Raw genomic sequence first — 144179 nt, 5'->3', positions numbered from 1 at the left:
CTTCTATGTTGTGTTAAAGAGTTTAAGAGCAATGGAAGTGCACTGATTTTTGTTTTTAATTTAATTTTAAAAAAATTTAAGATTTTTTTTTAAATTTATTTGAAACGGAGAGAGAAGGAGGGGGAGAACACACACAAGCAGAGGGTGCAGCAGGCAGAGGGAGAAGCAGGCTCCCCGCTGAGCTAGGTGCACAATGTGGGGCTTGATCCCAGGACCCTGGGTCACGACCCGAGCTGAAGGCATCTGCTTAACCGACTGAGCCACCCAGGTGCCCAATTTTTTTAATTTTATTCTTAAGGATATGGAGTAAGATAAAGTTTTAACTTTATAAAAATATTCCCGAGTACAGCATAGATAAAATGGTTTGTAAATGCCTAAGGCACTGAGAGTCAAATTAAAAGGCTGTTGCTGACTCCAGGAGTAATATGAAGTATCTTGGAGTAAGAAGTTGTTTTGCATGTGGCAAGAGGTACAGTGTTTGAACAGTGTTTAGGAGAAAAAAAATGAACAGGAATGTGATGATGGATTAGATAATGAAGACTGTGGGAGATTGTGATAATGTGTTTTCTGGCTTATAAAGCTGGGTGGAATCAGTTGTCATTTCCTAAGATGGGGAAGGCTGAAAGATAATCACTTCTGAGGATAGAAAGATCATGACTTTGGTTTGGTCTTGTTGAGTTTAATTTGCCTTTGAGTCAGCCGGGGAGTGATTCAGGTAGGCAAGTCGGTTGTAGGTCTAGAGCTAAGAGTATTTTATGATAAAGTGTTTTATAAGTGGAAGCAGACCTGGCTAGAAGTAACTTCTATTTAAAAAAAAAAAAGGAAAGCACTTTTGGCTGATAATATAGAACAGTTATTAAAACTCTGTTCATCCCAAGCCAATTTAATGTAATCACATCTGAAATCCACTCTCAAATATGACTGTTATGCAAATGAGTAAATACCTCTTCTATTCTGAAATTAACGCTGGTCTTTAAATTACTATTTAGGAGCATATTGGAATTTCAAGTAAGAATTACAATCTAATTAAAGCAAAACAAATAGTGGTATCTGAATGGAATACTCTTACCATGCTTACAGATTCAAATATATGCCAAAATAAAGTTCATCACCCAAGACAGGGACACTTGATTACTTTGTTAGTGAATATTTAGGCTTCAGAGGTACCAATAGACACTTAACTTACTCGGAGTGGATTGTCAGAGACATCGGTGCTTGTACCCTAGATTTCTGGGACTATGTAAATAGTGCAATTTGGAATATTCCTTAATTATGAGGCTGTGGGAATTGTATATAAAGCTTATAATGAAGGCTTCAAATTGAATCTCTTAACTAAGACTTCATCATTGGATGAACTACCATTTGTTCCTTCAATAAAACATATAGTAAGAAAATACTATGTAAAAAGCACTTGGAAAGCCCTAAACTATAAGACAAGAGTTCTTACCTTTGTGGCACTTAACAGTCTATCAGGGTGAGACCACTATAAAGCTAAAGTGCCAGAGAGTACTATCAGAGGAGAACAGTATTTAGGGTCAAGTAGTAACCCAAAGAAAAGTGTGGTCCATTGTACTTGGAGGGGAGGGTTAGAGTCTTAAAAGGGTGAAAAGGACGAAGTGCTCTTGCTTCACATAGAATTAAATTTAAGTGCAGTTGATGGCAGAGATGCACTCTCTTAGATGCTATGTCCCATCTTCTCTCTCCTAAATCACTTAAGACTTCCTTTTCCTGCCTTGATCCAAGGTAACTTTAGCACAATTTTCACAGAGAAAATAGAAGCAATGAGAAGAGAATGTCTACATGTATCTACCATGACATTTATCAGATTTATCTGAATCTATGTTTTTGTCTTTCTATCACAGTGGATATGCTGCTTGGGTTCCTTTAGAGGTCAGAAATATCCACTTGTGATTTTTATGTCTTCTCTACCATCACTTCAAAAATTGTTCCCTCTTTCTGCCTCCTCTACCAGTATGTTTTCTTTCTATTAAATCATTTCATTAACATATATCTTGGCTCAAAAACTCTCTTTTGACTCTGAACCCCTTCCAAGTAACATAAACTTCTGAATTTTTAAATCTTCTGGCTTACTCCTCTCTTTTTCCTTTGGAAACACCTCAGTCATGATTCATTTCTCATGACTCCACTGACCCAGCTCTTCTCAGGATAACTAACAGACCTTGGATGACAAGTTCAACAGACAGTTCGAAAACTTCATCATTCTCAACTATCAGCAGCATTTGACAAAACTGGTATTTATCTAAGTGATCTTATTCAATCTCTTAACTTTTAAATACTCTCTATATAGATCAGCTGCAAATTCACATCTTGAGCCCACATTTTACTCCTTGACTCCAGAAAAATATTTTTACTTGGTTGTTTACAAGGCACTTCAAATTTAATGTGTACAAAATGAAACTATAATTCCCCTATCAAACCTACACTCTGTAGTACTCCAATCTCAATAAAGAGATACCTTCATTCTTCTACTTGCTCAGACCAAATCTATGGAATCATCTTTGACCATTGTCCATAATATTTCATACTCAGCACATCAATAATACTATAGGTTGTTTCACTGATATTTATCCTTGTCTGACTAGTTCTCACTACCTCACTTCAGCCATCATTGTCCATGACACCAGATTTGATGCTTTAAAAAATAAGTCTCACCATATTGCTTAAATTCTTCAGGGTTTTCCTACACCTACAATCCAAATTCCAGGAGAAGATCTTTTAGGATGTATATGATCTGAGCCACTGTTAGATCTATAACCTATCCCTTCCCTCTTTCCTTCATTCTCATTCTTATTTTTCTCACTCCCATTGTGCTTTTTATTGTCCCAAAGATTGTGCCAAGCAAATTCCTGCCTTGATGACTTAATGTTTTTTTGTTTTTTTGTTTTTGTCTTTCTGCCTGGGAAATATTCTCCCAGAATTTTCAAGCACTTTTTTCCTTTCATTTCCTTCTAGTGTCTGCTCAAATATTACCATGTCAAGGAACCTTTACCTAATACTCAGAAAAAATACTACATACCTACTTAAGAATCTTTGTCTTTTTTTTTTTTTTTTTTTTTTTTTTTTTATTTGAGACAGAAAGAATGAGAGACAGAGAGCATGAGAGGGAGGAGGGTCAGAGGGAGAAGCAGACTCCCTGCCGAGCAGGGAGCCCGATGCGGGACTCAATCCTGGGATTCCAGGATCATGACCTGAGCTGAAGGCAGTTGCTTAACCAACTGAGTCACCCAGGTGCCCCAAGAATCTTTGTCTTTTGGGGTGCCTGGGTGGCTCAGATGGTTAAGCGTCTGACTGTTGGTTTCAGCTCAAGTCATGATCTCATGGGTCATGAAATCGAGCCCCACATCAGGCTCCACGCTCAGTAGGGAGTCTGCTTGAAGATTCTCTCCCTCTGCCCCTCCCTGCCCCTCTCTCAAATACATAAATAAATCTTTAAAAAAATCAAAGAGAATCTTTGTCTTTCCTAACCTGTTTTGTTTTCTCCCTAGCACTTAATGAACCCTCCTTTACACTATATTATATTTTGTATTTGTTTTGTATATTTTCTCCACCAGAATATATGCTAGAATATGACTAGAATATGACTACATTGAAGTTGTCTGTTTTACTCACAGCTACATTAATGATGCACAAGTCTGTGTGTAGCACATATTAATCTCATAACAACATTTGCTAAGTAAACAATTGACTGACAGAGAGACTGAATAAATAATGTGAATAAGGTTTCAGATGTTATGGAAAACCCAAGTATGCCAGGAAATATAAAATATGACTTCAGAATATAGTTACATTTTTTTGAATAAGAGAAAAATTGACATAGGTGATTATTATTTTACCAGATAAACAATTAATTATTATTTTTCTACGTTTATCTATAAAACATTAGGACTCCATTTTATTTAGGATTTCCCGATATAAACAAATAATTTTGAATGTCTATCATGTGTTTGGCATCACATGAAGTAATTGGTATGCAAAATGAGTGAAGAAGACTAGATGTCATTGACTGGGGAGAACGATCATCATGCAATTTCTTTTTTTTTTTTAAGATTTATTCATTTATTTGTTTATTAGAGATAGAGCACACAAGCAGGAGGGGCAGATGGAGAGGGAGAGAGAATCTGAAGCAGACTCCGCCCTGAGCGCGAAGCCTGTTGTGGGGCATCATCTCAGGACCCTGAAGTCATGACCTGAGCTGAAACTGAGTCAGATGCCTAACTGACTGCACCAACCAGGCGCCCCCATCATGCAGTTTCTATACAGAAAAATAAGTGCTATGATTGGAGAGCATAGTTTTAAAGTATGCTTAGCAGTGGGGTACCTGAGTGACTCAGCAGATTAAGAGTCTGACTTCAGCTCAAGTCATGATCTCAGGGTCCTGGGATCGAGCCCCATGTCAGGCTCCCTGCTCAGTGGACAGTTTACTTGTTTCCCTCTCCTTTTGCCCCTCCCCCTGCTCACGCTCTCTCTCTCTTTCTCTCTCTTTAAATAAATAAATAAATCTTTTTAAAAAGAAGTATGCTTAGCAGAGGTATTTCACATGGTCTTTATTCTAGGCTTTACAGATTTAACTATTAGAAAAACTAAACACTTGCTTAATGTACCAGCTGGACAAAGATGCCACTTAAAAAAATGAATGTATTAAATTTTTTGATGCCCAGGCCGTCAAGTAGTTTTAAAACTGCCTCTATTGTCATGTTTCTCAAAGTGGCATGATCACAAAAGTCTTTAACCACATTTTTCTAAGGATAAGCCTATATCTTTAATTTTATTGCCATATATTCAGTACAAGAGGCTTTTGTTTAATGCTTATGACTACATTTACCTAAAAACTGGGAAGAACACTACTGAATGCTGATGGGTAGAGACATCTGCCAATGCAGATCTGAGATTTAAATCTACACGTGGTGGGCCATAAAAAGTTAAAAGTGAAAGTGTTCTGATTCCATTTCCTACTTTCCCTGACTCTAATAGCTTTTTTGATCTTGCTCAGAAGCTATAATTGGGACTCTTTGGAGTGAGATAACCAGAGTTTCATTGACAGGAGGGTAATTTTGTTTCCTGAGGGTATGATCATCCTTTTGGTATTTTGCCAAGAATCATTTTTTAAATTCAAATATGATTAGTGAATCCTTAAGAAAAAATATATAATATTCTTACTGTGCAAAAGAAGTAAATTAACTATCCTTCAAATGTAAAGTTTTAAAGGGATCACATTGCATAATGGAATATCTATTTCGCACTGATGTATTACAAGATGTGAGATGGAGGTGCAAGAAAAGAGACATGGTAAGTGGCACAAGGAGATCTTCAAAGAGCAAAATAGAAGCGTTTAAAAAAATGGGAGCAAAGGATATAGAAAGCTTATAAATTTTCTCAGTGAGTACAATGGAGGTTTCCTGGAATTAAACCTTTTTACACATGATCATTTCAGAGAGAGGCATTGCAGAGAGCCTTTTCAGAGCAAACAGAAATGTGGCGAAAGACAATAGAGGAACAGAAGACAATTTGAATGAACATGGATCAGAAAGAAGAAAGAGATTCATAAAATTCATCCCTAATTAGAGCCTTACCAACTACCTAGTTTGACACAAAATTGAATAACTGCACTTTTAATATGTTGCCATGGTAAGTGTGGGGTTTTTGTTTGTTTTTTATTTATTTATTTATTTTTTGGTCTTGTGATGAGGGCTTTTAAGGTCTATTCTCTTAGCAACTTTCAAATATGAAGCACAATATTATTAAATACAGTCACATTATTACATCCTTGTAACTTACTTATTTTGTAACTGGAAGTGTAATGACTATAAATCTAATTATAAATTTTATCATAAACTAAGTTCTTTGTTCTACATTTTATGTTGGGTAACTCATACAACACATTTTGGTTGGCTTAAAATGGGGACACATGTCATGTCAATGGAATTGAGGTAAACTGAGCAAATCACCTTAAATGTTACTATTTTTCTGCTCTTCATAGTTATCATGGAACAATGATGAATAACAACTTAGTTTGATGTTTAAAGCATTTTTTTTTAACCCCGGAATTGTTGATTAGATTGATAATGCAGTTCTCCTGTTCGTCCTGTAAAACGTAAGCTGTTATTTTTAAATAATTATTTTATGTGCACAAATTGTCAGGTTGGCATCTAGAAAGGAAATAGGGAATTTTATTGTAAACTTGAACTTAGGAGCACAATAAATTGCACAGCATCAACTGATATATCACATAGTTCTCAGAACTTAGAAGAAGAAAATGAGAATTTCAGATTATATTATCCAGAGAATTATTACAGATTCTCACAATCCCTTTTGGGGGGGTAATTGCCTTAAGTGGTTATTATGCAAAATAATTTGTGGGCTTGTGCAAAAGGGCTGAATTTACATGAGATTGGAAATGATGCCATTAAGTTGACCTATTCAGTAACCTTTGCGTCCTTTGGGGAAATATTTTCTTTCATCTGGTTTTGAAGAATTCCTTTGTCTTCTTAAATGAATACATTAGGAACCTTTGCTTCAATAAATAACCATAAAATCCTGTAAGCCTCAAAGGATGCTACCTTTAGCCCCCTTTTTTTCTCACTCTGAGATGTAATGGGCCAATCATTTCACCATGGGCCTCTGATAAACTAACCTCATGGGAAAATAGTAAATTTATTCCAGTCAGATCTAGGAAAAATATGACCATGGGTTTCAGTGTTCAGAAGTAAACATAGATCTCCTAGATGCTGGAAAACAAGCTTGCACTTAACATAACCTCTATGTATTTTTCTTTCTTGCCAGTACGTGCTCACTTACTGAAAGTGAGTCAGTCCACAATCATCCACATATCCATTCAGCTTGACCGTTTTAAGGCTTAAGATAATTGTTGTGTTTGATGTTTATATGTCTAGAGAGAGAACAAATTGGATGAACATAATCTACTTTTTTTTATTTTTAAGAAAGTCATAATAATTGCTAGCACTTGAGAAAATATGTTAAAAAGACTGCTTTCTCATGTGGCTTATATAAAATGCTAAATTCAGTGGTATTTAAATAGATACCTAGTTGACCCCTGAATAACACCAGGGGTTAGGAGGCTGACCTCCCACATAGTCAAAAATTCCTGTATAACTTTTTACTCCCCTGAAACTTAACTACCAAGATCCTGCCGTTGACTGGAAGCCTTACCAATAACATAAACAATTGATTAACACATATTTTGTTACATATTTTATATACTGTATTCTTACAGTAAAGTAAGCCAAGGAAAAGAAAATGTTATTAAGGAAGTCATAAAGAAGGGGCAGTGCATTTATAGTACTGTACTATAAAAAATACACCTATATGTGAACCAGTGCAGTTCAAATCCATGTTGTTCAAGGATCAACTGTGATCAAAGAAAGTTATAGTTTTAAATGTTTTTGATGAATCACTGTGTTAAACATTAGGTGACATGTCCATTCTCAGCACCAAAATCTGGACCCTATTGTGTGGTAACATAGTGTGAGAATCTTCATTAATATGCAGGTTAATGCTTTCTACATTTAACCACAGAATCTTTTTTTTATAGTGCATCTTGCAAGATGGATATTCCATGAAGTATACTTTGATATATTCTATAGTCAGTTATTTCAAACCTCTCCATTTTCACCAAATTTCCCATTTCTAACACTACCTGTCTAATATTTAGTAGAGAACAGATGCCAGTAAGTAGAAGCTCACCCAAGTTCCTATCAGAAATCCAACAAAATTACTTGTATTTGCATCAATTTGTTTCATTCTTTTCCCATCTAAAGAAATACCTCCAACTATGCTCTGTACTCATTGACTTTCATCTTCTCAGAAATTTTCCCCACCTCAGTTTTTTCCTATGTTTTCAGCCTCTCTAATTTTACTCACTTTTTAAAAAAGATTTATTTATTTGAGGCGGGGGGTGGAGAGAGAGAGCATAAGCATGGGGGAGAAGCAGAGGGAGAGGGAGAAGCAGACTCCCCACTGAGCAGGGAGCCCCATGCTCAGGGCTTGCTCCTACGACCCTGAGATCATGGCCCGAGCTGAAGGCAGATGTTTAACTGACCGAGCCCCCCAGGTGCCCCCAATTTTACTCACCTTTCCTCTAAGAGTTTACTATTCCCTAAGAGTTAGAATTGAAATTCTACCAAAGGCACAATTATGATATCAGTCTCAAATACAAATTGTCAAAATGTTGCCCTAGAATCTTTAGTGTGAGTCTAGAATCACTCAGACAGAGACTCCAGGTTAAACTTGAAGTAATAAAATTGCCACAAACAAACAACAGATTTAATAGCAAGGACTTTTCTGGAGATATAGTTGGAGTACTCTATCCAAGATCTTTTCAAAGTCTTCCTTACAAAAGAGGATGGATGAAAAATGCTCTTTCACAGTTCAGGTCTAGAGAAAAAGACTTCAGTGGGACCAGTGAAAGGGGGTGACAGGTATACTAAAGTTAGGGAGCCACTGTAGTCTGGGGTAGAATGCTATTATTCTGACTACCAGTTCACCAAAATCATTTATTTTTCTTCCTGGGACTATATCTAGGTTATAGTTCCCAACTTCCCTTACATGCCTATGTGTTTATCAGACTGTTGAATGAGTATAAAATAAACTTAATTTATATTGAACTAAGCCATTTAGATATGCAGGTTGTCTTTTTTCCATATTTACTTATGGAAGGTAATTTTTGCCTAAGAAATTTGAAGGTAATAAGAGTTACACTGATCAGATATTTTGAAAGAGATGTAATGGAGAAACATCCTACCGAATCTAGAAATCAAACACTTGCCCACAGAATTTCAAATGTACGTGTATGTTTGTACCAGATGTGGACCACACAGAGAAAGGTTTGAGCTGTTTTATAGCAACTTTCTTATCTCTCCTTTCCTGTGTGTGCATGTGTGTTATGTGTGTGTGTGTGTGATTCAAAGCTGGAAGGGTCAAGAAGCTAGCTATCAGGCGAGGGAGGAAATGACCAAAGAGAAAAGATGGACTAAACTTCATAGCAAATGATTAATCCACAACACTCTGGCTTGGGTGGCTGAGGATATTTGACATTAAAACAAGTTCAGAGTTTGATAATTTTGAGGAAATGAACATTCCCAAACCTGTAACCAAGTAGATAGCATGTTTCTGACACTTGATGACTTTTGGCATACCTACTACCTTTGCATCTATGTACAAGATGAAAAACATAACTTACCACATAAAGTCTGCTTCATCTAATTCTTACATCATTATTTCTAGTAATTTACCCTCTACTGCATTTCATTAGAGGTGATGGAACAGGCAAAGAGTACCGTTTTAGTGGATGAACGCATGAATCTTGCTCATACCCTAGTGGTTGGTGTCAGTGACATGGGCACACTAGCTGCAAGGGGCATTAGAAAATGATATTTATTGTGCATGGTCATTTGCTAGGCTGAAAATGTGATTACTCTGAAGGAAGGCAGCAACAAATACTAGACTAAAACTAGCAGTCTGTAGGGGCTCCTGGGTGGCTCAGTCAGTTAAATGTCTGACTTGATTTTGGCTCAGGTCATGATCTCAGGGGAGTGAGAGCAGGCCCTGCTCTGTGCTCAGTGGGGAGTCTGCTGGCGATTCTCTCCCTCTGCCCACATCCCCACTCACATGCACTCTCAAAATAAGTAAATAAATTAAAAAATTAGTAAATAAATTAAAAAATAAGTAAATTTAAAAAACTAGCATTTTATACCTTTTTTTTGCTAAATTAATTTTAAAAAGGTAATTGCATTTTCTTTTTTTTTAAATTTTTTAAAAGATTTTATTTACTTATATATTTGACAGAGAGAGACACAGCGAGAGAGGGAACACAAGCAGGGGGAGTGGGAGAGGGAGAAGCAGGCTTCCCGCGGAGCAGGGAGCCCGATGTGGAGCTCGATCCCAGGACCCTGGGATCATGATCTGAGCCGAAGGCAGACGCTTAACGACTGAGCCACTCAGGCACTCCTTGCATTTTCATTATATCCCACAGGTCACCTATCTTCAATTTACTAGTAATACGTAAAAGGAATGACTTTAAAAAAAGAAGTCAACTCAATAAATACAACAAACAAACTTTTCTAAAATTAATTCTGGAATTTCTTGATGGAATCTTCTACCTGTGTTGTTTTTCCTTCTTCATCTTCTTTCCTTATTCAATTCACAGTGGCATGACTCTGTTCTACTCGTATCACACTCATACAAACAAAATAAAAAATCTCTTGCTTCCAACCTCCCTCCCACCTAATTTTCTTGTTACAACTATATTGAGTATAGTTGTCAATAGTGACAAAGATAAAATAAACATAAGCCATGAACTTGTTTTTGGCTAGTTGGTGTGTGTCTGCGGGCGTGTACATGAAGGAGTGGTTGGGAGAAAATCCAGTTAGTGTTGTGCATTAGGTGGATGTTCCATATGATTGTTTCCAAGTTTGCTGTGAACCTAGAATTGCTCTAAAACTAGTCTTTAATAGAATAAATAGAAAAACCATCAACTAATACAAATCCTTATATTCTCAAGAAATAAAGCATATCTTCACACAAAAACTTGTTGTGAATGTACATAGCAGTATTATTCATAATAGTCAAAAAGTGGAAACTAATTAATGAACCGATGAACACATTTTGATATATACAAACAATGAAATAATATTTGGCAATAAAAATAAAGGAATGCTGATAACATGCTATAGCATGGATAAACCTTGAAAACATTGTGTTAAATGAAATAAGCAAGTCATAAGAGGCCACATATTGTGTGATTCTATTTATATGGAATGTACAGAATAGGCAAATCTATAGAGACCGAAAGTATGTTACTGTTTGCCTAGGGTTGGGAGGGAAACTTATTACCTATGTACCTAAGTGCAAGATAGAGGTTTCTTTCTTTATCATATAAAGGTCTGAGCTAGTATATTGGGTCTGCTCCATCTATTTCTTACATCATTATCCCAAGTAATTTACCTTTATACATATATTTCCACCTTTACTACATTGGAGACAGTAGAATAGGCAAAAGAGCACCATTTCGGTGGTTCAGTATATGATAGAAAGGAAATAGAAGGGTAATGGATAAGGGGAGTGGAGTTTTGGGGGAGATAATAAAATGTACTAAAATTTCTTGAACATGTGGTAGTAGAAACAAAATGTAGCAATGGATGCACAATTTTGTGAAAACACTAAAAATCTTTGAGTAATACACACTATATGGGTAAATATTATGGTTATGAAATATATCTTTATTTCAAGATGTAAGATAAAAATGCAGTTGTTTTATAGAAGAAGGGACCCACAAAAGCAAAACTTCCTATGGCTCATGAAAGCCATAATGTGGCCCTGACTCTATGTTAGCAGAGACTTGGAATAATTTATTTATTTATTTGAGAGAGAGAGATCATAGAGGGGAGGGGCAGAAGGAGAGAGAGAATCTTAAGCAGGCTCAACGCCCGGCACAGAGCCCGACGTGGGGCTCCATCTCACGATCCTGAGATTATGACCTGAGGTGAAATCAAGAGTTGACGCTGAATCAGTTAAACCAGCCAGGCACCCCTTTGCCCCTACTTCCATTTCTTTTATTTTTTTTAATTTTTTTTTATTTATTTGACAGAGAGAGGGACAGCGAGAGAGGGAACACAAGCAGGGGGAGTGGGAGAGGGAGAAGCAGGCCTCGCGCTGACTGACCTTGAAATTCAGAAGCAGAGGCAAGCCAATACCAATAATGCTTATCTTTCAGATCCTTCTGTCTCATTAATGTGGTGTTGAAAACATACTAATAGTTCATGAGATACTTATGGTTAAAAGTACCTCTGGTATTGAAAAATACACAAGGTCTGACTATAATAGCATGTGCACCACTGAACTCAGCCCTTTTTCTAGCGTGGCAGATTTACTGAATGACCTCAGTCTGGATCAAAATCAGAACAGAATTAATGCCGAATCATTTTCATAAATGCAACATGCATTAAAAGAGGAAAAAAGTTCTAAGAAAAGTTCAGTAGAAATGCAGGTTCCTATTCTGATATTTAAATAAATAATACAGGCTGGGAAATAGCAAAATGAATAGGATACTAAAGTCTTGGCTGGATTTCCAGATAGAATTTACTAAGTATGGGGCGTTTCATCTAAATGGCATTAGGATTCCAGTTCCCCTAAGGATAACATTTGGTAAATGTTCGCAAATCTAAAATTGCTCCTGTTCTATATTTGGAGGACAGCTAATACAGAAGCCAGATTCAGTTTTTTCTTCCAAATACATGGTTTCTTTGGTAGTTAATTATACCCTTTTGTAATGAGAAGACTTGAAATAAATTATTTAATAATCATCTTGTTTTCGTCATGGTAAAGTTAGGCTGTAACAGAGATACAACAATAATTTAACTACTTAAGAAGGATAAGAGTTTCTTTCTCTTTCATGTACTAAATTACGGTCAGTATTACAGTTGGCAGACAGACAGCCCTGCTCCACAGAAGCAGAAGCATGGCCGTGTTCTCCCTGATCTCCAGCCCCACAAATTCTGGCTGATATTTGAGGCTGGTTTATCTTCCCATTATAGACTACAACTTATTCAGAAACTTTTTTTTTTTTTTCATCTTTAGAGTCCATTAAATAATCCATCCTGAAAGAAACAGCTTTTGGGTTGACTAAAATGAGTCGTTGAGAAACTGTGAAAGCCCTCTGATAAAATAGTCCTGGATTATTATATAATAGTCACATCTGCAGAATCTAGAAGCAGACTGCCTGGGGGATATTTTCAGCTTTGTTATTTATTAACTGTGAGAACTTAAGCTATTTAATGTCTCCTTGTCTGTTTACTCGTATCAGAAATTCATGTAATAATAGTCATACCTCAGGGGCGCCTGGGTGACTCTGTTGTTTAAGCATCGTCGGACTCTTGGTTTCAGCTCTGGTCACGATCTCAGGGTTGTGAGATTGAGCCCTATATCGGGCTCGGGGCTCAGCACATGGAGTCTGCTTGAGATTCTCTCTCCCTCTCCTTGCCCCTCCCCCTGCTCACGCTTTCTCTCAAATAAATAAATCTTTAAAAAAATAATAGCCATACCTCAATGATATATTAAATCAATTAATAGATTTAATGAGCCTAGAATAGTAGCAAAGCCATAATAAATGCTCAATAAATAATATTGAGTACTGTCCACTAAAATATTAAGTAACTTGAGGTAAAGTAAGGTAAGGTGTTGTCTTTTTTGTTTACCATTTTATCTCTAATAGCCAAAAGCCCTGGTAAATAGTAAGTACTGAAATGTTTGAGTTAATAAATATTGAGGCATTCCACAAAATATTCTTGCATTTATCTATTTGTTAATACAAAGAACCCAATTCTCAAAATATGGTTTAATGTAATTGATATAGCATAACATTTGTGAACTAACATACTTGGATGAATCTGTCTAATTTGAATGCTGGATCTTCAGCCCCCTAAAGGTTTATTTAACTTTTGAGTCACATTTGCCTCCTCAATAAAATAGGATTACTAAAAGCATACCTCTCAAATGTTATTTTAGGATCAGGTAATATGATATACTTAAAGTGCTCAAGATGATAATTAGAAAAATGATGAATGTATTACTGGTATTATTATTACTACTATTATCACTTCCCATTTGGGTAATCATTAAAAGTGTAGGGGTTCTCTTTATGCTGTAATTACATTAACATTCCCTAAGCCTACTTTATACCCTTGTTATTTTGTCTTTCATTAACTTTTAAAATGCTTGTTTTCTCAGTAGACATGTTTCATACCATTTTATATTCCATCTGCTCTCACTGGTATATGACTGCAATGAATGCCAACTGGTGATTCATCCTAGTGATTTAGAGAAAGTGTTCTTTAGATATAAAATCAAGTAAGCCAGTTTCTCTGTGATCAATTACTCATGTCTTTCTTTCTGAAAAGAGATATTATTTAACAGGGCTGTCACTCAGTAAACCTCTCAGAAACATGGTTTCCTCCAGATACCGTCTTTATTTAAATGAATTATTTTTGGCCATCATGTCTCTGAGTAGCAGTACTTCTCTCAGGCATAGGTTCACTGATCCTATAGGCACTGTTGCTAAGAGAGATCTTCACAGATTCTTTGACACTGATTGTCCTTTTGTTACTTTTCTCACTGACAGAGGACAGGAAAATGATCTTTGACCTTATCATTACTATTCAGTAAGTCTTTTCAGTGGAGACAGTCCCTTTGGAAAAATTGTTGTCACTCATTTAATTTTCTTCCTACAGCATCATTTTGAATACTCCCTGAGTTTTTGAGGTAAGGTTTTCCTACTCTGCTTTCCTCTTTGAAGACAAGGAATATTCACCCAAATATTTCCTTTCAGGTAGCCAAGAAATACATGTTACTAATTCCATAGTATTGGCATATGGCATGTACTAAGGATAAGTAGAATTTACTCTCTGTTCTCTTGGAGTCACCACAGTACTGTGAGAGACAGCTGAAGGTGAAAAGAAGTAGGTGTATAGCTAGTGCATTAAAGGGATCTAATTTATTAAATTTTTGAAAAACAAAAGAAAATGTGTACATTCATCCAGCGTATTATTTGGGTTGACTTTTGAACTTCAAATGCCCCTTATTTTACTTTTAGTCACTGTATTTTAAAAAGACAGTCTGTTACCAAGAAATAGGGACCATTTATTTTAGATAAAGGATCCTTCTTTCTCATATTTTCTACTGAAACAGTGCAAAAATTAATAAACTACAGAAGCCTGCTAAATCATCATTGATCATCATGGTCACATTTCATGAGAATTTATTAACTTTCAGACTTTAGGAATCCAAGAGTCTTTACATATCTACAGGTTTATTAACATTAGGAAGTTATTGCCATAATGCTAAAGTCTAATACTTCCCCCAAATGATCTTTTGTTTTTGGTATAGTATATATTTTTTGGACTGTGGAATAATTACATAATTATAGTTTGACCTTCAGAATGTTTTCTAATAATAGACATCTATACATGTAGGTTAATTGCTTTCTTACATATGTTTGATTAGTCAGAATATTATTATAATTTATATAGGAGTTTGTAATTCCATCCCAGACATTTAGAATTAAATTAAATTTCCACATTTCTTATGAAGATTGAAACCATAAGAATTTATATAGATTGGCTATTTTGGTAATATCTTTCTAAAATAATTTGAAATAGGGGCGCCTGGGTGGCTCAGTTGGTTAAGTGTCTGACTTCAGCTCAGGTCATGGTCTCAGGGTCCTGGGATTGAGCCCCGCATTGGGCTCCCTGCTCAGCAGGGAGTCTGCCTGTCCCTCTCCCTCTGCCCCTCCCGCTGCTTATGCTCGCTCAGTCTCTCTCTTTCTCTTTCTCTCAAATAAATAAATAAAATCTTTAAATAAAATAAAATAAGTCAAAATAGTTTTCTCTTGAGAATAATCTTTGATTGACAAACAATATGACAATTTCTTTTAAAGTTTCTGAAGCAAATCATAGTCCTATAATATTCAGGTTGATAAGAGGTACTATCTGCCTTGAGTTGAAAGAATGTTTACTGGGGTTGTGTCCTTTGGAAAGAGTTGACACATACAGTCATTCAGCTTGTTCAGAATCCCTTTAGGAGATTTTTAGGAAACATGCTTAGGACAGTTGAGTGATCTGCTGACTGAATAGCTACAACGTATATATTAAACAAGTTTTAGTACAAAGCACTGTGTTAGAGTTTGCTTCTGGATTTTCGGGTATAATTTGTGTGGGGTAGGGGTAGAGCGAGCATGACCATCTCTTCCAACCTGACTGAGCATATGTGTAAATGTAGCTCCTGGGTGAGTCTGCTAAATGTTTGTGGGAAATGATAGGGAGGTAATACATGTACCTCTAGAATTTGGTTCCTTTTGAAAAACTTCCTTTAATTTCCACCCATTAATTTCAGTAGTGTTTCTTAGTTCTAAGTTTCCAGGGCTGTCACTATTACTCATTTCACTAGTAATTAAACAGTTCAGAGAAGTGAACAAAATCATGTATTCTGAAGCCAAACTGTCTTTTGTTTGAATCTTCCTTTTAGTTTTATGACCTTGGGAAATAACTCTCTGTGCTTTGGTTTCCTCAGCCATGGAATAGGGATAACAATGGTACTAACCTCACACTGTTTCCAGGAGGGTTAAACGCATAAAACACTCAGCACGATACCTGGCACATAGTTTGCTCAGGAAACACTAACTTTATATGTGTAGAGTGTTATGGATGTTGAAAGGGACTTTTAAGATGTCTCATAATAGACAACCTGATGGTTCATTTCTGTTGCCTCTCCAGATCAGTTTTCCAAGCTTTGCTGATCTGCTTTGTGCTACAAGATGCTAACATCTAATATGTTGCATCCCTGGGCTTCCTTATCTTTTAGCTTTCCATTGGGTTTAGCCAATGGGAAGTACCAGAAATAGATAAGAGGGTAAGAAGATAGGTCAAAATATTGATGTCCCTCTCTGTTTGCTATGGGTGTGTTATTAGACAGATTTCTTTACCCACAGGGACCCTGTTCCAAACTTTGTTCCTGTCACACTGCTTGTCTCCTTATTCTTTTTGAACTATGGGTGAAAACTCTTCTCATTGTCATTCACTCTCCCTTGTTGGTTCTCCTAACTCTGTCCTCTCTTTTGCATATAATCCTTTTCTTCAGTTAAACATATTGAACACGCTGTATATGACATCTTTCTTTTTTGATGAATTAAACATGAGGACAAAAATGTATCATTAAATACTTCTTTGAGGCTTACAAAGAGACCCTTGAAATATCTCTGCCCTCCGATCTCCAAACACCTACTCTTCACCTAATTTTATGTACTTAAAATTACAGGGAAGCAGGGGGATAGTCATGAGATTCTTTCCCAGTGCTTCTGCTACCTGTTGCTATATAACAAGCTATCTCAAACTGACGGGTATAAAACAAAACCATTTCACTTAACCCACCATTCCATGGATTGGCAATTTGGTAGAGGCTCAGGTGAGTGGTCCTTCTCATATTGGCCTGGATACTATTTTCTGGGCTTGATCACAGTTCTGGGGGATTAGCTGGAGTAGCTAGAGGCTCTCTTTATATGAGTATGATCTCTTATCCTCCAGGAGAGTATCCGGGCTTGTTCATATGAGGGAGGACTATTTCTCAGGGCAAGGGTCGAACGGCAAGTCTTTTTGGAAGATAAGCTCAGAACCTGTACAGGTCACTTATGCCATATTCTATTTGATTAAACAAGTGCAAATGCCAGCCAGCAGCCCTAATTCATGGCATGGGGGGATAGATTACAATTCTTGATGGGAGAAGTTGTAGGCACTCTATGTCCCATTTTTCAATGTACCATAGTCATACCTCCCAGAGTCAGGTGGACATGTTGCTCCATGAGAATCAAACAAAATTCACATAAACAGATCAGAGATATATTAACAAAAATACAATGTGGCTTCCTTTCTCTTCTTAGCTAGATGTTGACTAAGTTTCTGAATAGGAAAGTTACTTTATTGTTGTCATCAAAACAGAACAGAGAGAACAGAAGAGGATGCTTTTGGAAAAGTCCAACATGTATCTTATAATTTTGAAGAGTGGGCAAAATTCTGGAGGCCCTTTCCATTACTTTGATGATGAAATAGCCCATGATAGTGGGCTAAGAACAAAGTATAGATTAACAGAGTACTTCCAGAAAAGATGGAAGCTCTCTTCCAGTTCCTCAATTCTTCCCCCTTCCACCACATTCTCTATTACCCGTAGAGGGCAAAGAATATCTTAGGACTTCTGAAATACCATGTGAATGAGCACAGAAAGCAGAGAAAATTTGCTTATAGTGAAGAGACTAATGGTCTCCAGAAAATAGTAAACTTTGATTTGTGAGTAAGAAGATAGTTGGTCAAATCAGTAAATGGTACTATGCAAAAACTGGCTCAGTGCCTAAAGGCAGGGAGATGATACTTTCATAGTAAACTAAGTAAACTGGTAATGATGGACACTTGACAACTCCCAAAGAAGAAATGGTGAAAAAATATAATTTAAATAAGATAGGCAAGGTAAACCAGGGAAAGATGTGTGTTCTTTTTTGTTTACTGTCTCTCTGGCTACTTATTTTTTTCTCCTATCAAGATGCATTGCTAGGCTTTGTATTGATAAAGGACATTTGTATAATGAAAGATAATGAATGCTGTAAGAGCACATAAGAACTTTCCTATGAGCATATTATTCCTTAAATCATTGTCATCTTTGTTCTCAGTGGATTAGAACTTAACTCATTTCTATGGTTGATTTTGTTCTATTTGGGATTTAATTTTAAATTAAATTTTAATGAGGTAATTTCCTTTTCCTCATGAATTGAAGAAGAATAAGGATGAACTTTCTTCTTTTTTCCTCAGAACAGAATTCTACTTTTAAAAAAAATCTTGAAAATGCAACTACCTTTTGAGATTTATAGCATATTTTTTTAGCTTGGAGCTATTCTTTTTGATCACTTACATTTACTGCTTTTCCTCTTGGACCTTTCATAGGAATCTATAAAAAGAGCTTTTCTCTCAAAGATGAGCAGAATTTCCTCTTCTTAAGTTCACTTCCTTGATCCCAATTCACATAGGTGTTTTTGCTGCATATGCAGATATTTACTAAAAACATATGCCTAAAATTGTTAAGTACACATTAGTTTTTCTTCTGAAATATTATTTTATTTATAGGTGTCTGTTGCTTGGTGACATGTATATTTATTCTTAAAAGGAAGATGAATATAGTATTTAGAGAATAAATAAAAACTTTTTTGTTAGACTGCTGAAAACAAAAACAAATCGTGTTAGTTAATTAATTTGTCATATATGATCCAACAGCAAGGAGTTTAGCTCTATTAATTTAAACTGAATTAGAGTAGATTTTTAAATAATTTTTTTAGGAATTCAGATCACTCTTTCATTTAACCAAGTATTGCATTTAAATATCTTTTAACATTGTTTCTAAATTATTTGTTATTCAGTGAGTAAAACTGATGGTTATTGCATTAAAGTTTTAATGAATAAAGGCTGAGAATATTTCATATAATTTCATGATAATAAGTAAGTATGAGAGTAGATTAATAATGAAAAAATGCAAAATACAATCTTTCATTATAGCTGGAAGGTTAAGGAACTAATTTTATAGACCATGAAATGGAAATAACTTCCCCACTATTTTATTAACTGATGCTTAGATCAGTATAATCAACTCTCCTATTCAGAGCATGTCTGTTCTCTGATCTAGTAGCACTAGATCGACATTTCCAGCACTTCATTAGGTTAACATAATTCAATAAATAAATACCCAAGTAAGAACCACATCTATTACATGATTATTTCTTGATCAGATGCCTTATTTCATTAAGCAAGTACATCAACAGTTCTAAAACTGAAACAAGTGTGAATTTGTTAGCGACATTTTTTGTAAGTTAGGCAATTTATTAGCATGATGCCATCAATACAGGAAGCTACCATTCACCAAGAAAATAAGGAGAATATTTAGAATACCGTAAGCCTCACCACTTGTTCTTTCTTATTGATTGGGCGAGTTGTAATTCAAAGTATGATTTTTTTTTTCATTAAAGTCTGAATGTATAAACACTCTCAGATGACATATATAGATGATCCTCTACACTTTCGGAAGATATTATTATATTGGTTTTTTAATATACATATATTATAGATATAAATATTATATCTATCTAGCTATCTGTCTAGATTATATGTATTCTAGTTTTGCCCTTGGCAATGTATGAAATTTTCCATCATTGAGGAGATACAGGCTTCCAGTTATGGAATGAAAAAGTCACAGGAATAAAAGGCACAGCATAGAAAATATAGTCAATGGTATTATAGTAGCATCGTATGGTGACGGATGGTAGCTACACTTGTAGTGAACATAACATAACGTATAGAGAAGTTGAATCACTATGTTGTACACCTGAAAATAATGTAATATTGTGTGTCAACCATACTCAAATAACAAAAATATAAAAATAAAAATAATCATGCTTGGGGAATAGGTGGATATGTGTATGGAGCAGAGTGGAGAGCCATCAAAATGTCTCCCTGGCTCACCTCTGTGATTTGCTTTAATTGAATACACATGGAAAAGAAGCCATATATTTTCATCAGTGTCCAGAAGAAAAAATAATGGGACTAGTGTCATCATTGCCCATTCCTCTATCCTTTCATCCTAGCAAGATATTCCTAAATTCCAAATTGGCCTCTTTAGAATGAATGTGGCTAATGATAAGTGTGATGTTCAGTATCCCTTCATGGGATTAGACTTAATTGCTGCCAGGCACCATTTTAATTTGCTTGCTCTATAGATTAATTCAAAAGTGGTCTTTCAAAGGTTTGAAAGCATGGTATGGAAATGCAGGACATAAGGTCTCACTTCTGATCTCAGATCTTTGTTTTTAGTGCTAGTGCTTTCTAGTGCCTCTGCCCCAGTCCTATGCAAGAGAACAGGGCACATTTCCCACTATTACTTGGCTTCAAGGTGTACAAATTTACCTATTATTATTAGTGTTAACAGAAGATTAAAAACAAATCCAAATATATTTTAGTATTTAAGGAAAAGTAGGCATACCTACACATGCTCCATATGACTTATTTTCCAAGGCATACTAATAATATACAAAATTTTGTGGGAGTTTCTCCCAATCACAGGTTAATTTCCCCATCTAAGAAAAAGATAACCAACAGAAATCTTGTCCATATTGTGGCATTTTAGATTTTACTGTTGGTGATATTTTTTGGACATTATCCTAACATTTTGCCATGTTTATATAATTAATAAAACTATTTATTGACTCATTGGATTCTTTTTTAAATATAAAGTAGAGATTAGTATTCATGTTGTTATTTAATAGTAAGCATTTCAATGATGAAAGTCCCATTGCTCCATTCAGCCTATTTTTGAAGTTCATGTCATTAAGGAATGATAATGTAGACTCAGTTCCTGGCTCACTATAAGTACACAATAAATCTGTGTTGTATGTACTGTACTGCACTGAACCACTTACTTAATACTATAGCAGAGTATAAATTTTTAATACATTTTTTATATACTGCAGTTTTGTTAACTTTTGCTATTTATTCTTAAAAATTATATGTCTTCAGATTCAGGTAATATCCTTATCTCAAACTTGCTTGTATAATTTCAGATCCCTTCATTTACAAGAAAAAATATTTTATATCCTTTAGTTTTGCAAAACCCCAAACTCTTATTGGACATTTTATTATTTCTTAAAAGATTTTATTTTTAAGTAATCTCTACACGCAATGTGGGGCTTGAATTTACAGCCCCGAGATCAAGAGTTGCATGCTCTACCAACTAAACCAGCCATTTCATTATATTTTTAATCAAATTGAATATGATTGGTATTATCTGAGACAAATATATGATTAAACAATTCCTAGCTCAGTGCAACTACCATGCTTTCAGTTTCATAAGTGATGATCCAATATAGGATACTGGCTAAAAGTGGAGCCTTCCCTACTCGGTTAGGTTGCCTAGATTTAAAACTTGCCTTCATATTTTACTAACTTGTAACTTTATATAGGTTTTAGTTCCCTGTTATATATAATGAAGACAAAGTAATACCTAAATAAAAGACTTTTGAGACTTAAGTGAATAATCACTGTAAAATGCTGAGTACAATGCCTAACACATATAAGCTTCAATGCATGTTAATGTAGCTATTCTGTTCCTCTATTTACCAACTTCCTTAGTCTATCAATCACCAAATGCACATCACACAAATATGCTCTATGCTAAATAATTGCATTTAATAAATGAATACAATGATGATTTGAGCAATTTCATGATATCTCAATAAAGCAATTTCTAGATATCTCCTAGATATTTCTAAAGTACCATTAAGATGTGGATAAAAAGGTAGTGACAAATATTTATTTTTAAATGTTTATAAAAACATAATTTGGGGCACCTGGATGGCTCAGTTGGTTAAGCGTCTGACTCTTGATTTCAGCTCAGGTCATGATCTCAGGGTCATGAGATTGAGACCCACTTTGGGTTCCACGCCTAGGTTGAAGTCTGCCTGAGATTATCTCTCTCCCTCTGCCCTTCCCCGACTCAAGCTCTAAATAAATAAATAAATAAATAAATAAATAAATAAATAAATAAATAAATAAAAAAAATATTAAAAAACAACAACAACAATTTTATCTGTTTTTAGCCTTATAAAATTACCATTTTTAGATAACAAAAACTTAGTTGTAATTTGTGTGTTGCGTTCTCCTGCACAGGTAGATGGGCTCCTGCTCAAAGTGTGACTTGGATGTGGAGACCAAAGACGCCATGCAGACACACCGGTGAGGTATGAAAATCTTTGTTATTTATATAATTGACTCCTCTGGAGAGAATACTGAAAGCCTCTCAAGTAAGTCCAAAATGACTGTTTTTATTGTGGTTAGAGAGTAGGGCTGGATGAAAGGTTGCTCCTCTGGTTGGATGTATGTGAATTGAATTTCCTGCCTGTGCCCAAGGAAGGAACACCCAGACTTTCTTATCAGCTTGTCTGGATGTGGGGCTCAAGAAGATGGAAGGGCGAGACATTAAAACTGTCAGTAGTCAAAAATCAAAAAATGGTGTCAGTGTCCTCATTGCACTGTGACCTTAAATTTCAGTATCAAAATTTACTGAGTTCATGAAGTAGAAACAGTTTCTTACCACATTCTATTCAGAGATTACTTTGATTTTTACTGGATATAGTAATTCTCATTTACCTATTTTTGAAAGGTATAATTGTGAAACAAATGTGAAACCAAAAAATATTATTTTGTCTTTTATCTTTATACTATTTCTAAGCCCTAATCACATACCACATTATAGTTTAGTTATGCGTGTTTATGTTTTGTCTATTGAATTGAATTCTAAATTCTTAAAAGGAATGGGTTCTGCATTGTACTATTTTTGTTTTTATTGTTCAACTAGTCTCACATAATGCTAGCAATTAATAAGGATTTATAAAATTAATACATTAATTAACTTTTCTAATATCCTGTCAATGAAGTTTCTTGGTTGATATACCATCCTGAAAAAAAGTAAATTATAATTTGAAAGAATGATTTTCTTTAAAAGGATTGCTTTCCTCAGTATACTATTCCTATAATTAGTAGAAAAAAGCACCAATATGTTTCCTATGAAAAAATAAATTTGAAACTAACATATCACACAACTGAGTCATTCTTTAAAAGTTGGTATTAGAGAGCGTTTATAAATGTGATATACTCTGATGATTATAACTTAATTCAAATAAATATATAGAGATATATGGTTTATTTGGTTTCAATTGCTGTTTATATGCCTACTGTTCTAGAGCATGTTGTACATGAATATTAAATGAATATGAGCATACTGAATTTCCAAGTATGTGAAAGTTTTTAAGTGAATTTTGTAGGATAATATACACTGAAAAGTAGGATTGAATGGGCATAATAAAGCCAAATAGACAAAACCAGATCTGAATGTTTATATTCATCTCAAGAATATATTTCCTTATAATACATATATGTGAGGTTATTATTTAATGATCATATACTAAATTTATAATAATTAAAATCACAAAAATAAGATTTATTAATAATAGCATTCATAAATATTTTAGAATTCTGGTCAATGTTTTATAATAGGCACTACAAACTCAAATGCTTAATGTCTATGAGGAACAAGCAGGTCATACAAATTAATGAAGTAGTTGTGTAAATATCCATAGAGAAATTTCTGGTGACCAAGGAGTTGAAATACTTCCTTCAAACTAGTGAAACTTCAACGTACCAAATAGAGCAAAAAGACAATAGATTACTAAAGAATTTCTGTTTGTCTAAAACATAGTGGAACTATAAAATTAGACACAAATATGCAGTAACGTCATTGAAGAGATAAATAGACCAAATTATCCTTAACATGATGGAAAGAAAGAACAAGAAAAACGAAGTGCTTGACATGGGATACAGGACTCAGGACTCCAATTCTGAAGGAGCGATCCAGGGACTGCCCAGGTGAATGGCGAGAGGAGGTACCAGGAGGCACCTGGCATAGAAGGCAATTAGTCCCTCTCACTGGAGCAGTTCAGTGACTGAAGGAAAGATTTCTTCAGGGAGATCACATTAGCTCTCTACTTTTTTATGCTTCTGTATCTCTAGAGAGAAAATTTAGACAACTGACAGTTTGGAGCTGAATTAGTAATAAGAATACATAGAAAACCAAGCAAAAATATAGCAGGGAAACCACAAACCGTAGTATATATAATTTTGGTTACATTGAAATTAATTACAGTGAAAACACAAGTCACATATTTGTGAAAGATATTTATAGTATATGTTATTGAAAAATGACTAGTATCAAAATTCCATAATTATGTGTTTAGAAACAATAAGAAAATACCAGCCATGAACTGGCAATTTGTGAAATTTACTGGGTGACACATAAAAATAATGGAAAACTGCCTAATTTCACTAGTAGGTTCCATAAGAAAATTGAGAGAGAATTATTTATGGGTGAAATATCTTGATTTTTAAATGCTAGCAATACTTTGGTGAATTTTGTTTCTTAATACTATATTAGGTAATAATATTCTGTCAAAGAACAACAACTGTAACAAAGACTGTAGGTAAGATAAGGCCCAATGTCTATAGATTGCTAGCTTTAACATAATGGCCTAAATAGCTGGTGTTTCTATTCCATATAAAATTGTTATCAAACAATACTTATTTTTAAAAAAATACACATTATGACTGAAATTTATAATGAAATTGAACATATTTAAGTAAGAAAACATTTTTATAGTGTTGTTCAGCTTACCTTTATTCACAAACTATTACCCAAGTGTGAGAAAAGAGGGCCCAACCAGCCCAATAATTAGGTGATTATAAGGATAATTAAAACTGCAGAGATGAGGCTATTTAATTCCTTTTTTGTGTTGGCTTGTGTTTTGATTCTGACATTTAGAACTAATGGCCTGAAATCCAGTAAATCCCATGACCATATTCTTTAGGAAGCACGGATCTTTGAATACAATTTTAGTTTAGTGAGGCTTTTTTAAAAAACTGGAAAAAATTCATCATGCTTTTCTGTAATTTGAAAAGATCTTTTTAAATAGTGACCTAATTATGATCAACCAGAATTCAGCATACAGTACCTAGATTTAACAGTTTAGGCTATAATCAATACTGTGTTGAAGGCATGTACATTGTTATGAATTTGAGTATAATTCTTTTTTGTTTACATTTATTTTATTTTAATCTCCTATGTATTCATAATATTTTACCAAATTAAGAAAGTATCATATCTAAATAATGAGCATGTCACTTAACATTTAACAAATATTTGCTGCATGTCAACAAGGTATGATTTGGGGACCAGTCATTGTTGGAGGAGGTCATTGAGAGGATGTGACCTCAGGTTGACCCAGAAACTGGACTCCGGGCAGTCAGAACTTCTTACAACCCTCCCCTGTCCTTGGAATGTACATTCTGCCCACCATACCCATACTAGGAGCTGTTTCAGTGATGCAGCCTTAAGAGAGTAAGGAGTTGTTGAGACTATTTAGACTGAGTATATGACTGAATTCAGTTAAATCCTTTATATAAACTTTTAAGATTCTGGCAGGCAAGTGCCGAGATCTACTTGTCCTGTTGCTGCCCAAGACAAGCTTCAGATGTAAGTTCCCTTGCTGATGAAACCTGCCACCTCTCAATCTGGAGTGGCCTGCCTCTTTCTTCCATCTCCCCTTGCCGTGGGTGTAGAGGAACCAGTTGTGAACCAACAATCATTCTAGTAGAAGTGGACAGATGAAAACATTAAATGATAAACAAATTAGCTATCATGTTCAATGGTGATATTTGCTGTGGAAAATACTTATTTTAAAATAAGTTGGGAAAGGAGAAATGGGTTTGGGGGGTTGTAGTTTTAAAAGTGGTGTTTTAACCAGGACTTGAAGGAAGATCTATGGTTAACTTCATGGGTATCTGGGGAAAAATAATTCCAAGGATAGTGATCAGTCAGTTCAAAGGGAAAATGCTTAGCATTTTTAAGGAACAACAAGGAGTCCAGAATAACTAAAGTGAAATGAGTTAAGGAAATAGAGGAGAATAAGATCAAAGAGATAATGGGAACTTGATCTATGATATGGTAGATCCTTTGTGAGGACTGACTTTCACTGTGAAGAACAATTGATAAATTTTGAATAGAGAAATGAGATGCTCACACTTAATTAAAAGGAAGGAAGGAAGGAAGGAAGGAAGGAAGGAAGGAAGGAAGGAAGGAGAAAGGGAAGGAAGGAAGGAAGGAAGGAAGGAGAAAGGGAAGGAAGGAAGGAAGGAAGGAAGGAAGGAAGGAAGGAAGGAAGGAAGGAAGAAAGAAAGAAAGAAAGAAAGAAAGAAAGAAAGAAAGAAAGAAAGAAAGAAAGAAAGAAAGAAGAAAGAAAAGAAAGAAAGAAAGGAAAGAAAGAAAGAAAGAAAGAAAGAAAGAAAGAAAGAAAGAAAGAAAGAAAGAAAGAAAGAAAGAAAGAAATGAAGGAAGGAAGAAAGAACTGCAACCCATTCTGTATTCTGTGTTCTAAATAGATGGTAGGGGCAAAGGCTAGTCAGAAAGAACACTTAGAGGGCACCTGGGTGGCTCAGTCGTTAAGCGTCTGCCTTCAGCTCAGGTCATGATCCCAGGGTCCTGGGATCGGGCCCCACATTGGGCACCCTGCTCGGCGGGAAGCCTGCTTCTCCCTCTCCCACTCCCCCTGCTTGTGTTCCTGCTCTTGCTATCTCTCTCTCTGTCAAATAAATAAATAAAATCTTAAAAATAAAAAAAAAAGAAAGAACACTTAGAAGTACACTGCAATAATCCAGGTAAGCCTTTTAGACCAGGATTGTAGCAGGGGATGTGATGAAAAAAATCATTCTATACCAGGCAAATTTTGAAGGTATAGTCTGTAGGATTTCCTAAAATATAGGATGTGAAGAATTATGGAATAATAGGAATGAAAGCTGATTGCAAGATTTTTGGCCTGGATAAGTAGTAAGATGTTATTGCCTTTTTTTTTTTTTTTTTTTAATCAACTTGAGCCAAGTTGAGAGTAGAACAGATTTAGGGATGAAAATTGGAGGTTAGAATTTGGGTGTATCCCACTTAATTAGACATCCAATTGGAAATTTAGAATAGTTCGTTGGAAATATGTTTGGATTATAAGAATGAGGCAAAGATGGAAGTCTACATTTGAGAATTTTCAATTAATCTTTATGCTCATATGTCTATATGTCTACATAGATATTGATATAGATATGTATAGTAACTAAGAGGGTGGATAGATCATCAATAGCCAGAATTTAAATTAAGAAAAAAAAAAAAAAAAGAAAGATGGACCACTCTAAAATAGAGTTAGAAAGAAGGCGAGTGAGTAAAATAAAAGAATAACCAACTTAATAAAGGATCTGGTGCTTGTGCCAAAATGGAAGGAAGAATCCGCTGGGGTCACTTCAACCACTGGCTATGGTAGAATTTTTTTTTTCTTTTTTTTCTTTTTCTTTTTAAATTTTTTTTAAAGATTTTATTTATTTATTTGACAGAGAGAGACATCAAGAGAGGGAAAACAAGCAGGGGGAGTGGGAGAGGGAGAAGCAGGCTTCCTGTGGAGCAGGGAGCCCGATGTGGGGCTTGATCCCTGGACCCTGGGATCATGACCTGAGCCGAAGGCAGACGCTTAACGACTGAGCCACCCAGGCGCCCGAATTTTTTTTTTTCTTATTTATTTGTTTTCATTTTGTTGTTAATGCTGTTTTGTTTTCTTTACTAAATTGATTTTTAAATCATTGAAATCTATTTCATATGCCTGAGAGCAATAGTGAAGATAATACTATCCAGACTACTTATTAAAGTACAAATAATACAGATACGTTCCTCTCCCTGAAAAAAAACTTCAAACCTAAATGTAGACATATATTATTCTGAAAATTATTTAATATGCAAATTAAAACAATGATTAAGTTTTAATTGTGTTTGGAAAAAATGGTGACTTAACTAGCTTTAATTCTATCTTAAGTTTAAACAGTCAAAGCTAGCTGATTTATTTTGTTTGGAAAGTAAACACATTAAGAATTCATTTCCCTCAAATTTTACCAATGCTACAGTCCATGAGGAAAAAAAAATGCTGATCAGACTTATAAATGCATTTTTCCCATTATAAGAATTTCATAGATTATTAGAAAACTATAGGAAGTATTAATATTTCACAGGTCTGGAAATTTCTTTGATCAAATCATACCCTTTGATTTATAGCAGAAACAATCATATACTTACCAAGAATGAAATCAGTTAGCTCTGTCCTCATAAACTCTCAGTGTATCAGTCATTCTCAGATCAAGGAAAGGGAGAACTCAAACCAGTTTTATTAAAGTGCTGAAAAGTGGTAGTCAAATGAACATTTCTTCATAATCTTATTCTGTGTCTTATTCTGTGTAGTCTCAATATGATTTTCTCATAGCAGTTGTACATTTACAACTTACAGGTAGCTTGGTTTGTTGTGCTGCGCTTAGTATTTAAAGCATGGTAAACCCAGGCACTCAATGTAACTATCAATTCCCCTTTTCTGACTCAACATATTTTTTTCTTCTCTAAGCAGGTGTTGCACGTACAGTCATTATAGGCCTCTTTTTAATTTGTTTACTTATTGCCACTTATTCTTCTAGTGATTATAGAATAAAGTGATTATAAGAGGTATGAATAGATATCGAATTCATTTTTTCTGACTACTTTAAGCACTCAGTGTCATCCTCCTCAAATATCTGTCTGATTCATGCTGAAATAGCTCTAGCATTGGGAAAACTAATTACTTTCTTTTTTTTTAATTTAATTTAATTTTATTTTATTATGTTATATTAATCACCATACATTACATCATTAGTTTTTGATGTAGTGTTCCACGATTCATTGTTTTTGTATAACACCCAGTGCTCCGTTCAGTACGTGCCCTCCTTAAAACCCATCACCAGGCTAACCCATCCCCCCACCCCCTCCCCTCTAGAACCCTCAGTTTGTTACTCAGAGTCCATAGTCTCTCATGGTTGGTCTCCCTCTCCGATATCCCCCCCTTCATTTTTCCCTTCCTGCTATCTTCTTCTTCTTCTTTTTTTTTTTTTTTTAACATATAATGTATTATTTGTTTCAGAGGTACAGGTCTGTGATTCAACAGCCTTACACAAAACTAATTACTTTCTAAAGTGAAAAGTGAAACTTTCTAAATGAAAACTAAAATGAAAAACATTGTTTTCTGGGAAATTCCAATGATTAGAAAAATTTCAGATATTTCTTAAGTGCAAATTATGTTTTATTTTCTCAGCATCAAATTGAACTTTAATATGTGTTAACTACTGATGGTAAAGTTATTGAAATGATCTTCAAAAATTTTATAACATAGTAACAGGATACAAAAGTTTGTTCATAATTGGTATTTGCTATTTAAAAAGGCTTGGTAACAGACTAGTGGATGTTAAATTTCTATATAAATTCCACTCTAGGAACCACCCTGGGCATGATATTTGCTCCTTAAAAGGTGAATAATAAAAGAGGAAGAAAAGGATAATTCATGGCACAGAAAATGAATAATATGCTATCTTCCTGTGAAGTTTCTATCTTTTGGTTTAGGTTTTATTCTCCAGATTAAACCAAGGCAAGTTTTCTGGAAGTCTTTTAAAGATTTGCAAATAATTATTATGTACAATTCTGGCTTTCTCTCTTCTCCTTCTTTCCCATGTCTTAATTTGTCCGTATTCTGTTTTCTGGACAAGCCCTGTCATTAGTAAACGTTCACATTCCCTAAGGTTTCTTATCTCCAGTGGACATGTCACTAGTTCAAGAATTTCTCAAATATACCGTCACTTTGAATCTCCTCAATAAAGTTTTCAATTAAAAAAAACCCAAACTCCTCTAGTTTGTTGGTACACATTTTAAATGTCACCCAGATTATATCCCATGAATTATCTGATCATGGAGAAAGAAAATCAGAACTATTACTTTTCATTCTGAAAACTATTCTATTGATGAAGGAAGAGTGATTTAGATGTTTTTTTTGTCATCTACATAATATCCCTTACATATACTTCATATACTCTCAAGTAAAATTCATTGGTTGATTCTATAGAAAAAACTGTACAAAAAAACTTAATCATTTACAAGCGTATTTATAGTAGTTTATATTTCAAAGGTCTCACATCCTACTGATGGGTAAATATGAGTAGTTCAATAAACACTTGTCCATGTTTAAGTGACAGAAGCAGAACACCATTACTTATACTAAAGCTCTTTTATAGTCTTGCTATATTCTAGTTCCAAATCACATGCAGTAAGTTAGCTGTTTTATTTTTTCCCTGAGTGAATCATGTTTTGCCTATAAAGATGTAAAAAACATTCTGTTATAAGTGAGATCAGAAGTGCTTCTAGGAATTAAATAAAATGATATTTATTTTTATAAATACTAGTTTATTTCATAAAAATACAAAAATATAAATATACATTTATAAAAATATGAATGAATTAACACAAAGACATTCTTCAACTAAATAAATATGGCAGTAATAGTTATTCCTATTTCTTTAGGGATATATTTTTCATATTAATTTACAAAGCAGTTGCACAATGTTAAATAGTAAAGGTGATTGTAAGTTAGTTAAGAAAACATTTATAAAGTCTTTATATTTAAGGAAAGGCACAAAAAGCCTTTATGTAATTTTTATTGATTATTGATGTGGTATACTTTCCTTCAGAGATTGTTAGGCAAAGAGAGGGAACTAGTTATTATTACTTTTTTTTTTTAAATCTATATCATTCGTATTCATTCACAGAAACTTACTGATTAAGCAAACCCTTACTAAGACAACACCTACGTATTGTTTGTAATTTCAATTTTTAAAAAATTTCCTCCAAGGAAGAGAATGCAGGCCACTCAATCTAGTAACAAGGAGAGTACTTCCGAAAACATGGATCAAGTCATACAATACTCTTAATCTCGGTCACTGTCATCACCCCCGTACATATCAGCAAGCTTTTTAAAACGAGGCCCCCAGTCGCTGAGGTAATCATAATCTTGGTTACAATCTGCTGCGAGAGACTCTAAAGAACTGAGTGAATCTGCTATGGAATCATTCCCTTCATAGGCATATGTTGCCAGTGAATCATAAGGTGGTGCACTTGGGTCTGAGTCATTTTCTTTTAATCTTCGGTGGATAAAATCTTGTACATCAATATTTTCCCACAGAGGCACAGTCCTCCTTATCTGAAATATAGTTTCAGGCATTACATCCCTTCTAAGTTTACTGTCTTCTCTTGCTTCTGGATTCCTTAATGTGCCAATATCGAAAGCTTGGGTATCTTCTTCCCCACCACCTTCATCATTGTAGGTCACGATGTTGTCCCGGACATCGTCTTTTGAAATTATCAGAGGTTCCTTTTTCCTCTGCCGCTTCAGTGCAGCGAACAGTACAACTAAAACTATTAACAACAACGACAACAAAGAGAAAATGGTGAGAGTCCAGGATTCAGGTTTAAATGAGATATAACACACTTTGCTGAGGGAAGTTTGTGTGGTGTGAGAGATGCTGAGATTCGTTTGGATAAAGAGTAACTACCCGGGCGCCTGGGTGGCTCAGTTGGTTAAGCGACTGCCTTCGGCTCAGGTCATGATCCTGGAGTCCCGGGATCGAGTCCCGCATTGGGCTCCCTGCTCGGCGGGGAGTCTGCTCCTCCCTCTGACTCTCCCCCCTCTCATGTGCTCTCTCTCATTCTCTCTCTTTCAAATAAATAAATAAAATCTTTTAATAATAATAAAAAAAGAAGAGTAACTACCCTACACAAATACAGGGTGCCTTGGGCCAGTGACTAAATGTCTTCTATTGGTAAAGGAGCAGATATTACAATCCCTTTATTTACTTTCAAGACTCACTATCCTATAGAGCTCTGGCATTGCAAAAGCCTTATTCAGTTATGGCTAATTCACTTAGCCAACTGTTAATTATGTGATACCTCATTCCCCGCAATGGTTTGCTTGCTTAAAAATACTAAAATTCTAAAGCTACAGTCATTATTATCCCAAGAAAAATTGAGCAACAATTTAATATTTTCTTAATGATGCAAGGGCATATATGCAAAACATTATTCATATATATGCATACATATGCATCATATATGTGTATATATTATACACATGCATATATGTGTGTGTATATACATAAATATATACATACTACTTATCTAATTTCTTCCAGTAGCTCATATCTGTTTGAATTCCTTTATTGACTTGGTGTTGAAAGCCTACTTAAAATCTGAAATATAACTCTATAAACGACAGTATAAAATTCAAAGTCTAACTTATCTTTAACCTGTACTCATCTTACAAGACAGCTCAGACTAATTATCTTGTTACTGAGGATTTCCTTGACTTGTACAGTTGCATTGGAACTTTCTGGCTAAAATGTTAATTATAATCCCTCGATTCACTATATTGTTTTTATTATTTACAAACCATGTATCAGGTTAACTGTGAACTTCCCCACATAGAATATACTTTCTTGTTTTTTGTTATATTACTGAAATTTAACATATGCGTATATGTGACAGTGAACGTATGCAAAATAAATACGTTTTGCAATTTACATATATATTTAAAAATAAGGAAAAAGACCACATGATTTCCAAAATATAAATTTTCCATTGGAAATAGGCCAAGTCCCTAATTTTATATACAAGAAAAGTTAAGAAGTAAAGATAATCTTGCTAAAGCACACTTGCACATTGCAGGGGAGAAATAAAAAACAGATTCCCCTTACTTTAGGCAGCTAAATGTTTTGTCAGTACTATTTACGTTTTATTAAAAAACAAGAAAATGTTGGCTCAAAAATCTGTCATTTCTTTTCTCAATTTTTGTATTGAGATTCCACAGAGGAAACTCATTCACATTGAGACTGCATTTCACCATGGCCCTTGAGTGCCCTATAACTCCATTAAAAGCCTGTCCAATGATATTGTCATATTGGCCAACACACTTTCCTTAGTTCCTATTAATTGGTAGAAAGAATTTAAAAAAAAATCATTAGAAGCATCTTTACTTAACTTCCACAGAATAGGTTATAGGTGCTGAGCTATATTCAGAATCATCTTGGAGATAATTTAAAAAAAAAGACCTTTTCAATAAAAATGGAACATATCTGTACTCTCGCCTATTAAAGGATGAAAATAAGTTAATTAACTCCAACATAGGTCTGAAAATCTACCAATTTAGTGAATCATTCAGTTAAAAAAAAAGATTCCTTTTAAATTTCATATTGAATTTATAATTTCTCTACTTTCCTCAAAATTTCTATAAATTCTGGCTATAAAAGAACAACAATATAGTCAAATTATTTTAAGGGTTTCTTAGCTAATATAATATTTATTAACTCCCATAAATAGACCTTAGAACCTATTCTGAGTTTTTTTTCTCCTCTGTTGTGTTAAAATCATCTACTTCATTTCCCTAGGCTGAGGTTATTAATTGAATGGAATTTAGAAAGGTTAAGATAAGGAATAGAAAAAAGTGTATCATTATTTCCATCTATCTGTAACTGAAATTTAGTATTTCTATTATGAATATCAGGATATACAGTTACTATAGTAATAGTAAGAGTATGTGTGACTATTAAATCAATAGAAAGCATAGATATTTTATATTGCATTTTAGTTAGGACATATCTCAAATGATCATTAGACTTGTACTAGAGCAAGGCACATATGACAATAATTAAGCACATTTAGCTTTTGTTTCTTGTTTAATTTGGATACATATATTTCCTTTGCCTAATATATCCTATCCTTATTAATTTAAATTATCATTCTGAATAGTTCCCATAAGCTTCATCTGACTTCCAAGGTGTCTAAGGAACCAAAAAAATTAAAAAGTCCTGCCTCGACTTTGCCTTGTAACATAGACAAACTCTAAGAACTACATTTCTTCAAACTGTAATAGGTAGGTCTAAAATGTCATTGTCCGTGCTATATCATTATCTTGCAAAGGGCAGAGTCTATTTACTATAGAAATTTAGAAATTTAGTAACTGTGCACAAACAACAAGCGTTGGCGAGGATGTGAAGAAGGGGAACCCTCTTGCACTGTTGGTGGGAATGCAAACTGGTGTAGCTACTCTGGAAAATAGTATGGAGGTTCATCAAAAAGTTTAAAATAGAACCACCCTATGATCCAGCAATTGCCCTATTAGGTATTTACCCAAAGGATAGAAAAGTACTAATTCAAAGGGATACATGTACCCCGATGTTTATAGCAGCATTATCTACAATAGCCAAATTATGCAAACAGTGCAAGTATCTATCAACTGACGAATGGATAAAGAAGTGGTATATATATATATATATACATACATATACATATATACATATACACACACAATGGATATTACTCAGACATAAAAAAGAATGAAATCCTATCATTTGCAATGACATGGATGTAGCTAGAGAGTATTATGCTAAGTGAAATAAGTCAGAGAAAGACAAATACCATATGATTTCACTCATATGTAGAAGTTAAGAAACATTAACAGATGGACATAGGGAAAGAAAAAAGAGAGAAGCAAACCACACATAAAACAGACTCTTTAACTATAATTGAACAAACTGAGAGATACTGGAAGGCAGGTGGGAAGGAGGGATAGGTTAAATGGGTGATGGGAATTAAGGAGTGCACTTGCTGTGATGAGCACCGGGTGTTATATGGAAGTGTTGAATCGCTACATTGTACACCTGAAACTAATATTACACTGTATGTTAACTAAGTTGAATTTAAATAAAAACTTAAAAAAAGATGAAATCACAGCAAAAATGCTTTAGGAACTTTGATAATGAAACCTGAATTGGAACCAATTTTTAACTAAAATAATAGAAAACCACTCCACATATAGGCAACCAGTTGGGAAGGTGGAAAACAAGAAATGTGTGCCTTCTATATTGTGTAGGGCAGAAAGGTGGCAGACTTTTCAGAATAATGAAGCAGCCTTCTAGGATTTCTGCATAGAAAAAATATTATCCAATTTAGTTTCATAATGTTATAGTATCTAAGCTTACTTTGGGGGTGCTTTTGTTCCCCCATGTGTGTATGCATGTCTTTATGTCTCTGTGTGTATTATCTTAATATAGAAAACTTAAAAATCAAATATGAAATATACATATTTCCATGGTGTTCTAAATTAGGAAAGTAGAACTATGTGAGTAAATAAAACAATATAATATCAGTAGCACTTAGCTGAATGGTAAACAAAACTTTATTTTCCATGGGGATACAAAAATATTTTACATAAGAGTCAACTTTCTAGCAGCAGTTCTGAGATGTGGATTGGTGGTACGTATGTTCTAAAGCGCCCTGAGAAAATGTTTTTCTAAATAGTTGGATCATTTTATTTTATTTATTTTTTTTTAAGATTTTATTTATTTATTTGAGAGAGAGAATGAGAGACAGAGAGCATGAGAGGGAAGAGGGTCAGAGGGAGAAGCAGACTCCCCGCTGAGCAGGGAGCCCGATGCGGGACTCGATCCTGGGACTCCAGGATCATGACCTGAGCCGAAGGCAGTCGCTTAACCAACTGAGCCACCCAGGCGCCCCAATAGTTGGATCATTTTAGCTGAGAGAAATGTTTTCTCCTCACTTTCATCAATCTCCCACTGAAGTCCTGCAAGGATATCTGGCCAAAGGGATTTCATCCAGATAGCCTGAAAAGATTTGCAGTTTAAAGGAGCCAGCACATATGAGCATTGGAACATAAATTTGGCTGGCTCTCATGCCCTAAGCATAAGCATTTTGGATGAATACTTGATGGAAACAATTTTTGGGGGGGGAATGTTTTACAGTGGAACAACTATTTAATTGAATTAAATTGTTGTCCTGTTAGGGCATGCTCAAATAAAACATTTGCTGTTGAAAGCCTGACTTCAGAAAACATTGCATGAGAAGATATGACCACAATGTCATAGTGATATTTTTAAAAAATGAAGTAAAACTTTTAATTTGCACCTATGTATAACAAATTGTATGAATAAAAAGTTTACCTTATCTTGACAATTTAAATGCACTTGCCAGTTAGGTGTCTAATATCCATATCTTAGTATTTGTTAGTAATATTATTTGAAAAGGTAGTCTTTGGTTTTGAGAATAATGGTTTAAAAGGAAAATTCTGAAGTAGACTTATCTGAGTTTGAATGCTAGTTAAAACCTTCCTAAATGAGTGAATTGGTAGACGTTAGTCTTTCTTGAGAAGAATCAAAGTATTTATCTTACAGAATTGATATGAAAATTAAATCAGTTGTAAAATTAAATATACTTAGAACAGTGACCATGGTTAGTTAGCACTAAGCGGTGTAATATAAAATAGATTTTAAAAATATTTGTCTCTGTATATGTATATAGCATTAGCTATATTATCTCTGTCTTCCATCTCTAGAAAGCTAGACCTATCCTCAGAGAGAACTCAATTTTCTTTTTCTAATCGAAAGAACCATTTTATTTTTTTTTTAGTTTTAGTTTTATTATATTATGTTATGTTAATCACCATATATGACATCATTAGTTTTTGATGTAGTGTTCCATGATTCATTGTTTGCGTATAACACCCAGTGCTCCATGCAGAACATGCCCTCTTTAATACCCATCACCGGCTAACCCATCCCCCCACCCCCCTCCCCTCTAGAACCCTCAGTTTGTTTCTCAGAGTCCATCGTCTCTCATGGTTCGTCCCCCCCCTCCAATTTCCCCCCTTCATTTTTCCCTTCCTACTATCATCTTCTTCTTTTTTTAACATATAATGCATTATTTGTTTCAGAGGTGCAGGTCTGTGATTCATCAGTCTTACACAATCCACAGCGCTCACCATAGCACATACCCTCCCCATTGTCTATCACCCAGCCACCCCACCCCTTCCACCCCCCACCACTGAAAGAACCATTTTAATAAAAAGTTAAAAATGTCAACCTTTAGCCCTAGAGAAGTGTGCTTTTTGGTTGCACCATCACTGAACCAGAAGGGAGAGACTTCTTTGAGTGAAATGAGCATTCGGAAGTATAGCTTACCGAGTAGAATGATGACACAAAGAAGGATGGCGATGAGTGCCCCCGTGCTCAGGCCAGCCGCTAGGACCAAGGCCTCTGCATTGCAGGACTGCATGTTTCCCTGATTATCGCAGGCACACACACGGATAGTGAGCGTGCCAGTGCTGCTCTGAATTGGATAATCATTGTCGAAGATTAAAATCGGCAGTAGATAGGTGCTCATTTTTTTGCGGCTATACCCATCTTTTCGAGTCACGATTCCTGCTGTATTATCTAGGAAAACAACAACAAAAAAAGTGTGTGTGGGGGGAAACTCAGACCAGTTTTTAATTTTGCAGCTGAAGGTCTCAATTTTAACTTTAAAAATGTTCTGTACCTTTATTATCTACAATGGTGAAGTTCGGATTGAGAGGAAATTCTGGTACTGGCTCAAAGAAAAATTTATGGCCTCGGGGAGGATCATCTTTGTCCATGACACTGATAGTCTGGATCAACTGAAACCAAATCAGTAAATTAAATAAAGGGCAACAAAGAGCAACTCTTGTTATACTACATTTTAAGTTAGTGTTTGTGCTTTAAATATATCATCGACTTATTAAAGAAACAAAAAACATTTTTTTCAGAAATTATGCCATTTTCGGAAATTATGCCAAAGCTTTTTATAGTTCTATGCAATATAACAATTAGTTAAGGATAGAATATGTTCATCAAGTATCACTGTGCAAAGTATCTCTATGAATCTTTGTCTGATTCTTGGCCACTGGAATATCCAACCTTAAAGAAAATTTTATCAGTCCAACATCTATCCTCTTTTAACATTGTTAGAAAGTACCAGTCTGTTTTATTAATAATTGGTTACCAATCTGTTGCCCCCACTAAATAATGATTGTTTCAAAGGCAGAGAACATAACAGATGCATTTTTAAAAAGACAGAAGTGATTAGCACAACTATTCCTACAGATCAAGAACACTATGAATATAGTTTTGGTAAAAATAAGCAATATGCCACATAATACCAGAAAGCAAAAGATTTTAAAGCTATGGGGCACCCTAACTACAATCGTATTGCTTATTTTATTCAAAGTATTTGGTTTTTTTTTATGGTATTTGCAAAGTTTAGAAAGATATACAAATAAATGCTTTTCAAGTTTCATAAAATCAGTGTCGAAGTTGAGAAATAACAACACCTCTTAGCCGTGCTCACTATAAGTCAGAGGTGTGCCATAGTGTGAGGATGGAGCATCAAACAACAGGTCAGGCAGAAAAAGTCCACTGAGCATTTCACAGTGGAAAAAGCACTAAGCTACACATCGGGGTGCCTGTTTTTCTAGTCATGGGTCTGCCATCTGTGTGACTTGAAATCACAGCCACTTAATTACTCTTACTTTCAAATTTCTTTTCCACCAAAACAGAGTCGCACTGCTTCCAGGTATAATAGTGCAACTTCTGTAATGAACAATTACTGGAATTTCACAGTGGTTTGACATACCCATTGTTTTGTTTATTGTTTACCTTCTATAGCCATACTAACCTGCAACCTCACTAGTCAACACTTTTACCCCTGTAATTTAATATTAACTATGATTTCATTCATTTTATTGACAGAGAGGCATGGAACCTTACTTTTCTTTATATAATGCTTCTGAAAGTGCACAATTATTAATGCAAACTTAATGCACATTTTCTCCTTAGAAGATTGGATCATGACATAGAAAAAATGCTTTTAGTACTTTAATACTTTTGTTTAGCCTCCTGTTCTAGATTGGCAATGATATCTAATTTTTAGTAATATAAAATATCTTATTTTTAGTAATATTTTAAATCATAAACAACATCGGTCCTCTGGTAATATGGCTGAGTTCTTGAAATGATTAGATGGGCCACTGTATACACATATTTTAACAGAGAATGCGTAGCAGTAGATTAAAATATATTTTCAACCTTGTTAATTTTAATAAGGAAATTGTTTTCTGCCAAGTATATGAACAATGACAGAAATGTTAATAGTAGTAGTATATATTAAAATAATTATTAGTTAATATCAATATTCTTTATTGAATATTATTTTTAATATGTATCAATTACATGAATCAACAAAAGAAAAGCATATTAATGGACAAATAAGTAAAGATTCTGTATATGCTATTGTCAGTTGACTTATGTCTGTCTAAAATATATGTTCAAATCCTATTTCCCAGTACCTGTGAATGTGCTCTTGTTTGGAAACAGGCTCTTTGTAGATGCAATCAAGTTAAGATGATGCCATAGCAGATTAGTGTGGGCCCTAAGCCAATGAATGGAGTCTCATAAGAAGAGGGAAATGTGGATACAGAGAGTTAGAAAAAGAATGTCATGGGACAGTGTGCACAGAGATTGGAGTAATTCTTATAAACCGAGGAATGCCGGTGATTGCTGGCAATTACAGAAGCTGGGAAATGGCAAGAGTCCTGACAGCTGACAGACAGACGGACCGCTGACACCATTGATTTCAGACTTCTAGCCTCCAGAACTGTGTGAGAGCACATCTCTGTTGTTTTAAGCTCTCTAGTTTGTGGTAGGTTCTCACAGTAGCCTTAGGAAACTAATACATCTGTGAAGATTATTTTAAAATGGCTACACATTTATGAAAAAATGTTCAGCCTAAATAATTTGGGAAGAATCCATGTTAAAATTATTATGAGATATTACTATTTGGTGGACACTTAAAGTCTAGTGTTCCAGTAAATAGGCAATCATCCACTAAGTATATGACCTATTTGGGGAGCTGTTTGGAGGCACTGATGTGTATTTATATATAAAATTTAATTATTCTTATTTCAAAGGTTATATCAAAGGAAAGGAACACCAGGTAGTGTATAAATACAAATGTATTATAATGCTCATTATAGCGTTATCTGCTAGACTCACATTGTGTTTATAAACCAAATTTCTATTAGTAAGTGGATAGTTGAATAAACTAATTAATGTGTAGCTGTGCTAGAAAAATTCAGCATCAAATTAAAAATGATCATTTACTAAATTGAGAGTATGTCCATTGCATGTTGCAAAGTAACATGTAAAAAGAAAAAAAGAAAGAAAAACATTTTTTAATCCAAATAACTGTGTAATGATTCTTTTTTGGCAAATACTGATAATACCCCATTTTTATATTTGTGTATGTAAGTGGAACTCTGTCTTGGTCTGCTTGTTTGGGCTGCCGTAAAAATCACTGCAGAAATTAATTTTCTCACAGTTCTGGAGCCTGGAAGTCCAAGATCGAGGTACCAGCTAGGCGGGTTTCTGGTGAGGGCTCTCTTTCTGGCTTGACGACAGCTGCCTCCTTGCTACATCCTCACATTGCCTTTCCTCTGAGTGTGGGCAGAGAGAGAGAGAGTCATCTCTCTTTTGTCTCTCTTTTAAAGGACAGCAACCCTCTCAGATCAGAGCCCCAACCTTATGATCTCATTTAACATTCATTGCTTCCTTAGAAGCTCCATCTCTAAATATAGCCATATTGGGGGTTAGGGTTTCAAATAAACATTTGGTCCGTTGCAATCTTCATTGTAATAAAAGGAGGACAGTATTTCACTTTTATTTTCTATATTTAAATAGGCACGATGGAATTATATATGATTCTTAACATCCATCTACTTTTTCTTTAAAGAAATATCTAAATAACTGGTTAAAATTTCTTTCAGTGAAATTTGTGCAGTTGCTGTCATTTGTAAAATACTATATTGGTGTCAAAAATGAACATACTCTGCATTTGGTTAAAGTTACTTTAGAGATCTCTTATATATTAGGGGGACTTTGCAAGAGGACTTTGTAACTCTTGTACTATCTCTTTTTTATCTCAATAATATTGAAGTTGAAAAATCACAAAGTATAATTTATCAAACCAAAATATCCTGCCTGAGAGATTAAAAGAGGAAAAATGTAATCAACAAGACAATTATTGTGATTCCCTTTATACTAACACAAAACAATTTCATTTTCATACTTCATGTTTTATTTAGGAATATATTTCCACTCTATTCTTGAGTATAACTCAGTATCATCATAATTACGAATCCAGGGAGGAACTTTTCATATATATATATATTCATTATATACCCAGTATATAAATTAAAGTATATATTATAACTCTGCCATTACATCATGGGTTCCATAATAAAAACAACTTCAGAAGTCATCTGTTTAGATCACTGTGAGTGTTTTGGTAAGGGGAGATGAACAGATGACAAAGAGGATTGACAGTAGTTTGCATAAAAAAGATTTTGTGCAAGTGAATTGATATGTTATCTGCCTTTGTGAAGAGGAAATATTTTTTAAAGTTTATAATAATTTTATTTACCTGCCCAGGTTTTGCATTTTCACAAACAAATGTTTCATAGTACATGGCAAATTCCGGAGCATGGTCATTTATATCTAGAATTCTGATGAAGACAGGGATGCGGCTACTTTGTTTTGAGTTATCTGCAATGAGAACATGTGTAAGACTTCAGTCTCATTTACAGAGAAGCGGTGATACCACTCACCCCATTTGTAACTTAGCAACAAATCATTTCTGCGGTATTCACTTTCTCAATTGGATTGCTGATGAATAGCTGAGCTTTCTTACATGGTCCAGATGCAAAGCACGATTAAGAAGAGGAGACTATGATTGAGAATGAAGTATTATTTGTAAGACATAATTTTCTCAGACAGATTAATTATTTTTTTGAGGTTATATTCTATTTCTCTCCTAGAGTAAGGTGTAAAAGAAAATCAAGTTTAAAAAGTGGATATTTGAGAATCATTATGATACCGTAAGTCTCCAACACACTCTGAGGTTGCTAATGAGAAAGTGACTTCCCTCAAGAAACAGAGTCTACTTAATGCTATTATTTTACCACTTCGGTGTTCAGGTGGATGTATTCCCCACTCACTTATTTCTGTGGCAGTAATGGAGATGTTGTGCCAAGAAGAGGACTCCCGATCAAGGGGTTTCAAAGTGAAAATAGAGCCATTTTCGGAGTGAATGCTAAAAATCCGGTCCATATCAGTATGCCGATCAATAGAGTATCTGGCAGGAAAGAGATTCATGAATCTAGGCGTTAAGATTATTAATTCACCTACTGTTCCTTAATGTTAGAGGCAGTTCAAGCAATGTTCTCCTAAAGTCATGACCAGTAAAATGCCAACAACTTCCACGAATTTTTATTTAATACCATTGTCGTTTAGCCAATTTGATATATCCGGCCTTTTCCATCATTGCTATTCTAAGATTATGTGTCCTTTAGAGTTATTATTTAAGCTCATGAATCCTTGTGGCAACCTTTAAGTGAGTTTTTAATTGTCACTTGATTTACTTAACCTATCATAGACCTGTTGCAGTGCTTTAGACATGTTAAATTTGATAGAGTCAATTGCATTAGATAAACTGAAATTATGCTAAAAAACATAAGAACATGTGTCCCCAGAGTCCTTATGACTATAAGTGAATAGAGAGAGGCTGTTGTAAAGTGCATTGCTCTTGAACGGCTCTCTATTCAAGGAACATCTCAGCTGAATCGAAGGTTATCCTCCAATCTATTCCTCTGACCTTTTGCAGATAAAAATGAAATGACATATTACACAGAGTTTTATGACTTTTTTCATCAAGGCTGGATATGGAAACTGTCATCATAAACTTTGTATCACTCTATGGTTGGCAAAATAATGCCTCCCCACCTCCCCCAAAGGATGCCCACCTCCTAATCCCTGAAATTTGGGACTCTGTTACTTTACATGGTAAAAGTAACTGTGCAGATGCGATTAAGGTTAAAGTCATTGAGAAGGGAGATTATCCTTGATTATCTAGATAGCCCTAAACTAATCATATAAACCATTTAAAGTGGAAGAAGAAGGCAGAGATGGGCTCTAGAGAAATGAGATGGGAGAAAAAAAAGAGATTTTAAGTATGAAAAGGACTTGACCTCTCACTGTTGGCTTTGAAGATGGTGGAAAGGGGCCACATGCCAAAGGACACAGGCAGCCTCTAGAAACTCAGAATGAACCTTGAGCTGACAGCAAGAAAATGAGAATTTCAGTCCTACAACTGCAAAGAATTGAAATCTGCTAATAACTTGAATGAGCAAGGAAACAATTTCTATCCTTCAGTTTCCAGACAGGAATGTGGCCCTGTCCACACAAACCCCTTGACTTTAGTCCCATGAGACTCATCCCAGATCTCTGACCTATAAAACTATAAGATATAAATTTGAGTTGCTTTGAGCACTAAGTTTATGGTAATTTGTTATGACAGCAATGGAAGGCTGCAACATACTCATAAGAAAGATCTTTTAAAAGGCTAGCTTATAATAAAATCTTTTAGTTATGTCAGGCCATATTAGGCTATACTAACACTTTACATCTGTTTGAGATTTCTGCTGCTGAGTATCTAATTAAGCCATAGAGGAAAATAATCCTCTAAACATCCTTTAAACATTAATGTTCATATGAATTACACTGGGATCTTGTTAAAAACAGATTCTGATTCAGTAGGTCTGGTGTTGGAGCTGGAATTTTTATTTCTAACAAACATCCTAGGCCAATCTCATGTTATAAGTCTATGGACAAGGCTCATACAGCAAGGTTATATACTATGGAATAAACTGATTAGAATAAAGACAGAAAAAGGAATACAACTAACAGACTAACCAGCATCTGGTGTAGTTCTCATTTTTCTAGGTATCTTATTAAAGTCACTTAGCAAATTAACTCCTTTTTGATCTGGTGAATTAGGAAAGTACAACTCCCATTATAAATGTAATATATTCACTATCAGGCACTGACTTTGACAAACATAAGTAATAGATATTGAGCAGCCAGTGTTCTAAACATTGTGAAACATTTGTAATTTTAAAAATATTGGATAAAAATCTATTTATCTAAATTCTGTGATTTTTTTCTTTGTTTGCCTTGGTTGTTTTAATGAAGAACCCACGACTTAGTCTATTGCTATAATAACTATATTAAAATTAAGAGATCCATTAGTAAACTCAGACTTCCAAAATAACTGTAATAACTTAACATCATGGGGTTTGCCTAATTTATTTTCTGCTAAACTTTATCAAATGAGTTTCTCAGACTGACAGATACTATTTCAAAGTGAATATTTGACCATGTGTGGGAGGGAATATATATATATATATATATATACTGGATTTTTAAAAATGATTTTATTTATTTATTTACTTGACAGAGAGAGGGAACACAAGCAGGGAGAGTGGGAAAGGGTGGAGCAGACTCCCCGCTGAGCAGGGAGCCCCACGCAGGGCTCAATCCCAGGACCCTGGGACCATGACCTGAGCCGAAGGCAGAGGCTTAACTGACTGAGCCACCCAGGCGCCCTTATATACTGGATTTCATCTCAAATGTGGAATAACTAAAAGCTTTATGTGGTTGATTTTCGGTTCCTTTCTGTACAAGGATGTACAAATAACTAAAAGCTTTATGTGGTTGGTTTTAGGCTACTTTCTGTACAACGTATGTACAAGTTACTTATCCTCCCAGCCCCTGCTTCATATCATTCACATCCCAGAGCTGTGCCCAGACCAGGCCTACTGGGCAGCACAAAGGGGCAAGGAGAGCCCAGCCCCAATCCCAGAATTCTTCCAAGCTCCCTGACCTTTTGAAGTTTTCACCCACCCATTCCAATTATCCTCATCCCTTGTCATCCCCTGCTTGGCTTCTCTGCATGTGGTCATCTGCTGTGGCCTGGTGTGTAATGGGTTAAAAATAAGCCACTGCCTGACATCCCAACATTTGACACCCCAGCAACGTGTGACTCCCCCAACATTCCACTATGCCATCCTGCAGCTGAAATGGGAACACTGGCTGCCTTTGCAGCCCCAAACTCTTGGACAGAGGATCTGGGAGGTAGAAGCCATGCCAGAGAACTTGGGGAAAATGAGAGGGAGGAAGGGAAGAAGGAGACAAAGCTGAGCTAAAGCTGAAGTCCTACTGAGTAAGATGAAAACAGGCTGGAAAAAAAAACACCGCAGGAGAGGACCTCTCCCCAAGCAAGCCAATGAGCAGCCCTGCCAGACTACTGCCAGACTGAGAAATCCAGACGCTCGTCAGGGCTCGGCTTCTCTGCCAAATGACTGCGTGGAAACCAAAATGAGCCGGCCTGTGTTCTTCCTAGCTCCCACCCTCCCCGTGCTGCTGTGCTCTGCTCCTCCCCACACTTCCCTGCTATAGTTCCCAGCTGCTGTAATGGAGCCGCCTCCAACTCTAACAATAAATTCAAGTTCATTACAAAAAAAAAAAAAAAAAATACAAAACCAGCCCAGTCACCTTCTTGTCCTTTGGAAGGGTTGTGCAATGGGCAGTTAGAGCCACAGGAAAATGGTAGTATCTTCTCACTTTTTCAATAATCATAATTATCATTTTCCTACATGGTGTTATGAAAAAAATTGGGGAGATTTTTGATATATGGTCAAATTATGGATTACATGATATATGGTCACTGCCAAAGAGTAGCTATACTTGTGGTGTGGGAACTCCTAAAGAGGTAGAGGATAACTAGAAACAGATACAAAAATAAATACATAAAATACATAATGGTGTATACGTATATCTCCTAGGAGCAAAAGTTATATCAGGTTTTAACCAATAATTCATTGTCAGACAAGGATCTGAGGTAGATCTTATTTTTTAAAAAACTATTAATGTACTAAAATTGAGGATGGCAATCATATTAAATTTTCTCTTTTTAATCTCTATTGCTTAATAAATGCTAAAATGGAAAAAGAAATACAAAGCTTCCTATCTCTAGGTGTCAAGCCTCCTACAATTTAGTTCCTGATGTGGGCTAAGAAAGTCAGTAGAACATTTTTAAATGTTCTATTTTACTTAAATACTTAAATACTTACACCAAATTCTGCTAATGAATAAAACAAACCTAAAATGAACACAAAGAAAGCAGTGTAAAAAATATAACTCAACCACAAATATGAATTGAGTGGAATTCAATTTATAATATTTGCCTGAATATATTTCTTTCTACTATTAGAAAAGTCAATAGCTAGCCATTATCTGCTTATGGCTAAACAGACATTGGACTTTTTACCTACTGCTAGCATTGAAGATCAAAATAAAAAATAAAAATCCTTTGTGCTCCTTGCTACTTGCCCTAGAGATTAGCATGGGGCTTTCTATGATTGAGGAATAGCTAACAATTCTAACATTATGCAAGTCCAGCTTTGACGTACTTGGAGCTTATGTGGGATCAGAATAAGTTTCTGTCTATCCTACTCATAGATTCAATCTTGAAAGGTACTACTTTCCAAGTTAAGAATTCATGGTGGAGAACCACTTTGACAATGTAGACATAGTTCACTTTAACACTAACACTGCACACTTCCAGGTATATATTCAGAAATTTGCCCTCGTGCAAATGATGTCTCACAATCTGTCAAAGCCCAGAGATCATTTTCTTTCATTCAGCAGCAAATACTCTATTTTCAACACAGAATGGAACATTCTCGTTTACCTATTAATAATAAATATACCAGAAAGAGCTTGATAAATAACACAGGACAAAGCCATCTCTATGTTCCAGCAAATGGCCTATTAAAACAACACTATTTTATTCATCTCCTTACATTTAATTTTGAGCAATAAGTTAAAAAAAAAGTCCACTGGCATAACTTTTTAATTGAATCAGCATCTGCAGAAACAGCAAATAAGTGAAAAAGAGCACAAGAGAACTGAACCTGAGGAAGCTGAACTCTGCTTCAGTTTGTTTGCTTTTCATTTTTCATGTTCTACCATTAAGAATCCAACACATATCACATCCCTGTATTTTCATCTATCACAATAAAACACATAAATTACAAACACCAGAACAAATCAGTAGTATGCAGAAATGTGTCAAGCGTAGTACTCCTCTTTACTGCATTCCAGGTACATCTTCCACCGACTACGTCAATATAATTAGGCTCTAAGTTTGCTCTTTTCCTTTCCAGCTACTGCATTCCAGAAATGTGTTTTCTTTTTTTCTTTTTTTTAAAGATTTTATTTATTTATTTGAGAGAGAGAATGAGATAGAGCATGAGAGGGAAGAGGGTCAGAGGGAGAAGCAGACTCCCTGCCGAGCAGGGAGCCCGATGCGGGACTCGATCCCGGGACTCCAGGATCATGAACTGAGCCGAAGGCAGTCGCTTAACCAACTGAGTCACCCAGGCGCCCCATCCAGAAATGTGTTTTCTATCTATGAACCATGAAACTTTCATTGCCCTTCAAAAAGAGAATGTGGCTATGCAGTACTTGAGCCAATAGTTTAAGTCTTTTTTTTTTTCCCAATATTAATGGCATTGTTTTTAAATAATCATGATTTTTAAATAAATGAATATTATTTTACTCTCTGTAATAAAATCAAGCAAGTATTAGAGAAACACTGAGAGACACACACACACGCACACATCCAGTTATTCACTCATTTCAGCTTAGGGTGGAATCATGTACATTTTATTGAAGCGTAACTAAAAAAGCATTTCTTTCCAGCAAGTTTGTTGTGTACTTCCTTCTCAGTTTGACTGCAGTAGAAAAGATCTCTTCTAAAATTTGTTGAACTTTAAATATGTTGAGCATAAAATAGGTGTGAAATGAGACAACATGTTCTTTCAGAACCTGTAAAGCTATCATCAACCCTATAACTTGGGAAATCCGTGATCACTAATGAGGTGAAGCAGAGCTGACAACAGCTGCGAATTGTAATCATAATCTCATGTTGCAAGCGGCAGATGTATTTCAGAAAATATATTTGATGAACAGATTTACTGGTGGGTGGGAAATAGTTCCTAAGATTTCCCTGGAGAATATTTCTCCATGATGCTTATCATAGCCCATTTCTGCTCTAAGGATCAGTCCTCCTAAATTCTATAGGAGCAAACAAAAGAGTCACATGTTACAATGTTGTCTCCTTGTTGACTTATTGCTAGTTTCTCCCAGTGTAATAAGATATCTAAAGATGTTGGGTTTGTTTTTTTTTTTTTTTGCATATATCTTTATGCAAACAGGAACCAGCCTATATACTATGTTTTCAGGCATGGCCTTATTTGTTGACAGAGTTGGCAGTATGATTTTAGAGACATAATTTGGGATAAATTTGTTTGTTTCAGTATTTTTCTTCTCTTTGTCATTTCTGAGATTTTATATGTAAAACCACTGTTCATTATTTCTTTATACTTGAGTATACCTTATTAAACACAAATATTTTTGAGAGAACTATGAACTTAAAAATTTATCAGCCACTTTTATATACTACTGAGCAAGGTTGCAAATTTTACTATCAGTATTTGACCTAGAAATTTTACTCCTAAAATTGTATCCTGAGAAAATTCCAGATATAGGAAAGGATATATTTATATAGATTGGGTAGATTATTTATCGATATCTATTTCTATATCTGTATCTATATCAATTTACATCGATATCTAATCCATATATATAGGATATATATAGATTGATAGACTGTTTGCAACTAAATTTCCAGCAATCATGTTTCACCTACATGATAGTGTGTTATTTATACAATAGAAGTTTATTGAGAAGTTTAATGGCATTATCAAACATTCACAATTAATAAAAATACATAAACCTATATGTATATTATAATGATCTCTACTTACTAAAGTTAGGTGACTGATAAGTGGAAAGTTTCAATACCTGATAAAAATAGAATAAAATACCACTGAAGTATCTATTGAGAGACTTTTATAGATGTCTTCTTCACTACAAAATTACCTGTGCAAGAGTGACTAAATTATATAATTAAAACATGTTTAAAATGACATATTGAATGTCTTTTTTTAGCAACTATAGAATAACAAGGGATGGATTTACCCGCCCCCCCAACACACACGCACACACATACACACACACACAACCCACTAACACTAAATGAAATATATGAAACTAAATGAAAATTATTTTTGAAGTATTATACACCAGAGAACAATGACAATAATCCCAGAGAAAAGGAAAAGATATGATGTGGTCTTCTAGTTTGCTGCCTGGGAGAGGTTCCAAAGAAGAATATAGGAAGTGCAAGCCCAAATGGAGTCTGTCCATCCCCTGAGTTCAAGCTGATAGCCCATGTCGAGAACAAAGTGTCTAGAATTTGAAAGGCAGAGTAATTCATGGGAGAGAGCTTCACAAAGAGGGAACTACTGAAATCTGAAGAAAATATTATTCGAGTTTTCATCTGAGTACTGATCAGAATATGTTTGGGGACAGATAAAGTGAGGCAATAGAAGTAATCAATCACAAAGATTAGGAGGGAGCAAAACTATGAACTGGCATGTTGTAGTTCTAGAATAGTTCTAGTTTCCACCAACCAAAGAGAAATTCATAACTCATGGGGCTTTGGTAGACTACCCAGGAAAGTCTAATTTGATTATGGGGCAAAATTAGGTCTAGAAAAAGGGCTGCTAATAAAGCACAAAAGCAAGGTCCAAAAAGATTAAGATGTTGTAAGTAATTTAAACACACATCTGACGGGCGCCTGGGTGGCTGGGTTAAGCAGTTAAGCCTCTGCCTTTGTCTCAGGCCATGATCCCAGGATCCTGCTCAGCAAGGTGTCTGCTTCTCCTTCTCCCTCTGCCCCTCCTTCTGCCCCTGCTCCTGCACACTGTCTCTGTCCCCTGCTCTCTCTTTCACTTGTGCTCTCTCTCAAATAAATAAATAAAATCTTTAAAAAACAAAACAAAACACATCTGAATGCAGCTCAAGAGTATTTATGAAAATGTAAAGCTAAAAAGAAAAAAAAAGAAAATGCAAAGCTACCTAACACTAAACACAATAAAAGCACAGTGTTTGTCATCCAATCAAAACTTACAGGCATGCAAAAAACAAGAAAATATGACTTCCAGGAAAAATCTGTCAATTGAAAACAACCCAGAAATAACACTTCCAGAGAAGAAATTATAATCTATGAGATGAAAAAAATACTCTAGATGGAATTAAAGCAGGTTAGATATTGGGGAAAAAAAAAAAAAAAGATTAGTAAACTTGAAGATGAAGATGAATGGGAACTATTTAGAATGGCTAAGAGGGAAAAAAGAAGACTAAACAAACAGCACCAGCGCACTGTATTGCACATTTAGGAGACCTAGCATAATTATAATTAAATTTCCTTAAAGAGAAGAATATAGGGCAAAAAAATATTAAAGAGACTGGATGAAAAATTTTCCAAGTTTGAGGAAAGCCACAAAGTCACAAATTCAGGAAGCTTTATAAACTTCAAGTACAAAATAGATGAAGCTTATTATAGAAAGGTATATCATAATCCAATTGCTTAAAACCAGTGACACAATTTAAAAGCATCCCAAGGAACAACTGGCAATGTATGAAGAGAAAAATAAACATTAAGGACAATGAGAAATTTTTGTTGTATTGGTACAAAGAACAACACATCTAAAGCTAGAGGGAAATTTATTTATCACTAAAACACACATATGAGAATAATAGTAGGTCTCAAATCAGTGACCTCGGCTTCTGACTCAAGTACATAGAGAAGAAGAGCAAATGAAACTCAATGTAAGCAGAAAAGAAGAATGAAGATCAGAGCCAAAAAACAAAAAAAAAAAAAAAGAAAAGAAAACAAACTATTGAAAAAGCAATTAAACCTGTTCTTTGAGAAGATCAATCAACTAAGAAGTCTAGTCACACTGGCCAAGAAAAAAATGGCTATCATTACTAGACTATCAAAAGGATAATATGAACATTATGAACAACTTTTGAATTTCATCAACTTTGATGAAATTCAAAAGTTCCCTGAAAGATGAAGAAAAAGGAAAAAAAAAGCCAAACTTACAACTACTAAGGAAATAAAATTTGAAGCTGTAACTCATATAAAAAAGATAATACAGTCCTTTGCTTTTAAATTCTACCAAACATTTAAAGAAAAATAATGTCAATTCTATGCAAACTCATCCAAAAAATTAAAAGAGGATCTTATATTTCTGACTGCATTCTGAGACAGTATTACTATGACACAAAATCCAAACAGACATTACATGAAAACAAAACTTTAAAATTATGTCCCAATAAAAATGGGTTCAAAGTTATTTTTTAAACTTTAGTAAACTGAGTTCAACAATATATAATTATAGTATAATGTGGCTAAGTGACATTTATCCCAATATTTAAAAAATAAATCAAATAATACATCATTTTACTATATGGCCATCTTAATAGACAAAGAAAATACCATTTGACAAAATCCAAACTCTATTCCTGATAAAAATGCTTAGAACAAAAGGAATAGAATAAAATTATCCCTGCAGATGGCATCATACTGAATGATGAAAGACTAAATGATTTCTTTATAAGACAAGGAAGAAGGCAAGGATTTCTGTTCTTATACTTCTATTTACCATTGTTTTAGAGGTTCTTGCCAGCGCAGTAAAGCAATAAAATGAAGTATAAAAAATGTTTTTTGTAGACATAAAAACCACAAAATACAGCTGAAAAAAATCTCTATATAAGCAGAGAAAAATATATTATTTTGGGTTAATAGATTCAGTATCATTAGGATGTCATCAATTCTGCCTACATTAATCTACACACTTAACACAACTCAAATCAAAATTCTAGCAGAATCTTTTGTAGCAGTTGACATATGAAAATACAAAGGGCCTAGAATTACCAAACAAATTTAGAAAAGAAAAAAAATGATAGATAGTATTTAATTTCAAGACTTTTTATAAAGGTACAGAAAACTGTGATTTTTGCAAACATAGATAAATATATAATTGGAACAGAAGAGAGAGTCCAGAGTTAGATCCATATATACATAGGCAATTGAATTTTAACAGTGGTATGAAGGCTATTCAGTGACAAGAATAGTATCTGCAACTCATGGTGCTGGAAACATTGGGGATCCATATACCAAAAAGCAAAATGAGGATGATCCATACCTCATACAATATAAAAGTTAACTTAAAATGAATCACTGATGTAAATATAATACTGAAAACAATAATCTTCTAGAAGAAAACACAGAATAAGAATTTTGGGATCAGGCAGATGTTTTCTATATAAGGCACTAAAAGCTCAATCCATAAATTAAAAGTTAATAAATTAGATTTCATCAAAATTGAGAACATTTGCCTTTTGAAAGTCACTTTATGGGAATGTAAATACAAGCCACTAACTGGGAGAAAATATTTGTAAATCATGTATCTGATAAAGGACTTGTATCCATCGTGTGAAGTGTGTGTGTGTGTGTGTATCTCCAAATCAATAATAAAGAAATAACACAGAAAATCTAAGCAAGTATTGAATAAATACTTCATCAAAGAACATGTATGGGTGGCACATTTAAGCATATAAAAAATGTTCAACATCGTTGGTCATATAGGCAATTAAGATACTATTATACACCTTATTAGAATGGCTACAGTTAAAAAAGGTTGACTTTTTATGGTCCAATCATAACACTTCTAGGTATTTACTCAAGAAAAGTGAAAACATAACTATACAAATTCTGATTCACAAGTTTTGTATATATACTTACATACAAATGTGTATAAAGGTATTGCAATATCCAAGTGTTTGAAACAACTCAAAATGTCAACCGATAAGTGAACAGATAAATCGCAAATTGTGGTATCTCTGTAAAATGGAATACTTTTCAGCAATTGGAGGGATAAACTATTGATGCACATAACAACATGGAAAAATCTCAATATAGTTAGGCTAAGTGAAACAAGTTAGACTAAAGAATAAATACTGTATGATTGCATTTGTACAAATTCAAGAAAACCCAATATAGTCTGATCGATATTGAAGAAACCTGATCAGTGTTTGCCTGGGGATTAGGGGATGGGTTTTAGGAAGTTTGGGAGGGGGGCATTAAAAAGTACATGAGCAAACTTTTGGGGGTAAGATATATGTTCATTTTCTTGATTTTGATGATGTTTTAGTGGATGTATGAATATAGAAAAGTTTATCAAATCATACAAATTAAAGTTGTGAAATTTATTGTTGGTCGGTAATACATCAATACATTTGTTAAAAAAGAATTAAAAGGCTGTAATTTTCTAAGCTAACATGTCTATAGTTGGGGCTTATGAAATTCCCTATTGTGGGCAATGGGAAAAATGAAAGGAAACTAGACCAAATTCTGAGGGACAAAAACCATGTTTTGCCCTTTGCATAATTTTGTCCCTGAGGGATCTGCCTTGTATAACTGAAGTCAGTCCAATTAGTCTACAAATGAGGAACATTATATTAATTATCTCTAATTAGTAAACAGGTCATAAAGAAAGCAGACTATGTCTGCCAAAGATTTGGCTATGCATTCAGATCAACGATAGTTTGAATCGTCAGTCTGTTAATTATTTGTACTGTGTCCTTTAACCCTTTGCATCTCAATTTCTTCTTTTATAAAATTTGGGTGATAACAATTGTACCGCCTAATAAAGTTGTGGTGAAGCTTAACTGAACTAATAAATATAAATCTCTTTAGACTCTCTAGCTTCTAGCAAGTGCTCAATAAATGGTAACAATTATCTTACAGAAGAAGGGATAGGCAAAATGTTTGACAGTCTCGTGTCATGAATTTAATGCCACAGTTGGACATAGCTACCCGTCTTCACCCACCCATCCTATCCATTCATAACTATATTTTCATTCCCCTTAAGAACCACATGTAGTAATCACTTAAGATTCCGGCATATTTGAAAGCTCTGAGAACGTTAATACAATATTCAAGCTTTGGGAAAGTGTTAACACTATACTTCACAATACCATATTAATTTTAATGTTTGCCATACTCAAATATCATTACTTTCTTTACTAATTCTCTGTTATTATTACAATATAATCGACATACTGTTTTTTTTCCCAAAATTTTAATAGATGGTATGCCGAGTGACTATTTTTAAAGGAGAAACCAGTATTAACTGTATGTTAACTGACTAGAATTTAAATAAAAATTTGAAAAAACAGTGTAAAAACAAACAAAAAAGGTGTTTTAACATTTTCAAATTACCTCTTAATAGTATTTCTAGAACAATTTTTTTCTAATTTATTTGTTTAGATCACTTATTATTTGAACTGTGATTTCTCCAAGAGAGACAATGAGATGGGAATCACAACAGCTAAAGGATTAAAATCATAGACTCTGGAGAGAGATGGCCTGATTCTCAAACCCAGCCTTGCCACTCACTAATTGTTTGGCAGGTTATTTAAATTCTTAGTAACTTAATCTTATCTGCAGACAGGTATAATAACAGAATCTACCTTGTAAAGTGATGAGTTAAATGCAATAATACATTGAGATCACTTAAAAGGCAGTCCAGCTAAGAGTTTGTCCTATGGAAGTGTTTAGTATTGTTACTGTACTTGATCATATATAGTACAATGTAATTCTTTTCACACATGCTTATAAATAGTGAGAAGATGATTATTTTTCTGCAAACTTAAAGTTTCACAAAATACTTACTTTATTAAATTGTTCATGGCATCTGGGTCATATGCTGTAACCTGTCCAATGATGCTGCCCTCCTTTACATCTTCATCTACTTCTATCAAGTAAAAAAGTTTACTGAACACAGGAGGCTCATCTATATCTTGTACAGATATTTTGACCACGGCTGTGTCTTTGAAAGGTCCCAGGTGTAGGAATCGTGGATCAGGGTGAGTGTTACTTGCATCCACTCTTAAAGTGTACAGCATTTTGTTTTCAAAATCTAAATTCTGAAGTTAAATAAGAAAAATTAGTATAATATAGCAGACATGACAATGGAAGACAATATTAAAGTTTAATAACCAGCTCTGTTAATGGTACCAGTAATTGTGGTTAAAAAACTTTCCCAATTATTGCTTTATAGGTATATCAAATAAATTAGTAATTTTTTGTTTTGTCTTATGCTTATTCATACAGGGTAACTGAATATAATGGTATGCACACTAAGATCAAGTCCCACTTGATAATGCATTTCACATTTTGATGGCCACAGGCAAATGTATTATCTAAATGGGCATATAAATTATTTATTATTATTATTATTAAAGTTATACAAAGTTAAAATCAGAGAAAATATAGAATCAAGTAGAGATTCAGCAAACTATTCATATAAGTTGCTTCTTTGGTCCAATATTTCTAAAACTGTTATTTTAAAAAGAAAAAAAAAACATATTTCATTAATCTGAACACTGTGGAAAGCAAGATGTAAATGAAAACAGAAAAATCAGGAAAATAGAACATAATCCACATTTAGCTGGATTATAGTATGTAAAGTTTCATAATGTTTTCCCACACTGCATCCAACATAAAGCATGCAGAATCTTCGGGTTTCATCTGCTTGAAGAGGCTAATTTAAATATTATAAAAAGTGCATGAAATAAAGTTATGGCTGCATGCCTATTTTGGGGGCAACAGAAAACATAAAACAAGTACCTTTGAGGCTATCTAATTCTAGTTTGATTTTCTACTCTAAGCACAAGCAGTTAAGGTTTTGTATTGCTTTTTAAGTGTCAATGATGAAGATGGTTCACTTATTTGAGATGAAACCACAACCATACCCACTTCTATGAAAGCTGGACAGTGTGGAAAAATAAATCCTAGGCTTTTCTTCCCTTAACTGAAAAGCAAAAATAAACTATAAGCGCTCAGTGAAAAAATGAAGACAGCGTAAAGAAACCTGTTTGACAGTTATAATCCCTTCCTGTGTATCCTTGTCAGTGATGATGTCAAACATGTCTGCTCCATCTCCTTCAGCAATGCTGTATTCCATCTCAGCATTTTCCCCCACATCAGGGTCATTGGCTTTTATCCTTCCAAGATGGGTTCCAAGAGGTACAGACTCAGGAGAATTAAATTGATACGTACCTGAAAATTAAATCAGAGATGTTTTGACATTTCATCTTTAGATAACAAAAATCTTTCATTTCCTCTGCCTTTTTTACTTCAATAAATTAATTTTAAATTGGGAGAGTTTATTTTTTTTTCATATTGAATTGTAATTACAAACTGTCAAAATATAGGTTTATTAAGTTGGAAAAATAATTTATAAAGGCAGAACACTCTCATTTTGTAAATGAGAAAGACTAAGTTCCAGGAAGATTAAGTGAGTGTTCCAAGGTTATTTAGATACTAGATGGTAGACGTGATATTAGAATACAGAACTTTTGCTCAAGAGGACAAGAAAACTGATTATTTACTATGTATCTAGAGCTTTCAATATTGTCATTATATATTTTTACATTTTTTAAATTATTTCAAAAACACGGACTTATTCTTATATCCTAAGTCAGGGATAGAAAACTAAATCCATACACAGAAACTTTCCTTCCTTCCTTCCTTCCTTCCTTCCTTCCTTCCTTCCTTCCTTCCTTCCTTTTTTGCTTCTTAATTAATGCCTTTAAGTGGGATATGAATGTTTCTATTTCCTGAAGTTTTCAGTCAATCATTATATTGCACTGTGCTGTCCTTGAAAGGATTTTAATTTGTGACTATTATTCAAGAGACAATAGGAAAAAGTTACAAAAAGAGTTAATGAAAGTTAGAAGTGTTTTTAAACATTTAATATGTGCTGAACTCTGTATAAGGCCAAAGGCTCTCAATATTAATTTATTTAATTCTAACACTAGTCCTCATAAGACCAAGGTAGTAGATACATGATCTTCAGGGATGGGGCACAAGGAAATCATCCTATGAAATTGAGAAATGCAGGGTGAATAACTAAGTCTTTCTGACTTCAAAATCTATACTCTTTCCAATTTGCTTGGTGATTAAGAAGGACTTCTAAGTCCAACTGCCTAGATTGGAATGCTCATCACTGGGCAAGTTAAATTCTCTAACCCTTGATTTCTATGTCTATAAGAATAGGGTGATAATGACAGGAGTTAGTTTTTTTGTGAGAATTACATGAAATTATGTCTTTAGTATGTTTACTCCATGGCTAATTCTTAAATATTTTTATTATTACTGCTATTATAGTTCTAAACCTTTTGCTAAGATTATAATAGATCATGGAATTATAGAGTGGCAAACCATTTGAGAATTCAAGTCATACTCTTTCAGTTTGTATTTAAGGAAACTGAGTGCAAAGTTTAGATTTATGTTAATTAAACTTATTATTTATATTCTCAGCAAACTTTTTAAAAACATTTATCAGATGTATATGTTAAACATCCAAAGTTGAATCATCAAATATTTTAAATTTGACTAGTTTGGAAAATGCTCTAATGTATTGGATTCAATATCATAAATTTAAATTTGAGACCCCTTAATTGAATATTTCAAAATAGGGCCCTTTATATTTTTATTCACTGCGGAAAGGAAACATCTGCAGCAAAGGGTTAGAATCTGTTTTTATAGGAACTCATCGCATGCAAAGCATCCATGGTTTAACATACATGCCTAAAATGGTGATAACTAAAAAGGTATTGACTAATTTAATCTTTATAAGTAGGTAACAGGTATTAGCAAACTTTAACACGTCTCAGATGCCATCAGAACTAAGATATACCATAACTCTATGGGCCATTAGGAAGAACAAATGCTGCCAGTTAAACCCAACTTGCATTGATTTTAATACAGTATCTGATTTCAGAGACTTTAAAACATCTAGTGTGTGTTTTAGAATCGATTGAAATAATTGAACATAATAAAAAAATAAATAAGGGAGTATTATTCTTATATACGGACAAGATAGCTGAGTTCAGACAAGTGACAGACATGGATTTGAAATTAGGCAGTCAGAATTGAGAGTCCACTCTGTGAACCATGAAAGAGATAAGAAAAAGAGTGAGATGATCATAGTGAATATTGGGAAATCAATTTATGGAAATTGTGATATTTTGTCAGGGGGACAGGTTGTGGATTTGCCTTTCTTCATAAACTAATTGTGAAAATACTAGTACAAATATTAGCCTCTGTTTGTAGTGGTGTAGGAGAAGGCTTCGGACATGAGATCAATAAAACCTTCCTTACTCTGGGGAAATCGAGGAGGGTTGTTGTTGACATCCGTCAGAGTGATGTTTACTGTGGTGGTTCCAGAAAGGCCTCCCATCTGGCCGCCCATGTCTTTGGCTTGTATAACCACTTGGTACTGCTCTCTATTTTCTCTGCTCATGTCTGGTAGTGCAGTTTTTATTATGCCTTTTAGAAAAAGTAGACAAATAGTTTACAATTTAATCACTGAGTTTTAAGATTAACTTATGCAAGATCTATTTTACAGAAGTTCATCATAACAAACAGATAAAAAGTTGGTGTACCTAAATGTATGAAATCCATAAACATTAAATTGTAATGGACAGAACAGAAAGAATTCTTCTGTCGGGGTTCAGTAGAGCATGAAATCAGCCATAATACCTCACTTGCTAAAATGTTACACAGAGGCCGCTAAGGGCAGGGAGGGTTTCAGAGAAGGGCGTAGGCCTTGGAATGCCGAGGCCCGCATGACCCCTCTGTCATTGGAATGCGGTGGGGAGTTACCTTCCCCGAAGCTCTCTTAACCCAAACAGCTGCCCTGTGTTCTAAGAGATGTATGCATTGTCCCCTAGGCTATGTTTAGCAGAACACGCAGATTAGCATATCTTATCTTTCCCATAAATCCTCCCAGTTTCCGTAAGACCCCCTTGTCACACATCACGTGCTTGAGAAGCAGTGATAAGGATTTGTGATTATCCTGAAGGACCAATAAAAGTGGGAGCAAAGAAGAGCAAAGGGTCTTCGTCTCGGAGCGTTGACCCCCTTGTCTTCTCCTCTCTTTCACGGCAAAGTTTGGAGTCATCTTTCATCCATAGGGACAGGGATTGCTGGCCATTTCCAGCATTCTTCCACAGGCTATTGTACAGGGAATGAGTTTAGCTAAATCAATTTAATTATCTTTTTGATTAAAAAAATTAACTTCATTCAGAAATCTTCAGATTAATAAGCTTGCTTGATTTTGATGATTGTCACATTCTTTAGGTTTTGAGTATTTCCTATGACACATAAAGTGCTAAATCTCTGAAATGTTGTATTTGGTGTCATGAATTTATAATAAAATAATAAATAATAATAAATAATAGTCTCACAAGCTAACAGTTCAAATAATCTATTTAAATAATATGAAATTTGCTTTTATTTCCATGGAACACCTGTAGGGAATAAGTGAAAGCATGATACTGAATCAATAGCTTTTAAACTACAGAAAAATCTATATTTGTGCATCCAGATGTATTACAACATGAGAAAGAGACCAAGTCTTAAATGTTATTACCTGATTCTGGGTCCACTGAAAAATATGGCTGTCCTTGTAATATGCTGTAGACCACTTTGGCACTGTTTCCGTAGTTGGCATCATCTGCATCTGTTGCGGTCACTTGTATAACAGATGTCCCTACATGAGTCCCCACCCAAACACAGACACTTAAATACTTCTAACTTCGAAAACTGTCTTTCTGAAAAATTACCACAAGGCGTGTGGTGTCTTAGACAATGGTATATGTTTAAAGAAATTTGTTTAAATGATGTTGCCTCAAAAAAAACACAACACTTATCTTTTTCATTCCTTTCTTTAAATTTAAATATCCCTTAATTTTATGGTTCGAGCTCTCTGAAAAAAAATCAGCAACCTATTTTATCGTAAAAATGAACATAATGAGACAAACGCACTGCATTTTTTTGATCAACAATATTGAAAGGAACAATTTTTCACTGAATACAATGCACACGCAATTTTCAATTAATGCATTTATTGCTAACTGGAAATGTGTATTCAAAGATAAAACCAGCATTGGTAAGACCCAGGCTGCTTTTTGCTCTGGTAGATTAACTGTATATTGTAAATAGAATAAAAAATAGAGGGGCCCTATTTTTATAAAAAACAAAATGACATAAAATTGACCTATAATTTTGTGTGTGTTTAAGATATAAATGATTATTAAACATCTGTGTCTCCCTTTAAAATGTAGTTATCAAAGTCATATATGATTATATTTACTGATATGCTACCTATTATTTGCTGCACATAATGAAATCACAGATATTTCCTCCAAAAGTTAAGAACGTATATAGTTCTGTTACATGCAATACTGTAATTTAACACCCCTCTCTGTTTAATTTTATTCTATAAAATGTAAACCATTTTCTTTTAACTTTATCACAAATTATCTTTAAATGACAAAAGAATTTTAAAAGGGCTAGTTTCAGGAGCTTAACATAATGTAGTGTATTAATGGGCTTTTCTGATATTTCACTAATCATTATAAAGATTGAAAGCATGGTTATAAAACTACTATTAACTAAAACCTACTATGTATCCCTTGGGCAAAATGAGTTTGTATGACATTTTCTAGTATACTACATATAATTTTCCAAAGTTTGACTGATTCTTACATAGATTTTAAAATTCCTTAGGACAGGGTAAGTTCCATCTTGGCCCTGTCACCTACTTTAATACCCCATATGTTACACACTCAGAATTTGTCTCATTGACTTGTAGTGAATGTTTCTCAAAATTTGCATGTATATGTTTATGCGAATCCTAAAAATTAATTAATTGTACTGTAAGATTAAATTAACAGCTCATTTTCCATCAGTGTATCTGAATACTAACACCTGAATTTAGCAGTAGTCTTTTTTATGTTTTTTTCAAAATTAATTAACATACGAGAACTTGAGCTCTTTCTCTTCAGGCCTAGAATTGATACTTGGTACATCCTGTGTGAGGACACGCTGTGACTTACTCCATGGATCCGAGGTGTTCTCCTTTGTCATTTAAAAAACACCCACTCACATCCTTGCCAAAGCAAAAATAATAAAGTGATCTCCACCTCCCCATAATAATGTTTAGAAGTTAAACTAAAGTGGTTTTCTGATTTATATTGAATTTTTTATTTAACCTATGTGAACATACGTTAGTTAGAATAAGAATTGTTTTCATAGTTGAGGATTATTTGAAATATGAATTATTCAGTGTAACCAATATGCTAAATACAAGTAGTTAATTCATCAATTTCATGACATGTATTTTGCTACCAGTTGCATTTTTCTTTTACTGTGAATATCATTTCATAATGAAAACAGGTAAAAATACTCCTCTATACCTTTTGACACTTTTAATAATATACTTTGTTGTTAAATCTGTTTTCTATTGTTTGCTTTTTATTGTGGGTATGTGATCTTAGAATATATCCAAAAATACTTGACCTAAAAAAGACAAATAATTTAATCTAAAGAATAAAAATCTTGTAATGTGACTAAAATGTTATATACACTCATATAGTACTAGTACTATCCCTTCTTTTAGAATCATGGTAATGATTAGGAATGGTGTTAAACACTGATGACCACTGACAGCATATTATTATGATATTTATAATGGTAGAATGAAAAAAGAGAAGTACCTAGTGTGATGGACTTTAAGGAATGGGTAGTTGCATTTATTTCATAGGTTGTATTTTTTTCATAAACTTATTGCAGTTTATATTTAATAATAAAATTAGAAAGTAGTTACTGTGTTTTTTGTACTGATTTTATAATTGTGTGCTTATAAAGATGGATTAAAAGATTGTGATTTTTATACCCCTCTGAATTTTCTGAAATATTTATAATTTTCATTTGTTCTCAAATAATTTAAAATAAGTATTTTATTTTTATATTAACAAAGATTAAAAAACTAACTATAGTGAAGCCTGAATGACAAATTTATTATATTTGTTATTTGTAGGCTTTGTCCTGTGTGATGTAAATTCTCCAAAGGCAGAGGCCATGTCTGGTTTTATTCAACAGTTTACCTTTGAAGCCCAACAGAGTTTCTAGCAGAATGTCATAATGAGAATGAACATTTACAGAATGATTAAGGTAGACTAGGCAGTATATTCAGCCTTTAATTTACATGAGTACTTTATCCTCATGAGAAGCATGAGATGAAGGCCTTGAGACATAGAGAGGTTGCTCATGGCCACACATCTAGTAGGTGATAGAGGTAGGATTCAACCTAGCTAGTCTGAGGAAAGGAGCACTGTTCTAACTACTTCATTAAATGGCTTGTTTGGCATTGTGGCTATGATTAGACACATTATTGAATCCACAGGCAGTGAACCCTAAGAAGGGCTTGGATTAAGTCATAAAGGATTCATTAGTGAGTTCTGTGTGTAATCTGTGAAAACTACAGAGGGATTTCTTGTTGAGGAGATGATGTGGGAGGGGAACTGGATAAGTTTTTGAGAGACTGGTTTGGCGAAATACCCAGTCCGAGAGAAAGTAAACCCCGCAAATTTACACAGTAAAGGATTTTGCTTAGATGAAGATGAATGCATGCAAATATAGAAAAGTGATAGATAATCTTTAATCAAAGTTTAATGAACACAAAAAGTAAAAAAAATATAAAAAGTTGGGATTTGCCATAAATATTTAAATCAGTGTATCCCATTTTCCTTCATTATATATCCTTATATATTATCCAGATTATGTGTTCTGATGAGAAGATGCTAATGCATTTCAGATTTCAACAACTGGAGTCATTTGATTTTAACTTTTGAAAAGGAGAGAAGCTTGTGATTCTGAGAAACACAATGGAATATGGCATATGGTTTTGACAGAAAGAAGCATGGGCAGAGGGATAAAACAAGGAGAGGAGCTGCTGAGAGAGAAGAAGAAGAGACAATTAAGGCAAAAATAAACAGGGAAAAGGGGACAGTATGAAGGAGAACATTGGAGGATATTATTGGGGAGAAGGGTAGGATAATAATAAAGAAATTTCATTTTATTTCATAAGACTTTACCTCCAAAGTTAACAGTTTTTTTTTTTTTTTAAGCTCTGGTTTAAATGAAAATCACTAATGAAAATAATATTAGAATTAAATCATTGTGCATTACTTAATTTATAGAAGCGTTCTTTATTATTTGATTATGTATGGGCTTTAACTCTTAGTATGTAGGTTACACATAGCTTGAAAAAGTTCCCAAGTATCACCCTTTAGTTTTTCTCTAATTGATGATCTGTGTAGGTAAAAACAGACAATCACAACTATAAAATTATACTGAGTTAATATTAATTTTCCTTTAGAGTTACATACAACAACAAAAAAAACCAATATAATTTCAAAATATAAAATGCATGGACTTTTTATTTAGATATTTTATACACTAATAGATCTAAAATCTTAATGTAAAATGCAGTCACTCCCCTTCCTGTTATTTGGATTTAATTTTATTGAGAAGGGCATTTGAATTAAAAGAATAAAATAAGAAAAATACTATGGGGTAAATAACAGGGTGATGGGCATTAAGGAGGACAGGTGATGTGATGAGCACTGGGTGTTACACGCAACTAATGAATCAATGAACACTACATCAAAAACTAATGATGTATTATATGTTGGCTAATTGAATTTAAATAAAAAAAGAAAAATGCTGCTTTTGAGGAGTTACTAAGACTCTAATAAAATTAGAAGTTTTCCATAATAAGCACAACTATTTTGCAGTGGGGGGAAAATACTAAGGCATTAAAATTATCCAGTTTTCCCTGCTTTTATTAACATTTTTTTTCTTTCTATAACTAGTAAAGTAATAAATAATGTGTTTTGTGGCAAGTCAGTTTAACTCTTTTGGGCTTATTTATACTTATTTATTAGAAGAAGTGTAATGTGGTGTCTTCCGTGTATGTGTGTGTTTGCATATAATATGTACATTTATACTAAAAAATAGTCACACATACAAAGTCTATCTGTGGGTCAAATAGGAAGCAATTAATTCGGTGATGTCAATCTTAGTAGTAATAATAACTATCGTCCATATATAGGATCAAGATTTACCAGTAGTTTTTATTTATTATTAAGGTTTTATTTATTTATTTAGTTGAGAGAGAGAGAAAATCTTGAACAGACTCCGAGCTGAGTGCAGAGCCCATCACAGGGCTCCAACCCAGGACCCTGAGATCATGACCTGAACCAAAACCAAGAGTCAACACCTAAATGCCTAGGCCCCCCAGGTGCCCCAAGATTTATTGGTAGTTTTTAAATCTTCTTTTATTAATATGAAAAGCTGCAACCACAGCAATACAGCTACCAGCTATATGTTTCTCCTTTTTTCAGTTTTGTTGGAATTGTAGGCACATAGACAGTGCAATTGACAATGACCTAAATTCTCATTTTTAAGGCTTGCGATAACTAGAAATTGTACTGCCCACAATTTAAAGTTTATATAAATGGAATATAGATTGCCTTACAGGAAGGACTTTTTGGACAAGATAATCTGCAAGCCTTCTTCCATGTATAAACTTATATATTCTGTATTTTATAATGGGTATTGAACAAGTGAAGTCTTTTATTTTTAATAAAATAGTCAAGTGCTTATTCTAGTGCTGATCTTATTACATACTTGATAAATATTAATAAAACTGATATAGAATATATTTGAATTATGTAGATGTTAAACAGCACAAGATAGTATGGGGAAAATACAGGTTATTTGAATTTCAATATTAATAGTCTGGTAAGTATTCTGATTTTTAAAAAGAGGTAATTTGAAAAATTTAAAAGTTATTCAAATATAAATCAGTTATTAAAATGTGTCATATTCAAATACCTGTCACCCAAATTATACTTTTTATTCCTGTAGGTATATCAAATCTATTTCCAGAAAGATAAATGGAAGTTTTTGTACTATTAAGTGTCAAAATATCTGACAAAATAGGGGTGCCTGGGTGGCTCAGTCAGTTAAGCATCCAACTCTTGGTTTTGGCTCAGGTGATCATCTCAGGGTCATGAGATCCAGCCCAACCCCTCAGTGCAGAGTCTGCTTGGGATTCTTTTCCTCTTCCTCTCTGCTCCTCCCCCTGTTCGCACTCTCTCTCTCTCTCTCTCTAATAAATAAGTAAATAAAATCTTTTAAAAAATATCTGGGAAATTAACATACATGCAGAATAAACAATAATGTTTTATAAAGGTTAAAGTGTGTTAACCAGAAAACCAAACTAATTTAGAATGCTCATCAATAGGAAGTTGAAATGGAGAGTATAATTTTAGATGTACCTTCATCTCAAATATAAGCCCATAAGGAGATCATGATATATATCTACCTTAGCCCACTGGTCGACCCATTACTTTCCACGGAACTATACCGAGCTAGCAGAAATTTTAAAATGTTGAAGAAACCACAACCACTCATATTTCATCCTAGGCTTTCTGATTTCATAGGACTCCTGTCTGATTTGATAACTCCCTTTCATATAATTGGAATGAATACCTGAAAAGGCAGTTGAACTGCACTTTTCTCAGGTGGATGAGATTCCAATTGAGGTGAGAGGAAATAAATTCTTTACAAACACCTGGTTTTTCTGGCTAGATGACACACATAGTTAAGAAACATTTTGTATCATTCACTCAGTAAAGGTGGATATGTTTGCTTTTCCTCATAAAGAAACCATTTTAGACTGAAACATGTATTAATTGTAATAATTTCAAAGTTAATCACTGAAAACTGATTTTGAAATAATATTCAACTAAGTAGTATCAAATTTTGAAAATTGGTTGCAGATTTTGGTTATTACAGTAAGTTTATATCACTTCTTTCTTAATATGTTATGGCTTAATAATAATCAGCTCTTATCTCATTAACAAATCCAAACTTACACATGCAGGTAAAAGTGGCATAAAAACAGATGATATTTAAAATTGTAAGCAGCCTTTAAAATGAAACAATTATTTTCAGTTTGCATAATAAACTATTATTCGGTAGTGGAACAGCGCTAAAATAACATTAAAAGACTTGGAATATTGTTATTATGCTACCAGGTTTTTTGATCTTAATTCAGTTGCTTAATCTTTCAGAATCCTGGGTTCCTAATTAACAGAATGGGGATTTAAAGTTCTATTTCCCATACCTTCCACATAAAGTTGTTTCAATGATCAAATGAGATGATCAAAAGAAATTTGTCAGATGCAAGCATTAGTTGTTATGCAAAATAATGCAAGCAAAACTGTCCAAAACTGTCCAAAACTGCTGACACTCTTTTTTTTTTTTTTTTTTTAAGATTTTATTTATTTTTCAACAGAGAGAGAGACAGTGAGAGAGGGAACACAAGCAGGGGGAGTGGGAGAGGGAGAAGCAGGCCTCCCGCGGAGCAGGGAGCCCGATGTGGGACTTGATCCCGGGACCCTGGGATCATGACCTGAGCCGAAGGCAGATGCTTAACGACTGAGCCACCCAGGCGCCCCAAAACTGCTGACACTCTTTGATATCCCTTTTCTATTTCAGGCAAAAATACATTCAGCTTGACTGCCATTTGAATAGCAGTTGAGTAGAGGTGAAAATGTTGGTTGAAATGAAATGGAGGGCGCCTGGGTGGCTCAGTTGGTTAAGCGACTGCCTTCGGCTCAGGTCATGATCCTGGAGTCCCTGGATCGAGTCCCGCATCGGGCTCCCTGCTCGGCAGGGAGCCTGCTTCTGCCTCTGACCCTCCCCCCTCTCATGTGCTCTCTCTCTCTCTCATTCTCTCTGTCTCAAATAAATAAATAAAATCTTTAAAAAAAAAAAAAAAAGAAATGAAATGGAATAACTGTTCTCAGTCATCATATTTTTAGATAATATTTTTAGATACCATTTTAGGTATAAGTTACAACACAACAGGAATCATTAAAATATATAAAATTGAAAATAATTAGAAGTGACATAGTTAAAACTAAATAGTAGTTTTCAGTTATATATAATTCTTTTTTTTTAATCAACATATTTATTGAGTACCTCAGTTATATATAATTCTTATCTTGAAAGGGGCTACATATGGTAACTGTATGTCCATAATAATCACCTTAGCAAACAAACAAAGATGTTAAGTTTACATGGATTAGCATATACCTACCGACTCCCGACATTTCAGGAACACTGGCAGTGTATAAGTCTTTTGTGAATTTTGGTTCATTGTCATTGATATCATGGATTTTAATAATAAATTCAGATTCAGGTTCCACCTGCCGCCCGGTCTTTCTGTCTATAGCCTTGGCACGAAGAATGTATAGGGATTTTTCTTCTCGGTCTAATTTCTTTGCAGCATGAATATCTCCTGTATTTTCATCTATAACGAATAGACTGCCAGCCCCATCTCCTGTTAATATGTATTTTAAATTTCCATCTCCTTTATCTTGGTCAGTGTGAAGCTTCAGAGAGGCAGAAAAGAAAATTTCTATAAATACATGCATTGTTATTACAGAAAAAAATTTTGGCACATAGCAATTAATCTCCACATAACATCACTGAAACAATGATTACAATGATTATCTTAATTTTCAGTGTAAGAATACTAAGAATTTCAGTTTTATCATTCTCAAAAATTTTAAATATATTTACACATCATAAGGGGTTAAATTTAAAGTATGATAAAAATGAATATATCTTTTGAAACAAAGTTTTGAATGGTTCAAAGATTTAAACCTCTAGTACATAAACAAGAAAAAAAGATCCATAAATCTAGAACTTGGGTAGATATACTCCTGAATACATTTAACGTCATTCAACTCAAAGAGATGATGTGAGACATTTTGAACTTTTGATGATAAGTTTAGAATATATACCATAATTGTAAACTGATTTTACCTCCCTTCAGTATGATATTGTTTATAGATTCAGAGGCCCTGTTTTCGGAGAAACCAAACAGAGAGAGAGAATTTTAATTTTAATTTCAAAGATTCTTCTCTATATGACTTTGGGAATGTACACTTTCAAACATGGTGGTCTCATTTTTTTGGAAGTGGACATATCTATAGGCTTATTTAAAATCCCAAGTGATATTAAAAACACAGGGCTTTTCCACTGGCCATATATATATATTTTTTCATAAATTATCTTTCTTCTGATACATAACGATCTTAAAAGTAGACTTCTTAATGTAGAAGGCTGTCCGCCGAGTACTTAAAACAGACAAATAGATCATGTATTCACAGAAATTTAGGAATTGGAAAAAATCTTAACATTTTTTTCAAATCTAACACTATTCTGAAACTTGAGTCTTAACTAGCCTATCCCTGCTTTGTTGTCTTCCATCATATACTTCACAATTCCCATTACATCCTGCTCCACATATTTCTTTGATGTCTCATTCCATCTTTGAATTATTTGACTATTTAAATAGTGTTTTTTTTTTTTATTATGGTAGCCAAAATAACAAACTTGGGATTCATATTGTATTCCTCTTTACTTTTAATCCCAATGCTAAAATAATCATTTGCAGTCTTTTCTTCTCTGAAATTTCTTCCCCACTCATCTATATGTCTCCATCTCTATGGCTATCATTGTGGTTTTGTCTTCCATCATGTCTTATCTGGACCACTGTAGTAATCTCCTAATTGACGTCTGCCTCCCCTATTGCTCTACTCCAAACAATTTTCCATTCTAAAGAAGGTGATTTTTCTACATTAAAAGTCTGGTCGTGTTACCTCTTGGCTTAAAAATCTTCAACAAGCTACAGTGCAACAGAAACATGAAATCTTACAAACCTGGGTTAGTTTCATGCAAATTTTTGTGTTATATTGGGCACATTGTGTATGTATTTAATCTAAACCTATTCTATTAAAAGGACATAGTTTTCTTTTAAAAATAATCTTCATTTTTATTATTCTTCTAATTGTTTGGAGTCTATCACCTTATTTATACATCTTCCATAATCTCATCCTTGTTTCCAGAGGCATCTCTGCCACCTTTACCCATTTCATTATCATTCTGTACAGACCAATTGTATTATTTTGCCTTGTACTATCTTCTTCATTTTCAGAGGGCCTGTTTCAGCTTTCATACTTGATGTTTGCATTTTTTCCTTTTACCCTTTAATACTCTTCCCCTTCTCTGCTCTGTTTCCTAACTAAATATTTATCATAACTAATTTAAAATAGGGATGACTTCTCTGAGTTTCTAGATTAGAACAGATATGCCAGCTATGTAATTACAAAGTGTCCTATCATGATATTCATCACATTTGGTGAAATTGCTTACCATGCCCCACTAAACCATAAAATCTAAAAGAGAAAGATTGGTATTTTTCTTTTAAATTGCTAAGATTTCATTGAAGATGACATAAAAATGGAAAGGCATTCCATGCTCACAGATTGAAAGAAAAAATATTGTTAAAATGTCTATACTATCCAAAGCAATCTACACATTTAATGTAATCCCTATCAAAATACCAACAGCATTTTTCACAGAGCTTGAGCAAACCATCCTAAACTTTGTATGGAACCACAAAAGACTCCAATAGCTAAAGCAGCCTTGAAAAAGAAAAGCAAAGCTGGAGGTATCACAATTCCAGATTTCAAATTATATTACAAAGCTGTAGTAATCAAAACAGTATGGTACTGGCACAAAAACAAACACATATATCAATGGAACAAAATAGAAAAATCAGAAATGAACACGCAACTATATGGTCAATTAATCTTCAACTAAGCAGTCAAGAATATCCAATGGGAAAAAGACAGTCTCTTCAATAAATTGTGTTGAGAAAACTGGACAGCAACATGCAGAAGAATGAAACTGGATGACTTTCTTACACCATACATAAAACTTAATTCAAAATGGATGAAAAACTAAAACCATAAAAATCCTAGAGGAGAACACAGGCAGTAACTTCTTTGATGTTGGCCGTAGCAGCTTCTTACCAGATATGTCTCCTGAGGCAAGGGAAACAAAAGCAAAAGTAAACTATTGGGACTTCATCAAACTAAAAAGCTTCAGCATGGTGTAGGAAACAATCAGTAAAACTAAAAGGCAACCATCAAAAAACACGAAATCTTGCCATTTGCAATGACGTGGTTGGAACCAGAGGGTATTATGCTAAGCGAAATAAGTCAATCTGAAAAAGACAAGTATCATATGATCTCTCTGATATGAGGAATTCTTAATCTCAGGAAACAAACTGAGGGTTGCTGGAGTGGTGGGGGGTAGGAGGGATGGGATGGCTGGGTGATGGACATTGGGGAGGGTATGTGCTATGGTGAGCGCTGTGAGTTGTGTAAGACTGATGAATCACAGACCTGTACCTTTGAAACAAATAATACATTATATGTTAAAAAAAAAAAAAAAAGATAATAGGAAGAGAAAAATGAAGAGGGGAAAATTGGAGGGGGAGATGAACCATGAGAGACTATGGACTCTGAGAAACAAAGTGAGGGTTTTAGAGGGGAGGGGGGTGGAGGGATGGGTTACCCCAGTGATGGGTATTAAGGAGGGCACATATTGAATGGAGCACTGGTGTTATACGCAAACAATGAATCATGGAACACTACATCAAAAACGAATGATGTAATGTGTGGTGACTAACATAATAAAATAAAATAAAATAAAAAACTAAAAGGCAACCTTTGAAATGGGAGAAAAGATACTTGCAAATGCCATATCTGATAAAGGGTTAATATCCAAAATACATAAAGAACTTATAAAACTCAACACCCAAAAACCAAATAACCCAATTTAAAAATAGGCAGATGATATGAATAGACATTTTTTCCAAAGAAGACATACAGATGGCTAATAGACACATGAAAAGATGCTCTAGATTGCTTATCATCAGGGAAATACAAATCAAAAATTACAATGAGATATCACCTCACACCTGTCACAATGGGTAAAATCAACAATACAAGAAACAACAGGTGTTGGTGAGGATGTGAAGAAAGGGGAACCCTCTTGCAGTATAGGTGGGAATACAAACTGGTGCAGCCACTCTGGAAAACAGTATGAAGTTTCCTCAAAAAGTTAAAAATAGAACTATCCTATGGTCTACCAATTGCACTACTAGGTATGTACCCAAAGAATACAAAAATACTGATTCATAGGGATATATGCACCCCGATGTTTATAGCAGGATTATCTGCAATAGCCAAATTATGAGAAGAGCCCAAATGTCCATCAACTGCTAAACGGATAAAGAAGATGTGTGTGTGGGGGGGTGTACCACATGATTTCACTCATATGTGGAATTTAAGAAATAAAACAAAAGAACAGAAGGGGGAAAAGAGAGGAAAGCCAAGAAACAGACACCTAACTATAAAGAACTAACTAATGGTTACCAGAGGGGAGGTGAATGGGGATATAGATAAAATAGGTTATAGGGATTAAGGAGGGCATTTGTTGTGATGAACATCTGGTGTTTCATGTAAGTGTTGAATCACTAAATTCTAAAACTGAAACTAATATTACACTGCATGTTAACTAAACTGGAATTTAAATTAAAACTTGAGAAAAAATGTCAATGGAAATTTTACATACATACACATGAATCAAAATTATTTTTAATTTTTTCTGTGTACTTATCAGTTTTCCATGTATTTAACATAATGATAATATGTCAACCTAAAAAAATAGCCACTTTATTACCAAAATGAATGTATTTGGGAATAGCTGAGGAACTCTAATTCAGGACAAGCAAACTATGGCAAGCCATAGGCAAATCTGAGGAGACAAAGAGAAAGTCAGCTTTTATTAAGTTTGAGGAGGAAATTGAGGACAGTTGTTTTAAACCAAAGTCCACTGGACAAGAACAAGAATTTGAGGTTGTGACAGTTTCTCATTGGCTGCAAGTGATGGTTAGTGTGTTGTTGCTGGAGCAGAAAGAGATCGTCCTTCTTGCAGGTTATGGAGGCTGCAGCCCGTGTTAGGTGTGGGAGATATGTTTTTATATCTTACTTAGATTCGAATACCTGTGGAAACCATTCACTTTTCAAACATTCTCTCCTCATTTAAAGTACTTTGCAGTCTGGAAAAATATTTAGCCAGAATGGTAATCATAATCACTATACTTTTCTCTGAATGATTTTATATTTGATTTAAAAAATTTCAAGGAAAATTCAGTATTAAAATTATGCTGCTGGCACTGAATATGGGGTCTGGGAGAAATTAAATTAGTTATGGATTTTCAGATTAAGTACATTATCTGAAAATACTGAATTTTACAAGACTTTTCAGAATAAGTATGTTGTCTGAAAATATTGAATTTTAATTAAAAAATAAAATACTTGCAACAAAATGATAGTATTTTAGTCATTCATATATTAAAATCATTATAATTTAGGTTTATATTTTATTCCTAACTGTTCTAATTCCTTCCCTGATATTTTATATATACTCTTTATTCTGTTCATTTACATGCCATTTTAAGAGAATTATGTTACATAAAAATCACACATTTTAAAGCAGGTATTTATACAATTCCATTTTAAGAATGAAAATTCACAATACTTCTTTTCTGATGCAAGCTAAGAAAAAACAACAAAAAATACTATCTTAAAATACTGGAATTTTTTTTTATCATGTACATTATTAATTTTAAATTATACATTTAGAGTTTATAGAAATCAATAGTAAAATCTATTATACCATAACCTAAATATAAATAACATCTTATATATGAACCTAAAACTCAGCAATTTTATAGGATCAATGAAAACAAAATAAAGTAGTAATGTTATAAATATTGCTTATCTATTATAGAACAAAGTCCACATAGAATTCCTAGAGAAATATGAGTACTCAAATATAGTTATTTTCTTTAGCTCTCAATGTACCAAGTAGTCCTCCCTCCCTGGAAGTAACTTACCTGCCTCTTCTAAACTTGAATAAAACCCTGATAATACAATAAATCCTAGATAGTTTTGAAATGCTATTATTTTCCAACAGTATCATTTTTGTACAGTATCAACACCATCATAGTTTTGCCAGGTACAGTTATTTGTTTTTAAGAAATTTGGAAAAAAATATACACGCAAAATAAGCTAAAAATTTAAGTTATGTCTGTGATGTTTTAAGACATATACACCCACACTGAAAGGGTTCAGAAAATAAATCTTTCACCACTACTAGGAGAAATATATTTGTGTCGGAACCCAGCATCACTGAAGAGCTTTGCGATCACTCCTCTCTGTAGGCCATAGCTTACCATGGGAACTGAAGTCACTGAACTGGGATACCTAAATGTAGTGGGAGTAACTGGATCCCAGAGTGGCTGGGGCCAAGTGGCAGCACTCAACTGCTCAAAGGAAGGTAGCAGGATTACCATAAAGGACAGTAGAGTCAAAGCAGTGGTCAGAATAGTCTGACTCACTCAGACCTACGACATTGGCTAGTTGATCATGGTGTTCCCAGAAGTGCAATAGATAGACAGGAACTCTACTAAATTCTCATTTGATCTGTAAAAAGCAGAAAAGTTTAAGGTCAAGAAAACAAAAGGCTAACTTGAACCATAAAAACAGAATCATGACTCCTTAGTCTGTCCCCAGACTTGAGCCAGTTTACAGATGCAGACCCTTTGAATGAAGGACATGCTGAAGTCCCCTTGAAGAACGTCCCCGGTACATGCCCAAACATTCATACTGTTAGTCTTTTATTCTTTCTCCTGGCCTTCCCCAAATGGACCTATGCCTTCTACCAAAGTAACTGTGTACTGGAAAAAAAGGAAATAATCAGACATTTGGGGATTACTGGACACTAGCTCTGAATTGTTACCGATTCCAGGAGACCCAAAAAATCAGTGTGATCTGCCAACCAGAGTAGAGGTATGTGGAAGTCAGGTGATCGATGGAGTTTTATCTGAGGTGTGTCTCATAGTGGGCCCAGTGGGATCCTGAACCCATCCTGTAGTAAAAGATAAATTGTTACATCTCTCCCATCCTACAACCAAAAAAAAGGGCACAATACCTAGTGGTCCTCTTTGGATTCTAGAGGTAGCGCATTTTTCATTTGGGTATGTTCTTTCTATCCATTTACTGAAACACCTGAAAAGCTGCTAGTTTTAAGTGGGACCCAGCACGTGAGAAACCTCTGCAATAGGTCTGGGCTGCTGTGGGAGCTGTTCCACCACTTGGGCCATATAATCCAGCAGATCCAATGGTGCTTGAAGTGTCAGTGGCAGATGGAGATGCTGCTTGGAACCTTTGACAGGCTCTTATAGGTGAATAGCAGTGCAGGCCTTTAGGATTTTGGAGCAGAGACCAGCTATCTTCTGTGAATATAATCTCCTTTTGAGAAGTAGCTCTGGGCCTGGTCCTGGGCCTTAGAAACTGAATATTTAACCATGGGCCACCAACTTACCCTGTAGCCTATGCTAGCAATCACCGAACTGCATGTTATCTGACCCAACGAGCCATAAAGTTGAGTGCACAGCAGCATCCTGTCATCAAAACAGGTGCTATCAGGTCAGCTCATGTCCTGAAAGCATAAGTTACAGGAAGAAGTGGCCCAAATGCCCATGGTCCCCACTCATGTTACACTGCCTTCTCTTTCCCAGCCTGCACCTATGGCCTCATGAGGAGTTCCTTCAATCAGTTTACACAAAAAGAAGAGTCTTGGGCCTGGTTTAGAGATAATTCGGCATGATATTCAGGCATCACTGTAAAGTGAACAGCTGTAGCACTATAGTCCCCTTCTGGGACATTTTTGAAGGACAGTGGTGAAGAATAAACCTCTCAGTGGACAGAACTTCAATCAGTGCACCTGGTTGTTCACTTATTTGGAAAGAAAATGGCCAGATTTGTGATTATATACCAGTTCATGAGCGGTCACTAATGGTTTGGCTGGACGTTCAGGAACTCGGAAGAAACTTTATTGGAAAATTGTTGACAAAGAAATTTGGGAAAGAGAGATCTGGGTACAACGCTCTGAATATGCAAAAAACGTGAAAGTATTTATATCCCATGTGAATGTTCACCAAAGGGTGACCTCAGCAGATTGGAATCTTAATCAAGTGAATAGGATGACTTGTTCTGTGTATATCAGTCTCTCTATCCTTAGCCAGTCCTGTCATTTCCTAATGGGCTCATGAACAAAATGGGCCATGGTGGCAGGAATGGAAGTTATGCATGAGCTCAGCAACATAGACATCCACTCACTAAGGACTATCTGGCTAGTCATTGCTGAATGCATATAATTATATACGTATAATTGAAATTAGAAGATTTAGAACAGTATATTCTGTCAACATTTTAGGAGTGGGGAGTTATACCTCTTTGAAGGGGGGATATCTTCATGTTATCATTTGGAATTGCTCTACATGGGAGACCTCTTTATTCTCTCCTGTTTACTTATTTATGATTATTTATTAATATCAGTCTGGACTCTTGGATTTTTTTGTTTTATATTTTGGGTTATGGTCCAATACCACTGTATTTCACTGCTCCAATTTTTTCAGGCTTGCCCATTGGGAGCCCTTACAGTCAACTCTTGCATCCTTTTGCCACATCCCTCTTTGCTGTGTGTTTTGCGTGTGTGCATTTCCTTAATTTCTGGCAAAACAAGATACTCCACAATCATCTTGTATATTTCCTATTCTAGTCCTAGAATCAGCCAGTTTTTCAAGAAGGCCTGGTTCCTTTTACTGGAGAATGACATTAGAAATCAAGATCTGAATGCTAGATATGCTTATTGCTATTGGGTTGTTGCTTTCAGAACCTGTCAGCTGACAGAACAATGAAATATATGGCTGAATACTAATCTGCATACATACATATATATATATATATGAAACCAGCTGTATCAATATAAAGTTCATTTGGATATCTATATTTGGATATTTTAACATAATAATTTCAGTAATTAGAAAACAGAAAGACAAATAATAAAGATATAGAATATTTGGGCAATGCTATTAACCAAATCAATCCCAATAATATTTGTATAGCACAATACCCAAGATATCCATTATATGCATTCTTTTCAAGTACATATATAACATTCATCTGGTTATACTATATATTAAATTGGGTTGCAGTTGACCAGAGTATCTGGCCCACAGCCTATTGATATAGGCTCTGTATTATGTCTATCTTCCCCCACATATATATGTATATATACATAAAATACCTTGTATTATATATCATATATGGAGTCAGTGCTATCCCTATCAAAGTTTCAGTAACTTACTTTTTGTAACAAATTGATAACCTAAAATTAAAATTGTCCTGGAATGCAAATGACCTAGAGTAGCCTAGGCAATTTTGAAGAAGAAATATGTAGGAGAACTTATGTTGTTAAATTTCAAAACTTATTATATAATTTCAATAATAAGACAGTGAAGTATTAAATAGACAAATGAGAACAAAAATAGAAAATCTAGAAATAAACTCACAGATACACAGTCCCTTGAGTTTAGAAAAAGGTGCCCATGCAGTTTTGTGGAAGAATTCTCAAAATTCTTTAGCAACTTAATTGATCATCATTATTTAAAAAATGAAGAAACTTCATTCATACCTTACATAATCCACAAAAATTGATTTGAGATATAGACTTAAATATAATAGCTGAAACAAAAAAAATCTTGGAAAAAACATGACCTTGATTCATGATATTGAGATAGGGAAATATTTCTTACACAAAAATCAGGTGCTAATAATAAATATAATAAAAACAATATTTTTATTTAATAAAAATTAAAATATACTCCACGTATTGAATGGAGCACTGGGTGTTATACGCAAACAATGAATCATGGAATGCTACATCAAAAACTAATGATATAATGTATGGTGACTAACATAACATAATAAAATAAAACTAAAAAAAATTAAAATATACTCATCAAAAGACAGTGTATTTTGATGCTCTGCTGTTAGGTGCATACACAATAAGGATTGTTGTCTTTTTGGAGGACTGACCTTTTTGTCATTATGTAATGTTTCTATTTATCCCTTATTAATGTTCTTGTTCTGATATTGGCTGCATCTGAAGTTCATATAGCTACTCCAACTTTCTTTAGATTGCCGTTAGCTTGAAATACCTTCCTCCATCTCTTTACTTTTAATCTATCTGTGTCTTTATATTTTAAGTGGGTTCATTTTAGACAACATATAGTGGAGTTTTGTATTTTTTAATCCACTTTCTCTACCATTGGTGTATTTAGACCTTCACATTTAAAATAAGTTTGATTTTATAGCTGATTTAATATCTACCAGATTTGTAATTATTTTTTGAATAGCTGGTTCTTTATTTATTGTTTATTTGTTTGTCTGATCTTTTTCTGCCTTTTCTGGTTTTATTGAGCACTTTCTATCTCTCTACTTTTAGCATATCAATTATGTCTTTTAAAAAAACATACATGAAGGAACGTTAAATGCATATTACTAAGTGAAAGCTAACCTGAAAAACTACACACTGTATGATTCTAACTTTGTGATATTCTGGAAAACACAAAATGTTAGAGATAATAAAAATACCAGTGGTTGCCATGGGTTCAGGAGAGTGAGGAAGGGATGAACACAGGGGATTTTTAGGGCAGTCAGACTACTCTGTATGATACTCTAATGGTGGATACAGGAGGCCATTCATTTGTCAAAACCCATAGAACTGTACAACACAAAGAGTGAAGTCTGCTGTAAACTATGGACTTTAGTTATAAGGTAACAATATTGCTAACATCAACTGTAACAAATGTACCTTGTATGGTGTTAATGGAGAGGGAACTCCACACATTCTGATCCATTTTTCAGCAAACCCAAAACTGCTCTAAAAAGTAAAGTCTATTATTTAAAAACAAAACAAAACAAAAAACAGTTATATAAAAAGTCCATGTAAAGAAAGTGAAAATCAAGCTATAGCCTGCAGAGTATATGATAGCAAAGGACTCATCTCCATGAATATGAAAATACTACAAGTCAATAAACAGAAGACAAAGAATCCAACCAATACAAAGTGGGTCAAAGGACAATAGGCCTTTCATAAAAGTAGATACTTGAATAGTCAATAAACATATAGAATGTTCTCAATGGCATTACTCTTCATCAAAATGCTTAACCATGAAAGCCCAATGGGGAATACTACACATATTCCAGAATACCTGAACTTAAAAGTTAACCTGATAAGTTTAGGCTGTGAAAAACACTATTCACTTTGAAGGGTAACTTGTATCATGATCTGATAAATTCTTTTGCATTTTCTAATAAAATAAATTATATACCTAAGACCAAGGGTATGCACTCCTTGTTATATATCCACATATGCTAATGCCCCCTTCAAACACTTGTATAAATTTGTTCATATAGGTTTTATTTATAATAGTCTGACAACCAATAGTAGAAATGATAAACAAATTATGCATATCGATAAAATTCAGTACTGCTCAGCACTAAACAAAATGCTGATGCATTCAGCAACATGTATGAATCTCAAATACTTTACAGTGACTAAAAAAGTTTTAAAAATACTTATGAGTTCATTGATATAAGGGTTAAAAACAGCAAAATTTATTTATGATGATATAAATCAGAGTATTGGTGTATTGATTGGAAAAGTCAAAATGACACTTTCAGAAATGATGGAGATTCTTTATACCTTGATCTGAGAGGTAGTCACTAATGTGTGAGTGTGTGAGCATGTGGATGAGTACATATAAACCTATGTGACATCATCAAGCTCTTAAGAATAGCTTTACTTTCTATTGTGTGTAAATTATGACTTAAAATTACTATAAAATGGTGTTCCTTAAACAACCATAAAAGCAGATAACAGTTCATAAAGGCCATGGAATGCCAAAACAGTGCCTTAGTCAGATTTCTGGAGCTAGCTATTTGGGTTTATAAAATGAAAGGACGTGCTGGGGCTTAGCCGGTCACTGATGTGCTGGGAGATAAAAAATGCCCTTGGAATCCAGCAATCTAATGTGTCCAGAAATCCATCCAATATCAACAGAAAAATAATTGCTTGAAATGGCTCTGGCTAAAGTTCCGAAGTACTAGGGCATGGCATCGTGCATACCATACAACCTCCATGTGCAGCCCTAGGGGATACAAATATGTTATCGGGATCTGACACTGATTCTTAGGTCAGTTTTGTTAATCATGTAAAAGATATAGCATCAAAGGATACATTTAAAGGATTAGAACAGCAAATTCCATCAATGTGGACTACAGGGGTATATTTCTTCTACTGAAGTTACATGACTTTTTGCTGTTACAGATAGAATCAAGGAAATATAAATTTTGTAAGCATATCACAGTACTTATTACACACAGAGAAGTGCTCTATTCAATAGGCAATTGAAACATTGTTATTCAAAACAGGTGACTGAAAAGTCTCTATGGGTTGTCTTAATAGTTTAAGTGAACATGTCCTTAAGTTTGAGTATGAGAGGAAGTAAAGTGAGATCTTCACAAGAATTGTTCATAGATTCTAGAGGTAGGAATGGACACATGGGGAAATGAAATTACAAAGCACTTCATCTTTCCATCTAAGAAATTTTTTCTTCCATCCTTCCTCATCTAGTGATGTCAGACCTATTTAAAAACTGTGTATATGTCAAGAATGCCTAAGACCTAATTTTAATGTCACTGACTTTACCAGTGCATATTTTTAAAGGTATTTTGGGATGTCATAACATCAACCCCTGTGGCCTAATTAGGGCTACCTATAAATGCAATTTCATTATCAAACAGCAGGGCTTGTCCAATATTCTCTACCTGTCAAAGCCCAAATCTGCCTAGAGCTGGGGTCAGGGGTGGATAAGAAGTGTTAATAAAGCAGCTTTTATTACCAGCTCTGTAGGTAAATAACATGCCTGCTAAGTTTAAAAGTCAACCTTAGGTGGTAAAGTAATAAATAGAAATGGGAGACACACCACCAAATGGAAAAGGTATCATAAAAAGATTTACTGTACCAGGAAGGAATGCAATTGTGCAATTTCCAAGTGGGCATCTCAGAGCAAGAGAATAAACTTTTAGTTATTCCTCTCAGAGCTAATGATGATCATTGGTGGGTGGAAGGAGAAACCTCAGGACTTATTATTTCCACAGAAGAAATAATGAACTCCTGCTCATTACTCTCTGGCAAAAACGTATGTGCTGACTTGTAAGCACTGGCCCCACTGTTTTAAATGTTTGGTGGGTATGTTAGAAGCTCACCTGGATATTGAGTAGGATTAAAATAACATTCCTAGAAGATTGTCAGCATGATGAAAACATCTTGCTTATCCAAATAGGGACATTAGAAAATGCTCTTTTCCAGGAGAGTGGCGATGGCTAGAGATTGGGCTTGAGAGAAGACAAAGCTCTAATTATATGGCTTAATTTAATAATAACCTTAGCAGAGCTATCGACGAGAGAGCTTATTTATTACAGAGAGCTTATTCATTACAAGGAAAGACTACCAGATATCATAATCTCTGATGCTTTTAAAGGTCGATGACTGTGGCGTAGAGACACAAACAGGAAGTTCAATTGTGTGAATTAAATTTAAATTATAAATTAAATTATATTTAAATATATTATATATATTTAAATACTTAAAATATATTAAATTTAAGTAATAGTGGGGCCATCACAAAGAAGTGTGTTTTTTATCATCGTTTTCTGATGGCCTGAATATTACAAAAAAGGGTCTTCACTATGGTGCAATTCACTGAGTTTGAATAAAGGGCAACATTTAGTCAGCTCTACTGGATACGGGGGGAATAGGAGATGCAGTGCTCAGTGCTGACACCCAAAAGCCAGAGTCCCAAACCCTTTCCTAAACAATGGTAACTGGAACGTTTTTATGTCCACAAATCCAAACGTAACCCAGAATTCACAGAATAATGTTCTTTGGTCACCATCTCAGTCAGTCAGAGGGTATGGTACATAGGGAAATTACTACATTAATCTCTCTGACAGAGCTATATGATGAACACATGATTTAGAGAATTAAATCAGAACTGGACTTGTGTAAATAATAATTCTCCAGGTGGAGAAAATATTTTATGATCTAAACTGAAGCCACCACTTGATGAAAGGACTCTGAAAATGGTTTTCCAGAGAAGGAAGTAAAGTTGGCTTTATGAAAATTACACATTCAATAAGGGCTTACATCAATGTATGAAAAGTTCAAATGGCTCTTGTCACTAGGGAAATAAGAGTAATTACACTGACAAAAGAATATTAAAACAACTCAAAGGGGATATCATCATGTTTAACAAGATTTGCAAAGGAAATTCCTATTTAAAATCGATGAGTCAAATCCCATTCATTGTCATGTTGTTAGTAAGATTAATCTTTGTAGAAAATGTAGCACAAACTATAAAACAGATAATAAAAATGTATCTTAGAAAATGGAGATATTGACTGAGGATAGAGATTAGAAAGTTAAACAGTTTACCTCGAATGTGTTTCTTTTGCATTATTAGAGAGACCCTCTTTAGGTTGAAACAAGGCATGTGAACATGACCTAACCTCAGTGTAAACATGCTAAGAATAAATGTCCTAAAAACAAACTAACAGTATTTGGTAGGAGGAGAATACTTCTCTTTTAAATGCTTTAGTGGACTATCTCTGGTTTAGGTTTGCCTATAGTAATTAAATGAATGACAAAAAAAGAAAAATCCATGATTAATGAGGCATGCTGTCTGGAAAATGTCCCATGTGAGTATATGTGAGCTATTTGAGTACAAAATGGAGATGCTTCATAACCTAAATACACACTGTTTTCTAAAGCAGGTGAGTATTCATTTCACTTAGAGACCTATTCTTTAGACATGGGCTGGAGATGCAGCCTAAGGGGATCTGGGTTGCTGCACTGAATCCCTCCTTCATGTACATCTATAGACTGCATGTATCCTTGAAATTATTAGTAAGGCTTGATATTGGGTAATATGTCTGATCAATGCAAGTCTGATTTGACAATTCCCAGTCATTCGTCTTAGCTCAGAAGGAAAGAACAATTACGTATAATTCCTTAATCAGAGATATCCTAATGCTGTTCCCACAGATACCTTTTTCCTTGGTTCAAAAGTCCTCTCCAAACTTTCATCTTCAACACATAGGTTCAATTTAAAAGAAAAGAAAAGAAAATCCCTAGGAATTTTGTTGTTCTAAGACTGATTCTCATATTAAACCAAAACGTCTCCATTTCCTAAAGAACACACAGTTTAAGGAGAGAACAAAGTTGAATAGTAAGGAGGTTTTAAAAACAGTAAAGAATATTACAATAAATATATAGTTAGGAAGCATGTTATATAATTGATATTCTATGTAGTCTCAGCATTAAAGATACTGCCTGTGGTAGCTTCTTCATTCAGTGTAATCCCAGTGTTTATAAAAGCTTTTATAATTTTGCAATATATTTCCTCATTTTTATTGGAAAAGATTAAAGTTCATACTTAGTAATATATCAAACATTCTTTTTTAGAAAACCTAGTAAGTCAGTAACTTGACATATATTAAGACATTATATAATTTATATAATTTAGGCTCAATTGTTATGGAGTAAATTTGAAATTGTAACTATTATTCTATTAATTTTTTTCTGTTATATTTCAAAAATTTTATTAAAAATAAAACTTATGCACCAGTATACTGCAAGTGCACTCACAAAGCATTCTTTCCTAGACATTGTCATGTATACCACCTTAATGAATTTATCATTATACAATAAGAGTCCTTGTCCCTGTCTTCTATTTATACTTTCTTTCTCGGTAGTTTATTTAGTCAAGTGACTTCACGTGCAAATTATACGTATCTTCATCCCTAATTTTTCCACTGTCTTTTCAAATGTAATATTTAAATGCCTGCCTTTTATACCTATCAGTATGTCAAATAAGCCATTTAAAACTTTATATGGCCAGGGCGCCTGGGTGGCTCAGTTGGTTAAGCCTCTGCCTTCAGCTCAGGTCATGATCCCAGGGTCCTGGGATGGAGTCCCGCATTGGGCTCCCTACTCTGTGGGGAGTCTGCTTCCCCCTTTGCCCGCCGCTCCCCCCTGCTAGTGATCTCTTTCTCTCTCACTCTCTCTCTCAAATAAATAAATAAAATCTTCAAAAAAATAATAATAAAGTAAAACTTTATATGGCCAAACAATATTCTCTCTTTCTCTCTGAGCTATCCACTACTCATCTCTTCACCTTGCTTTTTCCACTGTGGTAAATAGTGCTATCCTTTGTATGATGGATCATATTAAAGTTATTTTTTCTTTATTATGGTCTCAACTCTTCTGTTAATATCTTAGTTCAGCTTAGTTTATCTTTGCCAGAACTGTTACCACCTTAATTACTTCAGTGGCCTCCTACTCAGTCTCCTTGAATCTCATTCTCCCTTAGAATCCATGTTCCTCACAACAACCAGACTGATTCTTTTCAAAATAGAATCAGTTTATATTAATCACCTGCTTAAAACGCATCCATGGCTTTTCATTGCACTTGATTACACACACACACGCATACACACACATATCAATAATAATAAAATAAACACAAAACACAAAGAAAACCAATAGATTACCATGGCTTTCAAGAACCCACCTCACCTTGCCTCTTTCTACCTCTCCAAATTTATCTAGTCATTACTTTCCTCCTCACTCACTGAACTACACCTGCATTCGCTTTCTTTTCTCAGCATAGATTTCAATACAATTGATCACAAACTCTTCGGTTTAGAATGACAGATTAATTATCTTGTTTAAGGTCATGTTAGAATTTTATTGTGGAAGGATGACTTATCATTGTTCATTCTTTTCTATAAATACCTAAATTCCAATTAACAACATTCACTACAGCTTCCTTCATTTGTGATTAATTATCAATTATGAATATTAATTATCTAACTGGATTTCTGAAAAACTTAGAGCTTTTCCCTTTGGTAACTGCCCAATTTTTCCCATTCTTGAAACACTAAACCATCACTCTTTGGATTTTAAAAATCCCCCTCCTGTGGTGAAGATAAAAAAATATTTTGATGTTTTGCTGCTTTATCAGTACTGTCCAAAATTTTCCTTTGAGCCCAGTTATTAAGGGGAGGGCACTCTGACATACTGAGTCTTCAATAGGAAACAAGCCTCTTCCCTAAAGGCCAAGGGAGGCCAAAAGTAAGCAGATGTCCAGTGTTGTGTCTCTTACTACCCATTTCTAGAGGCACCAGCCCCACCAGGGACACTGGCTCTAGATTGGTTTGGGCATCCATCCCTTGTGGCTCTTTTCCTCCTAGATGATCCACATAAGTTTTACCTTCCAAATTTTGAAGCAGAATTGACTTTGGAAAATAGAATATCCATCACAGCACTTACTGTCAATATCGCAGCTATCCCCAGGAGGCCCAACCTACACATCACGAACAGTACAACTTCTCTCATTTTCTAAATGGTAAATTATCTTCAATGTCTCATGTGTACTTTATTTTCTTATGAATTAAGCAATGACTTTGTTTAATTTTCTCTGTATAAATAAAAACAAAATATTAATGGGAAAAAATTGTGATGTAAGAGAGAAAAATAAATGATAGTTTTTAAATTATAATAACAGTGACAAAACTTCATAAAATCAGATGCTGGCTATGTAATGTATGTCATCATAAAATTCAATTTAAATAACAGTTTATATTGGATTGTTAGAATATGTTCATAATGAGCTGTAAAATACTCACTGTAAACTAAAACCAAACATCAATGATCTCTCATTCCTCAACTATTCTTTTTCTTTTTAGCTGTTGGCTTCATCTCTCTTTTCAAACATTAGCTCTCACTATCTGAAATGTCGTCCCCTCACTTCTTTGCAGTATTAATTTCTGATAGCTCTTCAAGGGCAGGCTAAATGTTACAATATTCAGAAGCCCTTAATTACACTTTGCATTAATTTCCTGTCACTGCTCTAACAATTTACCATAATCTCAATGGCCTAAACTAACGCAAATTTATTATCTTTGGCTTTTACAGTTCTCTAGGTCAGAAGTCTGACAGGTCTAATCAGGCTAAAATCAAGATATCAGTAGGGTCACATTCCCTTCTGGAAATTCTAAGGGAGAATCTATTTCCTCACCTTTTTAAGTTTCTAGAGACGGCCTGGTTCCTTAGCTCATAGGCCCCTCCTCTATCATCAAAACCAGCGATAGCAGGTCAAGTGATTTTCACATGGTAGCTCTCTGAAACTTTTGTGCTTCTCTCTCTCTCTCTCCTTCTCTCTCTCTCTCTTCCTCCCTCCCTCTTTCCCTCCCTATGCCCCCCAAAACCATCTCAAGGTGAGCTGATTACCAACCTCAATTCTCTTTTGCCACATAAATGTACCGAAGTCATAGATTCTAGGTATTGAAAAACATACTTATACATGAATGTTCATAGCAGCACTATTCACAATAGCAAAAAGGTGGAACCAAAGATCCATTAATGTATGAAGGGATAAACAAAATGTGGCATATTCATAGAATGGAATATTACTCAACTATAAAAAGAAAAAAAAAACCCAAAATATTGGTATGTGCTACAGAGTAAATGAACCTCAAAAATATTATGCTGAGTGAAAGAATCCAGAAATAAAAGATGGTATATGATTACATTTATATGAAATATCCAGAATAGATAAATTTCTGGAGATGGAAAATAGATTAGTGGTTGACAGGGGCTGGAGGCAGGGAGACTGCTGAGTAAGTGCTTAATGAATATGGGTTTTCTTTCTGGGGTAATGAAAATGTTTTGGGACTAGTTAGAAGTGATAGTTGCACATTGAAAATGAACTAAATTCCATCGAATTATGTATGTCAAATTGGTTAATTTTATGTTAGCAATACTTGCACAAAAAGTTAAAGGAAGATGAAGTGATGAAACAATAATTTGGATCCTCTTTAAATTGATTTTCTTTCTTTTCTGTTATCATGAACTTTCACAACACTACATAAAGAAAAGGCATCCTAAATGCTTCCAGTGAGGAGATCACTTGCCTGGGAGTATGCATTATGTAAACAGTAGACTTGTCATAGATAAATGAGTATTCATTGTTGTGCATGCTTATGTTCATGTTCAAATTATTTTGAAACTGAATTCCATACTCAATAAAATTATTAACTAAATGTGAGGATAAAATCAAGATAATTCATGCATGAACACAAAGAGTTTACCACCCATGTGTCATTCATAAAACAACTGAAAAGTTTAGACATCATATTAGATTTTCAATTAATAATATAATTAATAGTATAATTATATTAATAAATTAATAATATAATTATGGTACAGGAGGCTTTTTGTTTAGAATGGCATTTATAAATTTTCTCAACATAAAAGAAAACAAGTTACTTCAAACAAAAATCTCTGGAAAATATTCATAGTTCAATTAGAAAACAAACTAAAAAGTAGCATGGTTTTAATAACTGGTAGATAGGAAGAGAAGAAAATTCATATGATTTTTGAAGCTTTGAATATTTTAATTTGTCATTTAGGTGACATTAATTTTCAAATGTATATTATAGCTCCAATTGTAAATTGGGTATCAGCTGGTATGCTTAGACCTTGATATTTTAGATAAAACTGCACAAATCCCCCTTCTGCTGTACTATTAAAATCCAAAGCGCTCTCCATTAGCTAAACAATTACCAAAAGTGCCTATATTCTGTCACTTTTACTCTTCTCTTGCATGTTTTCCAAGTCATCCCAGATGTAATTTTTTAAGTGAAGAAAATAGGAAAACTGTTAACCCACTTAATTTCCAACCAAACTAATCAATGAACCAACCAACATATTCACTAACAGATCCATGTACTATTTTTATTTTATTGGAGGAGATATTTATTTATTTATTTATTTATTTATTTATTTATTTATTTATTTATTTATTGAATCTGATTCAAAAGCAACAAGGGAGGCAGTTGAGTGCAAAATCTGTGCTAGGTCACACTGAAGACTAACCCTCTAACTGATCCTAATCACCAAGAGACTCTAGAACCACTCAGGATACTGACTTTCATTACAGATGTTGGCTGAAAAGCCTAATGAGGAAGCAGAAACTTCTTTACCATCTTCTGAAAATGTTTTCTTCTTTATGGCAGCTCCTCTTATTTTAGTGTTTTCTGTTTATTTTTGTCCCAAAAGGGACAAGGGTTAGTATCATTTCATATGTGAAAGATTATAAAGGTACCTCAATGCAGAATATTTCTCATTTTGGCATAATGATCTTCTTATTTATATACTTAATTATTTGGGGCATACGAAAATAAAACCTTCAATATTATCAAAGCAAATAAACAGACCAGGGTTTTTTGTTATTGTTTTCTTTTTGTTTTTCATTCTCAAGTTCTGTATTATCAGAAATTTGTCAGTCTCACTTTCATTTTTTTTTAACTCTCTTATTACTTGATTTCAGAAAACACATACAACGTACTATAACATTTCATCATTGATAGTTACTCAAAATCGGACTTATCGTAATAACAGAGTAAAATGCATTATAAAACAAAACCAACCAAAAACAGCTAAGAGGACAGTAGATTTATTTATTATATAAAAGCCCGGGCACAGTCACTTTGACCCCTACACAGAAAGCTAGCACTCACTATGTGTTCACTACGTTAAAGTCCTTTTTTCTATCATACCCAAGGTTTTCTTTCTGACTTTTACTGATTCTTCACCACACAAAACAGGTAGCCTCCTGTCACCAATAATCTCCCTGATCTCTATCCTCCTTTGTTGGACAACCCATCAGCAGGACAAAAACCCCAAACTTTATCCTTTTAAGTGTGTTTCGTTGATTTAGATTCTGCTCTAAAGATCTCACTCTGTAATCAGTTTATCAAATATTTTGTAAACAAAAACTATTTTCTTAATAAAAAGAACTGTCCTGACAGCTAAGTCAATATATTTTCCTACCAAAAGAAAAAAATAATCTCTTCTCTTTGAACAAATCAATCTGCACAGTGATTTCATGAGAATATAAAAGAAGTTAAACAATTACCCAAATTACTATTATTTGCAAAAACAATTACTATAATACACAAAAATACTCAGTGACAATTGATCAGAACTCAGAATTAAATCATATTGGAATTGATTACTTAGAACTACTGGTAGTGATATGATCTTCAATATATAGCATTTGGACTTTGTTCTTTTTCAAGGATAGTGTTTGCTTTGCTTAGAGGAATATGTAGAAAATAAAATAGTATCAGAATAATTTACATTCCTTTATAGTTTAGCAGTGGATCAGCTTCTGGCTTTAATCCCCTGTGATAAGCTATCTGCTGGACTTTTAAGTTAATTTTGATATGTCATTTATATCTCAGACTCTATCAAAGTATATAGAAAAAATAAGGGTAAGCACAAAGACATTGAATGCCAATTCTGTTTCCTAGTGTGTGGCTAACGGCAACTGTTCATTGCTGAGTTTTGAACCCAGCCAGAACATAATAGGATAAAATCAGCACCAAACGAATAAATAAATCAATCAATTAGCACCATTACCGTCCTTTCAAAAGGTTCTCAAATAAGTGAAATCTGGAAGTGTTAACTTCATTATTGTATATATTTTTTTCTAGAATGATGGGCACAAATGCAAATTGACTCTTACCATGTATCCCTGACCATTAGTGCAGATTGGTGATTATGTCTTTGTTACTCTTTATAAAATAATACATTATTTCAATGTGCATTGCAAAGTTACTCCCAGAGATTCGGTAATTCAATGAATGTTAATTGAATAATAAAATAAGAATATGGGAAAATGTGCCTTTAACTTGAACTTAAAGATTATTATAAGGAAATAGCACTGATTAGGAGTTTGAAAATCTTTCTGAATAAATACTAGTATGATTTTGGAAAAGACATTTAATCCATCTCACTAAATTGAAGAGCTTTTTGCCAAATTATATTCAAGGTTCATGGAAGCATTAATATTATAGTTTTACATTAAAAGGAAAAAAAGGTATGAGTACTCATGTTAAATGTAATCAAGAAATTGTAAATCGTAGTTTCACAAGCTTTGTAATAGAGCTGTCATTGTGTTTTGTTTTATTGTTTTGTTCAGGGAAAGATTCTTTTCATAAAGCTTATGTTCCACACAGAGAAAACCTCTATGATGATTCATACATGCACACACACACACACGCACACACATTTTAGAACATGAGGATTGAGAAATATTTTTAAATTCCGTATTTCAGTAAAGCCAAACTTCTAAGAGCATCACAAGGAAACAGTTATTTCTTCTCTCTAGAAATTTGGTCTACTGAGTTATGGCATATCCTTTCTCAATGAATACACAGGAATCAAAGTCATAAAATATATGAAACTATAAATTATGTGCTATTTTTTCTCCATTAATCTTTTTCTATTCCCAGAAAAATAGTGTGTTGATTGAGTAAAAGAATTTCACCTTCATGAATCAAATAGATTTTCTCAATGCCATTATATTGAGGCCTTGTAATTTTTTTGTGAGTGGTAAGTAGAACAGCTTCTGATCCAGCAAAATTCCAATCACTTATTCCCTTGGTAAGAATTTCCAGCTAATAACTTTAATTCTTATTGGTCTCCTAGTGATTTTACTGGGACAGACAATGAATAGATGAATCAATTACTAGAGACTGTTATAATATCCTTTACCCACGATACTCCTTTTTAACAGAACAGTTGTAAATCTATAAAAAAAAAAAAATGGAGTCTCTTATAACTAAAACATCCAGCATTGGATTGACTTTTCTAGGCTATATCTGTAAAGTAGTATTCCTATTACATCATTAAAATAAAATATCTCTCTTTTGTAGTTGGTGATACACTTATGAGCTTTATGAGCAGGTGACAGTAATTGAACAACTAGAAACTGAACTCATGGGTTTATCCCCTAGTGACAGAAAGAGCCAGAGTACTAGATTTTTTGGTTCATTTTCTCCCATGTTCTATGTAGAACTGATTCAAAAGCATTGCAACAGCAGTAACAACAACAAAATTAGATTTTAAATTAATTCTATGACAATATAAAATAAAGCAAAACATTTTATATTTTCATAAGCAGTTAAAATGTTAAACAACTCTATAAATCTTTTTGGTGGCCTTAAACCTATATACTCTAGTATTAAATCATATTATATACTATTTTTGCCAGCTGAATTTAGTGCTGTAAACCTATATGTTCTGATCACCTGCTCTCCTCTTAAGAACTAGGGCACTCTTTCCCAGGTCACTGGTAAAATTCTATTGTTATTGCAGCTCAGTGAAAGGAAACCACATCACCAAAGTATAAACCCTTTCCTTGGGGCTCCCCACAGGCAATGCTTGATTCACAGTACGAAGTCCCACATTCCTTGTTTCAATTTGGGGTAGTTCTAAAGGGCAATTCCAGATCTAGAACTCTTCATGGGATTGGTTTTTGTACCATGTTACTGTTCATTTTTTTTTAAATTTTATTTTATTATGTTATGTTAATCACCATACATTACATCATTAGTTTTTGATGTAGTGTTCCATGATTCATTATGTAGAACACCCACTGGTCCATTCAATACGTGCCCTCTTTAATACCCATCACCAGGCTAACCCATCCCATGTTACTGTTCAACTTCCTCTGTCCAATCCTGTATCTTTACTTTCTTGTGGTTCTGTTTCTGAGTGTTTCTTGATAGATCTTCATACAAAGCTCAGTCTCAGGATGTGCTGTTGTAGGAAACCATCTAAGATGTAATCCATATTCAGATTATTCTTCTAAACATAAATCATGTGATTTCTTCCACTTATCCATCCAAAGAACAAAATATTTAATTTCTGTAAAGCTACCACTTGTTTTTCCTTTTCTTTTTTCCTACAATAAATGAGAGAGTCTCTACTTTCTCCACTTACTTTTCTAATATTCCCAAGAGAGTTCTTCACAATTTAGCTTCTACCCACAAAATCGAAATGTTCTTTTATAGTTAACAAACCCAGTATTTCTCTTAGCCCAGTTAAATAAATACATCACTGTGACATCATTTAACTACGTAATCATTGCAAATTATCCTTGCTTGAGCTTTGCAATATTGAATTTTTCTGGTTCTCCCAGAGCCTGGCTTTATCTGTATTTTTCTGACTCTTGCTCTGAAAATATATGCATTCCTTAGTTTCTGTCTTAGAGTCCTCCTCTGTTGTCTTGTCTTTTCTAGTATTCTTTTCTCTTGTCTTCTCTCCCTATACTTGTTGCCCTGGTAAGTTAATTCCTGTCAGTGTCATCAAACACTATATTTACTTGAGTAAGTTTCTCTAAAGGAGTAGCCTTGCTCATAAGATTCAAGACCAAGTCAACAACAACAACAACAAAAAAGATTCAAGACCAAGTCCTGTTGGACTGTTTCTCTGGAAATTAAAACTGTATCTATCCAAATTTAAATTGATTATAAATCAAAATCCTTGAGAAAGTTATTTAATTACTCGAATTATAAGTTTCCTCAGAAAGAGTGCTTATGAATGTGTTCATTTGTTTAGTATCAAAATATATTCCAGGCACTTTTTTGGGCACTGTGCATATAGCAATGAACCACACATGCAAAAATGCCTGCTAAATGGAATTTATATTCTACTAGGGATAAACAGCTAGAGGTATTCACATCCTATTTTACATTACATCCATACTTTTCAAACTCTTTTATTTTGTATCATCTGTATTTTACTTTTCATTAGATACAAATTATAGACCCACTGTGTACCATCAACTATGCAATACATTGTACCTGAGAGATAAAAATAACATTAATTTAATGGATTTACATTTGAATGGAATGCTAGGTATTCAAACAAAGGAAATATAAAATGGTATTATTAGAGTACATATAGAAGTATGTTCAGAAAAGAGAAGAAACCTGGAGAGATTTGAGGGAAATTTTTCTGGAATTGATGGTGTATGAGGTGAGTTTTGATAGATGAATAGGTATAATATTAAGTAAATGGCGAACCAAACAGGGAGGAGTTGGTTGAGAACACTTAAAAAAGAATAAACCATTTATAAAAGACCAGAGGTATAAGAACATGACATGATTTGAAGGCAATAACTATTTTAGTCTGGTCAGGAGTTTAACCTTTGGCAGGGGTAGTGGCTAGAATTTAAAGAGAGTGATGGGGTCAAGTCTGGACAGGTTTTCTTTTTTTTTTTTTTTTAAGATTTTATTTATTCATTTCAGACACAGAGATACAGAGAGAGAGAGAGAGAGCATGAGCAGGGGGAGAGGCAGAGGGAGAGGGAGAAGCGGGCTCCACGCTGAGCCAGGAGCCTGATGTGGGGCTCGATCCCAGGACCCTGGGATCATGACCTGAGCCAAAGGCAGACGCTTAACAATCTGAGCCACCCAGGCGCCCCTGGACAGGTTTTCATGCCATGCAAATTAGAAGTGTTAGTACTTTGTCTTCCTATAAAAGCAATACATGAAAATTATAAAGAATGGAGATACTAGACAAGTATGTAAACCAAAGTAAATATAAAGATTCCATCTGTCCTCACCTCACTGACCTGAAACACAGTCCAATATATCAGAGGTATAAATATGTAACTATTGACCGATGTTGTTTATCCTCCTGAAACTTAAAATCTCTTGCACTTTTTCAAAATTTTTTACTGATTTATCTCAGATAGCTTCTCCTATCATTTTATATAGTTTCATGTACTTGTTTTCCACAATGAAGGAATTGTTTTTCTTGTTTAAGTAATCTTCACTGAATGGATATTTAGTCTGGTTCCTTTGCTGTCATTGGTTATTATATCAAGTGCTATAATGAATACTCTGGTCCATATATCTTCATATATGTCTAAGAATATATGTCCTGGGCAAATTTGTAGTGGGGGAATTGCGGTATCAACTATTAACTATTATTTTAATTTTGTGTTAGCTTTGGATACTTATAGCTACAATGTACTTCAAAATCTCATGCCGAGTATCAGGCTTTTTCATTTGTACAAGGCTCATTGAAAAAGAACTGCATTTCACTCTTGTTTTGATATTATCTTTACTATTGTGGGTGGAGAATCTGTTCTAATGTTAATTGGCCAGAAAAGAATTTTCATAATGATAATCATTTAAAATTTTTGAAATATCAGTATAATAAATTAGAGTGAAAAAAATAGCTTTTTCTTTTGTATGTATGCTCCTACTCCCATTGCTATTGGACTATGTGATTCTTTTTTTTTTTAATATTTTATTTATTTATTTGAGAGAGAGAGCATGAGAGAGAGCAAGCACATGAGAGGGGGGAGGGTCAGAGGGAGAAGCAGACTCCCTGCCGAGCAGGGAGCCCGATGCGGGACTCGATCCAGGGACTCCAGGATCATGACCTGAGCCGAAAGCAGTCGCTTAACCAACTGAGCCACCCAGGCGCCCATGGACTATGTGATTCTTGTAAACATTCACTGCAAGCCTGAGATATCCTAGCATAGTGTCTAAAACTAACAGATATCGATACCTAGTTGTAGAGTTTAATTGGATTGTATTGATACTTAAAAATTCAAAATTTCCTTCTCTTGACATTTATGCTTATTATTTCTTTTAATTCTCTTTTCCTTGTTTTATTTCTGACATCAAGAATCCTAGACTTTTATTTTTCTTGGTCTGCTGATTTCACTAGTAGATTGAAAAAGAAATTATATATATGTATATAATATATGTATACATGCATATTTATATGCCTTTTTAAAAATAAGTCTTGTGAGTTTCAAAATTTCATAAAAACCAATTTTAAATCATTGAAAAATTTTAATGATACTTTTTAAATTTTTAATTAAAATAAATTTTAAAATGTGAAGTAACTTTTGAATTCTAGTAATTTGAGGGATGTCAGGTGTTTGTATGGAAATGTCACAAAACTAAATAGTCATTGTCTTTTTCTTTATACTACATACAATTTAAATTATAGTTACTGAACTTAAAGTTTTTACTAATCAATTAAACTTTTTCAAATAGCTTAGTGAAGAAATGAACATAAAACACACTGTTTTAACAGTAAAATAAATCCTCATCAATTTATTTATTGTTTTTCTAGGAACTCACCCAACCTTAGAAATGTGTGAAGAGAAATAACCTCAGTGAGGTTAATATATATACATACACATGATATATGTGGTTCCATATTCATATAAATGGTTTTTCCAATATTGCATTGCTTGGATATTCATGATTAAGCTTTGCTCTTCAAGTTACATCATACTTACCAAGCTTGTTAATCTAAAATAAATATAGAAAATAACTAAATCATTTTAAGAACTCCAAAGAAATATGATAGAATAAGTGAGTACATCCTGAAGTTTTTGCATTCATGATCAGAACCTTCATTTCTCTGCCTTCACTGAATTTTCTTTCCATTGATTTACATGGACGAGATCTTATTTATTTGAGAAAAAACTCACTTTGCAAATTTGACCTTGTCTTGTATACCTGTATATACATGTAAATAAGATGATTTTTCTCATAAATGTTGCAAGTCCTACAGTGATTCAAATGTCTAGTGTGAATATAATAAAAATGGTCCTGAGATCTTTACAAATAATTCAAATTGAATACCAACATAAACTTCCATTTCCTTTAAATTTTCTGATCCATAGCGGGGAAAAGAATGTTAGCAGTAAAAACCTCAGAAATGCTTCTGACATAGAAGAGGCCATTCTTATCACAATTCACACATTTCAGCTATCTTTTATTTTATGAAGTTTCTTTGACATAAATGCAAACTCTGCTTCTTTTCGGGTTTATGCAAAGCTAAAATGGGAGCCTCTATTTCTAGCCTTGACCACAAAGTCAGAAAAGAGAATGTGTACTGTATGATTCCAGCATTATTTACCATGAAAATGGTCAAGATGAAGCACATATTACCAGGAGTGAAATGACATGAGAGAAAATTAGGATTCACTCATTGGTCATATTATATCTCCTAGAGTACAAATGAAGGTTATTGCCTTGAACACATCATTTTCAAGAGGCAATTATATACTCTGGGGACTGCTAACTACAGCAATGTATTATCACTCCCACTATTTCATTCCAACTGTAGAGAAATACCTGTTCAGTAGGAACAACTTTAAATGGTATTATCCATCGTGCTCTCAGTGCACAAAATTTATTAAATGTGAGTCAAAAAGAAGGGAGTTTAGAGTGAATCATTTTCATGCAACTTATTATTTGTGTATGTTGCTAAAATCAACTAATGGCTGAAATACACTTTGACAACAGGACTTTCATTAAGATATTTGCTCAAGATGTTTAGTCTCTTTACAGAGAAAGCTGTTCTTATTTCTCTAATGTGTGTGTTTGTGTGCACATATGTGCATGCATGCATCTGCCTGCACCATGCCAGGGCATTGGAATGTAAAAGATTAAATAATTTTTCTTTTATAGCCTGCACAAAAATCACTCACAACATACACGAGCACAAGAACTCATGCACACGCACGGGTATGTACACACACACACACACAGATACAACTGTGTGATAAGAAGATATAAAAACACTAAAATATAGTGAAACAGGACAGAGAATAGTAACTATTGACTGGCAGGTAGAAAAACAGCTCATAAGAACTATATCAAATGTAAACCTTTTAAATTTGAACAGGATTTCATATGCAGAGAGTAAAATGGAAGGTATAAATAAACTGTGGAAATGTGGGGATTAAATGGTAAACTAAATGTGGTGTGATTATGCTATGAACAGTGAATGCCCTATTGTTAATGGTTTTAAAATAACAGTAATCTCAACATATTTGAGTTTTTCCCTAGGCAAGAGCCATTAAAAATGTTTGAAGAGGATAACATGATTTAGAAAAAGTACTCTCAAAGTGTATATAAAGGTAATTTGAAAGACAAAATGAAAATCAGAGGGAATAAGACCAGTTAGAGATTTAACATAAGAAAGCTGAGGAGAGACACTGAGAGACTACTTACAGCAGAAACAGATATGTCACCACACTTACGTGTTTGGAAGATAAATTAATATAACCAGATCAATCACAGAAGAGGAATAAACTCATGCATTTGTTTTTCTTGAATCTATTTTGTATATTAGATGCTTTTCCGTGGCCGTGTCAGGCTAAATATCAAAAGCATCTTTATCAGTACTCACAGCATATGGTCACACATTTAAAAATGTCTTCTGGTTCTGCACTTTAGTTGCAGGTTGGGGGTAGGAGGAAGAAACTAAAGAGTGAGAATGATGATTCTTAATCTTAGAATTGCTAACTGCAGCTGGGTAATAGTAACCTTATACTTTTATCCAACTTTGAAATGATACCCGGTCATGAGATGGGCTTTAAATTGATTATTGAATGTGCTCTCTATATTAGCACTATACTATGGCTTCAGCGAATGGCTTAAGAATTTGGTAACCTAAGCTACCCATGGTCTGTAACCTTTAAAATGTCATGCTAGGTATCTGATTGCATAAATATTTCATTTGCTTTTGTTCTTTAGCTTGCAATCACTTTTATGGCAACTATTTTATCTTGTTTCTCTTACTGAAGAAAGCTCCTTGTAGATTAGCAGTGCAAGCCATATTAACCATTGATACCCAGCACAGACTGCATTTAAATTTATTACAAGTATTTAATTATAGAGTATTATCCATCAGTTTCAACATCTTCCATGATTGAAGCTTTTCAAATGATTCTAACAAGAAGTTTCAGCAATTTGTCTGTCTCTCTGCCCTAATACAACTTAGGGAATATCTGTTAATGAATATTTCTTTGAATGGATTTTTTAAATTTTATATTGTGATCTCACTTTTAAATATAATATCATTAATGAATTTAAGATCCAGAACAGTTTATAATGCATTTTTACCATTTAAAATACATCGAAAAATCAGCCAACTAATATGTAATGTTTATATTATTTAATATGACTCAATTTTACCTATCTTACATAATATATTTTAAAACTTAATTTATTGTCTCTTCTGCTTCATTTTGTTAAGCTCTTGTCTTCATGTTGAGGTCATATTTAATGAGCAAAATGAAAATTTTTGTACTTATGAAAAAAAAAGTAAGTAGGCATGATATATAATCTTTCCCCTTTGTAAAACTCCACTAAAACAGTTTAGTGGGTTTGGAAAATATCTGCTTGTTTAGGTTAGTTCTCTCTTGTGCTTAATGAGTACAGTGATAGCAATAGTGATAATAATATCACAGTCCTGTGCTCAAAAACCTGGGTTAAAACTAACATTGAACTGCGTGCTAATATGTGCCAGGCACTGAACTATAAGAAAAAAAAAAAAATTCAAAGAGTAAACCATCTGGATAGATAAGAAGGGTTTTTATAAAATGCAGTAAAAACAAAATGACGATGTTGACATTTATTTTACATAATTCTGTTACATATATAGTAGAATGAAAGATTAGATAGTTCAAAAGATAAAGGCTAGTTAGTGACACCTGAGTTCTTGCCCTCACACTCTCACTGATGTATTGATGGAATGAGTGGAGGTGTTCAAAATTGCCCTGGAAAGAAGGGTCACTAATCACTGATCTCATAAGGCATTGGAGATGCTGCGACTGGAAGAGCAGAAGTATAACCCTATAACAGACTTGCTGGTCCAGACAAGAAATGAATAGAAAATGTTTAAAAATGGCCACTGCAGATTTTCATTTGAAGGTCTGAGTTTTTTGCTGAGAAGGAAAGAGTGAACCACCATGTTTCTTAAAAAGGTAGAAAATGTCAAAATACCAATGATTTATCCTTTAGAGTGACATATGACAGCAAGGAATCCATTCACACTATCACCTATGATAAAAAACACTGAAAGTTCTTCCTAATATAATAAAAAAATGACACAGAAATAGTAAGTATATCTTGGGGCACCTGGGTGGTTCAGTCAGTCAAGCATCTGCCTTCGGCTTGGGTCATGATCCCGGGGTCCTGGGATCGAGCCCTGCATCGGGCTCCCTGCTCAGTGGGGAGTCTGCTTGTCCCTCTCCCTATCCCCGCTGGTGCTCTCTCTCTCTCACTCTCTCGCTCACCTCTCTCTCAAGTAAATAATAATAATAAAAGAAATAATAGGCATATCTTATTTTGAATAGGCACATTGGAAAAATACTTAAATCTTACAATGTTATGAGCCTTAGTGGTGCCTGAAACTGCATTCACATTATGAAGTGCTTCTCAAAAGCAATCTTGGTATTTAGCTGAATTAGACAAATATACCCACTGGGAATAATTGTGAAAACATGACAGAAACAAACAGATATGGAGACAGACAGGCAAAACTGATGACCAATCAAAAGAGGGAGTATTGCAAAGGCTATGACCTTGAGCTATGTGTTTTGTGGCCTATTCCATTACCAGACTCTTCCCTTAAGGGTACTTTCCAGTTATGGAGTTAGTGACAGTATATTTAGAGCCCAGGCAGAGAGAAGTGGTATTATTTGGCTGAGAAGACTGTGGTCAGAGTTTGGGTTTGCCAGAGGGTCTAGAAATTGGAGAGCACAATCATAGGGAGGATTAACAGGGAATGGAGCCCCCACATCTCTGCTAGCATCTCCAAGTTGATGTCTTTTTTTCTTTTTTTAAGATTTTATTTATTTATTTGAGAGAGAGAGCACATGCAGGAGGAGGGGCAAAGGGAGGGGGACAAGCACACTCCACGCTGAGCAGGGAACCCTATGCGGGGCTCGATGCCATGACTCTGAGATCATGACCTAAGCTGAAGGCAGGCACTTAACCAACTGAGCCACCTAGGTGCCCCTCCAAGTTGATGTCTAAGCTTCATATGCTCAAGATCCAGCTCCAAAATACTTTCAAGAAAATATCAGCAAGAGGGCTAAGAAACTGAACAGATTCCATCAGCAGGAAACAGAAATTAGATTTCAGTTATTGCCAACTTACTGTGCATTTGCAAATACTTCAGACCTTCTGTAGAGCTCAAGAAGGGAAACGTCCTGAAAGTAATGACAGCACTGAAATGGTTCTGCCATAATATGAAATCTGTACAAGCAGAAAGAGTGATAAAACAAATTGGCAACATCGATAATTGGTAAATCCTGCTGAATGGTGTATGGAAGTTCTTTGAACAATTTGAGTGACCCTCTGAAAGTTTAAAATTATTTCAAAATGACATAAAAGAAATACACAGGGATATTGATTGGGATGGTATTTAATCTTTGACGAATTTTCAGTCTTCTAACATCAAGGCATATTGTATTTTTCCAGATAAGCCTCCTTCCATGTTTCTAGCATTTGTAGTTCATCCTGAATCTGTGAAAGTTCCAGTTTGTTTATGTCATCACTTCCCCTTGGGATTTATTTATTTATTTTTTTACTCCTAGTCATTCTGGTGTTTGAGTGGTTTAAATCTGCATTCCTGGGCGCCTGGGTGGCTCAGTCGGTTGAGCGACTGCCTTCGGCTCAGGTCATGATCCCGGAGTCCCGGGATCTAGTCCCGCATAGGGCTCCCTGCTTGGCGGGGAGTCTGCTTCTCCCTCTGACCCTCCCGCCTCTCATGTGCTCTCTCTCTCTCATTCTCTCTGTCAAAAAATAAATAAAATCTTAAAAAAAAAAAAAATCTGCATTCCCTAATGAGTTGAGCACCTTATTATATATATGCTAATTGGCCACTTTGGTATCATCTTTTGTGAAATACCTATTCAATCATTTTGCTCATTTTTATATTTGCCTGTTCATCTTTTCTTTATTGATTATATACTTCTGGAAGCATATGATATTTGTCATACCTATTTTGGCATGTAGTATATGTATTAAAATTACCTTTATCAATTTATAGACATTTTATCAACTTGTACCTCCAAATAAATATTTCAGCATCTATAACCTAAAAACGAGAAAATTGTCTAATATAATCATAGTATAATTATAAAGTTAAAGAAACAATAATATAATTATATTTAACATTAAAATAAACAGTCCCTCTTCAAACATGCCAAGTATTCTAATAATGAATTTACGATAATATGCTACCAAAATTCAGCATTCAATCCAGGGTCACACATTACCTAAAGCAGGTATATCATTTTAGTCTCTTAAATTGAAACTGTTCCTGAGACTAGCGGAAACTGACAAGCTAATTTTAAAAGTTTATGAAAATGCAAAGGACCTCAGAAGCCACAGTGATCTTGAAGAAGAGGAACATGATTGAGGGACTTAAATGACTAGATTTAAAAATAAAACAATAATGCTTTGACAGTTAACACAACCTGGTATTAACATAAGGATAAACGAAAAGATCAGCAAACATATGCACACATAAACAGCCAAATGAATTACACTAAGAGTGACCATTAGAATTAGATACAGAAATGGTCTTTAAAAAAAAAATGCTGAAGCAAATCTAGGTCTGTGTGCACTCTTTGATCTCTACTTTATATCTAGTCCATAAATGAATTTAAATTGGTTTAAAGACCTAAACATGGTAGATAAAACATTGAAGTTTACAGAAAAAAAAGCAAAAGATACTATCTTAATGACAGGAAAATGTCTCTTCAATAGGACACCACAATTAATAAACTCAAGGGAAGAGATTGATAAATAGAAGCATATTAAAAGTAAGAAACTTTCTTCATTAAAAGACACTATGATGGTAGTAAAAAGTAAGCTGAAATTAGGAGAAAATAATTTCAGTATCTCTCGAAAAAATGACTTGTATATATAAAAACCTTTATAAAGTGGCAAGGCAAAGTTAGCAATAAATATATGGAATAAATGGAACATTCACAAATTCCTGGAGGAAGTAGAAGTTCGTATAATCTCTTTGAAAACACTTTATGAGCATCTACTAAAGATGAATCTATGCCCACTCTGTGATTCAGCAATCCCACTCTTAAAATACACCCAAAGGAAATGAAACCACATGTGACAATAAAAATGTGCAAGAATCTTTATCATACTTTTTATATATAATCACGTCCACTTAGAAGCACATCAATCATTTATCAATAGAATAAATAAATTGTGGTATATTTAAACAATGGAATACTATATAATCATCAAAAATTAATCCTACATATAATGTCATGGATGAATTTGTCCTACAGAAAGTTGAAAATAGAAGTCAGACATACTGTGTAATCCCATGTATATAAAATTCAACTACTTGCAAACTTATCAATAGGGATTGGGGTTACCAAAGTGGTAATGTCTGGGAGGGCACTGATTAGAAAGGGCTAAATGAGAGGGTATCCTCACAGATGACACACATTGTTTATATTGTGATCTTGGTCATATTAACATAGGCAAATAGAAATGGCAAATTAGGTAAATAAAAATCTCATTGAGCTGTACAATTAAGATGTACATACATTAGTTTTTACATGTACATCTTAAATAAACCAAGTTGGCAACACATACCCATACAAACACACATGCATTCATTAAAATCCTTATCTATTGTTCCAGAATTATTTATTACAGTCATTATTTTATTATTTGTAGTGGGGTTCTTCATAATGTTATTTTCTATTTGACACAACATCACATAGCAATTAAAAACTATTTCTAGAAAATCATTTTAGGACATCAAAATATGCTCATGCTTTAATCTTAGGTACACAGGCAGGACACAATTTGTACTTTGCAGGTATTTACTACATACAAATTTTATGACAAAAAATAATACCAAAGGAATTTATCTCATCATAACCATGGTTATCAGTGAATTGGGGAGTTACATTTCCTTCTTTACTTTTTTTCATCATTTATAAATTCTCCACTATCAGTGTACATTTATCTTCTCCTTGCCCACTTTGAGAGAAGGAATGTTATTACTTTAGAAAGGAGACCGTTTTATTATTGATCAATTGTAGTTTTAAAATTATTCACAATTTTCTAGTTGCACTTTTTGCACCCTCATTCCAAATCTTAACATTTTGTGTTACTGCCTTTTGACTTAGAACTTAAAGAGAATAGCAAAGGACACAGTGATAATGGCTGAGTGATCCAAGGCAAAGAGAATAAAATTAGCAGGTAAAATCTGGGGAACAAATATGTAATGCAAATTTCCTGGCATCTCTGAGTTATTTTTAAATGTGTGTTTATGTCTCACCAACTTCCTTTCAATTTCTCTAAAGCTTCTAATAAATGGTCAAAAAATAACCTTTGAAATTAATTCTAAATGTTATTAGTTCTCATAATCAACCACTCTAGCACTGTTGTCTTGAACTTAATGGCACTCTGAATGTCACACAGTGTCTGTACATTAAAACATATTATTGAAGTATAGTTAACATACAATGTCGTATTAGTTTCGGGTGTACAGCATAGTGATTTGACAATTCTGTACATCACTCAATACTCACCATGGTAAGTGTTGTCACCATCTGTCACTATACAGCATTGTCATGTTATTGATTATATTCCCAATGCTATACTTTTTATCTCCATGACTTATTTATTTTATAACTGGAAAACTGTACCTTTTAATCCCCTTCAACGATTTTGCCCATTCCCTCCTATTTCCCCTCTGTATTTAAGAGCCTGTTGATTGTTCGTTTTGTTGTTTAGATTTCACATGTAAGTGAAATCATATGGTATTTGCCTTTCTCTGCCTATTTCACCTAGCATAATACCATCCAGGTCTATCCATGTTATTGCAAAAGGCAAGATTTCATTCTTTTTATGGCTGAATAATATTCCATCTCATCCTTATCCATTCATCCATCAGTGGATACTTTTAGAACTAATAAATGAATTCAGTAAAGTTGCAGGATATGAAATTATTATATAGAAATCTGTTGCATTTCTATACACTAATAACAAAGTAGCAGAGAGGGAAATTAAGAAAATGATCCCATTTACAATTGCACCCACAAGAAAAAATACCTAAGAATAAATTTAGCCAAGGAGGTGAAAAACCTACACTCTGAAAATTAAGACACTGATGAAAGAAATTGAATATGATACAACTAAATGAGAAGATACTTGATGCTCATGGATTGGAAGAACTAATATTATTAAAATGTCCATATTACCCAAAGCAATCTACAAATTCAATGCAATCTCTATCAAAATACCAATAGCATTTTTCACAGAACTAGAATAAATAATCCTAAAATTATATGAAACCTCCAAGGACCTTAAGTAGCCAAAGCAATCTTGAAAAAGAAGGACAAAGCTGGAGGTTTCACAATCCCAGATTTCAAGATACGCTAAAAAGCTATAATAATTAGAACAGTATGGTACTGGCACAAAAACAGACACAGAGATCAACAGAACAGGATAGAGATCCCAGAAATAAATCCATGCTTAATTGGTCAATTATTCTACAACAAAGGAGGCAAGAATATACAATGGGAAAAAGACAGTCTTTTCAATAAATAGCGTTGGGGAAACTGGAGAGGTACATGCAAAAGAATGAAACTGGGCCATTTTCTTATACCATACACAAAAACAAACTCGAAATGGATTAAAGACCTAAAGGAGGGACCTGAAAACATAAGTCTCCTAATACAAAACCAGGCAGTAATCATGACTATCAGCCTTAGCAACATATTTATAGGTATTTTTCTTCAGGCAAGGGAAACAAATGCAAAAATAAACTATTGGGACTACCAAAAAAAAAAAAATTTTTTTTTGACTAGAACATTTTTTATATGTTCTTCCCATAAACACTGACCAGACAAGGTACTTTGTGGAGATAAAGGCTAGGCAGTGCCTAAGAGCATTATCTACTCTTCTCATCTCTGACCTTGCCTTTCTTCTCTGGGCTGGGGATGGTCAAAGATTTTAACTTTCAGTTTGATCTTCCAATTTATCACCAGCAACACAAGTTGTTCTTTGCTCATATTAGACTAACAGAAGTAGGAAGGAAAAAAATGAAAATTTTCTAGCACCTCCAGTCTATGTAATTTGAAGACAGATACTGAAGTTTCCTGACTTACTTCAGATCTGCCATTATAATGAATTTATGGGAAATACTGACAAAACTTTGTATTTATGATCTTTCATTACATTCCTTTTAATGATTTCCCTAATATCCATTTTATAATAAAATTTCACCATTCCTTTGTTTACATTAATTTTGAAGTAAAACATTTATATTCATTTGTGTGAAAAACATATTTAGCTCATTGTAAATTAGAATTTAAAACTTATTTTAAAAATCAGTATATTTCATGACTAATTTTGGGACAAATGGAGTGTAGTCTATCTTGTTTTGTTGTAAATTAGAAAACTGGTTTCATAATATATAAACAAATACTTTTTTTGTCTGTGATTTGACCACAACACTTTTATTTTTTCATGTACACATAAAAAAAGACTTCACTTACTTGAAATGAAGACCTTTTTTAAGACAGTTTAAGACATGCTTTATTGGAGTAAGCATAGAAAAGTCAATAAAGCTTTTTCTTTGAGAGATTTGTAAAAACCTCTATCACGATAAGTAACCTAGTATTTTGGGGCTTTAAAGATATTTAATATTGCATATTTTATTAATTGTTATTAATATGAAATATACTACAATGACTACAAAGAGTGATTTTCTAAGCAAGTAAGAACTTAAAAAATGTGTTTTCACAACGTACATCAACATAATTACTGGGAAATAGTTAGTGATTGAAATAGAATTGCTTGTGACATTTTTTCCCCTAAAAGGTTATTATCCTTTAGCTTATTAAATATACTGGCTGAATTTCAACAGTGGTTGACAGATGAAGAAACAACAAATCCAGGAAAAGTGGTGAATATAAAGAAGGGTTACATCCAAATACATACTTCTGCCTGGTCACTGCCGTTATTCCCATATAGTGTTAGGAATACTATATGCAAATGACTTAATATTCCCCTCAAGCAATTTGCTTCCTTTAACCATTTTTCTTAACATACTGACAATATTATTTCAATTAAAAATCTGAAAAAAGTCATTTAAAGCAGGAACTTATAACTTATTATGTGGTATTCTTAGGGTACTTTATAAGAATACCCAGGTCCTTCTTCAGTTCCTCCTGTGCTGTGGAAAAGAAAAATTACTCAAGAAAAGAAAATGGAATGAAATAATTTTTAACCTTTATGCTCTAAACCATATTTGCATTGCTGACTTAATCTTGCAGGACTTCATTTTATACATCTATTCACCCATAAGACATTTATTTACAGGAAATACAAGTTTTAATAAGGAAAAAATACATAGGAGTTCTGATTCCAGTCATGGAACATAGCTTATGTGAGAACAACACTCTTATTGTTGAAATAATTAACTCCTTACAAATTAGTTAAAACAAAAAAAACAAACAAACAAAAAAAAAACTTTACAAAGTCAGTAGATAAAATCCAGGAACAAAAACTGGGAGGATTACTAGCAAATAGGGGATAAAGTGATTACCATATTAACCCCCTTTCCTTGCAAGTATACCGCATTTCATGTGTCATGCAGAAGACAGAGTTCAAGCAGAAAGCAGCAGTCTTTATAAGTTGAGGAATCAGAGGTCCAGATTCAGGGATGCCATAATGGCTAAAAATTGAGAAGAAATCCAGGAATAGAGGAAGCCACAGAGGAGAGAGCCCTAAACCATGATACATGTAACATGTATTCTATGTACTTCTAAACTGGCCATGTATAGACTAAGACTCCAAGGAATCCAGAGAAGAGGAACAGTCTGAAAGTTAAAAATTAAGCAGAGATTTTAGCTATTCCAGATACTAAGAATGAAGAGTTTAAGATTAATGCTCCTTGTAGGTAAATGTATTTGGTAAACACTTTGAGATATCTAATAAAATAGCAGAAAAGTGATAACTTAGGAGCTAGGGTGATGTACTAGGATTTTGGGTTACACCACAGGACTAAGGGAATAAACAAATTAGTTTGCCATGAAAATTCTAAAAACCTAATAGAATCAAAGTAGAATCCCACAATTTCACTTCCTGCTGGGACAAAACTCAACAATCTTCAGAGGAAGAAAACAAAATCCAGTATCTCCACAAAATATGTTACCCATAATACCCAGTATGTAATCTAAATTTTGTAGAGATTTAAAAAGCAGAAAAATATAGCAAGAGAATAATCAATAGAAATAGATAAAAATAACTCAGATGTCAAGTTTAACAGGCAAAGACTTTAAAAATAACTATCATAAGTATATTAAAGAATTTATAGGGCATACTAAAATAATGGGTGAGTAAGGGATTTCATAAATTATATGAAAAATCAAACAGAAAAGGAAACCTAGAACTGGAAATTATAGCTTCTGTAATAAAAGTATGTAACAGTAGATTGGACACAGAAACAGAAGAAAGAATAAATTTGATGACACTAAAAATAAATTAACCAAATTAAAGCACAGATATAAAAATATATTGAAAAATATATAGCACAGTGTCAATGATGTATGAAAAAATGTGGAATGGACTAATATACTTGTCTTTGGAGTTCTCCTTCCACCCAAAAAATAGATAGGGCAGACCATAAAAATAAAAATGGGCATACAATTTAAAAATCTGCTGAAGAAAGACCCACTGATCTAAAAATGCCAGTGAATCCCAAGCAGGTTAAACAAAACACATCTAGGGGTAACTGAGTGTCTCAACTGGTTAAGCATCTGAATCTTGATTTCAGCTCAGATCATAATCTCAGGGTTGTGAGATTGAGCCCCGCATCTGGCTTGCATTCAACATGGAGTCTGCTTAAGATTCTTTCTCTCCCGCTCCCTCTGCCCCTCCCCCTACCAACTTGCACTATCTAAATAAATAAGTAAATAAATAAAATATTTAAAAAACAAAACAAATGCACAATGAGGTATCAAAGTAAACCCCTGTTGAAATAGACTGTCAGCAAAGGCACAGACAGAACCTTCAGAGCAACCAGAGACAAATGCACATGACATATAGGGCAACAATGATAAGAATAATGACTGACTTCCTACTAAAAGTAATAAAATCCACAATGCAATGTAGCAAAAATTTTAAGTGCTAAGAGATAAAACAAACAATTATCAGGTCAATCTATATTCCTATAGCCAATTAAAATATTTTTCAAAAATAGTGAAATAATGATATTTTCAGATAAAAAAAGCTGAGAAAATTTGTTTCCATCAGATCCAAACTACAAGTTATGCTAAAGGAAATCTTCAGGTTGAAAGGAAATGACAGCACACAGAAATTCAGATCAATATGAAAAAATAAAAAGCACTGACTAGAAATGGTAATTATATAAGTAAATAGAATATAATACAAAATTGCTTAAATAATAAAATATTAATAACATATGGTATAGTTTACAATATATACAGACAGAAAATATATGACAAATACAGAATGAAGACTGACAGAGGAAATAAAATCATATTGTATCTATAAGATTATTGCATTGCATGCTAAAATATATCATATTTTTTTATTTATGTTATAATAGGTTGAAGAATTATAAAGAACAGATTCAGATATTAAAAAAAAAAAACACTCAATTGACCCAAAACATGGTAGGAAAGCAAAAACGAATAAACCGCCTCTGAGATGTTTACAAGAGCTGTGTTTTAAATAGAATTGCACAAAAAGGCTGAAAGCAAAAGGATGCAAAGTACAAACATAATCACAAAGGATTGGTGTGGCTAAGTTTGTATCACTCAAAGTAAACTTCAAGCAATTAGTATTATCAAAGATAAAAGGTGATATTTCATAACAATAGAACATCAATTAATAAGAAACATGAAAGATAATTGGCCATGCCTCTAATAATTGCATAAAAATAAATAAAACTTGACAGAGGTAAAGAGAGGAATTAAAAAATGGAACTTTTTAATATTCTTCTCACAGTAAGAATTGGAATAAGAGGACACAAACCTTGTAACCATAGAGAATTGAATAATACCATCATCAAGTTTATATAAGATTGCAGAATACTATACCCAGTGAGTATGTAATATACATTTTTTTATGTAAGACAAATTTAGCAAAATAGTTTTTTAAATTGCATTTTTTTCTAAAACCATTAATATGCAATAGCAATAGATCTTATTGTATGTATAGAGTAAGATCAATAGAACATAAACTGTGGGAGAATCTTATAATTTTTCAAGAAAAGCTTTTGTTACAGAAACCATTGAAGAAGCTAAAACTTCCACAAAATTGCCACCTACAAGTATATCCCTCCCCATTTTAGACAAAAAAAAGAGCCTCTTTCCCCTTAGATTTGCCAAGTCACTTATTCATTGATCTTGAACTCATTTTTGTGCCTCTGTTAGTATATAGTTCTGAGTATGATGATTTATTGTAATCATATCCCAAAAAAATATAGGAAAGGAATTGACTTTGGTGCAACATGTGTCAGGAAAAGGGGATTTTTTTTTTTTAAACTTTCTCTGCTCTTTTAGTGTTTCATAGTGTTAGTATCTCAGGACCCAGAGTGATAAATGCTCAATAGAGATCTATTGAGATAGGAATTGAATATTAATTTTGAGTAAATAAATGTATTATGTCAAACATTTCAGGGAAGAAAAAATTAAATCCAACACAAATTCAGAGCCCAAACATCACAGATGCTAGATGGTAAAATATTAGACCAGAATAATTAAAATTATGCCTTGAATAAGTTGATAGATGGTATAATTTTAACAGGAAATTCTGGCTGGGGAGAATTACGATGGGCTTTTTGTAAGAGGACGCACTTGAGATAGGATTGAAAGCAAGGAGAAGAGATGAAATTATGAAAAAGAGGTTAGATATTTTCTGCAAAAGGCGTTTGACCCTGATAAAATAGAAGTCAAGCCTGTAAATCTGAAATGGCTGCCACATGCACTGCAGCCTAAGTAAAGCTTTATAAAGATTATTTAGATTCTGAAAAACACTATAATATGCTATAAAAATTTATCAAACATCCTTCAGGAACTCTGAGACTTTATTTCTGTTTCTGTACACACCAACCTGCCATTTTCTGAAAGCCTAAGAGAACACTGACTATCCAAGAACATTATTTTATGAATGCTTTGGGGAAATATCAATATTTAGTGCTTATGTCAATAACCGTAAGTACAAAAGAGAGTCACCCCAGTTTCATCACTCAATCTGATAGAAACCAGAGTCTTGTCCATTTTCCTGTTGGTACCTGTGATTCCCTTTGTTTTAGTTAACGCCTGAATCAGTTGTACACAGTTGTAACCAAGAACTTGATAAATGTTAAAAATCCTCTTCCATTCTGGGATTCTGTAATTATACTCATGATGATTTCAGCTATGGGATTGTAAAAGTTTTTGGATTAAAACTATAAAAAATTTAGGGCTACCTCTATAAAAAATATATTGTATTTAAATGGTGTCTAGTAATAGGTAGTTCCACGGCACGATGTTGATTACTCTGAGCAAAGCAAGTGCTTTGAATCGAAATGTAATGGTCAATTAAGCGGATATTTCAAATTATTTTATGAACACTATTTTCCTTCAGAAGGAATAAACACTATACCTGTAAGTTTGGCATCTCTCTGTGTAATAAATGTGTTTTATTTACTAGATATCAAATATCAATTCTCCATAATAAACATTTTAATTATTAATTAATTATTAATCCATGACAACTCAGGATTTTCCTAAGGACAATTCCTCAGGATCTAGATCTAATGTGTAAGAAATCAAATGCATATGAAGTTTCTCTAACAGAATAGCAGGAGCCTTTGCTATGGTTCTTGTTAAATTTATTTAAATTCTTCTCTTGAGCAGTATTACTCTTTTGCCTAAGTAATTCAGCCACATGTGTCTATTCAAACTAGAGGGAAACTACATGGCAATTGTCATAACTTTGTAATCCTCTTAAGTAAGAACCAAAGATTTCCCTCATTACAGAAAACAGAATTAACAAATCTCTGATAGCTTCCATGAAAAACGAGCAACCAAAGTTCAGATTGCATTATTGTGGAAAACAGAAAGTACTGATAATTTAATTTTTTAATATTTTATTTTTAAATCCAGTATAGTTAAAATACAGAAATTACTCTTAATTTCAACATTCCTCACCTTTCTGTCCTGTATTGTAAAAGTCTGAAATGACATACAGAAATATTCTCTAGTTTTTCTTATAAAAATATCATTGTGATTCATTTTGTTGCTCCTCCAGTCCATCCTGACAATGAAAGCAAACTGAGCGTTCCACACTTGTGATACATCAATAATAAATTAGTACAAAAGCTTTCAACAGGACTCACTTTCCATGCTGTATGTAAAAACAACTCAGCATGGAATTCTGGGCCTTTTACAGTAGTGGTCTAACTTCATCCTATTAGGCCAGTCTGTGTGTGTGTGTGTGTGTGTGCGCGTGCGTGTTTCATATGCATACCGTGCCATATGCTATACCACTTCCTTGGATGTACACATGCAAATTTTATTAAATCTTTACTAGCTCTTCTTCAATGCAGTCGCATCTGCAATCCTAGAATACATTAGAATTTTGGAGTTAAGGAGATCTTAGTGACAATTTAACCTAACAAGAATTTGAGGTTTGGAAAGTTTAATTAACTTCTAAGTTCTGCACAATTACTGAATGGCACAATCAGGACTGACCCTTGTAAGTTTCATGTTTAAGTGCATATACAAGTTATTTTATTAAATTTTGCTGCTACTACTTTATTATTTGTTTTAAAACTTCTTCCTTTAAATTCAGAATCAAACCCTAAATTTTACATCCAAGGATTATATATCCTTCCAACTTTATACAATTTTATATCACCTGTATATTAAAAGAGGTCTTAACATTGTCTGCAATACGAACCTTCTGTAAAACTAAGAAAAAATATGAAAATCTCTTTACATTAGAAGCTACCTATTCTCTTTGAATCATGGTGCATGGTAAATATGGCAAGTCATTACATCACATGAAGGTCACCAATGCAGTGGATCCTAGAAGACGAGGCAAACAGAGCAATGTGGTCGAAAAGAAAACAATCTCTTTGGTGTTCAAAAAGTTAAATTCTCACGAGAACTCATATGTTTGACCAAGTTGAGGTGTAAAGGCCTAGTTAGTCTCTGCATATGCAAATGAATAATAAGGTCAGGAGCTAGAAGAACAGGTTAGGAGAGTTCATAGACCCTTAAGAACTTAGTAGTAAGAAGCAATTGGAAGCCCACTTTTATCGTGAACTAAATATATGGTGCATGGCACGTCTAAGACAAGGCCTTATTACAAAACAGAGAAATCATTTTTTTTTTCAAAAAGAAGTACACATGTTTGATTTTGTTGAAGTTTCTCTTTCATATACATGTTGCTTTCTAAGTGTAATTTGAAAATAGTTGACACAGTTTTGGTTTGATTTTCTTCATTTGACAAAAATTCTGATTATTATAATGGGTTTGCACTTTTTGGTTCATAATCTGGTTGTCAAGAATAAATAGGCACAAAAATCGAACACCTCAACTTGTCCATGGGTTAAAAAAAAGGTTATTTTCCAAAAACAAGTGCTAAAATATTTTATGAAGACTAATTAAATAAAACTCTGCACATGTTTAGGAACTATTTTTGACAGATTATTGAACTAATTAAAAATAAGCAGGATGGTAAAAAAAGATCTAAAACTTAGTGTATATTTTAAAATGTCAGTGCAGTAATGGTGTCTGTTAATCAATGCACATTCAGTTTTTAGAAGGAAGCATTTTTGCTTACAGCTAAAAATAAATGCTTGTGGTAGAGCCTTGATCGCCTTGCGATTGAGTATCTCTATCTGTGGCTATTCTTCTGCATCTAACAGGATCCAAGGATGGATCTGCATCCAAGGATGAAACCCTCTGTGTGAGACCTCGTGAACTGGATGTGCCCTTTATACACTGCCTTAGAAAAAGAATCATAAGGCAATTTCAAGTCCTTAGACACAAACATTTGTCAGTTGAACTTGAAATATCCTGATGTTAGTTATTAACTATAGTGTGGAAAGTGATGTTAAATGAGGGATTCAGGGGGATGCCCTATGACTAACCTGAGGAGAAATAAGAGGGAAAAAGGAATCAGCAAGTGAGCTATATGGGGCAAAGTGAGTATGACCTATGGAACCAGGGAGAGAGATATCAAAAGAAGAGGAAATAATAGGCTTCCGATAAAAGAAGCTACATTTGAAAAAAATACACTGTGACACACACAAAATGAAAAATTAGATCAAGATTTTGGCAATTTCACAGAATAAATGTATTTCTGGTTTAAAAGCAATAGGCATGACTTCTGTGATATCAGGTACTTTTTATATTTTTATTTTTGGCCTATTCTATCTTACCTACTTTGTGTCGCCGGTAAGTCAAAAAATACTCAGACCATCACAGTCACTTCTAGTATCATGTGCAAAGAATCAAGAAAACAATATATATGATTTATGGGCAGTGTTAGTATTCATCATTGTTTATTTTGTTTTATTCTTAGAATTTGAAATTAGCTCAGCATTAGGCACATATCTGGGATAATGCAGTGGACAAAGGCATTGTCCTGTATATTGAATGGTATGAATGAGACTGATATGGGGAAGATAGATAATAGAAAATTCTGAACATTGGAAAGATCACGTCATCTATTTTGAGACAGAGAAGAAACAGGAAGACAAAGGTATGAATCTGTTTTCTCAAAGTTGAATATAAGAAGGGGGAGTTACATAGTCTCTATTGCCATTTGTTCCAGACTGCTAATGAGCACCTGTTGCTGCTGCTGGATGGTTTTAACCACCCTAAGGATACTGCCTTCTTTCTACTTCTGTTTTCTTTCTCCTTCTTCTAGAATCCTTTGGTCTGGCTTACAGGCAGGAAGTAGTTCAGTTTGACTGATATTAAGAAACAGGCCATCTAGATAGAAATATTTGTACTTATTTTCATACACAGCAAACTATTCGAATCATGATAAATTGTTTATTTGTAGACACCAATATAATTTTTGACATATTATTGTATTTTTTTGCCTCACATAGCACACTAAGTTATTATTTATACATGATGTTAAATTAAATTTTGAAGGAAGTTTTTAAAATCTTCTTGATGCACACACATAAAATTAACTCATGTGTAGCTGATTAATAATGAATCAAGTCCACAGATGACATTTTATTTTGAGGCTTGCTATGGACACTGACCTGCATTTAGCTACCTGAATAAATCACATTCCCCATTCTACCCGGCTGCCAACATTTGCAATATTATGCCTTCTGCACATCATAATTAGTCAAATATTTTTAAATAATCATTATTTTAAACAATCAGCACAGGGAGTTGCTATAAAAATAATTAAATTGCTATCACTTTCTAATTGCTTCTGGATTTATCATATGAAAATTCTTACCTTGCCAACATACTGTGTATCGGTACCTGTGTACTCCTCCAACAAGAAGAACTGATTCCACATCCAGCCACGCTTGGTGCGATGTAACATTTTACCATCATCTTTTGTCAGATCCACTACCATTTTGCTTGGTAAATCACTATTAGCTTTTTCTTGTAGTGGGATAGCGTCAACTATATGAAACATATAGGTCCAGATGAATAGTGATAGGCAGTAGTGAGTTCTCATTATAAGCAACTTCAGCAGGATGTCAAATTCAATATACTGTCTGATTCCCCTGAGGAGTAGAGGGAGAAAAATGGTTTATTAGGTTGTGTTTCATTTTCACATAACCTGTAAACTGTAAAACTTTTCTAAATGTTATAAATTTTTTATAAATAATATATTATATATACATTATTTTTCCATGTTACATCAGTGAGCTACCATTAAAACCTCACATATCACATGGCTAGGTAAGGAGATATATGTAGCACAAATAAACAGGAAATTCACGGCTGACTTTAATATCACTATCTTGCAGCATATAAATGAGAACCTATTTGTAATTTAAAATACTAAGTATTTGAAAAAAATTAAGCCCTGCAATATACCAAAGATTATACTGAGTGTTCCTAAAGTCTTTAAGACCAATAAAATGAATTATTTATTAATATATACATATATATGAGCTTATATATTTTAAATAAGACTTTTCTGCGCACAATTTATCTTTTACAATCTGTTTCCTCTCCTCCTCCTTCTCCTCTCCCTCCTCCTTGTCCTATTTCCCCTCTTCCTCTTCCTTCTTCTTCTGTAACATGATAAGATGTTCCCTCAAGGCAAATTAAATTATACCAAATGTGCTTTGGATTGTGTCTTTCAACACCTAGCACCATACTATGTTGATCCTTTATAATTGATAACTATATTTTTTCTAACAATCTGTTGAATAAGTTACTCAAATTTATTAGAGTCTGAAGAGAGCATGCTCTAAACGGAAACATATTACCTGATGATTAAAAATAACAAACATATTTATTTCCTAAAATAATAGGAAAAATAAGCACACGAAATTGGTATGGTAAAATTAGATATGGGGTCTCAGCTATGGGATAATTTGATCGAGAATTTTGCAACAAACAATGTCTCTTGGTTGAGATAGTAAGTTGATTCTTCTTGAGGTAAAAAAAAAAAATAGTTCATTTGGTATTCCAGAATTAATTTTATTTATTAGCAAATTGGTTTCATTTGTGAAACATTTTATCCAGAAGATGTGAAATTATAATAATGCTACTGCTGGTAATGATTTTGGTAAGCAGTTGAAACCCATCAAACAAACAAACAAACAAAAAAGAAACCCATCAAACTAGTATAGGCAAAAGAGGAATTCATTGGATTATCAAATCAAATTAAGTGTGGAAAGGAAGGAATAAAAGGAGCAAAGAAGCAACTGGGCCTTTCGTGCTCATGAAAACAAGAATTAGGGGCTTGGGTACTTCAGTACTATTCTCTCTCGCTCACTCCTCTCTCCTCTCTTGCTTTCAACTAAGCCTCCTCAACCTGATGGGATAGAGGAATATATAAAGTTCAGATTAACATCTTCCAATCCAGAAAACAACTGATAGTATTTTCTAATTTGAGTCTGAAAAATTATGGGAATGGGCTCTGATTTACCTGGCCAGATGCTTAACACTGGACCATACATCTCTGGAGTCAGTTGTTATCAAGGCATAAAGGTCAAAAACATGCCTCTAGCTTGGCTTTATCCCTTATTATCTGTGTGATTTGGGGATACTTACTCGGTCTCAACTACTTCTTCTTATGAAAGGAGAATAATTAGTATCTGACTCACAAGGTATTGTTATTTATTTTATTTTGAACTGTAATCAGTACAAAGTAATAGTTATTTGTATCACAAGGACTCTATTTAACAGCATATACCTATAAGAAAACTGAGGTGTGAAGAATTTAAGTAATTTGACAAATGTACAGGTAGTAAGTATTTGGCACACAGCCTTAAATAGTATGTTTTACAAAAGATAATATATGTAAAGAGGTTAATATAGTGCTAGCATACAAATTTTCAACATGTTAATGTCATCATCGTCATCATCATCAACCATGTTTGCTTCTATTATAACCATATAGAGAATGGTGATTGGCAGATAATAGTATGGATGCTTGCTATGGTCCAGAGCTATTGGCTCTGTCCAGCCCATATGTACTCTAATTTCCATACCTGTTATTTAAAAAACATCTTACTTAACAAAATACACATATATGGTCACAAATCCACACTCTGAAATGAGAGAAATCAAAACCACATTACTTTTTGACTCTGAAATCTCAAGTGATGGTACTTATCTTTTAGCAAGACTTTATGTGGCTATTCATAATCCTGTAAACGACAGGAAATTGGTAAACTTAACCACAACAGATGTAAAACTCTGAAATAAATACCAGAAAACTACAGTGTCAGAAAGTGCCTGGAAAAAGTGCAATGGCAAAGTGCCCCGTAGTGGCCACTGGCTCAGAACATGCCCTGCATTTTGTCGAACAGTGATGGTGCAGTGGGAAACAAGCAGCCAGAGAATCTCAAGGACAGCTGGTGTCTCACTTTGATAAAATACAACAAATTGCTTAGCTGACCACCCTGGTCACCTGTTTTTTCCCCACCGGGAGATCTCTTTTGACCATGATCCTTACTGACCACTCTTGCAAGAGAAATTGGAGAGCATTCTTCATTTCCTGTGGTCTGTTATTACTCTGATGCCCATTTTGGGTGGAATATAAGCCTTTAAGCAGAAAAATCCAGTTGTATTAGATGGAGCCAGAGACTTGGGCAGAGGCCAGGATCCTGTAGGTCTTTGTAAGCTGGAGTAAAAAATTTGCATTCATTTTCAGTGCAATGGAAATCAGTTGGAAGATTTTAACATGAAATGTGTAGAAAAGATCAACTTGACTGCAGAGTGGGAAATAGTTGGAGGATAGGCAAGAAATCTGGTTAAGGAAAGAGATCAGCTAGAGTCTACCTCTGTAGTCAAGAAAGAGATGGCAATGGCGTATAGAGAAGTGGGGTTTTTGGTGGACACAGATACTGTGCTCAGGTTCTCTTTCATTCTTTAATATGCACACACACACATGCACATACATTACATGCACGACAATTTCTGCATGCTTTTGCCTCTAATAGCCTGCACCTGCAACTCTCTTTGGAGGATTTCCCTTGGCTACTGGAACCATTTTGCTCACATGCACAGGGAGCCTAAAGTGCCTACAAGTTTACAATCATCTCCCATGAAATCCCTGAGCCGTTGTCTAACAGGTGCAGAAGTATGGAAATTCACACTTTATTTCATCCCATAGTTCCCCTACAGAATTATGCTGAGGCTGGAACTTCAAAATCACACCCTATTTGGATTCTTCTTTCTGTACTGCTTTCCCATGCTCCCTCTCACTTCCTGACCTGGAAGCAATTTATTAACCCAATCACTTGCATACAAATCCTCACCTCAGGATCCACGCCTCAGGTCTCGGGACCTAAGATGTGAATATAATCCACATAGTGACATATCAAGAAGAGTGGATACTACCTTTTCATGTATTTTATGGAAGGTGCCAAAAAAGACAACTAAAATATAACTTTTAGATTGTTAGTTTGTGAATAGAGTAGATTATTGTGCCATTCTGGGGAGTGTTGCTTATAGCAGAGAAAAGATGATCTATTAGAAAAAATGAAGAATCAAGTTTTTTCTTATTTGCGGTCACTTTTATTCTGCTACTACTGATAACATTTCTGCATATTAATCATAGGAAGCAACATGATTCACTGTCCTATTAATCCAATTCAATTTAATTTATATACTTATGACAACTCTTTAAAATGGGTTCTTCTATAATCCCTCATATTCTGATGAGGAAACTGAGGCACAGAGAGGTTAAATGACATGCCCAAGTTTATGTAAGTAGAGACAGGAGAATTGAGAATTAAATCCAGGTACGTCCTGGCATTGGGCTCCACTTCATCTGTAAGGCCGACAACCAACATTTATTCTAACTTACATACTGTGTTCTAGACACTATTCTGAGTCTTTTTTCCAAGCATTGTTTCTTTAACTCCCATCACAGAAATGCTACAAGGAAGGTATAAAAACATTAGACAAAGGAGTAAGCTGAGGCTTTGCTTGTTGAAGTAACCTGTTAATATCACAAGGTGGTAGGCACCAATGGGGAAGGTGGAAGGCATCCAGGATTTGAATTCTGTTGGACTGACGTCAATGCTCCTGATATTAATTGTACTGCTGCTAAGTAATGTTGCTCCATATGCACCACCTGGGGCCTCCTTCACATGCTTTAAGTGCTTGCCCAATTTAGGGTCTTTATTCACAATCTGCCCTGGAACAATCTTACTTGGGTCATCCAGAGCCATCTCCCATTTCATTATTTTCAGTCAGTCTCTTTATCATATTCTGCTGTCTTGCAGAGTCTTCCATAACAACTTTTTCAAAAACAGCTTATCCTATTTTGGTTTCTATTGATTTCTTTCATACCATCCATTTATTTACTACAAATTGTTTACCATGATTTTAATGATGTCTTTCATTTAGTGGATTATATGTTTATTGACTGTTTCCTCTAGTTATGGTGTAACTTGTATGGTGGTGGGATATTTGTAAATCACTGTGTTCTGCATAAAATAGTTATTGATAAACAGTAGGTACTTAATATGTATTTATAAAATTAATTGACTCATGCTTAAATAGATAATCCTCAGCTTGAGTCTGAGATCACAAATGAGATTGACTTAATAGTCCATTGCATAAACAAGCTAATAGAGATATGGAAAGAGCTGAACTGGGAGGAAATGTGCCTTTGAAAGAACTCTAGTGGGTTTTTTCCTTACAAATGAACTACAATCCATATTTCCAGTGAATTAAGAGTAATATGCAGAAAAAATGTGCATAACGTGGGACTAAGTATGAACTTCAGTACAGGTTTGGTATAAACTATAGGCTGTTTGTTTGAACTTGAATCCCTTTCACTAAATGTATTCTTTATTTTCCTCATAATTCTTGGCATAATTCTTTTACATTTAGGAAATATTAGTATACCCCTCCTGTGGCCAATTTAACTCCAGTACATTCCTCTGCTCTTAGACAAAAGTACACATTATAAAACGTTTTTTATTGCATTTTGTTTTAAAAGTTAGCTAGCTCTTATCTCATGGGGTTTATTAAAAGTTCTTCCCATCCTTTATTCATTCAGTAGCAACAAGCTGATTACTAAATTTTCTATGCTTAATTATCTCTATCAGCCTTAAATGTTCTGCATTTTAGTCATATTTTTGTTGATAAATGAATACCATCAGATGCATTATAAAGTACAATATTTTAAATTTGTTTTAACTTTGATTTTGTAATCAGGGAGTTCACTTGAATCTTGTTAACTTTAAAAACTGAAAATTGTTTTATTATTATTCCCTTGTTCCCATAATTATATTTCAATTACATTTGAGAAAAATGGCTGTTGGCTATTTGTGAACCAAAAAATGTGCATTACTATAATTAAGTAGGATGCTCAGCATATAAAATCCACATCTAAACTTAAATTATATCATTATTTCTTATCCCTATAGTGTAAACTCAGATAAATTATTTTAAAAATTCCAATCTTGTTTTTCAGTTTCTCAGATGAAATGTACATATAACACAAGTGTATGTGATTAATTGTAGTATCTTATTATACTATTTGTATTCAATGAAGTACTCCCACATACATTAACTTATTTATCTTTCTAAAAAATGTGGATTTGGTCATATAATTTAAATCTTTTTCCAGGTAAGATATATGAGGATTGGAGAGATGAAGAAAGCTGTTTTGATTACCTAATTATTTTATGGCTTGGGCAAAAGTGATATTCGTATTATTTGATTCCTTGGCCAGTGATCATTCCAACATACTATTGTGAGTTTTTTTTTATATCAGTTGGAGAGACAAGTCTGAAATCTCAGGTAAATGACACATACATAAAGAACAAATTCTATAAATTTGAATAGACATTAAAGTTATGAGTCTTACATAATCAAGGAACTATTTAGGGATATATGTTTTAACATATCTATTTTTCATAGTATTGGTGATTCTTATATTTATTATATAAATATATGTGTGCATACATATGATTATATGTAACTGATTATTAGTTTGTTATGTTTATTCAACATATATATTTAAGGTCTCTAAAATCATTTATGAATTTTTTTCAGCAACTTCATATTCAGTTATGGTCACATTGCAATTTGGGATTTTACTCTTACCTCAATAAATGTTATACAATGATCTCAAAAAAAACAGAAATTTATGGAAGAAATATGAGCTGCCACCTTTGTATAAAGATTTCTGAATAGTTAGCATAAGTGAACTCTCAGCTTTTAGTATTTAGCTTTAGGTCATTAGAAAACTGGCAGGATAGACTAGTATCAGAAGAGAAGCTCTTGAATCAGGTTTTGCCAGTGTCCTATCAAAAGAACAATAATAACATTGTTCATAATAGAATATAAAGACATATATAAAATATATAGAATTATATAATATAAAGAGATGTAAGCAACCTATTTCCAGAATCTGAGAAAAATAATCACAATCTATAAGGGTAGTGAAGCTAGATTAGGAATATAAATAATGAGTGATGACTCTATATGATATATGAAAAATCCACCTACTTTCAATGAAAAAGAAATAGAGAAGCAAGTTTTTCCCAGTATTGGTCCCCTGAATGGGGATCAAAGGGATAAAAACTTTTGTATAATCCTCTTCTACAAAGATACCCCCTTTGGAGTTTGCCCCAATACTATTATATCTATTCAATATATCCTCCCCCTGTAATATAATAAGACTGGGGAGGAAAGGAGACAATTTAGGGGGTACTATTTTGTATATTAATTTGGAGATATGCCTTCCAAGTATATCATTTTAGTTAGTGTCAGAGATGAAAAAACTGTTAAGTGAGAGCTGTCCATGTTCAGGACTTAAGAATGTTGGCTAATGAGTTATTAATGGCATAGGAGGGCAGGTAGGATTTGATAGTATCATAAACAAATAGTAACATTTTTAGTCAATGTGTTCTTAAACACTAGAAACTAGATTAAAAATTTAAAAGTTGGTATGGGAAAATGACATAATATACAGCATGAAATTGGGCTATACTAAAGCCTGTGGGAATGAACACCATCCTATCACACAAGCACATGCAATAACACTTTCACCTGAGGGTAAAAACACAAAACAAAAACAAAACATAAACACCTCACAAAGCACAATAGAGAGTCCATGAAAATGCAGAGAGGGCTTTAATGAGAAAGAGCAATTAAGCTAGTATAGTGTAGAAGATATGGAAAGAATCTCAACACCTCTCACAATCAGGTGAATTTCTTAAATACCTGACAAAAGGCGGAAGAAAAGACAATAAATTTTATGGAGAATGAGGGAATAACATTGATATATAAGAAAAATTCTTCAAAACTAGTGACAAAATCATAGACTTATATAAGTATTTAAAAAGAAGTACAAATGAATTATGGACGTGTATCCATTCATTGTCTAAACAAATTGATAAAAATCATGCCATTTGCAAAGACTGTTCTAGGCACTGAGGACACAGCAATGAATTAAAGTGCCTTACCTTGTAGAAATGGTAGCAGAAGACAAATTATCATCAACAACAAACAAGTAAACTGGCAGGTAATTTCAAAACTTACCATAAATTTACATTGATCATGACAGCATGGTTTTGGCAAAAGGGTAGACACGTACATCGACTGAATAGAATAGAGAGTACAGAATTCGATCTACAAAAATTTAGTGAGCTAATATTTGATAACAGGGCAAAGGCAATTCAGTGGAGGGAAGATAATTTTCTCAACAAATTTTGCTGGAACAGCTGGACATCCACATGCAAATATTTTTAAATGAATCTAGATACAAAATGTATATCTTACACACAGATTAACTCAAAATGGTTTTAATTCAAAAACTGATGTGGATGTGGAACAACAGGAATTCTCTCTCATTGCTAGTGGAAATACACTGTGATTCAGGCATGCTGAAAGACTATTTGGAAGTCTTGTACAAAGCTAAACATAGTAGGTATATCACTAATTGAAAAATAATGTCCATACAAAAACTCATATTAATGCTTATAAAAAATTTATTCATAATCTCCAAAAGCCAGGGGGGTAGGAGAGTGGAGATTAGTAAATTGTAGTGTAAGCCCTGGGAGTTGGGTTTCCTTTCTTTCTCTTTCTCCTTTTTTTTTTTTTTCTTTTGTAACGAAATTGTGTGACTATCCACTGCCACTAAGGTTATCTCAAACAAACACATTGCCAGTCACATAACTAGATAAAGAACAGGATTCCCCCTCACCTTCCTCTGAGGATCCTTTGTTTTAGAGATGATGTTTGATCTAGATAACTGATCATTTAGGCTGCTTGTTTTTCTCTTCACCAGTGTTAAATTCCTGATCTTATGTTTTAAAATCACCAATAAATGGTGAACCTGAGAAACCCTGGGCTCTCACCGTCAACCACAATAAATGCAGAACCTCAGGGCTCCCCCCCCACAACTCTCTTCCTCCCCATGCACCTTTGCCTCCTCCCCCAGGACCTCATTTGTGCCCCAGGTGCTCCTTGTGCATTCCAGGAGCTGAGCACTAAACCTTTTTTTTCTCCCCCCAAAGTTTCCAGATGGTTATTGCTGAAGGTGCCTTTTAATCATAAGAATCAATAGGGCCTGGTCAGTTTACAATATTGGTTACGGATGGGTTGAGAATGGTACAAAACTTAGGTGACTGGATAAACAAATTGTGGAATATTCACTTAATAGAATATTATCAGAGATAAAATGAAATGAACTAGTATCAAAAAAAAAAAAAAAAGGAAACTTAAATAGTGCTAAGTGAGAGAATCCAGCCTGAAAAGGCTACATATAGATCGATTCAAACTATGTATATGCTATTTTGGAATAGGCAAAGCTATAAAGACAGTATAAAGATCAGTGGTTGCCAGTGGTTTGGTTTGGGGGTAGGTAGGGGTATAGGGATAAATTGGTGAACAAAGAGGAGCTTTTGAGCAGTGAATTCTGTGTGATATGCATTTGTCAAAACCCACACATCTTCACAACACAGAGCGAACCATAATGCATACAAATAAGAATGATTCACTTTGGAGTTGGGGTCTGGAGGAATGGAACTCCAAGAAGGAAGGCAGACTGTGGCAAGAGAATCCAACTTACTACAAATGTTTGAAACCACTTCATTGCAGGGAGGGGGAGGAAGATGTGCTGACTTAACTAATTCTGGAAGTGAGTGGAGTCTCTAAGACTACATGGAAAGGGATTGCACACATGCACTGCATTCTAGTAAATGAAGTTGTGTCTCCTGAGGATACAGGTTGACAATTCTCATGCTGCTATACATGGGTACTGAAACTGAGCAATTAAGTAAATGGATGACAGATATTGGAATTCAGGTTTCTTAATATTGTTGTGGGAATTTACAGATAAGCAAAGGGAGGACGAACAGTACAATTCATGTGGTGATGGATTAGAGTTGGAGACATTAATGAAAACTCATATACTTTGATATACTTATGGATGACTACATATTGAAATAATTACATATATGTGCATATATACAAGTTAGTATGCACACACATATATTCTTTGTTCTATCAGCTGAGATGGCCTAGCACCAATGCCACCCAGTACCAGTAAACTCACCTAGCACCCAGATCTTGGTTTCTAATATAATTTTCCGATTAAAGGAACCAGGGCTCCTTGGAGGAAATAGGTGATTTTAGGACTAGAGCAAGAAACATACAAGATGAGCCAGGCGCATCTCGCAAGGTCAGAAAGTAAAGGAACGCTTAACAAACACACAAACACACACGTTACGTTGGCAGGGATATGTCGAAGGCTCACAGAACAAAAAAACTCTCAATGGCCAAAACTGGATTAATTTGAGCAAGAAACTAAAGTATTGCACTATAATTGCATGGGTAATATAAATATCCACTAATTTAGATGGATATAAATAAATGATTCAATCAATACATCATTGAGGAAGAGAAGACGAATCTCCCTTAGGTATGTATTCCAAATAATTTATATAGAAACTTCCCTCAAGAAGGAAGATACCATGCTCCTACTTCATAAGTGTGTGATGCACATAGTAACTTCTTTCCAAAGAGTATAGCATAAAAATTGGAAGAAGCAAGTACTTTTTATTTTATTTTATTTTATTTATTATTATTATGAATTTTTTTTTAATTTAGAAACCTGAAAAATACTATCTCAGCCAGGTGATCAAAGTCAGTATTAACAATATTAAATCAAGCTGATATTAAGTATCTTTGGTATGGTATCATGAAAATGGCACTTCACTTCCGTGGTCTCCTCCAAGCCAAACCCAGGCTAATCAGAGAAGAACATCAGATTCCAAAAGAGGGGCACCCCACAAAATACCTGGCCAGTACTCCCCAAAACTATCTAGGTCATTAAAAGCGAGAGAAGCCTGAGAAACTGTCTTTGCCAAGAGAAGCCTAAGACATGACTACTTAATGAAATGTGATATCCTGGATGGAATTCTGAAACAGAAAAATTATTAGATACAAACAAAGGAAATCTGAATAAACTGTGCACTTCAGTTAATAACAATATATCCAAATAGATTAATTAATTGTAAAAATGTATTATACTAATATCATATGTTAATAATAAATGAAACTAGGTAAAGCATATATTGGAACATTATGTTCTGTGTTCTTAATTTTTCTGTGAATCTAAAACTATTCTAAAAATAAAATCTATTTAAGAAAAATAAAGTAAGTTTAATGGATAGAGAGGATAAATTATGTGTGTTGGGGAAGGTACTGTTATTTCTGATAACATGGTCAAAGAGGGGGAGTCTCGATTATGGTGATATTTGAGCAGAAAGCTGAAGGAACTTAAGGAGAGAGTTATGAGGATTTCAGTGGGAACAGTGTTCTGAAAAAGGGACTAACAAAATGCAGACACTTAGCATGGAAAGGGTGGGGGGGAGGAAAGCATGTTCATGCTAGAAGCCTTTAAGTCATAGAAAGGACTAAGTATATCTACAGCTGAGTGGACAAGGGGATAATTACAGATGACGAGCTTCGAGAGGCAGCAGACTTCTAGAGTCTTACAAGCCATGATAAGGAATTTTAGCCTTCATAACATTGAAATCACGTGAGGGTTTGTGGCAGAGGAGAATCCTGACATAACTTAATGTTAAATGGGTAACTCTGACTGGCATATGAAAAATGGATTTTACAAGGCAAGAAAGGAGACAGAGAAAATGGTGAGGTGATTAAAGTAATCCCGGTAAGAGAATGTTCTTATTGGGATGAAATTAATGGAAGTGGAAGAGGTAGGAATGAATCTAAGGCTTTGGCTTGAACATCAGATTAGAGCTGCAATTTGCTGATGAGAGGTGTTGGAGAAATTCAGGTTGTATTTGGGAGTGGGAAACAAGGTTTTGATTTAGAACATGCCTCATTCAATATCCAAGTGGAGATAACCCATATGCATTTGGACATTAAAGTCTGGAATTTAAGGAATTGTCAGGACTGACAGAATATTGAATTTCATCAATATATTCCATGGTTATTAAAGATCTGAGAGTGGTTAAAATTCCACATGAAATACAAAAATAAGAATACAGTCTTGGGGTGCTTGGCTGGCTCAGTTAGTGAAGCACGCAAGTCTTGATCTCAGGTTGTGAGTCTGAGCCCCATGTTGGATGTAGAGATTACTTAAAAATAAAAAAAAAAAATCTTAAAAAAATAGTTTCAGTTACAATGGAAAATTAGAAAATGCAGATTTTACAATTAAAGTTATAATTATAAAACTTATAATTAAGATTGAAGGTTACATGGCTTAATAGTTGACAATGAAAGCTAAAACTGAAAAAAAACAAGGATAGTATTCAGTGCTGTTAAGGGGTAGCAGGATGGGCATAGTTCTTGGTATAAAAAAAGAATATTATTAATGATGAGAGTAAAATGCATATAATTTTATTGAAAATAATTTGTCAATAAGCATCAAAGCCTTAAAATGGTTTACAGTGTTTGACTAAGTAATTCAAATTCTAGGAAAGTTTCTTAAGAAATTAGACATTTGAAAGAGGGGTTTGGGTATAAGCATGTTTTACAAAATATTATTTATTATTAGGTGTACTGGACATTTTTTGTTTGCACCTTCAGATCTACTCTCAGTTCTTACTTTGCTCAGGACAGCAGGGGATATATTTCTAGGAACTGTATCAGTGGGCTCACTGGTCCTTGTTTGAATTTAGCCGGTGTGAGGCACAGGCAGATGAAGGGTAGAAGGAGGGAAGTAGGTTCTTCCACACTACACCCCTGAGAGTTGGTTGCTTTTCTCTACAATGAGCCACAGCTCCTTTCAATAGCTGGTGCTCTGTTAGAATAACCAGTACTCTCTCTGAAGTAGTGTCTATCCCGCACCATGCTCCTTTAGGGCCAGGAGGGATAACAGGTTTATGGTATTGTGAATTCCTGTTATAACACTATCCCTAATTAGTTCCTTTAACCCCACTCACACCCTCTATTAAACCTTTCCCAATCACTGAGTACGTCGTCTGTTTCCTGAAAACATCTTAACAGAAACATTGGAGAAAAGCTGGAAATGAGCTAAATGTCTAAGAGTAGGGGAAGGATAAGTAAATCATGCAACCTACCTGTAATATAATGACATCATGAAGTCATCAGAAAAATCTACATACTAATTCTTTTACCAAATGCACACAAAATGCCTACTTTTCTACACATTTTTCTAGATGAACAGAAGAGCAGATTCCTTGAGGAGTTTACATTCTAGGAATATAGACTGTACATATATAACAGGAGATATTTATGACAAACCTCTGAAGAGATCACTGACAATACAAGCATTTTTTTTCCTTCTCTGTATCTATGAATCTCTTTCTACTGGGTTTTGTTGTTGTTGCTGTTGTTTGTTTTGTTTCTTAGATTCCACATATAAGTGAAATCACACAGCATTTACCTTTCTCTGACTTATTTCACTTAGTTTAATAGCCTCTAGGTACATCCATGTTGTCACAAATGGCAAGATTTCATTTTTTTATGGCTTAATGTTTCACTATATATGATGTATATATCACATATATACCACACATCTTGAATTTATTTAATAATATTTCATCTACTGGGAAAATGAAAGAAAACTTAAATTTATATCTCAACTTTTTTTTTAAGATTTTATTTATTTATTCATGAGAGACAGAGAGAGAGAGAGGCAGAGGCAGAGGGAGAAGCAGGCTCCCCGCAGAGCAGGGAGCCCGATGTGGGACTCGATCCCAGGACCCTGGGATCATGACCTGAGCCGAAGGCAGACGCTTAACCGACTGAGCCACCCAGGCGTCCCTATATCTCAACTTTTTAATTAGCACAGAAAGTGAATTTCCTGCCTATGGTTTCATGTCAGCTTCCAGTGATAGAAATGAACATCACAGTCTGTCAGATGCAAGTTAATGAGTGTTTCACATGCCATCAGCCTACACTATTTCTCATTTAAGAAAGAGTGCATAGTACTAAAAATTGTCCATATTTAAAACGGTATTTGATTTGACAGAGCTTCCTTCTTGAGTTAGGTCCAGAAACCAATAGTCCAGACAAAACTGTTGGCCTGCTTATGTCTTGGAGTGGGGAGGGGGAAAATGGGGACCGAGTGGTTGGTGATAGGATGTGATTGGCAGTACTGAGGAGAGGAAAGGAAATTAAATAGCTCAGGCATAGCAAATTATAACACAAATATCCAAACATTTATAATAATTTCCACAGTGGAGATACAGATAAGTTAATATTTTAAATATTTACTATCTTAAAATTTATAAATTAAATATTTTAAATATTTCAAATATTCAACAGAGTATTATGGATTTTAAAAAGGAATTTCAGTCTTTTGTTTCATGAATATTTTGTCAATCTGACAGAATAATGCTTTTAAAGTATGAATTAAGGTACAAAATATAAGTATTAAAAAGGAAATCAATTTTATAAAATACAGCTATCAAATTATTTTAAAAACTAATTTTGGTAAAATATATGCTTCTTAATTAATGCAATAAATAACAAGACCCAGAAGCAGATCTGATTAATACCACAAAAAAATGAACATGCAATGTACTTAGTATGATATTCATTTTCTGCTGATGATAAAGTCACAAATACCTCTAATACTTCTGTGTATTGATACCCATAAATATAATTGAGAGAGATGCTAAATTTCAGCTGGAGACTAGTACAAATATTGATGTAATATTTTTCAGTTTATTTATTTATTTATTCACTTATTTATTTTTAAAACCTTATGTACTCCATCAGGCCAGTTGCCCTCAATTGAATTTTTTTTTTTAAAGATTTTATTTATTTATTTGACAGAGAGAGACACAGTGAGAGATGGAACAAAGCAAGGGGAGTGGGAGAGGGAGAAGCAGGCTTCCCACCAAGCAGGAAGCCCGATGTGGGACTCGATCCCAGGACCCTGGGATCATGACCTGAGCCGAAGGCAGACGCTTAATGACTCAGCCACCCAGGCGCCCTATTTTTCAGTTTAAATATATAAATTCTATGTTAAGATTTCTTAGGATTAGTTTCAAAATAAAAGGGACTTAAATTTGGAAAAAATAGGTAATTTTACAATGACATTATAGATGTAGGCAGAAGAGTGGAAGGAACAGTAAACCCAGAGGGAAGACATATGGATTAATATTCCGAGTTTGTCACTCTCTTAATGAGCTTAGGCAAGTTTAAGTTTTATTTTCATTATATCTGGAATGGGAATCATAGGCTTACCTTATAAGGAGATAAAATAATTAAATAAAACCATGAGTATAAAAAGAATCTGAAATACAGTGGATTCATAATATGTAATTAATGTCTTCCTTTCCTTCATACTGAAACTATTGATTAGGTCATTAAATAATTATATTCTATTAATGTGCAATAAACCAATATGCATTTGCCTAGGAAACTATAAATGAGCTTTGAGAGGGTCATTGTAAACTATTACATTAAGCATTTTAAAGGCATAAGTACATCCCTAGTTTATTCTAAGTGTTAATCTGGATTCTGTGGTAGACACTATTGTGTTCCACAGAGATTCCATTTATCAGGCCAGTGTACTCACTAGGCAGCTGTTGTTGGGTTTGGCTGCTAACTGCTTATAGCTAATCTCTTCTAAGAAATTTTCTGGACTGGTGAGAACCACCTAACTAGGGAAGTTACTCTGCTCACCTTTATGATCAATGACAATGAGGTACAAATAGTCAGATCCTTTGCCTCAAGATGGGTCAATTCTTTATTCCATTTTATGCCCGGAACCTTCTCTCTGTGGATCAGGCAAGGCTACACTCAATCTGAGACTATGTCAGTGTGTTTTTTCCTTCTCTCTCCTGTTTTATTCCCTTTTTTACAGTTTTCTCCTGAAACGTACTTTTTTTTTTTTTAAGATTTTATTTATTTGACAGAGAGAGACACAAGCAAGAGAGCGAATACAATCAGGGGAGTGGGAGAGGGAGAAGCAGGCTTCCCGCTGAGCAGGGAGCCCGATGTGGGGCTCTAACCCAGGACCCTGGGATCATGACCTGAGCCGAAGGCAGACGCTTAACGACTGAGCCACCCAGGCGCCCCTGAAATGTACATTTTTAATTAATCACTTATACCCAAATCCAAGTCTCAGACTTATTCTAGGGAAACACGTAAGATTGTATATATGGTCTGAATGAACTTCTACTCTGTTAGAAGTGAACCATCCAGTTATTTTCCAAATATTTATTTGGTGCCTACTTTTGCCAGACACATAGGTGTTTGAGATACAAACAAAATATACAAAGACTCCTGCCCTTATGTAACATACATTCAAGCGGGAAAAGACAGACACTACCTAACAAACATAATAAATATGAAAACAGTAAAGAGAAGGTATTCAGTGCTATTGAGAATAATAGAGCGATATAGTGGGATCCGAACATAGGGGCTGGGTTAAGGGAAGGGAAGTGACATTCCAGGTTGGCCTCACTGGGGAGGTGTTATTTGAGTAGACATTTGGAGTAAGGGGAGCTATACAAGTAGATATGTGGGGAATATATTCTCAGCCAGAGTAAACGCAAAGATCCTACAGCAATGGAGTGCCTGGCTTGCTTTAGTTATGCCTGAGAAGGGTAAGTGAAGGGGAGGAGAGGACAGGCTGAGGGTGGAAGGGTCTTATATGCCAAAAAGGAAAGAATAGTAAGAGATAGTGACATCAAGCCAAGTGATCAGAAATATGGGGACTGGAAATTGACCATTGGATTGAAATGATAATCTTCACTATGTAATGAATATATTGCAATGCTTTTATGAGTAAATATATATCTTCCTTTACCTGGACTTTTCAAATGATCTCTAAATATTCAAATGGTCTAATGTTTAATTCCTAGAACATACTATGGTCTTTCTCAGTGACAAATAAATTTGCAAATGTTCTTATATGTGTCTTGATTTCACTTTTCTGTGAAGTTAGCCTGGAAAACTGTTCAAATTTTAAGACTCAAACTATTACAGCTTGTTGTTTGAGAGTATGAACTCTGGATCTTGGATGCCTAGTTTCAAATCATAGCTCTACTAGTCTTAGCCAGATGATCCTGAATTTGTTATTTTACTGTGGGGTCTCCAGTTTCCTTGCTGTACATGCTATATTATTGTGGTTCTTATGGTGTTTTGAGTTAAATTAGTTGATACATGTAAACTAAGTAGAAGAGTTTCTGGGTGTGCTAGTTTGAATGGGTTAGTTAATGCACTGATAACAATATATTAAAATAATATGTTTCTCACACACTTAGCATGTTTATCTTAGGTCAGTTAGTGAAGATTGTGCCACCTCGTCTTTTTTTTTTTTTTTTCTCCCAAGATCCCATTATCAGCTCAGTCACTTAGGCCAGAAATCTTTTTTTTTTTTTTTTAATGTTAATTCCGGTATATTTAACATACAGTGTTAAATTAATTTCAGGTGTACATTATAGTGATCCAACAATTCTATATATTACTCAGTGCTCATCAAGATAAGTGTACTTTAATCCCCTTCACCTATTTCATCTATCCCCCTCACCTCCCCTCTTGTAACCATCTGTTTGTTATCTGTAGTTAAGAGTCTGTATTTTGGTTTCTCTCTCTCTCTCTCTCTCTCTCTTTCTTTTTTCCTGTGCTCATTTGTTTTGTTTCTTAAATCCTACATAGAAGTAAAGTCATGTGGTATTTGTCTTTCTCTGACTGGTTTATTTCACTTAGCATTATACTCTCTAGACCCATCCATGTTGTTGCAAATGGCAAGATTTCATTTTTTTTATGCCTGAATAATATTCTGTTGTGCATATATACCACAGCTTCTTTATTCCATCATCTATTGAACAGCTAGGCTGCTTCCATAATTTGGCTATTGTAAACAAAGCTGCAATAAACATAAGGATGCACATGTCCTTTCAAATTAGTGTTTTCATATTCTTTGGGTAAATACCCAGTAGTGTGATTACTGGATCATATGGTAGTTCTGTTTTTAACTTTTTGAGAAATGTCCATACTCTTTTCCACAGTGGCTACACCAGTTTGCATTCCGACCAACAGTGTATGAGGGTTCCTTTTTTTCCACATCCTCACCAACCCTTGTTTGTTGTGTTTTTTATTTTAGCCAACTGACAGGTGTGAGGTGACATCTCATTGTGCTTCTGATTTGCATTTCCCTGATAAAGAGTGATGTTGAGCATCTTTTCATGTGTCTGCTGGTCATCCCCGTATGTCTTCTTTGGAGAAATTTCTGTTCAGGTCTTCTGCCCATTTTTAATTGGATTATTTGGGGGGGGGGTTGATGTTCAGTTATTTAAATTCTTTATAGATTCTGGATACCAACCCTTTATTAGATATGTCATCTGCAAATATCTTCTCCCATTCAGTAGGCCTTCTTTTAGTTTTGTTGATAGTTACACCTCATCTTTATCAGAATTTCAGGCTAAGGGAGGCATGTTTCACTTTCTACTTCCACCTTTGCCAAGGTAGGAAAAAAAAAAAAAAAACAACTTAGCAATTGGCATTCAGGCCTTTAACATCTCCACCCAGGATCTACACACACAAATCACACTACCTTTTCATTGAACAATTCCCGTTACTCCGTCTAACTTCAAAGGTACTGGTAAAGTACCTTCCTACTAAACACTTAGAAGTTAGAAATATTTGGTAGATAACAAAGACAATTATGACAATTCAAGTCCTCATTACCAAATACAAGGCTGATTCTTCTTCCTGGAGAAGAATATGCAGGTACAACTCACAAGTCACATCCAGACATGTCATCAAGTGCAAACTGAGGGCGTGTGGAAGAAATACAACGTGGGATGGTTCTATATCAAATCTATGTGAGGTTTTTCATGACCGATGAACGAAAAGGTAGTGTGTGACACAGGGAAGCATAAACACAACAAATTTTCTTCAGAAAATTAGGGCAATTTTGAAATCTTCTGTGCATGTCCTACTATTCTGGCAGTGGAGAATTAAGCCATAATTAGACCTTTTTCTTCAATTTTGCTCCTTATGAGGGGCTTCCTTGCCTACTATTCTTTGTACCCCTTCACCTTCTGGAATTCTCTCAGATTTGTTAACCTCACTGACCACTGCTGAAGAAGGCAGTAGATAGTATCACTCTGCAAGTTGAACAGATTTTTTGACCAGCTTACTGACCATGCAAGTTGATGGCCCGAGAATCATGTCATCTCAATGACACCCAGATTTTTTTGGTCTGGCTCGGTGGCTTCTTTGGCAGTACAGTTCTTAAAGACTAAATCCCTTTTTTTGTTTGTTTGGCTCCAGTAGTTTCATGTGACAAGGGTCACTCCATGGAAATATTTTCTATTTAAACATACTTCTTAGATTTTCTATATTTATTTATTTATTTTTGTACCACTGCACAAGAGGTCTTGCTATATCTACTTGATTATAGGTTTCTTGCTCTTATTAGGCTTTACTGAATGAACTATAGCTTCAATGTCTTTAACATGAGACAGTTTATCTGAGTATAAGGATTTATTGAGAACCAAACACTTAAGTAGGTCCTACTCTTGCTGTTATAATCCATTTAGAAATTTTAAAATAGCCATGATTGTCATTCTCTTGATTTGCTTTTTCCTACAAAAGTTTCAATCATCCATTTTCACACCAAACTATTATTTCTCTTTTAACAAGGAGCATTGAAAAAAGTTGTCTCTTCCTCTCAATTTTGTCAGTCGCCTATTCATGTCATTTGCATTTCATTACATTTTTTGCCAACAAACTGACAATAGTCCTCTGAATTTATCTCTTTTTTAATAGTATTTTGACAATACAGCCATACTGACAAATACAACCTTCCATTACTCTGATTTCCCAAATTTTCCCTTAGGGCTACAAGTTCACTGGGCCCAGGATCTGCCATCCAAGTTATCACAAATATTACACCTTTGTAAGAAAGGGATTTCCACCTTTTGAGCCTCTGATTAGGCTTTCTTTACAGTTGGATGGTCAGGCCTTAAGTCAGTGCTACAAATTTTATGATTTGTTGTTTTTAGGACAGTGTATCACTTCCAGTAGTTCTTTATGCACCTGTCATATTATGCTATAGTAACAGAAAACTTTCAAAATCACAGTGGCTTTAGAAACAAATGCTTATTCTTACTCAGGGTATATGACCACTGCTATTGTCCTGGGAGGTTATGATAAACCTTATCACCAGGAACCCAGGGCAAGAGAAGTCCTATTGCCATGCTCCATAATTTCCGAGAGAAGAGAGAAGAAACATGGAGAATCCCACGTTGGCCCTTAGGCCTTCCACACAGAAGACCTTGCAACCCACTTGCACCCACATTTCAGTGGGCAAAGCAAATCCCATGGTTATGTCTAAATTCAGAGGTAGGGGAGAAGGACAATCTTATGATGTGTTTTGGAAGAGAGAAATCCAGAAATTTTTGGACAAGAGTTCTTTTTTTTTTTTAAGATTTTGTTTTATTATTTATTTATTTATTTATTTATTTATTTATTTATTTAACAGAAAGAGAGAACAAGCAGGGGGAGCATCAGAGGGAGAGGGAGAAGGAGGCCCACCGCTGATCAGGGAGCTTGATTCAGGGCTTGATTCCAGGACCCCAGGATCATGACCTGAACTGAAGGCAGCCGCTTAACCGACTGAGCCACCCAGGTGCCCCTGGACAAGGGTTCTGACGATTGCTTCAGTAGCATATAAGATTACTTGCTCTGGTTTGAATTGTTTCTGCCAAAAAGATATAGTCAACTCCTCACACCTGTTACCTATGAATATGAACTTATTTGGAAATAGGGTCTTTGAAGATGCTGTCAAGTTACGATGAAGTCATCCTGAATTAGAATGGACCCTAATCCAATGGTGTCCTTATAAGAATAGACACAAATTTAGAGTGAAGAGGGCCATGTGAAGGAGGAGGTAGAGATTGAAGTTATGCTGGCATAAACCAAGCTATCAGGGCTGGAAGAAATAAAGAAGTGTCCTCTACTAGAGTCAGTGGACAGCGTATAGACCTGCCAACACCTTGATTCACATGTATAGCCTCCATTTCTGTAGAAGAAAACATTTCAGTTGTTTGAACCTATCCAGTTTGTTGTATTTTGTTATAGCAGCCCTAACACAGTGCTAATTAAATATAAATGTTTATTATCAATTTGTAATATTTGCTTGACTTTATCAGGTAAAAGATTCTTTTTCTGTGCTTCAGTATCATTGACTCCATAATATTAAGGACAGAGGATAAACATGAAGCATTTTTGAGACCATAGACTTGGAATTGTTTTGGAAGGCTGTTACATAACTTTTGGTAAGACACTAACCTCTCTATATCTGTTACTTAATTTGTAAAACAGAATAATAATAATAATAATAATAATAATAATAATAATGCTCATGGAATTGTGCTAATTTTCTTAAAAGGTTAGAAAAATGCTAAATTAAGGTTAGATGTTTTTAAATTACTTATGACTATCTCCTTTGACTATGATTTTTGTAACTATGATTCAAAATCAGAATAGTGATTTTTTTATCCATATATTAAATCATCTTGCACAGTGCAGAGCACAAGATTAAAAAATATGTTGAATAGATAATTTAATTAAGTTAAATACTTAATATTCAGTATATTGAATTACATATAGTATATTACATTATTTTTAGAATTCAGTCTTGAAAAATAACATAATGTGTAAGAAAATTATATAAGCTACTTGGATACTAAAGTATAAAATTATATATAAATCACGACCATTTGTATTAAGCATTTCTCTAAAAATATTTTTATTTTAAAACATATATATTTATTTTTAAAACATGTACATGTTTTATTTTTAAATATATATTTTTATTTTTAAAGCACACATATATTTTTTTTTCTTTTTCCTCAGCTTATATGAATAAAAACACCAGCAAAATTCCACTTATGTTCTTGAAATGCACTGTGAAATGAGCTCTGTCAGATGAATAGTAAAGATTTCTTGGCACTGATGACAATATCAGTGTTACTATAGCAATCACCAATGGCAATGTTTTCTTTTTTTTTTTAAGATTTTATTTATTTATTTGAGAGAGAGAATGAGAGAAACAGAGAGCACATGAGAGGGGGGGAGGGTCAGAGGGAGAAGCAGACTCCCTGCCAAGCAGGGAGCCCGATGCGGGACTCGATCCCGGGACTCCAGGATCATGACCTGAGCCGAAGGCAGTTGCTTAACCAACTGAGCCACCCAGGCGCCCAACAATCACCAATGGCAATGTTTTCAACTAGTGGTACACAGTCACAGCATAACATGAATTTGGTGTACCATTTGGCAACTTCAAAATGGATCTTCAGATTATTTAATTTTTTTTTAAGATTTTATTTATTTGAGAGAGAATGAGATAGAGAGAGAGAGAGAGCATGAGAGGGGCAGGGTCAGAGGGAGAAGCAGACTCCCTGCCGAGCAGGGAGCCCGATGCGGGACTCGATCCAGGGACTCCAGGATCATGACCTGAGCCGAAGGCAGTCGCTTAACCAACTGAGCCACCCAGGCGCCCCCAGATTATTTAATTTTATCAGTCAAATAAAATCTGAACAGACCAAAAAAAATAAATAAATAACAGTGAAACAAGCAACAACCGTGAACTATTCCTAGGTTTCAAATTTCAAATACTCTCTAAAATTTAAAAATATTGTAGTGTAAAAATCCGTTAGCGTGTTTACCTTTGCAACTCACCTATTCAAGCACAATACCGTTACAAAAACTTTTCCTTAATGTGTCATTGTCAGACACTCTTATTAAAAATCCAGTGTTTAGAGAGAAAGAGGAGAGGGAGAGAGAGAGAGAGAGAAAGAGCGTGCGAGAGAGCACATGTGCAAGCGAGGGTGGGGGGTATGGGGATGGGGGCAGGCAGGCAGAGGGAGAGGAAGAGAGAGAATCTTAAGCAGGCTGCATGCCCAGCACAGTGCCCGAAGTGGGGCTTCATCTCATGACCCTGAGATCATGACGTGAGCCAAAATCAAGAGTCAGACGCTTAACCAACTGAGCCACCCAGGCACCCCAAAAATCCAGTGTTTATATCTGGAATCTCCATCGGAAAATAAGCTAACATAACATAAATAAATTGTTACTATTAAATCTTAAGGCAGGAAGGAAACTGGAGATGATAATAACATAACAGTCATTCACTGTTGTTCTATCTAGCATTTGTTAAGTACATGTTACGGACCAGGCACTGTTCTAAGTGCCTCACAGCTCTGGTAATCATTCATTCTGTTTTGAGACAGCCCGTGTCTTCCTCTTCCTAGCCCACTGGAATTGTTTCACCTCCATCTTTAAGTTTCCTGTGGCTATTTGGCCAGTGAAGTTTGGGTGGGTGTTATGTGTGCTCTTCCCGAGAAGAAGGTTTATGAACTGCTGCACAATCCTGCCATGATCTTTTTTCCTTTGCCATACCATGGCAAGACTTCCCAGCCTAGGACCCAAAATAAAGACAAAAGGGGCTTCCCCCCAAGCCAACCTGTGATGGGTATATAATGGGAGAGAAAAGGAAACTTTTTGTTTGAAACTACCTGTACACCCTAGGCCTTTAGGACTGATGCATATGTCTTAAATCACACATATCTCTTAAATCACACTCTCAAAATCTACTTGGTGAAGGCGCAATTATTCCCATTTTATTCACGAAAAATATGAAAGTTCACAGTGTTTAAATAAATTGTCCAAGGTAAACAGCCATTAGGTGGTGAGGGAGAAAATAAAAATCAGCTCTGAGAGCTGACAGCTAGTACCTGGCCTGGTGACTAGGAACTAAGCTATGGTATCCCCTGCTGAACACCAACAATTTAAAAGAGTATCTTCATCAGACGAACTCACTCAATAGCTGTGAATTAGAAAGGCAAAGTCAGAGGCCCTAGATAGCCCCACGATGACCAAATATCTTCCTTTCTTGGTTACTACTTCTTTATCAAAGACAACTTCAAACTATTTTTCCAGGTTCCTATATAGAAATTAATATACATCTATAGAATTGCCCTGATTTCCTGATATTACCCAATCAAGTGCTGATCTCTGCTTTTGTAAGAACTTCCCAAATGCCTCAGCATATTCCCAAATTCTATAATAAGCCTATGCTAACTCTCTCTAACCAGATTACTTCCTATTTCCCCCTGATGGGCAGTATGCCTTATTGCAGGATGTAAATACACCTAACTTTGACAGCAACTGTGTTCTCTGTGATCTTTGGGGCATTGGGCTTTTCCTTTTTTTTGGGGGGGGGCATTGGTCTTTTCCAGTGGTAGTTGAGATTTATACTTGGGGAGTCTGGCTGTAGTACCCATGGTACACCCTGTGCTGTAATCCAAATAAAGGAGTATGAATTAATTAATAAGGTAATTAACATAGGCGATTTTCTTTCTTTTACTGAACAAATCAAGGGATTTGAATTAAAAAAGAACAGTGTGGTGAAATTGGCACTGATAGGATTTATTGGGGTGTGTGTGTATGTGCATATATATATGTACATATATGATACATATAAAAAATATAAGGAAAATTTGTTGAAGAATGGGCTTAGTTCCCACCCCACTGCCCCAACTTCACATGCAGAGGGTTGAATCAATTTTACTTCCATCTTATGGGCCATAATTATGGTTTATTCATACAAGGACCTTTTCTTATTTCATTGATTTATTTTTATTTTTATTTCTATATGCTACTGTCAGCTACCCCAATTTTCCTGAGATTTTTCAACAAGTAATCTGTGAATCGAAAGGGTTTTACAATAAAAATTAACTACCCTTATAATGTACCCAGATGTTTGTGCAGAACTGTGGTCTGATTTGGTGGAGGAATAATGGATCAAGAGTTCAAATGATTCAGTGTGCTTAGTCTATGCCTATAAGATACAATGGAATACCTAACTGGAGCACTGGGTGTTATATGTAAGTGATGAATCACTAAATTCTACTCCTGAAACACTATATGTTAACTAATGAGAATTTAAATAAAAACTTGAAATAAATAAGTAAATAAATAAATAAACAAAGTACAAAAAGAAGACATACCTAACTATAGCTATTTCAATAATTTGAACATGTTATCTTTCACTTTACACATATTGCACATAATTGAATCTAATTTTTTAAGGACTGTAAAGTTAAAAATGCTTAAAATTTACTTAGAATGCTTGCACAACCAAAGAGGTTAATAAAGGACTGAATTATCTCTATAACCCACTGCATTCCCAAGGGAGAGTATTATTTTCACATTAAATCATGCTCTCACTACTGATCTTCATTAGGACATATTTTCTTTGCTGTAAATGAAAACTAAAAAGCAAAAATGCATCAGTTAACCTCCTAAAATTAGGCCTTATTGAAGTTTCTTATACCTCGTGCAATGGGTCCTTTTTTGTAGGAAACTCATTTAAATCTGTTACATCATAAGACCAGTTTATTTTTATTTTTTTCTCTATCTATTTGCCAAAGGAACATGTTTGCTACTTAAAGAGCATCATTAAACATCACAGATATGAAATATATTCATCAAAGCCAAGAACAGATCTTCAAATGTTGCGTCTTAGGAAGGTGTCTATTACTAAATATAAATTCTAAAATGTATGATCTGATTACTTGGACATTAATAGTGATTCACAGAATTAATTAACGTTTTTGTTGCGTAATATTATAACCATATACTCTGCCAAACACTTGACACAGTTGTCTTTTACTAATAGGATTCTACTTATTAAGCATATAAGGGTCATCTGTGTTAACAACACTATGACTCAGCATATTCAGTATGTCATAATCTCCTGGTAATAGCTCAATGAAAAATCATTTTTAGTTCATGATTTTGTCATCCTAATCTAATGAGACCACCCCCCCCACCATCATCATCTCATCATGATCATCATCATCACCATCACCATCGGACTAATGTAGGTAAACAGGCAGAGGGGATGTATAAAGACAAATACAATGTATACTGACATTTTATATAATTTTTTATTAGTCAGATAATCTATCCTTTAACATTTCTACATTTTACAGATTTTGGGCAGTTTACTTTTTTCCTTAACTGCATCCATCCTCAGAAATTGATATTGTAACATCTCAATAAATCTCTAATAGACAGTACCAGCATGAATACCTACTATTAGGAACATTGGTGTAGTATCAAGTGTGGGTTTTGGCCATACATTCACAAGTCATTTCTACAACACAGTACTGGAATCAATGGGCTGTACTAAGTTGAAGGTGAGAGAGATTATCGTTTGATGAAAAAATACATCACTCATCACAAAATGCCACAATGTGAACACAATTATAAGATTTATAGTAAAAAAAAAAAAGCTCAATCATTGTGAATTTTACAGTTGGCCATCAATTCAGGAGAATCCATTTGGTCAATATACTTAAAAACCTATATGCTATTCATCTTACAAGAATGCTTACTTAAAGTTTAGTTATTTGTGAACTTAGAATTCTTCAGTGGTTGAATTTAAATCTGAGGATTTGGTTCCATCCATTTTGGGAGGAAATTCAGCACGATTGGTCACATAATTTTCTGCTAACTCAAGAGTAACTTAAATCCAATGTGGAAATTATCCAGGAAATTCAACCAACTGTTAAAACGCTTTTGAGTCAAAAACTTAGAGCATGATAACTTTTTATTTATGAAATTTTGGTGAGATTGAGAAAAAAAATTAAGGAAGCAGACAGAAAGAGTCAAAGAACATCTTGTTTCTTAGTCTGGAGACAGGAAAGACATTTTTCATTCACTTAAAATAACCCTGATAGTTTTTTAAAAGGTTGTATTCAGATCACTTGGAGTTTCAGGTGCCAGTGTATTACCAGATTTTATCATTATTGTTTTTCCTTCTTTGTCTTTTCTTCTCCAACGTGACAAGCTTCAAGTTTAATAAATTCAGGAACTCATTGCCTTAAAACTTTTCATATCTTCTATTTTTCCTTGATCTGGCTCTTCTTTGATTTCTGACATATATACTTCAAACTACTTTTCTTAAAATTCTTTTTCTGCTTTATATATCCTTTATCATAATAGACACATTCTTTTCAAGTATATTTCATTCAGCTTCACAAATGAACATATAAGGAAAACTATTATGGGTTGCTTATATAGATAAAGAAATTCAGGCTCAGTAGAATCAAATTACCCCTCTAGGATGAGAGTTAGGACATGACAGTGTTGGGATAGGAAACCAGATGATCTAATTTCAGAGGCTAAGATTATAAATTCTGGTCTACATTGTTAAAGGAGCATCTGGTGTTGCCACCTATAGCAAGTTTCAAATCCCTCTGCTCGTTTTTCCTTTATCCATTGTTGAACTCAGCTACCTTTACAACTTCAGGCCCCACTATTTCATAACACATATTCTTTTTTCCAATTATGGTTTGTGTATGTGAGAGAGAGGGATTATATTATCTTTGATTTTCATCAGAGAGGTTGAAATTGGTTCTAGTACAGCTAAGAGATATTAATTCTAATTTTTATTCATTTTTTAATAAGAAAGTTTAAGACCCATTATCTTTCTCAGAAAATTATTTGGGTCAATTTATATGTTGCAAATGGTATTTTTCATAAATAAGGGTAATCCCCCAAATAGAAAGCCATTCCAACAGATTTAGGCCTCCATTTATTTATAGGAAGAGCTAAGATTGGGTGTTATATGTAAGTGGTGAATCACTAAATTCTACTCCTGAAACCAATATTATACTATATGTTAACTAACTAGAATTTAAATAAAATCTTTAAAAAAAATAAAGGAAGAACTAAAGAAATTTAATTTTCACATATTATGTATAGAATGTTTCTCAGATGTTTATAGTCTTTCCTTAAACACATTTTAAATATATAGAAAATTAAGTATTTTTTACATCTACCTAAAATTAGAGCCAAAAATAGCACAAAATAGTTCTAACTCATGGGTAGTTATTAATGACAAAATACTGACAAATTTAATGCATTTATTTTAGCTTCTATTAGAAGGTATGATTGTCTTTATGAAAGCTCCTTCTGTTCTCAGGGAGTCCTTTAAGTCATATAGGTATAGGTTAAGTGATGGCCCTATGCTTTCTGATGGAAAAATCCAAATGCTCATATGTCATACAGGGATATTAATCATTTTTTTAATAATGTAAAATTTTGTTTAAAATCGGCATCTCTGAGATAATGTTATCAGTAAATTATTTTACTTTTTAAAATACTTTCCCAAAGTCTGAGAAGGATTGAGGATTCTGAACTCCCAAATAACAGTTACTGTCAAGGTAATACATGCTACATGTACGGCCTGTGGAATTTAGATTTAGCAGTAATGTGCTGTGCAGTAATGTGCTGCATGTAATTTTTTTCTCTCTAGAAGCCTTCCGGTTCCCTAACATTATTTTCATTCCCTTTATCCTTCTGTCAAAGGTGTTAAATTATATTATTATTATTCATTACTATATTGTGCTAGTATTAGTAAGGGCTGAGGGAAACAAGAAGGAGCCTAGTTAGGGTTAGGCATTGAGATGGGCTGAGAAAATTGAAGAGCAATCCTAAGCAAATGGTAACAGGTGAAATCCAGAATTTTTAAAACACTCCTAGGTATTTTAAAGAAATAATTGTTAAGGTGGATTAGGTTTGCTTTTATCGTGCAACTAGAGATAGGTATCTGGATATGAAAGGAAAAAACAGCGTTAAAGACTAGAAAAATTAGGTATGCATCTGCTGTTACAGATGAGAATATAGATTTGGAGAGGCTCATATTGATAGATTGAGAAATTGATATATGTGATATATATGCTCGCAGTTTTGTATGACCATCTTTAAGTGATGAAATTTTTCATGTTTTTAAATTTTTTATTCATTTTTTTAAATTCTTTGGTTTCTCTAAAATGCTCAATTCATCTTACTATTTATATGTAACATTAGAAAAATAACATATTAACACATTTCATAACTCAGAGTTAGTTTCAGCCTGTTTCTCTAAATATTTCACTCTTTTCTGCCTCTGTAATTAGAAAATATTAGTAAATGCACTGGTTTTATCTTTGTATGAGCTTGGTCCCATTTTGTGAAGAGACTGAGGAGATGTAATTGCCATGTGTAGCATTTATACATGCTGAAATCAAGCTCGTGGTGAAGCTTTTGCATATTTGGTATTTAATTTCTACTTCAACAGAACACACAGACGAGAAAAATTAGTACAAAGATGGCAGCCAACTCACATTTAGCTGGGAAAAAATGGCCATTTAATCAAGAAATATAAAAATAATATATAAATAAGCACAGGTGAAGTAGATTATTAAATTTGTTCTTTGGAAACAATGATTTTAAATACCCTTCAATATATTAAAAAAATAGGATATTTAAGAAAAGAGTGAGAGTTATTTCCCTACATGCAAAGATTTTTAGTGTTCATCTACCATATATGGACTTTGGAAAATATATAATTTTTTATAACATTAATAGGTTTTTTGTTTTGTTTTTGTTTTTTCAAGAGAGAGAGAAAAAGAGACAGAGAGAGAGAGACCTGGGAGGAGGGGCAGAGGGAGAGAGAGAGAGAATCTTAAGCCGGTTCCATGCCCAGTGCAGAGCACGGGCTCTCACAGCCCTAAGAGCATGACCTGAACCAAAAATCAAGAATCAGACCCTTAATCGACTGAGCCACCCAGGCACCCTGAAAGATATTTTCATATTTTTGAGTTGTTCAAAAATAATTGCAGTTTAAAGTAGCAATAAAATTAAATGCATTAGAAGAAGTGTTATTCTACTGAGAGATTGGGTTTAGGAAGTAGATATAACTGGAATAGATGGGATAAATTTATATTCCTTTTTGACTGTCCTGTGATGACAAACCCATAATAATTTATTTTCCATAATTAGATAATAGCATCAGTATTTCAAAATGTAATTTTTAAAAAATGTAATTTTAAGATATTTTAATCTGGAAGTTTAATTGTCTTAATTGTCTGCTATATTAAGGATAGTGACAATTAATGTTTAAAAATTTACTTCTTTTTTGGTTTGTTTGTTTGTTTTATTATGTTATGTTAATCACCATACATTACATCATTAGTTTTTGGTGTAGTGTTCCATGATTCATTGTTTGCGTATAACACCCAGTGCTTCATGCAGAACATGCCCTCCTTAATACCCATCAACAGGCTAACCCATCGCCCCACCTCCTCCCCTCTAGAACCCTCAGTTTGTTTTTCAGGGTCCATAGTCTCTCATGGTTCGTCACCCCCTCCGATTCCCCCCCTTCATTCTTTCCCTCCTGCTATCTTCTTCTTCTTTTTTTTTTTAACATATAATGTGTTATTTGTTTCAGAGGTACAGGTCTGTGTAAAAAGTTTTCTATTTCCAAAATAAAGCTAAACAAATAAATTTCCATTGCAAAAAACTACAAAAAATAAACGCCTTCATTTATACTTTCAGATATGTAAAATTATAACAACCTTTTTTTTTGGAAGGCAAAAATTCCACCAATTATAGTATAATTATATAATTGACACTTAGGCTATTCAGTATTAAATGCTTTGATGCATAGAGTTCAATCACTGCAAGAAATATAAAAGCTTAAAACAGAATATTATCATTTCAGTTTCAGGTGCTTGAATTATTTTTGTGTTAGTATTAAGCTATTTTCAGTGATAATATAATAGCATAAGATAAATATATATATGTGTGTGTATATATATAACTATTTTAATATTTATTATATACAGTTGACTCTTGAACAATGTGGGGGTTAGGGGCAACAAACCTCCACCCAGTTGAAAATCTATGTATAACTTTTGACTTCTCAAAAACTTAACTACTAATAGCTACTTCTGACTAGAAGCCTTACCAATAACATAAACAGTCAATTAACTCATGTTTTGTATATGTATTATATACCATATTCTTATAATAAAGTAAGCTAGAGAAAAAAATGTTATTAAGAAAATCATGAGAAAATACATTTACAGTACTATACTATATTTATTTTAAAAATTCCATGTATAGGTGGACCCATGCAGTTCAAATCTGTGTTCTTCAAGTATTAACTGTATGTGTGTAATATTATATATTATATATATACACACGTGTGTATATATATGCACACACGACACATACTTGGATAACATACGTATGTCTAAGAGATTACACAAATTACTTGTTTTATACATCTTGATGTCCTATTGTTTATGTCATTACTAAAAGTAGTTAAGAATCTTTAAAATAAGAATTCACCAAATTTATACTGTCTGATGATTAATACTTTTAAAAGTCTTTCTTGGTTATTACATGTTTTAAGGATAACTAGTACATAGTTTATGAGACAACTGAGCTCAAATATTTTATTTTATAGTACTGAGAAATCCTTATAAAAATGACTAAACATTAATTCATTTTAAGTAATATATATTAAAACACTTCATCAAAATACATCTTTAAATTGAAGTGTTCAATAACTTAGCATTCAACCAATAAAAAAAATTCAGAAGTAAATTTGACTTATTTTTATTAGAAAATAGATTAAAATGATTAATCTTATGCACTTTAATAATGGAATAATTTTATCTCAAATATAAAATCACAGTTGAAAAGAGAACATATTAGGACATTTTCTCATATTTTCGTATTGCAGTCTGGACCATCCAAAAGAGGGAGCTAA

General features: G+C 34.1%; 1 protein-coding gene across 3 annotated transcripts; it reads right to left on the bottom strand.

Moving 5' to 3' along the window:
- Positions 1-30691: 30691 nt before the first annotated feature.
- CDH9 (cadherin 9) lies at positions 30692-113185 on the bottom strand. 3 transcript variants are annotated; one of them, XM_064596825.1, is made up of 11 exons: positions 112902-113185; positions 66914-67208; positions 59327-59446; positions 58054-58221; positions 55760-55947; positions 54559-54812; positions 42005-42141; positions 41431-41552; positions 37474-37591; positions 37119-37370; positions 30692-31506 (listed from the first exon to the last, which is right to left on the bottom strand). In XM_064596825.1, the coding sequence occupies exons 1-11, from the start codon at positions 113127-113129 to the stop codon at positions 31019-31021; spliced, it is 2370 nt and encodes a 789-aa protein (XP_064452895.1). In that variant the 5' UTR covers positions 113130-113185; the 3' UTR covers positions 30692-31018. The 3 variants fall into 3 exon arrangements, with proteins under 3 accessions (XP_064452895.1, XP_064452897.1, XP_064452898.1); XM_064596827.1 differs by having other exon boundaries at positions 31019-31500; positions 112902-113087; XM_064596828.1 differs by lacking the exon at positions 59327-59446 and having other exon boundaries at positions 31019-31506; positions 112902-112970.
- Between the last annotated feature and the right edge of the window lie 30994 nt (positions 113186-144179).

The sequence above is a fragment of the Mirounga angustirostris genome, unplaced genomic scaffold, assembly GCF_029215605.1.
Source record: "Mirounga angustirostris isolate CCGP_5_RB_7025 unplaced genomic scaffold, mMirAng1.0.hap1 SCAF_7, whole genome shotgun sequence".
In the NCBI taxonomy this organism is placed as follows: Eukaryota; Metazoa; Chordata; class Mammalia; order Carnivora; family Phocidae; genus Mirounga; species Mirounga angustirostris.
This window is presented reverse-complemented; position numbering and strand designations above follow the sequence as displayed.

What these genes read in the sequence shown, in the direction of transcription:
- CDH9 (XM_064596825.1), bottom strand. Translation starts at nt 113,129, where the DNA reads ATGAGAACTCACTACTGCCTATCACTATTCATCTGGACCTATATGTTT. An exon ending in GGATTATAACTGTCAAACAG is followed by an intron (nt 54,813 to 55,759) that starts GTTTCTTTACGC and finishes ATTTAACTTCAG; the next exon opens with AATTTAGATTTTGAAAACAA. An exon ending in CACCATTGTAGATAATAAAG is followed by an intron (nt 37,371 to 37,473) that starts GTACAGAACATT and finishes TTGTTTTCCTAG; the next exon opens with ATAATACAGCAGGAATCGTG.